Source organism: Hippocampus guttulatus, chromosome 3, assembly GCF_054856545.1.
Source record: "Hippocampus guttulatus isolate MCC_2025c chromosome 3, RoL_Hgut_1.0, whole genome shotgun sequence".
NCBI classification, from domain to species: Eukaryota; Metazoa; Chordata; class Actinopteri; order Syngnathiformes; family Syngnathidae; genus Hippocampus; species Hippocampus guttulatus.
Window position 1 is genome coordinate 26603959 of NC_141263.1, and position 141751 is coordinate 26745709.

Genomic DNA, 141751 nt, shown 5'->3' on the forward strand with positions numbered 1-141751 from the left:
ATTTAAGATATTTTGCATTTTGGGGGAATGTGCAAGGAAAATGGATTACCCCGAGTGAACCCACACAAGCGCAGGCAAAACATGTGAGCTCCGCATTGAGGCGCCGAGCAAGCTGCCAAATTTCAGCCTTTATAAGGCGAATAAAGGAAACATGCTTTGAAATGCCGTTTCAATGGGTTGGTTGTAGTTTGCTTATTGAATTGGGTGCTTTTTTTTAATCATTTCTAAGACTCTACATCTGCTCACCTTCATAAAAGTACACAGAAATTAGGGCAACTGGATACCAAAAGATCCTACTGCATATATGTATATATTCTGTGTGCCCTGCGATTGGCTGGCAACCGGTCCAGGGTTTCCCCCGCCTACTGCCCGAAGACAGCTGAGATAGGCTCCAGCACGCCCGTCACGACCCTCGTGAGGATAAGAGAATGGATGGATGGATGGATGGATGGACGTTGTTTTTGCTTTGAAATCAATTTCCCCGATGCTGCCGCTAACTTCATCAAGTCAAGCACTTACATTCCAATCACAAAACCAAACAGGTAGGCCAGGCGCGTACGAGCTTATGTTCCAACATTTGCGGCAAAGATGAGACGAAAGGATCCGTGAAATGGCAAACTCAGTGAACATTTCTTGAGTGGTCAAAAGCCACCGCTCGAGTCAAACTGCTGCGATTCATGCAGACAGGTGAAATCAATGCTTCAAGTGTCTTTAGGTAGGATGCCGGGCCACCACGGGCCACCAGAGAAGCTCCAACCTGTCATATATTTGACAAATCTGAAGAACTCTGTTGGAAGGTTGGAGGGCAGAGGGATGCATCAAGGAGAGGGGGTGGGGTGGGTCACCCTTCCTAAAAAGAATTCCTTTCGGTTGGTGTTTTGAAGAGTGCTGTCAAACTCGTCAAGAATCTCCCAGAGGTGTCCAATCGGGTCGGGAGCCGACGACGGCAAAGGCCGTACGTAGCGTTTGCGTTATGTCATCTTCAAGTGCATCAAGTGATTCTTCAAACCGGGCTCGGTGTCACATGTCGTCAGCTGACGCAGAAACAGAAATCTTTCAGCCACCGAGATCAAAAGACAAAAAGCTGAGTGCAATTCCACATCCATGGCATCGAAGTGGCTCCTCCAAACAGCCATTTATGACGTATAGCCAGCATCAATGGGGACAGCGCGACAACAGCTCCACGTCTGAGCCAGAATTATTCATGATAAGCTCTCTTTCCGTATGTACAATTATTTATATGCTTCAATTATGGATAACGTGGTGAGAAGCGGGGCGAACTCTCGATGTGACATGGAAAGTGGATTTTTTTTTTTTTTTGGACAATTTGATGTGGCTCTGGGCTAAGACTTGTGATTCGAAGAAGAAATAATGAGGCTTTTATTGTGATCGAGTTAAAATCGTCCAGCCATCTCCAGTTAGCTGTCATAACTTACAAAGGAATCCATTTGTCAAATGGAAATATTTGTTCATGCACATATCGGTGCATCTGGACCGTTTTTTGACCTTTTTCGAGTGTTTGTGGGTATTTTTGGTGAGCTAAGCTTAAAATTTAACATTGGGTCATCGGATAACATTGGACATGAAATGAAACTGAACGGGGAGGCACTTGTGTGCACATTTGCTCGGGGGTTCGGTACAGGGCTCCAGCCTGTTCTCCCCATGCCTGCGTGGGTTTTCTCCGGGTACTCCGGTTTCCTCCCACATTCCAAAAACGTGCATGGTAGGTGAATGGAAAACTGGAAAATGTCCCTCGGTGTGAGAGTGAGCGCGGACGGTTGTTCGTCTCTGTGTGCCCTGCGATTGCCTGGCAACCCATTATCCTGGACTTAAATTATCCTTGGAAGAGGATAGTTCGAGCGTGGGTTTTTTTTTCCCTCTCCCTACCCAGCGTTTTTTCCTTTCTGAATTCTGATTGTAATTTCCCCATTGCGGGACAAATAAAGGATATCTTATCTTATCTTATCTTATCTTATCTTATTTGCTTACTGCCCGAAGTCAGCTGGGACCGCCTGGGATGAAACTGAATGAGCTTTTCGACAAGTGCTATATAAATCCGGATGTTGTATTGTATAAGTGTGAAACTTCCAGCAGTATCATAGGAGTCACTGTACAGTGTAAGAAATCATTTGTTACAGATCCCTTCTGGCTCAACAGAAACAGCAGACGATGGATGATTTGACAATTTTACTGTTTACTTTTTACGTAAAACCGTTCATACAATTCACCGAGGATATCTTTCTTCAATTGCATAAACTCTTCGGGTACAATTTCATTGAAGCTTCTCCACACCATTTCTCTAGTCAGCGTCGATGGTTTTGATGTGCCTTCTCAAGTATTGGTGTAGAGTCACTGACAGATTTTGAATTCCTAATTTAATGCAATAACGAATGTTCAGGCAGTGAATATTTTGGAATGCAAATTAATGTATTGGATTGAGTAGAAACGACTGAAAAAAAAATAACGTTCGATGTAAGTTTCACTGGGCTGACTGAAATAATTTGACTTTGATTATCAACATCTCTTGCTGCCAATAAAGCAACACCTTTGGAAGGCAGCGACACAATGTTGTTTGACAAATTGTCTTTTGAAAAATATTCGGAAGTTCTTGTAGCATCCACTGTTGAAAAGTGTCAGTAAATGACTACAGGACAGTGTAACAGTAAAACAAAACAAAAAAAAGATATGAATTGAGAACTGTGACATCCAATATGTGCCAAACGTGGCAAAACGACTTCTTTTAGTTGCCCTTCAAAATAACTTGAGATGCATTTCGAAAGTAGGGTAGTGACTGTCAGTATCGCAGTCCGAAGACAATGTTAATAGATTCTCTGGTGACACGTTTCATTCAGACACTCGTTGTAATTGCTTATTACGTGACAAAGTAATAGTGTTGGGGCTTTGGAGACATAAAAAGTCCCTTGGAAATAGAGAACTTTGAAATTAAACCTTGCTTTTCAATTTTCGCTCCCATAAGAGCTGAGCAATTAAACGGATTTAACCCCGCACGGGGTAATAAGACATAAATACGTTTCAGAGGAAGCAGGTGTCACGGATTCTTTTTGACAGACTTAAACTGAAACCACTCTTGTGTTCTACTTTATGAGGATCACGTGTGATCAGATACAGATGTTTTTCTCCGACTGTGTGTGCGACACGTTTGGTGAACGACTTGAGTTGACTAACTCCTTTGGGACCGCTGACAACAAGCCACATTTCTCACACTTTGTAGACAAAGTACTGTGTTGAAAGTTGGTCGGAGGTCTGACTTACTGTCGCCACATCATCGCAAAATACAGTGGTACCTCTACTTATGAAATTAATTGGTTCTGGAAGAAATTTCTTAACGAGAAAATTTTGTATGTAGAGACGCATTTTCCATGTAAATGCCCTAATCCGTTCCAAGACCCCAAAATTCAGAAATAAATATTTTCTAAAGCATAAAAATGCATCAAAATATGGAACAATTACATTTTACAGTTAGATTATTTCACAATTAATGAGAGTTGCGCATAATGTAAAAAAACAAAGAATAAAGAATAAAAATTATGGTAATTTAACTTTTAACTGCGTCCTCATCAGGGTTTTTTGGGGGGGTTTTGCCTTTTTGAGTACATGTTCTCTCTTAGAAGTGGTTTTTGCCTGGCGTTTTGGAAAGAACTGATCCAAGGACGTTTGCCTTTGTCGGCTTTTAACAATCCTTCAAAAATGTCCAAGGCAAACATCAGCATCGTGAGAGATCACCCGAATAGTGAACACTTTTCTGGGTGATTCACATTTACTTAAAACTATGAGAACACCTCATGGCCTGAGGGGCAAATGATGAATTTTACCTTTCATATCTTGAAATTTCTTTCGTAACAAGAGGCAGTATTTTCCTATTGAGGAGTTTCGTAACTTGAAAATTTCGTATGAAGAGACGTTCGTTTGTAGACGTACCATTGTAACTCCTTACTTTTGCCTTCTTGACTGATTTGCACTCAAATGTTGCGGACTCGACACATTCAGCATCCCTGACTCTGTTGCCAGTGTACATAAAAAAACGTGTGCTCTTACTGCCAGCTGCGCTGCATAATTTAGTTGTGTTTAGTGTAGCTTTTATATTATGTATTATTTAAAGTCGATTTGGTTTTATGCTTGAAACAGAAAAGTGGAGTTGCGCCCCATTTTCGTTGTGTCTGCACCCTATGATATAATGAAGTTTTTTGTTGTTGTTTTTTTTACCCTTTTCTGTTCTATTTTGGTGCATTTGATTTGGGTAAACGTAGGCTCATGCGTTGCTCTCGCTGTCGTGTTTGGACTCAGGATGTAGGCCTTTGGTCGCTATGTGGTGGATGTCACAACAGTGGAAGGAGTCTAAATTATATTTCGGTAGATTGTAGATGATATATCATAGGGCACAGTTAGTTTACGTCGGCAAACATCAACACACTTCCCAGTAGTAGATTTTCGCAAGGTGCTCATATTAAACTGGTACCGCACTCACCCACGCCCCACCCAGTGTGGAGAACAAAAGAGTGACAAATATCCATGTGTGAACACAGTGGCTTAACATATCACTCCATTTCATCCCGTTGCAGTGACACTCGCCGGCAGGCCGTCATTGTATATTTATGGCACGCTATACGCTGAGCTCAAACATGTCCCATTCTTCATGCTTTAAGTCCTTTTCTATGATGTTGCTTATTCAAGCTTTCCCATAATTTCTCTTATCATCCGCTCTGTCTGACTGTGCCGCTGCCTCGCTCTCCCTGTGGATTCGGGATAAAGAGCAGAACAGTCCTCGATAGCAGAGACGGAGATTACCTTCCCTGATCTTTCGACAGACCCCCAAAAAAAATAGTCAAAAAACATCCCGAGGGGCTCGCAAACTCACTGCTGACTGTCTGCACATTAGCAAGCAGCATTGAGCATTTAAAAAAAAAAAAAAGCTTTGTCCCTTTTGACCTGCCACTTGACTTCAGAATGAGAGGGATGGAGAGAAACCGGAGCTCCTGTATGCTCAGGCTGTCACCGCAACGATAGCACACTCGCAAAAGAAGACTTTGAAAAAGAGAAACCTGTATCGGCATGTCTAATATTTGCTTTCTGTGCCAGGTACAAAATACGCTCCCCTTTTCAACAGACTAGACAAAGCTGAAGAGGCTTACGACCCATCAAGCGGCCAAGATTTGTTGGCTTGGAAAGAAGCATTTTGTTCAATATGTCAGTAAAGCTTAACGAGCTGATAATACACAGGAAACCTACGTCGCTGGAAATTGCACTCCGGAGCGCAGAGACTAGCAAGCATTAGCAATTTGGCATTTCTAATTCTATTCTTTTCAATTCTAATTCGATCCATCCATTCATTTTCTGATCTGCTTATCCTCACAAGGGTCTCGGGGCATGCTGGAGCCTATCCCAGCTGTCCTCGGGTAGTAGGCGGGGCCACCCTGAACCGGTTGCCAGCCAATGGCAGGGCACACATAGACGAACGACCAGTCTCGCTCCCAATCACACCTAGGGACAATTTGGAGTGCCCAATGAACCTGCCATGCATGTTTTACGAATGTGGGAGGAAACCGCAGCACCTGGAGAAAACCCACACAGGCATGCTGAGAACATGCAAACTTCTTCACAGGAAGGCCCGAGCCGGAATTGAACCCTGCACCTCTGCACTGTGAGGCCGACGCACTAAACCAGTCGGCCATTTCTAATTCTAACGATTCAAAATATCTTTTTCTCTGTGGCGTGCTGCGTCGGTCATCTCAATTACACCACATACTATAAAAAGAGTGAGAGCACACCTGCTCATTTTTTTTCATCATATTGAAAAAAAAAATGTTTAAACTCCATACGTGTGCACGGCGCTACTGCTTTCGCACCTAATTAGGGAGCATGAATTATGCATCAGCTGGTGTTATAAATGGACCTGGCACAACATCCGCCCTCAATGCAGCCAGATTAAGTCCTTTGGCCATGACAAGCCCGACGTCCACCTTGCATCAGGGAACTATTGGAAGAAAGAGACAGATAAATTATTTAACATTCATTCAGTATAATAAAATATTTGTCTTTTTTTTTTTTTTTTTTAATTGGCCCAGAGCTGCAACCCATGAAACTAGGTGTCTAACTAGGTCTCTAACGTCTGCTGCTGGAAGGTCATGTTACATTTGACTGCGCAGACAAAAGTGCTTTAGCCAGTATGAAAGGAATTTTATGGTTGGAAGTGACATTATATCTTGGTGTTTGCCTTTGTGTGTGTGTGTGTGTGTTTGTTCATGGCATGATGCTATGATTTGTTGATGAATAACAATCTATTTTAGTCCGTGCTCATGCAGCCTACTCATTACCACCGATAATATTTGAATATTTGCATCGAATCAACTGACCTACTTAGGCGAGCACACGACGTACAGCCTTGACAAACAAAGTCATTTTGCACAAACCTGGCAACCCACCGCATGCTATGATGTGCGGTACAGAGGATAGCGAAACGCGCGTGCCATACAAAGGAAGAGGCTCCAAAGAATTTCAGAAGAGACGAGAGCACAATTAATTGACTTGACTTACGACTTGATTACAGTGGTATCTTTACTTACAAACGTTTCTTCATACGAAATTTTCAAGATATGAAACACCTCAACAGGAAAATATTGTCTCTTGTTATGAAAGAAATTTCAAGACGCGAAAGTTAAAAATTCAGTATGGGCTGCTATTGGCAGCTCCGATTTTACTGAACGCAACATACTTCTTGCTGCTGCCATTGGCTATTACCTAGCATCTTCCTGGCATCCCATTGGCTAAGAGGGACCTCTACCTAATGGATCTATGTGCATACATTTCTAAATAGATAGATATGTGTCGATGCAGCATCCTCATCATTTTCCCCTCGGGCCATGAGGGCTTCCGAAAGTTTTACGTAAATGCGAATCACCCAGAAAAAGTGTTCACCAGTCGGGCGATCGCTCACAATGGTGATGTTTGCCTCATTTTCAAAGGATTGTTAAAAGCCGAAAAAAGCAAACGTCCTTGTATCACTTCTTTACAAAACGCCAGGCAAAAACCACTTGAACATGAACTAAAAGAGGGCAAAAACAAAAAAAACGAGGACGTAGTTAAAAGTTAAATGACCATCATTTTTATTCTTTATTCATTGTTTTTTTACATCATGCAAAACTCTCATTTATTGTGCAATAATCTAATTGTAACAAGTATTTGTTCCATATTTTGATGCATTTTTATGCTTTTGAAAACATTTATGTCTAAATTTTGGGGGGCTTGGAATGGAATAGGGCATTTACATGAAAAACGCGTCTGTACTGACAACATTTTCTAGTTTACAATTAATTTCATAAGTAGAGGTACCACTGTAATTTGCAGTGATGTGTTCCTCGTGTCGAAAAAAACGACCGCGTATAGTAAAGTGTTTTTAGCCGAAAAAAACAACTATGTATAGTAAGGCGTTTTTAGCCGAAAAAAACCAACCATGTATCTAGTAAGGCGTTTTTCGCCGAAAAAACCCCAACCATGTCTAGTAATCCGTTTTTAGACAAAAAAACGACCATGGATAGTAAGGCGTTTTTAGCTGAAAAAAACGACCAGGTATAGTCAGGGGTTTTTCGACGAAAAAAAACGACCATGTACAGTATATAGAAAGGTGTTTTGAGCCGAAAAAACCCCACCATGAATAGGAAGGCGTTTTAAGAAAAAAAAAAACGATCATGTATAGTAAGGTGTTTTTAGCCGAAAAACACGACCATGTATAGTAAGGCGTTTTTAGCCGAAAAAAAAAACGCCCATGTATGGTAAGGCGTTTTTAGCCGAAAAAAAACGACCATGAATAGTAAGGTGTTTTGAGCCGAAAAAAACGACCATGAATAGTCAGGCGTTAAAAAAAAAAAAAAAAAAAACGACCATGTATAGTCAGGTTTTTTTAGCCGAAAAAAACGACCATGTATAGTAAGGCGTTTTTAGCCGAAAAAAACCCCGACCATGAATAGTAAGGCGTCTTCAGCCGAAAAAAAACGACCATGAATAGTAAGGCGTTTTTAGCTGAAAAAAATGACCATGTATAGTAAGGCATTTTTGGACGAAATTTTTAGCTGAAAAAAATGACCATGCATAGTAAGGCGTTTTTAACCGAAAAAAAACGACCATGTATAGTAAAGCGTTTTTAGACGAAAAAAACGACCATGAATAGTAAGGTGTTTTGAGCCGAAAAAAACGACCATGAATAGTAAGGCGTTTTAAAAAAAAAAAAAAGACCATGTATAGTAAGTTTTTTTTAGCCGAAAAAAACGACCATGTATAGTAAGGCGTTTTCAGCCGAAAAAAACCCCGACCATGAATAGTAAGGCGTTTTTAGCCGAAAAAAAAGGACCATGTATAGTAAGGCGTTTTTACACCAAAAAAACGACCATGTACAAGAAAGGCGTTTTTAGCCGAAAAAAAAAAAACGACCATGTATAGTAAGGTGTTTTTAGCCGAAAAAAACGACCATGAATAGTAAGGCGTTTTTAGCCGGAAAAAAAAGACCATGGACGTTTTTGGACGAAATTTTTAGCGGAAAAAAACGACCATGTATAGTAAGGCATTTTTGGACAAACTTTTTCACCGAAAAAAACGACCATGTATATGAAGGCGTTTTTAGCCCAAAAAAAAAACCCCACCATGCATAGTAAGGCGTTTTTAGCCGGAAAAAAAAGACCATGTATGGTAAGGCATTTTTGGACGAAATTTTTAGCCGAAAAAAACGACCATGTATGGGAAGGCGTTTTTGGATGAAATTTTTAGCGGAAAAAAAAGACCATATATAGTAAGGCGTTTTTGGACAAAATTTTTCGCCGAAAAAAACGACCATGTATACGAAGGCGTTTTTAGCCGAAAAAACGACCATGTAAGGCGTTTTTAGCCGGAAAAAAAAGACCATGTATGGTAAGGCGTTTTTGGACGAAATTTTTAGCGGAAAAAAACGACCATGTATAGTAAGGCATTTTTGGACAAACTTTTTCACCGAAAAAAACGACCATGTATATGAAGGCGTTTTTAGCCCAAAAAAAAACCCCACCATGCATAGTAAGGCGTTTTTAGCCGAAAAAAATGACCATGTATAGTAAGGCCTTTTTGGAGGAAAAAAACAACCATGTATAGTAAGGCGTTTTTGGATGAAAAAAACGACAATGTACAGTATATAGTAAGGCATTTTTGGACAAAATCTTTAGCCCAAAAAAACGACCATGTATAGTAAGGCGTTTTTAGCCGAAAAAAAACGACCATGTATAGTAAGGCGTTTTTAGCCGGAAAAAAAAGACCATGTATGGTAAGGCGTTTTTGGACGAAATTTTTAGCGGAAAAAAACGACCATGTATACTAAGGCATTTTTGGACAAACTTTTTCACCGAAAAAAACGACCATGTATACGAAGGCGTTTTTAGCCCAAAAAAAAAACCGACCATGCATAGTAAGGCGTTTTTAGCCGAAAAAAAAAACGTGTTTTTAGCCGAAAAAAATGACCATGTATAGTAAGGCCTTTTTGGAGGAAAAAAACGACAATGTACAGTATATAGTAAGGCATTTTTGGACAAAATTTTTAGCCCAAAAAAACGACCATGGATAGTAAGGCGTTTTTAGCCGAAATTTTTAGCGGAAAAAAACGAACAAGTATAGTAAGACATTTTTGGACGAAATTTTTAGCCGAAAAAAACGACCATGTATATATAGTAAGGCGTTTTTAGCCGAAAAAAACGACCATGTATAGTAAGGTGTTTTTAGCCGAAAAAAAACGACGATGTATAGTAAGGCGTTTTTAGACGAAAAAAACGACCATGTATAGTAAGGCCTTTTTGGACGAAAAAAACACCCATGTATAGTAAGGCATTTTTGGACTAAATTTTTAGCCGAAAAAAATGACCATGTATAGTAAGGCGTTTTTAGCCGAAAAAAACGACCATGGATATATAGTAAGGCGTTTTTAACCGAAAAAAACGACCATGTATAGTAAGGCGTTTTTAGCCGAAAAAAACGACCATGTATAGTAAGGCGTTTTTAGCTGAAAAAAACGACCATGAATAGTAAGGCGTTTTTCGCCGAAAAAAACGACCATGTATAGTAAGGCGTTTTTAGCCGAAATAATTGACCATGTATAGTAAGGCGTTTTTCGCCGAAAAAAAAAACGACCATGTAGATTTTAGCCTAAAGAAACGACCATGATTAATAAAAAAACACAACCCATGTGGTGCTTTGGCTCAGTGGTAGAGTGATGGAGTGCCACACCAGAGGTTGAGTTTTCGATCGGTGGTTGTTGCAACAATGTCTACTCTTTAAACACCATATACAACTTCTTTGAGGAAAAACACAAACCAACCCAAAGGTTCATTGTGGTGGGGTTAGCTCAGTGGTAGAAAGCTGAAGTCCCAAATCCAGTGGTTGGGTGTTCGATTCCCAGTGTTTGCCACAAGGTCGCATCTTTCTTTAACCACCATTTGCAGGTTTATTGAAGAAAACACAAAACAAGCAAGATGTTATGTGGTGGTGTGGCTCAGGGGTAGTATAATAAACCATGTATAATAAGGCATTTTTGGACGAAATCTTTAACCGAAAAAAACCGACCATGTAGAGTAAGGCGTTTTTAGCCGAAAAAAACGACCATGTAGAGTAAGGCGTTTTTAGCCGGAAAAAAAACGACCATGTATATATAGTAAGGCGTTTTTGGACGAAATTTTTAGGGGGGAAAAAAAACGACCATGGCATTTTTGGACAAAATTTTTAGCCGAAAAAAACGACCATGTATAGTAAGGCGCTTTTAGACGAAAAAAACGACCATGTATAGTAAGGCGTTTTTAGCCGAAAAAAAACGACCATGTATAGTAAGGCGTTTTTAGCCGAAAAAAATAACCATTTATAGTAAGGCCTTTTTGGACGAAAAAAACGACCAAGTATAGTAAGGCCTTTTTGAACGAAAAAAAGGACCATGTATAGTAAGGCCTTTTTGGACGAAAAAAAGGACCATGTATAGTAGGGCATTTTTGGACAAAATGTTTAGCCGAAAAAAAAGGACCATGTATAGTAAGGCGTTTTTAGCCAAAGTTTTTAGTGGAAAAAAACGACCATGTATACTAAGGCGTTTTTAGCCGAAAAAAACGACCATGTATAGTAAGGCGTTTTTAGCCGGAAAAAAACGACCATGTATAGTAAGGCGTTTTTAGCCGAAAAAACGACCATTTATAGTAAGGCGTTTTTAGCCGAAAAAAATGACCATGTATAGTAAGGCCTTTTTGGACGAAAAAAACAACCATGTATAGTAAGGCATTTTAACAAAAAAAAAAAAACGACCATGTATAGTAAGGTGTTTTTAGCCAAAAAAAAACGACCATGTATACTAAGCCGTTTTTACCCGAAAGAAACGTCCATGTATATATAGTAAGGTGTTTTAGCCGAAAAAAAACAACCATGTAAAGTAAGGCGTTTTTAGCCGAAAAAGATGACCATGTATATAGTCAGCCGTTTTTAGCCAAAAATCTTGACCATGTAGTAAGGCGTTTTTAGCCGAAGAAAAAAAAAACGACCATTTTTAGTAAGGCCTTTTTAGCCCAAAAAAAATTGCCATGTACAGTAAGGCGTTTTAACCCAAAAAAACGACCATGTCTAGTTCGCCGTTTTTATCGGAAAAAACGGACCATGTATATTAAGGCGTTCTCAGCCAGGTTTTTTTTCAGCTAAAAACGCCTGACTGCACACGTTTGTTTTTTTTCTGCTAAAAACGTCTTAATACATGGTCGTTATTTTTATCGAAAAACGCCTTACTGTACATGGTCGTTTTTTTGGGTTAAAACACCTTACTATACATGGTCGTTTTTTTTCAGCTAAAAACGCCTTACTATACATGGTCGTTTTTTTCCGGTTAAAACGCCTTCCTGTACATGGTCGTTTTTTTTAGGCTTAAGACGTCCTCCTATATATACATGGTCGTTTTTTCGGGTTAAACCCTTACAATACATGGTCGTTCAATACACCTTACAATACATGGTCGTTTTTTTTCATCTAAAAACGCCTTACTATACATGGTGTTTTTTTTCGTCTAAAAACGCTACTATACAGGGTCGTTTTTTTGGGCTAAAAACGGCTTACTATATATACGTGGTTGTTTTTTTTCAGCTAAACACGCCTTAACATGGTCGTTAATTTCAGCTCAAAACACCTTACTATTCATGGTCATTTTTTTCGTCGGAAAACGCCTTACTACACATGGTGGTTGTTTTGTCTAAAAACGCCTTACTACACATGGTGGTTGTTTTGTCTAAAAACGCCTTACTATACATGGTCGTTTTTTTTTGGGCTAAAAACGCCTTACTATTCACGGTCGGTTTTTTTCGTCTAAAAACGGCTCATCGTTTACTTCAAAGAGCTCGTTCGCGACCGACACATCACTTGTGAAAATGTAGGTGATTGAACAGTCAGAGGTGCTGCCAAAAAGAACTGAAATACAATGAAATTAATTTTGATTCCGTTTGCTGCAATACAAACCGGCCGGATACTTCATACTTGACCATAAAGTTAATTTAAAACTTCGTACCTCAATTCAAAAACAAAATCTGACTTTGAAAAAAAACGTCGTTTTGTATTTGTAAGACTGAATATGAAAATAAAGTGAAGATCAAATCCAGTTTCAAAGAAAAAAAAGTATATCGTTTCAAATTCAGATTGTACAATTCAGATTCAGTTATTCAATATGATTCAGCATAAATTATACAAATCCATCCATTATCCGAGCCACTGACCTTCAATTCACGTAATTCAAATTCAGTATAAACTATTTAAAAGTTATTCACGTTTAGTTTTTGGTGGCAAATATTCCGCCCCACAGCGTCACACCTAGTTTAGTTTTGGTTGTAAAGTGTCCTAGAGTGTCTTGAAAGACGCTTATAAATGAAATGTATTATTATTATAAGAAATTTCAGGGGTTATTTTTACTGACCATTCATTGTTCATGACATGTACAAATGTTTGTTTTCCTAGCACACTGCCCATTCTTGTTTTCTTACAGTTCTTACAGCCGCTGTGAGACCTAACAGCCTAACATCTTGAGCCTCAGACCAGGAAATTGATGTCACAATCAAAAGATGGCTACATCTGGCTTCTGATCACAGGAAGGACAGGAAGGAGAGCACGAGAAGAAAAGGGGACATGGAGAGCGCAACAATTTGATGGACAGAAAAATACCGCTCAAGAGAAAGCTGCATCCCAATTTGGACTTTGTGTTCCCTGTTAAATAAAGAAAAGTGCATTTTTCCAGTTTATGTGGAGTTATATGTGAGGTTCACAAATTATGACAATAAACATATTTTTATAACAGTCGTTTTTGAGACTTTTTTTTTTAATGTGGGTCAAATACGGCTCATGAAAGATGTGGCTTAGTTGATATCAGGAACCTGTTCTGGCCCAGCATCGGGCCGGAGTAGGGCCAAATATGGTTTTACAACGCGGCTCAGATCTGGGCCGAATGCGGCCCACATCGTGGATGCCAGACGTGGGCCACTGCAGGACCGTCATTCATTGAGGTATGTGGGCCGAGTGTACGTGCCGTGTCTGCCCCAGAGCTGGGCCAGACCAATTTTGCTGACTGGGTATTTTAGTCTGCAAACTGAGGAATTGCGCGGATGAAAGTTTGAGATGACGGCGAAAAAAAACTCACAAAGGTCTACTAATTACGACATTTAAGAAATGGGAATGCCAGTCTGATTTTTCGTATAAATCGTCCAAAGGGCGTATCACTAAACTCACCTGTGACGTATGCACAGAACGCGAGAGCGAAATACGACGCGAGGCACGATTACGAGGCAAATTGGTCATTAGATTTGTAGGCTAATCGCTGTGAAAAATATTATGAAACAGTATTGGTTATTCTATAATTTGCTGGTTGTAGCATGGTAACTTTATGAATAAAACCTTCGTCACAAGGTGTAGTAATGCTAACGTTAACTGTTGGTAGAACTCATGATGACGTGTGTTAAATTCTCTCGTCAAATTGATCGTAGATTACACATGCATCGTCTTGGGAAGAGGATGTCAAGCCACATCAATACTTACCTGTATTAATGATTACCAGTCAATTAATCTTTGCAGTGTGAGATTGGAAAAAATACTCTGATGATGCCACATGAGTACACCAGTTTTTGATCCATTTATTTTTTGGAATAAACCTGGAGTACACAGCGACTGATGTAATGTTCATTGTTAATGCATCGTTTTCAAACATTTACCCTTGAAACATTATACTTTTCAGTGTCAGAATTCTTGATTATGAATATCAGTCAAAATAGAAAAATGGGTTCCCATGATGAACGTTTACGGAACCCAACATTAGTTACCATGGTTTCCCATTGGGTAATCCGACGGAACCGAAAAACGGTTACCATGAATTTCCGAAATCCTCAAGCCTGCTCCTGAATTATTTAAATTTTTGCAGCATTTGTTTATAATTGTATTTATATGTTGTTGTTTGTGTTATTATCATATGCAATTGAATAAGTAGACCATTTCAGAATTCGAAATTTGGGACTCTCTCAATGCATAATGGGACTCATACTTTTCTGATCAGCGAGTCCCTGGGACTCGCTGCCGGTAAACTGTAAAATTATCACTGCAGAGATTATCGCTTTTTCTGCACTCAGTGATTGACTTCTATGCAAAGTAATTTCTCAACTTGTCTTCCGTGCCACGTCATGCCTGTTGAGTGTTGATTTACTTCATATTAAGAAACTACTGCACTAAAACATTAATTCATAAATGTATATCATATGCTTTTATTTTTGTTTTTCTCAGTATAAATAACACGTACCCTGACTGTTCTACTCTTCAAGCGTTAGGGAGTGCAAGGGGTTATGATGGAGGGGTGTTGCAAATCATGAAGATCTGCCAAGAGGTATGATAGCTAAGCCTCAGCTTCAAAATCAGTCCTTGGTCCTTGACCTTGGAGGCAAGTCCTTGGTCCTTGGCCTTGGCCTCGGAAAATTTCTCAAGTCATTGGCCTTGGCCTTGCCTCGGACAATTTTCCAAGTCCTTGGCCTTGGCCTTGGCCTCGGGTTGCCGGTCCTTGGACACAACACTGGTAATTTGCTGTCATGTGGCTGCAGGAAGTCGGTCCTCCGACCAACTTTCAACGCAGTACTTTGTCGACAAAGTGTGAGAAATGTCTTTGTATTCTGAGAGTTCTTTTGTGCGAGGCGTGCTTCACACCTGGCCATGCTCCTTAAGGGAAGAGAAAACTCCACCACTCCATCCCATCATGTTGATTTGTATTTGGTTGACTGACACCTGATTAGCGCTTGGATACCAGTAAGAAGGGCTTATAAAAGTCAAGCTCGATTTGGTATTAATGACCTCGAAACGGCTTCAGTGGTGATCCATAGCACTGCTGCTATGTATTCAAGCATTCCATTCAAGCTGAGGTTAAATATCACCTGGTGTCAAGGTCGCTGTGAAACAAAACACACCTTGGCAGGAGTATAAAAATTCATTTTGGGTATCAAGCAGGACTCAGCAGAATTTTCTTAGAAATGTCCGGGAAGCTCCAGTGAATTATGCAGACATAAAAAGTGCCCCCAAGACAACAGATCCTCTTATCTGAGGCTCTTCCTCGAAGTAATTTAATAAGATACCAACGCGATTCCGAAAATGGACTTACTCGTAGAACCGACAGCTGTGGGGAGCAGGTTGTAAATATCTGTCGTTAATCTCACCTTCACTTCTTGGTCTCAGATCCAAAAGAGGAGGAAACATGCCAGTGCCTACATTTGTGATTATAAAAAAACCCTCCAATGTTGAATCCAGTGAAGTTCACCCGATGCTTTATTAGGGGGTAAAATATGCTTTCTTTTTTACATTCTGTAAATGTGGGACATCAGACTGCATGACGCAAACCGTCGACGTGCCTCACTGGACCTCATTTCTGCCAGCATCAAAGGATTAAAACTGAGTGTGTCTTGTGAGCCTTTGTCACACTTTCTCCTCACAGAAAGATGATAGGAAGATAAGGTGAGCAAGAAAGAACATTGTCCACCGGAAGTTCATCTGATGTAAGACTCCAGAGATGTCTGGAACTAATTTTTTGTGCAGTATGACCAAGTATTTAATGCCAAGTCAAAATGATGGCTGGTAACTGTTGATGACCACCTACAGATCTGTGAGCTCCTTAGATAGCTTTATATTATCCGGCCAAAGAGGTCTGCTTGCAGTTTCTTATATACACATTTTGCATGTTTTGACCTCAGGCTAGACTCGAGCAGTTTCTTCTTTTGACATGAGAAAAATGATCAGTGCGCCACACAAATCAAGTCGGGTGTCTTCACGGCCACAACGGCGCATCTGCAAAAATACCAAGAGTCGGTCGAACCCGCCCCCATGCAGGTTCACAATGCACCTCGTGCCACACTTTGTGCCGGGCATGAAAATAGAGCCCTATGATATTGTTTGCTTCTCCACAAACGTCATTCAGCACCAAATTAATGTCATTGTTTGTGGCCATTGTGATGTAGATGCTGGCAGAAGGATGACTTGGGATGCCATTTCTCTTCGAGTTAAAAAATTAAAATATTTTTTTTTCTTCATGCTCTTGCTCCAAATGAACAATGGCGGCCAAAAATCAACAGGAATTGTTGTAGCATCTTTAATTTTCTTTCTTTTTTTTCTTTTTTTTAACGGTTAATGTATTATTTTAGGATATGGCAGATCATAAATACAAAACATTTCAACATGTCAGACTTTGCTGATGAAAACATTTTTTTCATGGTAAAATCAGTACGACTAAGTTTCATATTTCCCAGTAGAACCTGGACTCTCTTTGTGAAATTAACAAATGAACAAATGGATTGTTGTCACTATATATAGTTTTTAAAAAAGCAATGTTATAAAAATAAATTAGCATGTAGTCTCAGATGTTAGCAAAAATTTTTACAGCGTTTTGTTTTGATATTCTGGACCGTGTGTTATATGCACCGTACAGCCTACCTGTAGATCCCAAGCAATGTTTGCTATTAATTCACCTGATTCAAGGAAGTTGACCGTCAAAATGAAAAATGGCTGCACTGTTTACCACTTGGCCTCAGGATATTAAAAAAAATAAAACAAAAAAATAATAAAACAATAACAGTAAAGAACAAGCCTTGTTCTCCAAGAAAAAAAAGCTAATTTTATATATGACAATAATAGAATTCATATTATGAACATGAGGCTGGCACATTGCGAGTTGGCGACAATGATACCCGTCTGCATGACTGCTTTTAACAACGTCATCATTATGTCGATCTTGTGATTGAATGCCACAGTGCTAAAAGCAACTCCTCCAAATAACGAGAGGCCTTTCTTGACACATGAAGTCTTGATATGTACTATATACATTTTTGGTGTGCTGGTCAAAATTGCCACAGTAGATATGCTGAACAAGGTACAGTCGAGCCTCGTTTCAACGTCCTCCGTTTACGTTTTCACCGCTGTAACGTTCACATATCAAAGCCCCGATTTCACGGAATTCATTTTCCATTTGCCGATTTTTGCTGAAAACGAATACCTTTTACAACGTAAACTTCATGATAACGACCAGATTTTTCCCACAAAATTGTGAAAAGGCTTTCGTTACAACGAACCGCGGGAAGCTAACTGCCGCGGCGGCATTGCTTATAGACAAAATGTAGAGCGCGGGATTTCCCCTCCGTTGCTTAGCAACACTTCCAACAACGCGCAGCTGAGACTACGAATTGGCAAAGTCGACAATTTTGACAACCATCTGTAGAGGCAACAACAGCAGAGTTCGAGGCCAAGAGATGATCGTAAACGGCTTCGGGGTGCGGCACATCCTCAACCGATGTCAGTTGGCTTTGTCGGCGGCCCTGGCCGTTGCCTATGGCGGGTAACATTTGCTGACTGAATGTTATCAGAGATGCGGTAGGAACGCTGCAGTTGTTTGCTTCATGTCTGATAAAATCATTTTTTTCTTCATATCCACGTATTTGTAATTACAGAAATTACTTTTTCATGTTTTGACACCTATAAATGTTGATACTGAATTATACGTTGTAGTTGGCGGCCATTTTATTGGAAATGGTTACAAGGAACTGCCGTTATGTTATTCGTTATGTCCCTCGAGGCGTATCGTAACGAGGTTCGACTGTGTGACGGAACAGGTGATGAGAATTTCATAAGATACGTATTTGAAAAATCAAGCACGATCTCCATTTGAACTTTTCTCCAGCAATATTGGTTTACTGTCACGCATTTGTTTTGAAGCCATTTTCCATTATTTACAGCGAGGGAGAATTCCTACTTTGTCTTGTGGGAATTTGCTCCAGTCAGGGCCACGATCCTTATACGCTATTCTGGATAGTAGAATTAGATTTCAAATCCAGATACGGTATAGTAGAGATCATGTCGATAGCCAAAGTGCAAGACATCAGTTGCAGGGGGAAAAAAATGCAATACGATCCCAAAAAAGAATGCTTTTGGACAAAATGAATTCATTCTGTGTGTGCAATACCAATGACAAGCTGCCTTCCATTTTGCCTCGTCATCCGAAGTGAAATCAGCTCATCAGAAAAACCCGCAGACAAGAATTTTTGCACTCTGATGATCAATGAACTGAATCTGCACTGAAGAGTTTGCAGGTGAATCTATATATGGATTTTTTTTTTATATCGCTCTAACAAGAGCAGTTAAGGTAAAAAATATGTTTCTTCCCTTTGGATGCTAATATTGCTCCGTGTTTTCTGTCATATTATTATTGTATCACTTAAGCTGCGCTCTCTCCCTCGGACATCCAGTGTGAGCAAGAATGTACATCTCATTCCATACAGCAAATATTCTCTCAACCGTTCACCGGCCATGCATGGCATTTGTGAAACAAATCATTTTCCCATTTCGCCGGAGGTAAAAATGCCCGCCAGCTCACAATCGACATACTGTATACTGTTATGTCGAGTCAGGTAACGGGTTGAAGAGATTGGATTCTTCTTTGCCAACAGGCTCCCTTCCAGAGTCTGAAAGGTGGTGGAAATTAATTTATGACCATTGAAAAGTAAACCTGTTTTTGAAGACATAAGAGCAGATTTATCTTGTGTGCAGACACACAATGAAATCGATCTATTTGAGAAAATATACTCTATATTATGGAGTTTTCCGTTTTTTGTTATTGTAAAGTGTCCTTGGGTGTCTTGAAAGGCGCTTATAAATAAAATGTATTATTATGTATTATTATTATATATGGTTGATAAATATAGATTAAGGTGGCACGTTACAAAATTCTCTTCAGGGCATGAAAGCAGGAGACCATGTCCTTTTATATACAAGGTAAGGTCTTTCGGTTTCCACGTGGTTGCAATGCCCGTGTGTCCCGCACGGTGTAGAATCGGTGCATGTTGGAGCGCCACGTGTCCTCATTTGATAAATAAGGTTAGAATCCAGTTTGTGGGGTTGAGCGCCGCAATCGTTACAGTGCCAGGAGCAGATGTAACCAAGGCATCGCCATGGCGACCATGGATCCAGTCAGTCTGATGCTCCCGGATCGGACCTTCACTTTATAATCCTCGATAGGTGGATGGTGATGATTGTGACCACTTGACACATCTGGATTCACTGAAAGGAGAGCACAAGTAAAATCATTTGAGGATGTGCTATGACCAACACAGAACAAAATATCTGTGCCACACTTCGATAGTGATGGCAAGTTGTTGTTTCAAATGCATTTCTACCCAACAAAGGAGCAATACATCCGTCCATATGTATGTATACTGTATATCTCCCATCCTGCTAATAGAAACGTGTGTCACAGGCTATGGCGCAAATGTTCATTGACAGAAATGTTGACATTTAATATTTATTCTACACATTTTTACAGCATTGGAAAATGTTAAGTATGTTTGTGTCATGTTTCTCCTCCACCAGAAACCATTTAAAAACCAAAAATAGATTTTTTTCCATTTTCAAAAGTTTTTGAAAAAGCTCCAGGGAGCCACTAGGGCGGCGCTAAAGAGCCGCGGGTTGCCGACGTTTTATTACAATACGATACAATACGTCCGGATTTATATGTTGAGAAAGCGCTTTACAAAACAGTTGACATAAAATAAAATTATACAATGAAAAACTAAATAATAAACACAACACATAACAAAAATGCACAGACAGTCTTGCAATCTGAACCACTTTTCACTCATACACTATGTTGTTTGAAGCAGTTCTTCCTTACAAACAACTGACAGTTTTGGGAAATACTGTACTGAACGTTTCGTCGACATTGTGGATGAATTCGTCCTGGAGAAAATTTGGAACAAGATTGTTGACATTAGTCTGCAGTCCCATAGCCAATCAGAATGTATAACACAATGGACTGTAAAAAAAAAAAAAAAAAAAATGTCCGTGCAGCAGCATCGAGTTTTTGCGAGGGGTTACTGTATGTCACACCACACGGGCAACGGAGCATCAAGACAACTCCAAATCGGTGACGAAACATTTGTCCGCGGTGCATCTGTCACCTCAAAATCAGGCTATATTCTCGTCGTCTGACGTCGCCATTAGCATCTGCTTTTAAGAGTGCATCCTGCTCGCAAAAAGATCTTGGTTGGGACAACTGCACCACGTGAGCTGTCACCGTGGTGCAGTTTGTGACGCTTAAACCCGAGCGTCACAAGTCTGTCAAAAGGAGGATTACCCTTCCCCCCGTACCCTTTCAGAGTCAATAAAGGCTCAGTTGGAAGAAATGAGACCAGCTTGGGAAGCTTGGCATTCAATCTTCACTTCTACTTTGATGAGAATGCCGTTCATTCCAATGTCCGACGGAAAGTCCACAATCCATTTCATTTTGCTTTTGGACATTGACTTTTGATTCTGGGATAATTCCGTGACATAAATGGTCATCCCCAGAATAAAACGTGATCACCGCAGCATCTCAATATGGCCTGAAATCGAACACCTATTGCTCCACCATGAAACAGTCCCCGGGACAGCGATTTGAATGGATTAAGCTTGCAGATGGCATCGCGGGAAGCCGTGAACATCCGCACCTGTTATTGATTTTTTTGTTTGGTTTTTTTGTGACCAAAGCTTAGGTGCCTCCAATATATTGCACAGCCAGACAAATGTATAATTTTGGGATGAATTTATTTTTCCAGCTTTGCATCAGCCAAATAACTCATGGCACACAGTGAAACGGATACTTGACGCAAAGTCATTATGGAGTAAATTTATCGTATGATGACTTCATTTGGCGTGTACATGACAGGTGACCTATTCAAGGAAAGAAAAAAATGATATTGGTATTCTGTTGGAGTTCATTCAAAATGGAGCTCGTCAGCTAACTCGACTCCAGTTCATGTCGCGCGTTCACAACAACAACTGCAGATGTAACAAAGCGTTGCAAATAAAACAATTCCTTGACATTAGCAGTTTGAAACTGTGAGCAGATGAGAGAAGCACGAGTGAACTCCCCATGTGGCCAGTTTGGGGGGCTGTCAGCGTCATAGATGTCGCAACCCCATGAGGTCGCAAAAGCTCAAATGAGTGCATCCGTTTGGCTCGCTTAGTTTAACAGAACCATTTTGCATGTTTTTTGGAAAGCAAGTGCGGTCAACCCAGACGCTGAGTGGTTAGGATGATTGAAAAGGTTGCTTGGACAATGAGGCTCAGTCTGAAGAGAGACATAGGTCAGAAAGAGAGGCTTACAACCGAAGTGAAATCAATAGCCGCTGATTCCTGAGGACTTGGACCACAAAGGATCAATACCGCACTAACTGCCGTAGGGGGAAAAAAACACTTAAAGTCATGAAAAGTTCCTTCTGTGTGGTTATGTGAGGGTCAGTGTTACAGAATGTGCACAGACTTCCGCCATATTGAGCTGTTCGAATCCAGTACGCCGGGTCACAGTATGCCAATTTCAGAAATGACCTCCACCACTTCAGGGATGCATTTTGAAAGACGCAAGCATCAAGTTGCTGTAATTGTTTCCCACATCCCTTTCAATCTCACATTTAGTTTGAATATAGACAAAAGCAAAAAAAGAGTTTCGTGGCTAAGCGACTCAGTCAGTTGCCGTATTCATTATTTTTCGCGGAGGATAAGGAATACCTCACGACTGTGAGTACTGTATTGTTGTCTGTATTCATACGTTCTTGTATTGTTTGTCTTAAAATACCGTATTTCCCACACTAAAAGACGCACTGGATGATGAGGCGCACCTTCAATGAATGGCCTATTTTGTCATTTTTTTTCATACATTGGGCACACTGCGTTATAAGACGCAATCTACAATGCATCCACTAGATGGAGCTACGCTCAAGGAAACACCAACAGAACGATCAGGTGTCAGTAAAACTTATTTAATAAAGCAGCGACACAGTTCACTTCACCAACAGCAAGTTATAACATTGACTCGTTAACGGTGAACTCTCTTGCCGCTGCTCTAGTTCCGTGTTCAACTGCGTAACCGATCGCCTTAAGTTTGAACTCTGCGTTGTCAGCATGTCTCGAGCAAGGAGCCATTCTGGGAGTCAAAATATTACCGTAATGACCATACACAAGGCGCATTGACTTGTAAGGCGAGTTGTGAGCTTTGAAGAAAATGGAAGGCTTTTAGGTGAGGCTTTTAGTGCGGAAAATACGGTAGTTGTATCTTAAAGAACTATAGCACCGCAATAGAGATGCTATTTGTTAGCTCGTATTTTGAGTTAATGGAATTTCCTAAGGCAAAGTGACGTGGTGGTTACACAGACCCAAACTATCTCAAACTTGGATTCCGGGCATCGGTCTACGTCTTTGCAAATCCTGACTATTTTTTTTTAGTTGAACATGTTTTGGACAGTAAGCCTTCTGTCCAACACGGCTTCCGCAATCCGTGCAAAGCGGTGTACAAGCCCGATGTTGACATCTTGAAGTCTCCTTTTTTGAATAAATGCCCTCTTATTGCCAAACTGCTGCCTGCTGTGAAGTGAGTGAAGTTGAGGGTGAACTATGCCATCACCTCATGCTCATATTTAAAGGTTTTACTTTCAAGTCAAAGAAAAAAAAAAGCTGTCTGGCGAAGACCCGTATCTCATAAAAAGAAATGCCAGGTTACTTGCAAGTCATGTACAGCCTGCTGAAAACTCCAGCCTGAGGGAGGACCCTCACTAGCGTTTAACCATCATGATTTGACATTATCAGACTGCTTTTGCCAGAAATTAAGCCTGCAATAAACCCTCAACGCTGAGGGAAATCTTTTCAGTCTGTGCTGAACAACTAAAGTTAGAAAGATTACACAGGCGTGATTAAGGAGAGGCTGCAAAACCTAACAATTCACTTTTCTAATCCTGTGTGTGCGTGCGTGCTTGGCAAGTTGGGTCTGTTTGTGTGAAGTGGATCTCGAAAGCCTCCTTTGCACCCCCACTAACTTTCCCTGAGATTTTTTTCCCCCCGTCACCTATTTGTAGAAACATTGGTAGGTTTGTCTTGCTCCAACACTGAAAAGATACTTTCCAAAAATGGGCGATGTGCTTTGAGATTGAAAAAAAAAAAAGAGAAGAAACAAGGAAGAAGGAAGAAATCTGCCATGCTACAGCGTTGGAATGTATCAACATTTGGAGGCAGACTGGAGTGAAGAAAAACAAGAGCAGCACTTCTCTTTTATCTACGGCTTGATAAATTGGAGCGCAGATCAAGAAATACGGTTTGGAGCACACTACAATCACGGCAGACAGACCGCTAACATGCAATTTGTGTTCAGTGGTTTGTGTTCAAGGGTCAATACAAACACGGCTTGTGAATTTAGCCTCGGCTCGTGACATCGCAACTTCTTCTGGCCTCTTTGGCGGGTGCAATGGATCATCCTTGATCCGCTTTCCATATTAATCGCTCTCCGTGCGCCGTTCGGTAGGCATAAGTGGTGACATTTAAAAAATAAAAAAAAAAGTGTGCATATTGACGCAAAGGCAGCATGTTTTGAGGGTTGCAGAGGCAAGAAGCCACACCGCAGGCGGTCTGTGATCTACTGTCTGCAGGGAGACTGTCAAAAAATGCCGAAAAGTCATTTTGTGTTGAAGGAAATATGCAAATCTTTATCATTTGTGTGCCTTAAACACGTGTACGTTGTTTATTCGGTTATATAATGCTTGAATAGTCGAATATACGTGATTTGCATGTTGCAGCCGCACGTGTGGCAGGAGAGAAGTTGTCAGCGTCAATGACGAGTGAATAGGGTCATTTAAATAAATGACACGCGCTTGTTGACGCTTTGTTGTGATTAGCCATCGCGTGTTTGAGCAAAGTGGTTTGGAAATGGAAGAGGACTCTGCGTTGAGAACGTAAAATGAAGGGGATGGAATTGGAAATGGAGAATTGAACCTTTCTTTCTGTACAGTATTTGGAAAGGCCACAATACATTGATTATTTTGAAACTGAGCTTGTACCAGTTATGTCTGTGCTGTTTTAACCCATTTGTTTTGTAAAGTGTATTTTTTTTTTGTTTTTGATTTTTTTAAACAATTGCAGCTTTTGCGGACGCGCCATTTCCCCATATATAAAGTTGAGTTGAGCTGCGGCGATGGTAAAGTTAGTGTCAGTTTGCCACCAGAAGCGATGCGATTTTGCGTTTCAAAATAAAAGCACACGGTGGAGGGGCGATGACCGACAGCGGGCCTTACTCCCACATTGAGACAGATAGCGCACACACACACACACGCACACACACACACACACACACACACACACACACACACACACACGCACACACACACACACACACGCACACACACACAACATTTAAAGTTCCCATACCTGTCAACTTGTACGTTTTCCTCGTATTGTATACGTTTTTTTATCATTTCAAATCATGTACGGCGTATTACAACTTTTATACAAAAAAAGATTGTGAACCGATCTCACAAAGACCATTTTGGCTCAAATCCTGATCTCACCTGCTGGCGGCCAACGACAATGCCGTCGTCGATCGCTACTATTGTCACGGCAAACCAGCAAAAGTAATCCTCAATCGTATATTTTTTTTCAGCGCTGCGTACGGTCGGATTGATAAAGCATGATGTGCGCATGCGCAGTAAGCCGTTGGAAGGGTTTTTGTTGCTTTGTAAGGGGAATCGTAATCATTTATAAGGGCAGCTATTAGCCGAGGTTGACAGGCATGAGTTCCATAGGGGCATTGAGTAAATTCAACACATTGCTTAGCTTTCAATGAGTGGAGGCGCCGTACTGGACATTTTTGTGAGTGAAAAGAATAGTGAAATCAATACGCCTATGGCAGTGAAACCTAAGTATTATTGTTGTTAAACATACCCTGGATTCAATCTTATTGCATGCAGATGAAGGTCCACCGAGTGTACTGTATATTTACAAACAAACGAGTTAATCACTTTTCATAAAGGCCAAACCAAATGTGGCATATCTGAACAGATGCGGCAGCCAAAATAAGTGTAAACAAGAAAGACAAGTGCTTATTTCTAAGCCAGTAGATTCCTCCTTCATTTGTTTTGTTTACCCGAGAACAAGATGAACTGAGAAGAGATGCTTAACAGTAAGAAACCACCCGAGACCACTCGGAGGGACGTCTGAGTGCAGCCGGAACATTTGTGCTGGCGACGGCATCCCACTTTCATTAGGCTCTGACATTCAGAGACCACAGAATAAACAAACTGTTTATCTCCCAAAATCCGATCAATTGGCGGCGCACCATTGATTTGCCAGTGAATCATCTTTTTTCTGCTTTTCCTCCGTTTCAATATTGACTCAACCGAGAAATGTCACACCTGACTTTTTCCACGCGCCTCATATGTATTTAGAAATGCCACGGTGCCGGGTTGATGTGTGCCTCAACTGACTTTGTGAGGCATGAAGAAGAATGCCATCTGAGTCTCGGTTTAGTATGCTTCAAACGGTAACAATAAAGTCGAGGCTTGATAGCCCTTCCGAGACACAACCAGCCACGCGGGCTATACAATATAATTAGCAGCGAGAGTCGATGCACACTCAGCCGGGGGCAGTACGTATATTCATTCCGATGTCGGCTGGACTGTGATTTTGTGAGTTGGGATCTGTTTTTGGTGCAGCCTGAAATACTTCTATTGGTTCAGGGTTTGTTACTTTTTGCGCTAATTAAAACCAGTGGCGTATTTCCACCGTACACACTCGACATCCGGGACAGCAGATCCATCCAGCGACATCCACTACAAGAGCTGCGTCCATACATTCATTCATTCTAAAGACTTTTGTTCCCTTCACGGTGGGGGTCAAAAGATCACAGAGGCGGGAAAAAAAAAAGGAAGCCTGCTAACTTTAGTATTGCCGACTTCAGTTGGTGTCGGCCGTTTCCGTGGCAACCGCGAAGCCTCCACTAGACCGTCACAGACTTTCATGGCAGTTTTAAACCAGCACAGCAATGTTGAAAGCTAAGGTTAAAACTTTCCAAATACTTTCAGCCTCTTTTTTTTCTCATAATTTTGGACTGCATTTAGTGGTTTCAATTGCAGCTCTATTAGATCCATAAAGGCAGATTAATTTCATTCGGCAGGTGAGCGGGTACATCTACAATACTGGAGTGCCTCGTGAGTGAATAATCTGTCAAGTTTTAGCATTAAAAAGCTACAAACGACAATTTTATGTAAAGTTTTCTTTTGAAGACAAAAGCATTGCAGAGTTTTGGTGTCCTCACTATTCATCCGTTAGGTTGGGGGCGATCATTATATGTCCAAGTCTTATCACACAATTATTTCAATGAAAGAAGTAGAACTTTTAGAGAAAATATACAGACATAGATTACAGACAACCAAAGGAAGTATCAAATCCAAGTGCTTAAAGTTGCACTGCGCAGATAATTAAACCAGACATGGAGTTATTTGACTACGATTCCTCTAAACCAGTCACCTTGAATCGGGCCTTTTGTCTCATTTAATTTACCTTCTTGCATCGAAAGGATTTCAAATGTCCCGACTCACCCCCAAATCCAACAAGCATCCATCCTGTCGGTGTACAATTATAGCACGGGGCAGATCAATTGAATCTAATTCAAGGGCGAAGCATGATTCTAAAACACAGAGGCCCGTGCAGCTCAGCGTGGGGGCCGGCAGACTGATGAAGTGCTTTGCTTTTATTCTGCAGCCCAGGCCACAGGGAGAGTGTTGATGTCCTGGATCCCGTCACCCCAGCCTCTATTACATCCTCCCAGCAGTCAATACTGGGCTCTGACCGCCAGTCAATCACTCTCAGGTTGCACGCACACCGGCAGAATACAAATCGGAATGAATAAGTCGTAGCGCTGCACCCGTGGCCAGCGCCGCACTTTTTGACTCAAGGAGGATGCATTCCAATAGCTCAAATTGTTATCAGGAACCCCCACCCCCCCCAAAAAAAATCCATAAACAAAGAAATAAGACCCAGAACGGAGGAGAAAAAAGGGGATTTGCCAAACACATCAACATATAGTTTTATTATTAATAACCATGAAGCAAGTATGCTTTTTGGAAAAAGAGTTATTCCCTGATCGCCCCCCCCAAAAAAAAATAAATGGGGAAAAAACAAAAGTTGAATAAAAAAAGTCAAAAGAATGTCATTAATATTGTAACAAAGGGATTCAAAGAGTGTTAACAAAAAGGACGGAATGTTGTAAATGTTTAATGTGCGGCGCCTTTCTCCACAAAGGCCCCCCCCCCAAAAAAAACACCATATCTGGTCTGATCAAATGGACGCATGCTGCTCGCCTTGAAGTCGCATTCCTCGAATTTCTCCCTTTTCTGTTCACCCTCATAAAGGTTCAGCCGAGAAACCAAACAAATACGTGCAGCACAAGGTCGTTGCGTTCCGCTCCGACCTTCGCCAATCTGTGTCGCTTCGACTACAAGCACCAAAGCTCACGTATGAATGCGCGCTTGAATAAAGAAGATTAGAAGTGCTTAAAAAGTGATTGAATTTTTTTTTAAACAACAGTCAATCTAAATGTTGCAGTTGCAGACGATAAAGTGGGATTTTGCGATTAATTTTTGTCATCTGCTTTCATATGAGTTGACTGCCGGCTGAACATAAGGTCCTCTTTTGCTGCACGTGGATCATCGTGCAAACTCTCCAACCGCAGCATTCGATGATGGGATGCTCGGCTCAGTGGGGTTGCTTATGCCCAGAGTAACGCATGCAAAACACATTCTAAAAGGTGTAAATAAAAAATAACTCGAAAACAACAAGCACAAATCAAACTCGAGACAAAGTCATGAAACAGTCGCAAAGCATTTCTCAGTCTCATAAATCAAATAAAACACTTTTGTCTCAGATGCCTTGCTAATTAGGACGATCACACCTCTTCCCCTGTTTTGATGTTCCTCTTCTGAGAAAACACAGTTTCCATAATAAAGTTTCTAAGTATGTTGTGATCTCTTTCTTATTAACCTTCCATTAACCTTCGGATAAACACGGGCGTCTCTGAGCTTGATTTCCCGCGATCGCGCCGCAACAGGCATGGCCCAAATTCATCAGACCAGCTGTGGAATTGCTTACGGTTGATTAAGCCACTGATAGCTCTTCGCCATGCGGAGGATGAAGAACTGGCAGAAGCTGCTGGTGAGCCAGGAGGTGTTAAAAAAAATTCAGCATCTGGTGAGTCTGCATGTCCTACTTTACTCAGGTCATAGAAGTAAAGTAACATTCTGGAATATATTGCCCCCCCCCAACCCCCAAAAAAGTGACCACTCATAAGATTCAATTATTTTTGACAGCAAACAATTACTATCGCAACCTAATTTTGAGCTAAATGACATGGATGTGACAAAAACACAGTCAAAAGGGAAAAAAAGCAATATCCGACAAAATGACCAATGTAATTATTTTAAAGACTCGTGGTTAAAAAAAAAAAAGCTTTTTTGGGGAATTCCATTGGAATCAAAGGATTTGAATAGGCATGCTTATCTTGGCATAACCAGGCAACCACTCTGAGGACACTTGCAAGCCCCTCCGGGCCCCGAGCGCATACAAATGTCATGACCGAAAAAAGGTTGCTTCTCTCCGTCTGCACCTCCCCACAAAAAAACACACGGAAATGTTTTTAAAATGCTAACTAGCCAAATGTGAAGAGCAGCCCGTGTCGGTGGCCAAAAGGACCTTGGCGGCTGAAACTCAAACGGGTTCTCCCAGTTGATGATTAACTTAGCGATCCATTCAGTGGCTTCATCCCCTCAAGGAAGGAAAAATTACCCTCCAGCCTTCCCTCTCCGGATTAGGAGAATCCCTTGGACCTCATCAAAGGGACTCCAAGGTGAAGAGGGCTGCTGACTTTCTCTGAAATGTCAGGGAAGAGATCAGCAGCAAGTCCGCTGAGCGCCAGTCGCCAAAAAGTAAAGCACATCCGGACCCTATCTCATAAATGCTGCCGTCTAAATTTATTTCTTTGTTTTTCTTCTTGCTGGATCACTTTTGATGTCAAGTACACTGACGGAGTTCCGCTTCAATGTTGTTCATCGATGGCAATTTAAAACAAACCAGAATTCTACGTCCGGCGATGGAGCTGCTGATCATCGTGCGTTGTTGTTATATACAGTATGTTTTGTTTTTTCGCTGAAATTATTGTCACTGATAAACCAAAAGTTGCACGTTACCAGGGAGGACCTTTTTATAAATGTTGTTCAACGTAATCCCAGAGCAATATTGCAATATCGCAACGCTTATCGTAATTTTCGCACTATAAGTGCTTTCAACTCGGCAGCTAATTTAATGAAGTAGCCTAAATAAGGATTTTTCTGATGGCCGCCAGGGAGCGCTCAAGCATAAAAGGTAAGAGTGAGACAAGTTGATATATACGTGTCGAGGAAGACGCATTTGACCTGTGTTTTGGGCTGCACTGCATCCACCAAGGATTACGATGCCCCCCAAAAAAACTCCCAAAAGACATTGTCGTGAAAGTTGACACGAAAGCGTAGATGGGAGAAAGCCGAATGAAGGAATGGTTGAGCGAGTGTTACGGCAAGCGAGGATTTTTTTTTCAATTGAAAACAAAGCCTTACGACGGCAAACAGTGACTTTTTATTTTTTTTAACAAGCCCGGTTAGTGCTGTTTTACTGCTGTTGCAGGCACTATTTGGAAAGAAAAGTTACGGTATGTTATTAAAACTTTGAAAACGCTTTCTGTGTACGTCTTTCTTTGTAAATACCTCATGTTACAATGTGGGGACCTGCGACTTATAGACGGGTGCGGCTTATGTGTCTTCAAAACTGTAGTGGGTGCGGCTTATAAAAAAAAGTGCACTCTATAGTTCGGAAATTACGGTCTTCCGTGACTGGTTGCAGATATGAGACAGCCTTTACGTGCGGGAACCACAGAAAGCATCGCTGATCAAAGCGAGAAATTTTCCAAAGATTGCGGCATTACATTTACCTTTCGAGATCTGAGATCTGTGCAAATAGTTACTATAGCATGGCTCATAGAATCCTCCTCGTTGGTACAACCTACATGAAATATTTATTAATGTAGCGGAGGAGAATTTAGCGCCAGGAAATGAACATAATTCAAGCTCATCTTCTTCGGCAACACAATGTTTTAGGGTCCACGCCCTCGGTTGAAATCAAGTCAGAAATGCAATTGTAACGAACCCAAACAACTCGGCTGCGCTGTCAGACAAATGATAAGAAAGTGCAAGGCCACAACCTTCGTTTTCACTTGGCTTGACGATTCCCCAAGAAGGTGTGAATGTGGCATGAAATAAGGTACGGAAGCAGGGCCAATTGATATTTAATTAATGTCGGGTCTGACTGGAGGGCTCAGGCTCATCTGCTGCACGTCTCATCCAATATTCATGATTTGCGAGCGGGATTCTTGCCACAGCAAACCTTCCACACGATAGAGGGAAACGATGTTGAAGTAGATTCAGCTATGGCGCAAAGGTGGCCACATAAAGGTCTGGAGCAACTCTGTAGATCTTGAAAATGAAATCAAAAAGCCTCGGAACCTCGCTGACAGAAAATCAGCAATCCGATAGCTCATTTGGCTCCTGCTTTTATTTCCCAAAGAGATCATTTCATTCTGACTTCAAGTATGACCTGACGTTATTTGTGGATTGAGGTGAACCGAGTTCATCCGTCTTCATCCCGAAATGGTCCATGTTATATAAAATATCAAGTAAATGCCTGACTCTTCTCGGGAGTCCACAGCAATGTTATTAAACTGCCTCGCCGTGTTATGATGATAGATCCCCGCACCAAACTTCGGACCTCCAGTGACCACAACTTAGATTCAAAATATAGAGACGGGATGTTCAGACAAGTGATACAGGCAATAAAGTCTGACGACAATCAACACGGCATCTCGGGCTATTTTGAACAGAGACTCGTCGGAAGGGACAGAGAAGAGGATGGCAACGCTTAATGCATTTCGTTTTAGACGCCGGCGCATGTCACTGACGACCAACATTCGCGGCGCACCTAAAACAGCCTCATACGTATTCTGCGGCATCGGGAATGGCCACTCAATTATCCGACAGCTCGGTGACAAAAATGGGGAGAAGCGATCGGGCTCTGCGTCCCGCTCACAATCACGACGGCTTGGCAATTTCCCACCAGGCCTCAGTGACAAGCCTCTGGATGGCAAGTGTGATAATGGATGGCTCCAATGGTCGAGCCTGGACCACACATTAGGAATCGGATCGATTGGCGAGCCTCGCACACAGGAAGCGCGGCCAGCAATCGATGCCGGGCTAATGTGTGAGTAGGTGGATGTCAAATGACAGTATCGCTGATCAATAACTATTCATTGTCAGCGATCATGGGAAGAAAAAGGACACTTCATAATGTGCGATTGGTTCATTAACATGCCCATTAAGATTGTGTGGCAGTCGACCAAGGGTTGGAGGATTGCGAGTGCTGATGGGGGACACGCTGCGGACTCGGGGGGTGATGGATCGTGATGGCTGCCAAATGTGGGGCACCGCGTATATTTTTCAAACGGGATGTCACTCACGGCAGCACGGTGGGCGACTGTTTAGCATGTCGGCCTCACAATTCGGAGGTGCAGGGTTCGATTCTGACTCCGGCCTTCACGTGTGGAGTTTGCATGTTCTCCCTGTGCCTGCGTGGGTTTTCTTCGGGTACTCCGGTGTCCTCCCACATTCCAAAAACATGCATGGAACACTCTAAATTAGTTAAGCGACCACTCAGAGGGCTGGGGTTGATTTGTGTGTCTGGCATTTCAAAAATGTGAGCAAGAACAGAAAAGATCTGTTCTCCTCATCATAGTCACACACCGCAGCGCCATGAGGACCCGTCTTTCTGAAACGGGATTGAAAGATGGAAAATCAACCATGGGAATTTGTCACAAGTTTGACAAATCAAATTGTGGATGCTAAATTAATCTATTTGCATGTATTCCTCCCTGAGAGTGTCAAATGAACTGCACGGCCATACAGCGCATGAGGCAAACGCAATTCTGGCGGCAAATCGATTTGTGTGAGCGATCAAGTTTGCGCCCATTTTGCCACATGCAGGCCTTTAGTAAATCAGGTCCTTATTTTTCCTCTTAAACATCAAGTCACATTTCAAAGTTGCCACATATCATGTCCTGCGCCAACTTCAAGGCCACCCTTCACTCTGATCACCGTGATGAATGTTTTCCTCTCATACAAAAGCATTTTCCATCCATTAAGGCTGAAGGTCACCACAGAACACCAGTCTGAGTAGATTCAGCCTTTTCCGGTGGGCCAGCGAAATTTTCTCTCTTCTGTGCTTTCACGCCGTGTATTTGTGTGACTGTGTGTTCATGCTGAGGTCTTTTGCAACAAACAGGAAGTCTGCAATGTTTTGTTTTGTTTTCTCCGCCTGCGCCATGTCGACCGAGAGGAAGGCTGATGGAAGAGCAGTGTTCGAGTCTGCCGTAGTTGGTGAGGCACATCTGCCGGTGACCTTGGAGGCCCCGAGGATGAAGGCTGAGTGACATTTCCAGAGGACACGAACTGGAAGGACAGAACACCTGCCTGTCATGTGACACTGCGATGACAGGTGCTTTGGATCATGTCCCTTCCAAGCAGCAGGTGATGTAATCATGACATCTATAAAAATGCTGTCGATATTTTTCACCCAAAAAGTCTTTGTGGCCAAATTCGAAGAATCAATTGAATGCTATGTTTGGCCCCGAAATATACAGTAATAAATATTTACTTAAAGCGACAGATGGATGGTAAGTCTTTCGAAGGATAGACTGTCCAAGGAGGGGGAACAGAAATGTGAGCCAAATCACAGCAGATAGTCCATTCCAAATGCTTTTAAAGCACTTGCAGATTGCCTTTTTTTTTTTTTTGGTCTCCAAATGTGAACAATATCAAAGGAAAAAAAGTGTACGTGGGAGAAACAGTCCAGTCGTGGAGTCCAGAGTTCAAAGTAAACATGGTGAAGCTGCATTTAGCACACACGCACACACACACACACACACACACACAAAAGGCCTCCTGCGGTGTCGGGGCGCAGACGGCAAACTGGCTGCCTCGTGAGTAGCTCTTGGATGACCAAACATGAGGCCCCCTTTTGAAACTGCGGGTGTAAATGATCACGCTCCAGTTGATTATCTTAACAGGAGTACCCGCGGGTTAAAGCCGAGGGCAGCCAACGTTATAAATAAAAAACGCTAATCAACCTGATTTTGTCTCGTGTTTCACATAAAAAAACTATTAATATGATGAACACCCGATAAATATTGTGTATAATACGCTCCCGTGTATAATACGCTTCCCCAAAATCAGCTGAGTAAACGTTTAGTAGTTTAGTTTTCTTTGTAAACGTGCTTGTTTGTGTCGTTGTTTTTTTTGTACACGTCGCCGAAAAATGTGTTTCAATGACTTGCACTGGCAGCATATATTTTGTGCTTTGGCACTGCATTCGGATTGGCAGATATCCAAAGCATATCATCACTCTAAACAGAAACCCGATTCTGATCTGAAGCTATCGGATTCCATGCCAGGTTTTTTTTTTTTTAATTCACACCGCCTCGACGCCTCTGAGAATCGCGCCGCCTGAGAGTAAACAAATCAAATTTGTGTCACTCTGCGGGGCGTGCAATACACTTCGCAGGAGAGTGTGAGTTGAGTTTCCGCTTGAGGGATTTTAATGAGTGCGACAAAGTATGTTTAAAAAGAAAATGAAAGCATCTCAAGACGTCACCTCGCACATCCGCAAACGAGAGGAGCGGTTTTGCTGTCGTGTCAATGACTGCTTCGGCGGCTTTCAGCGTCTCCAGTGAAATTCCTTCGTGGAGTGTATGAAGCTATTCATCGATATGGAGGGGGGGGGGGGGGGGGGGGGGGGAAGTCTACTTTTGTTTGAATGTCCAGTGAACTGTCTCGCGCCTTGTGTCGTCATTTCATATATGGGATGGAACTCCGTTTCTTGGTTGCGTTATCTCGGAAGACAAGACTCTCAGAGCCGTCACGTTGCCTGTTTGGTGGCCTTTCAGTCTTTCAGCTTCAATTATTCTCCTCCATTTGCTCTCATCAAGACTGCGAATGGTTTGCAAAAATTATTGCGGGAGATCTTCTCCACTTGCCCGCTTCCTGGTTTCTGATCATTTTTGCGTATTTATCCGACTCCAATGTTTCGAATAATCCAGCCAATTTGAATATCGCACACGGACAAGCCGAGTAAATAGAAAAAGCATTTTCTCAATGTTAAAATGATACCTTTTTAAAAATAAAAAATAAAAAAACATCATGACTGGATTGGGACCCAAATCAACGGCATCGTTTCACAAATTGTAATTTGGACGCTTCAGTAGCTTTAACGCAATCTTGCTTGACAAACTACCAGAGGAGGGTGAAAACGTGACCTCCTCGTCGAGGTAATGATCACAATAGAACACACGAAAAGCCGCGGTATGAAATGAGCCGTGTGAAAAATACATAAATAAATAAAAGACGGTTGCAAAAAATCATTAAAGATGAAATATATCACGTCATAGTTTACAGCGCCGATCCAAACAGCACTGAGCTTCGTCCATCACAATTTTTATGCGCGCATGCTGACAGCTCTCACTGCAGCTTTTTGCCCTTTGGTGTCGTTTCCGATCCTCCACAGAGCTCGCTTGGCACACAAGTCCCTTGAATTTCAGGACCATAGTGCTTGACAGCAGCCTCCATCGAAGGGGAGACTGGTGTTGGATTGGAGCGCTATTCCGTATGGAAGTAGTTTGAAAAAAAAAATGGTGGCTTGTTTTCTGGCTGCGTACTCACAAAAAAAAAAAATGTCTTCATCTACTCCATTTTATTTCGACAACGATCAAATCATCTGGGTCCAAATACATTTTTTTAAGTAGATATGTCAAAGTCTTAAAAAAAAAATGGATCTGGATCCAGACGATTAGATTTTGCGCAACCACTTGACGAAAGAAAATGGAGTGAATTTGACAAAACTTTTTTTCAGTGTCGTCATCTTACAACCACACAATCTATGATCCAAAATGCTGTCTTTCCAAAAAATAGGGAGAGTCACTTTCATTTGACGCTGCATTATGAATATGTACTACCCATATTCATTTTTTTTTAATCGTTGGAGTTTGCAGTATTGTAATAAGCACACAAAAATACAATATAGTGGTGGAATTTTATCTCGTCCAGCGGATGCGCAAAATCAAATCGTGTGGTTGCACGAAAAAGGATCGTCTGTATCCAGCGATGGATGCTACTTAAAACACGTACCTGACTTCAGATGATTTTATTTGCTCCAACCACTTGACAAAATAAAAATGAGCAAATGCAGCAGCACGTTTTTGTTTTGTTTGTTTTTTTCAGTGGAGCAGTAACGTGTAACTGGATCGTAAAACGCTCCGAGGTGACTCTCATAGAGTATCGCAGTCTCCCCCATTAAACACCCGATTCATGCAATGCAATTTTGCTTTGATCTGCGCAGCAGCGGTGTGCTCGCCTTCTTGAACAGCACGCCAAATAATGACTGAGTTCAGAGGGATCGTTCAATTGAGTTGACATCATACGATCTCGGAGTCTTTCCGAGTTAGGCTGACTGGCCAAAAGGTTGCGGGCCACGCCGCAGCAAACAATTTGCATTGCATTATCACGGGCAAGGAGGAGGGCGAGAATCTCAGCGGGTGAGCTAATCTCATCTCACACTGTAATGAGGCTAAAGAGCTTTCTAATAGCTACAGATTTTGTGTTCCGGGTTGTTGCAATATATGACAGGGGGTGCTATGGCAAAAACGGCCTCCGTTTTCTTTGTGGTTGAGTGCCGTTATGTCCGTCATCACTCGGCATTATGAGCGGGGGACTTTGAGATTGAGCGGCACTTTATTGCAGCGCTGAGGAGACAGACGTCGCCATCAAACACCCGCGGAGACACCATTAATGAAGAAGAGTCACACCTAAAGAGAGTCTCTCTCCGTGCCCTCGTGCGCTCGCTTCCAAGAAATCGATTTGTGTCCCTCTGGGTCTGACAGATTTTGTTTTGCGCGACAATGCTCACAAGGCAACCGGCCGGTCACAATGTCTGCAGCTGAATCGAGGCCGCCCAGATAAGAGCGCTTACAGCTGCCTGTTGAGGTTCGAGCGCTGAAACAACTCTCGGTTGTCTCCAACAACACACACACACACAAAGCGTAGCATGTGCCAGGAATGAGTCGCCACCTATTTTTTTGATTGGGATTAATGTATGTGCTCCTTTGTGTTTTCAGGCAGACATTAGAATTTAGCTCATTTAGTAGCTTTGTCTCATTAAAACCTCCCAAAGTCTCTCGATGCGTGTTTCTTCGTATCTCCCAATCGGGAGCAGGATAAACAAACACCACAGCGAGAGTTGCAGAATTGCTTCATCATATCATGAATTGAGCCAAGCAGCGCTTTTGATGTGATCACCCCAGATGTATATTTTCCTCACACAGTAAACAAATAGCAGGATTTCTCCTGGCATGACTGTGCTCCTCTTCTGAATCACTTTTGTTTCTTATTTTGAAATTGTTGCGGTTCTGTTTCCTGTTTTGGCTTCGGTCTTTGTTTTCTTTTCAGGTTGTTGAGGTGTGCTGAGCTCCTCGCGCAGCTAGTGTGCCCGCGTTAGTCGTCACCCTCAGTATTTACGCGCCTCTCTGACTTTCATTACAGAACGTGATGTTGCATCCCCGGACTGGGATTGTTCACTTCCTCGCTGAAATTCCTTCCGTGCTCGCTCCGACTTTTGAAATCATCGCCACTCTCCGTTGTACTTTGTTCTCGCTCCCGGTTTGCGCTTGTGATTTTCTATTCATTACTTTGCTATTTTTGAGAGTTTATTCCTGGCTTCTCCCAGCACTTTACATTTGGTCTGATTTCCTTTTGTTCTTTTTTTTTTTTTTTCAGCCTCAACGTGTTGAGCGCTAAGCCGCTGCCACGCCTGGTCCTCTTGTTTGTTTTTACTTGGTTTCTTTGTTGAATAAAGTTTATGGCTTAAGTCTCACTGTCCACTTCTGGGTGCTAACTTGAGAAATGTTAAAAGTGAATTCCATAATCACAGAGCAAAGGTTCCCATCAAAATGAGTGGAAATAGAATTCTGGCCCAAGAGCAACATCATGCTAACCTAGTTCAGAATCAGAATTATCTTTACTGATGGTACAGGTGGTATACTAGTATCATCAATAACAAGCAGCTACGTCAAACAAGGACATGACGAATAAGTATGGAAAGATATTCCGTCATGCAAGGGTCACGTTGTGCGGTGGTACCACCCAATGACAGCTGTGAGACAATTTGCAAAGTATCAAGCAGAGTGAACGTGATCAGTGATAGAATACAATATTATAACAGTTGTGCAGTTGGTGCAGATAATCATTTTAAAGTGACCAGTAGCAGTCTTTGTGGCATATACTGTCCAGTTGTACAGATGTCCGTCCTTGAGCGCTTTAAAGTGTCTGCTGCTGTGGAATAGAGATCAGTGACAATGGTTCAAGGAAGTACAGAGCTGGAGCTACGATGGTTTTTGCCGTAATGCGGTTCCACAGGGGTGTGCAAAATTGGAGATGCGTTTTTATGGGTCTGAAGTTAAAAGCACATTTGCTTATATAAAAATGAGGGCCAACATTTTCTTATAAGTAAAACAAAATCTATCGTTCATCACTGAGCAACATCGTAGCCTTCAAAAGAAATACCGTCACGCTAACGACAATGCGGGCAAGATGAGCAGCAATCCCAATCAGGTCAAATCATTCACAGTATCTTTGTGAGTACAATAATAAGATGTGGCACGTTAAAAAATAATAAATGAAATGCCTGGCCATGCGCCCTTCCATGCAGTCATGAAAAGAAAAAAACGAGGGCACACTTATGAAATGGGTGCGGGAGGAAGAGCTATTTTCATATCTCACTCCTGTCATGTTTTAGTGAAGATTCTCTGTCATCTGTGTCACGATTATCCGAGCAAAGATGAAAAAAAGAGGAGCTATTCCGAAAACTCCAGGATGAAGATATCTGAAAACAAGCTCCGCCCGCGCTCCTGGTCGGGGACAAATGATAATTTAGTGATGACTAGCGAGTGTGCGCGTAGTAACATAATCATGATAACGAACGTTCTCATGTATTAGTCACGTCATGATTTCTGACGACTCGTGGGTCGGGAAAACTGTCAAGTCGGTTTCCTCGTGCCCCGGCTGACGCGATGCCAGGCCGGCGCGGTCTCTTCCCGCTTCTTGTCAAGTTGGCGCAGATCTCACGTGAGCGTAATTATGCTCAATGAGGCTCATCCTTGAAATCAGGTCTCCATTGTGGCCATTGATCGCATCCTATTGAATTTTCTTATCGGTCCGGACCATCTACAGCGTGTTCTGCTGATAAACCTCAAAGGCACGGGAGAGGGATTATATATAATGGCGGAGAAAGGGATCAAATTAAATTTGAAATGGCCTTTCCGCAGCAGAGAGTCTTGCAGCGTTACTGTTTTGCTTTGAAGCACCCGCACACACACACACACACAGTCTCACACATTGTCCTCCAAAGTCTAACAGCCATTACCTCCCCCACAAAATTGCTCCTGCAAGACAAACATTGTCCATTTCCACTCTGTCTTCCTTTCCTTATTTTTGTGCAGTGATATTGAGTCTTTGATTGGTTTCACTATGACCTTATGAGTCTGTTCCTCCTCATTTCTCGAAGGCGGTTCTCTCAAGTCTCAGTAAATCGGTTGGCCATCGTTTGTCTTCTGGTGTCGTCCCGCAACAAGAATTCTGGCCTTGATCGAGATGTGCTGTCAAATTTTACACCTATTCCCAAGTCGCCTTTAATTACAAAAAAAAAAAAGAAATGTGGTACACACGCAGTTTAAAATCCTACTTTGATCAAGGTCACATTTATTGTTTGAATGGTCTTTGTTGTCATGTGACAAATTGTTGTTCCACATCAGGCACTTTGTATTGTTTTGAAAGCGCTCTGGAAATAAAGCGGAGTCGAGTGTGCTTCTGTGATTGAAGTTTTGCGCTCAGATGAAGGAGAACGAGCATCGCCGATGAGTAAGGCGGAGGTAAACCGTTTTCACTCCGGTGAGAAGCATAATGAGTTGAACTCTTAAATCAAAAAACAGCTGCAGCAGATTTGCACCGCTTGTTGCTCTGAGCACAATGATGTGTTCAAATCACAACAGAGCAAAGCTTCTCTTTGCAACCAGAGCCACGTGCTGTAACAAACTGCTTCGTGTGCCGTTTAGCATCTCATCAAACGAACAGTCGTGACTCGTCACGCTTTTCATGAAAGAGCCACGCTTGCCTGGCTTTCTTGAGGAACGCTCGCTTCTCGTTCGTCTCTTTGGTAACATTTAAAACTGGTGCGTACAGATGCGGCGCGGGCGACGGCAGACAGTCGGTCAGAATTTTCTCTTTGCCGAAACACATCACGGCTTCCCCAATTTCCAGCAGCCTCCCGAAGGACCGTGAGGCCGCGGGGGAACATTTACCCGGGGTGAATGACTTGTTTGGATGACCACCCACCCCCACAGCCGCCGCCCTCGTTGTCGCCGTGGGCAAAACGGGAGGGATGATTAATCCGGCGGTTCGCATGTTTAACGATGAGAGGGGAGAGGAGGCAGGCGCATCCGTGCCATGTGGGGAAGGTGTGAAAGGAGAGTCACGGCGCCGCGATTCATCAGGGGGGTTACCCAACCTCTCTGGAGTCATCATTTTTTGAAGTAACCGGCCTTGATTGCTGTAATGCCCCCATTGAAACGATTATCTTTCACGACTCTGATTATGTGTGCCATAAACCGGAGTCGAGGATTGACTCTTATTAAGATGGATTACGATCCGGATTTACTTACCGCTCGCTTTGGCTACTTTGAATTTTAATTGTGCATCAAAGAAGACGATCTGATGATGTGACCATACATGAATGGAATGAGTCCGATTTATCGGCGTTTTTTTGTTTGTTTTTTCGTTGCCCAGTCAGTGTGTCTTCGTTCGACCTTGCCAACTCGGCGATAGAACTTTGCTTGTCGTTTAGTCACAGGAAAGGTTGCGACTTACATTTGGAGACTCTCTGGATGTTCTTCTCCGTCTCCGCACCACCGGAACCATCGCAGCCATCTTCATCATCGCAGTCGCCGCTGTAACGTGCTTCCGCATCGCCGCTTCCTGTTTCAATTTGGTCCAGCGTCCCCAGTTTGGGAATGGATTTTCCTTGCAGCAGCTAGAGGTGCAAACACGGATTTATTTATTCATTTAAGTTGTTGTTGTTTCTTGCGTAAAACCATTTGTGTTTGTGTTTTGTACAAGCAAGCTGAAAAGAATATTTCAACTTAACTGACTTGTTTCATTCACGTTCTGTCTTGTTTTGGCTTTTTTTCCTCGCATAATATGACGAAGGTGTGTTACAGAATGTAATGTCCTGATTAGGTTTGTACCATTTTCTACTCTAATCTCATGCAGACGTCATTTATGCATTCGACGAATACGAACGGTACGGCACGATATTAGCAGTCAATATTTGCGCTGAATTTGCATGACGTTTTCACGTGTCTTCTGCAAAGGTATTGGATTCACGGTCAACGTTGACATTGCTTCCAGTGCGTGACGCGCAATCAGAAGGAATATAAACGGAAAGAAACTGGAAAAGAGTCGCAGAGGAAAGGCTCTCACGGTCGCCTAATAGATTCATCCCGGTCTGACAATTCATTGGCTTCATTCTGAACAAGTTCAACAAAACAAAACAAAAAAAAAAGCAAAACTTTCTTTTTTTGTTTGTTTTTGTCATCTGCCGTGGGGCTCATCTTGGAAGAGCTTCATCTCATCTTCATATGTGGCAACCTTCCATCCACCCATTCATTTTCCGAACCGTTTTATCCTCACAAGGGTCGCGGGGGGCTGCTGGAGCCTAGCCCAGCCGTCTTCGGGCCGTCGGCAGGGGGACACCCTGAACCGATTGCCAGCCAATCGCAGGGCACACAGAGACGAACAACCGTCCGCGCTCACACTCACACCGAAGGACAATTTGGAGTGTTCAATCAGCCTGCCATGCATGTTTTTGGAACGTGGGAGGAGTCCAGAGTACCCGGAGAAAACCCAAGCAGGCCCGGGGAGAACATGCAAACTCCACACAGGGAAGCCAGAGCCGGGATCGAACCCACGGCCTCTGCACTGCGAGGTCGATACGCTAACCACAGGTCAATGGCAACCTTTTTTTTATTGTTTTATTTTTATACGCGAGAACAATGTGTTCATTAGTCTGATTTTGAAAGAATAGAGCATTCCCGAAAAAGTTGTTGTTCGTTGGGCGCTTCTGTATGCACTGCACTGGCACTGACTTTTTTTTCTTTTTTTGGGGGCGGGGGGGGGGGGGGGTAACAAGGGAAATAAAAGACACTAATTGCAACATCTAAATTCATGGAGCATCAGAGGAAACAAGAGAATGCTCGGTGCTGATCAGAAAGGTATTGCACATGTTAATTAGTCAGCGTTGTGGTTGGCTACGAGAGAGCGACTGTGTCACGGAAGCTGCGATGGCTGTGAATGTAAATAAGACGGCACTCTTTCCTTCTCCCTCGTGGCAAGCTTGAAGGACAATGCTCAATTTCACTCCCCCTTCCTTGTAAATACAATGCCGTATTTGTCTCCAGTCAGGACTTTGTTGTGCAGAAAATGCTGACAGATTGACAGAATAACCAAAACATAGCACTGGGGAAATAAATGTTTTTTGTTCCCGCCCCCTCCCCTCATTTTGCTCAATAAGCAGTGTTCATTCGACGTGACGCGTACGCTCTAATGCTGCACAAGCTGCTCTTTCGTCCTGTCTGGGAAAACATCTGCTAAAATGGCATTCATCTGTTTTAGGAAGTCATTGTGATCCAGAGCAAGAGAGACGAGAGCAACCAGCATACGGTCAGTCCGTGAGCCGTGTTGGGACATGGACATGATTTGAAAATGATCGTTATCGTTCCTGAAACATTCATTTCCTGAATAACATACCGATGTATGAATGAAATGAAAGAATGTGGCTGATTTGCCACAAATTCAGATTGTCCTTCATCTTTGCGATATTTAACGGCAAATTGATTTTTTCCGCTCTCCGGAGAGCATTCATCACGCTTAACCCTAATTAGCATTCCGGCAGTGTGACCGTTGGACTGTTGGGAGATGCATGGCATTGGAATGCAAAAAGAAGAAACCTGAATGGTTCTTACCTGCCAATATATATATATATATATATATATATATATATATATATACATGTATATATATATATATATATATAAATGTTTCATATGGATATTAGATTGAGGCCTTAAATGTCAGCAATTGACTGCAAATTTAAAATGGCACATGGTAAGAACACGAAAGATGCGCGTAGTTATACTGCTAATGCAAATGAAAATCTAAATGATAATGATTACGCTAATAGTCATAACAACAACGTGTGACACAAAGTTTAAACTATTTAGCACGCTTCAGATGATTCTGACAAACAGAACATCCAACTCGAATCAAAATCTGACATATCAGGCTAAAAGAGAAATGAGAGAAATTATTAAGAGCAGGTGAATGTTAGGCTATCAGATGTAAATGCTAGCAACAATGCTAGCGTTCATTTACCGCTAATCTAAAAACAGATCTACATATATTTGGAAGTATTTTTATGATATTCTATTTTCCTTATTTAATTTTTGTGCCTTTCAAGGTGACTCGGCTCACCACAGCACTGTCTCCTGATGAGCCGTCACTACTCAAAAGGTACAATTTAGAATTTACATTGGGGACTTGCGCTCCCGAATTCTAACCACCATTGATTTGATTCCATACATGTTTGGGGCATTTAAAATGCATTTAGTATCGCGTCTTCATTTAGACAGGTGCACGAGTCAAACGCTTTTGGACATCGACAAGAATTGAAGCAGAAGAACTTCAGCTGAACCGCAGCAAACTGCGCCGTAATAATATTTGCGGCGGGCTCCATCCCAGTAAACGATTTGGCAGATTGGACAATGGAAGACTGGCAACTGCAGCAAGGCACCATTTCCTGGCACACCGCAGCTGGAACGCAACCGTCTTCATTTCTCACTGTTTAAGGACTGAAAACATCGCAAACGGCCGCCAGCCAGCCCATAGACAAGCTTCACAGCTGCCGCTTCAGGACAACGACAAATGCATGTCATTAAAACAAGATTCACGGGGCATATCATTTGGGTAGATTTTGGTCGTGCAATCATTCCATATGTGACCGCGCGAGCTGATCGAGTTTACTTTATCTCCCTTTTTTTTTTTTTGTTGTTATCCAATTGTTAAAATGTGATCCCTGCAAATGTGATACATCCCATTTGTAAACAGGAGGGAGGCAGAGAGTATAACAAAAAAAGGGGGGTGGGGGGCGGGGGAATGCACAATGACCATATTTGCCCGTCAGAGGAGCATCACGTCAGAATGAGAATCATCTCCCAGGACACACACCATCATTTTGCATTTTCCTCACCCCAGCAGGAGTGCTGACAGGGTGTTTATTAGGGCCGTGTGCAGTCTGGGAGCATGAACAGTTATAGCCATGAAACACGGGAAGTACAAAACTTGGCAGGCGTTGCTGTTGAAACTTTTCACGATTATATCGACCGAAAAATGATCAAGCATGATTAAAAAAAAAACTGAAGAAGCCAAACAAAAAAAATGGTAAAATAGGAAAAGGAAGAACAGTCAATCAATCATCATTCAATTTTTAGTGATATGCAAGTGGCACTCTATATACAATGAAATATAGAGTGACTTACGCCATAAAAGAACAAAACAGAACAAACCCGACGCCACTCACACGCACGAACAGATGCGCATGCACACGCGCCTCTCAAGCATAACGTGCGCACACTGGAAGGAGGGCAACTGAAATGGTAATTCACTGTCAACAATTTTGCGACGAGGACACACAAAAGGAGTGATGAAGCCAAATAAAAGCAGCTAAAAATACCCCCAAAAAAGCATAAATAATAATAATATCATCATAATCAGAAGAGTCACCGTCTTCATCATCACTGATCGTGATGATGATCGCAAAATCGAAAGAAAGTTTTTGTGTCATAGTTCACAGGCGGCCCAAACATCATGAAACCCCTTGTAAGAAAGTCAAAAGAAGTCATGAAGCACTCCGAATTCATGAACCAATGAAACAAGTGCAATAAATTCCACAGCGGCAAAATATTACAAGTGTTTCGCCCCGAGATTTATGGTGCCCATCTGAACGTTTCATGGCTGTCAAATATTGTAATTTTGTAGCCCACACAACAAATAAAGGCTGAATACATTCTCGGTGTTAATCTTTTGCGGGAGGGGAGGAGACATGAATAATTCACAAGGAAAACTGCTGGTCAACCACCACATCAATGACTGGTGAATAATTCAGAGGCCGAGTGGGTGAGAAGCTGCCTGGCCCTGATTATGATTGAGAGACACGGGGACAGGGCCTGCTTATAGATTCTTGATGGGTTTTACCGCATCAAGAAGAGAGGACAGCCAAGGAGGAGGGGGGTTGGGGGGGGGGGCACAAATAATTCATAAGAGCGAGCTGCTGATGAGCAAGATGATGAAATCCAGAGTTTGCGCGGCCACGTTGCATGATGAATTTGTCAATAGCTGCATTTCTATTTGCCTCGCGCCTGCTCTGACCACTTGTTTCGGCGCGAGAATGGTCATGCTGTATTTCCCTTTGGGGAGAGGCAAAGCGGGAACCTTTTCCACGCGTCGGTTCCTCAAGGTCGCCGGCCAAACAAATAAAGAGTAAAGAGCTGAGTGGGCGTGCCGATGAAACACAAGTGGCCACCGCGCGCCCCATGCAAATGTCAAATAGACGCGGCCCTCTTCTCCGAATAAAACGGCGGTCTCTTTAAAAGGTAATCGAATTTCATTATTTACCACCGTCCCTAATTCAGAATTTACACCAGTCTTTCTCTCGCTCTCTCTCTCTTTCTGCGCATGCAAACAGACACCCTGCCATTTATGCGCCAGCACATGTGTCCCTTCCTTTTAATAAGGTGATTTACGCAGTCATGAAGCTCTATGGGCCATACTCTGACGCACAAACTTGTTTGGGTGCACAACCGAATGGGGATGTGCACTGGTACATGTAATTGACGTTTTCTGAGCCGCCATTAACCCACACAAACATGGCCTTTTTATCTCTTCCTCGCCCGAACGATTAATTGACATTTCAGTCCATCGCAGTCGGCATTTGACAACACAAAGGACAGCCGCCATTTCATTTTAGGCCCCTGCTTATCTTAACCTCTTATCAACTCAGATTAAACCCACTTGCCTCCCCTTTGTTTACTTGACGAGTGTGCATAGGAGCAGCGGCATACATGATCAGGGTTTAAACGTTGAAATTAAAGGGCAGCTGACTCTCGTGTGTATACTTCCGCGGCTAATGAGTTGCCAGTCAGCTCTTCGTAAATCAAGTTCCAAAGAGATGATCACGAAAGCAAGACTCGGTACGGTGAACGGAACAATAATTTCATTTTAAAGATGGACAACATATGAATAAATGTTTCCCGATATTACAAAACCAAAAAAGAGAGATATCTATTCAAGGGCATATATCATGCTATATTAAGCCTTACGCAGTGAACTCAACTCAACTGTATTTCTTTAAAACAACCATTGCTGCATATAAGGGGCTGTACACGAAACAAAAATAATTCATACAACAACAAAAAATTAAAACAATAAATTAATAAGAAAGACAATAGAAAGCACAAAAACAGCCAAACTAATAATCACGTCTCATGCTGAGTCAAAAGCCAAAGAATGAAAGTTTTGAGACGAGTTTTAAAGAGGAGCAGCGAGGGGCCTTAGCTAACTTTCAGCAGGAGGTCAGTCCAACGGAAAAGGCTCCATCCCTTCTTAATCTCCGTTTAGTTTTCGGTACCTCCAATTGTGTCTGGCATGCAGACCTGAGGCAGCGGCCGGGTGTGCAGGGGCCAATCAAGAAGCAAGCAGCAGCATTTTGAACCAACTGGAGATCCTTAATGGAGGATTCCCTATCCATATATACATACATATCGCACAATGGCGATCAAATTTCTTTTGAAATATGAGTTATTTTTCCGGTTACTTTTCAAAACTCGGAAGTAAGACTCCTGACTCACTAAAACCCCGTCTCTCCCCATGTGGTTGCCGCACCCATTTCTGGCTGTCGTCCAAAAACTGCTTGATGCGCGCACCACCCGCGAAACAGTAAATGACCATTTTGATGATTAAGCAGACTCGTGCCGATTTTCAATTCGTCCCAAACAGCCCGACACCAGTGTCATTCATTTAGCCGCCCCTACGAGACAGCAGCTTCTCGTCCTCACACTGCAGCATCCGAAAGGCCGAAGCCGCCGCCACCCCTGAGGTGGGAGCCACCACCGTCGAACTCGGGGGTGCAGCGACACGCCGCTCTGGCGAGTGGAAACCTCCCATTGAGGTTTGTGGGAGCCAGTGTGTGAAAGAAGCTACGTCTCCCCCGACTCCAGTGCAAAAATGAAAGTGGCTGCTCTGAGAAAGTGGGCGTGTGTTTAGTCTGCAGGGTTAACAGAGCATATAAAGCCTATTATGACAAAAACTAATGCATGTCAATGTAAAAATATCCGAGGCTAATTGAGTCATAAATTCTCCACCGCTTGAGTGTGACAGTATGTGTGTAAAGTACGGGAAAAAATCAATTTGTTTAATTATCTCTTTTGACACATTTGTGACAATTAGCATGCGAAAGTCAAATTACATCACAAAAGTTTTGAAAGTAGGGTTGTCGGATCCGCAGGGATGAAATTCTCCACTGAGGGAAAAAGAAAATGCAAATCAGCTGAAAGCCACCTGACATCGCACTTGCCTTCAGAAAGTGTTTGGAGCCAGCGATGTGATGCAATCAGGCTTAAGAGCTCTTAAGATGTTGACACAATGAATCTGTTTTTTTTTATTTGCAAGTTGAGCGATCATGAAAGCATGTCCTTACGCGGGTTCACCGAAGGGCAGTTATTGTGACGCTGAACCTTGAACTTTACTAATAGCAAAGAACACAACCCATAATACACAATTTTGACATTTTGTTTTGACGAACAGCACACACGTTTTTTTTTTTCCTCTCAAAAGATGTCATCAGACTTCGGTGAGTCTCTATGGAGCACATAATATACTGTCGAGGAAGCTTTGGATGCTTCTTTTTTTTTTTTTTGTGTAGTACGACTCAACAAAGCTCAACAAAGGAAATTATGAAATCAGGAAAGGCATAGTTGCGACGGAAGCTCTTTGTTGTCTACATGATTGAAGTAATCATGACGTTCATCACAGAAGGCGTCAGCGTACGTGACTCGGAATGGAGTTGGGCTAAACGGTAAGATGAAGTGACCTTTTGTTGTCAAACCAACCCCCACCTTCTCAATAATTTATGCTTCTGTGTCAGAGCGTTTAGAAGGATAGCTGAGCTATCAGTAATTGCTTCTGCTGAACCCGCACCGTCACCGGCAACAGTCGCTATACTCTGACAGAATAGTCCAGGAGAACACCCGTGTTGAGTTTTTTTTTTTTTTTTGCTCACAAACCTTGACAAGATCAGTAATGATCTGTTCAGAAAAAAGGCCTATACAAATACTGTATGAAGTTATTTTTCAGAGTAATCCTTTTACTCTACACACGACGTGTCCTTTTCTTCGGTCTCCAGAGTGACAATTATATGAAAAGATTCCACGTCTTTGATTTGCAGCGCTTTCATTGTAGGATCTTGTTCGGGATGTTCTCTGTGAGGAAAAGTGACACTCGGGCACGCTATTTGCGATGCAGCTCATTATCTGATAAACCAGATGCAAGTCTGTCTAAGTTATGTGGGATGCGGAAATACACAAAGTACAAGAGATCGCAGTGCCGCAGTAACAGTCACTAAATTATTTTTCTGCTCTAGTTTTGAAATATTCACCTTCCGGAACTTGTAGGGCCTTTGCGTTGTTTTTTTTTTTGTTTTTTTAACCTCTTTTGACAGTGGGTGGGTGCGCATGAGACCCAGGGAGCACTCCACCATTTGAAGATGGCCTGCTTCGGCTGTTTCACATTGGAGCCTTCAAAGAAAGCGCGCCAGCAAAGGAATGGCTAGAACACTATCTATCATCTGATTCAAGATGGTTTCTGATTTGAGTATAAAAAAGTGCTGTTTCATCGGGATTGTAGTGCCCCAGTTTATTGTAAGCAGTCATTGGTGAGGAAATGCGCGACTTTGTGGGAAATGATGATATCGATTTATCTGCTGTGACAACCCACAGATGGCAGAATGAGGTCGAGAGAGACGACCCGGCCCTCAGATTGTCACTCAAGAAACTCAAGCGACCGGCACGTTGGGAACGCCAACGTGCGAAAATGCCCATCTGGCAGCACAACTGCACACAGATTAGATTGCCGCATTCGATGTTCATGAAGTTAACGAAGGGAACAGCTCCGCTAGGCGGCCTAATGGAAGCATTGCAACACAAACGGAACAGGAATAGGAAATGAAAGCAAGATGCGTGAAGGTAATGCTACGGTGATTTGAAGATCCATCCATTTTTAGGATCGTGTTGAGGGAGAAAGCTGACTCCTACTTAGAAAAGCGTCACTGTTCTGCGTCTCAATCCGTAAAGTGACGAGGCCTACCTGGTTGATATGCTTCAGTTTGTCTATGATTTGATGGATGACAGAGTCGGCTCCTTTCACTTTGACCTCCGGGTTGGCGGCTTGAGCCTTGATCCCGTTTCCCACCACGCGCAGAGTGTAGCTGTGAACACACACAAAAAATAATGTTGACTTGAATGTGCCGGGGGAAAAAAGTCTCACAACATTAATGAAGCCATCAGTGCCGACCCTCTTTGGAAATCGATATGAAAAGTCATTCATATTCGCGAGGTACACACGGGCGATGATGTAATCAAATTGCCGTGACATCCCGGGGGAGCTAAGCAGGGTTTTGCAATGTGAAAGAATCCCGATTCATTTGCCTCAGCACATGCTCAATGCCTTTCACTGGCCCTCTAAAGCTGTTCAAGCTATTCTTTATGATCGCACTTGAATAGAAAACCGTTCCACCACAGCGAGTTCGCTGGACGAAACCACTCACTTACGATGTACACCTTGACGCGTCCAGTTGCTACATTAATCCTTATTTGAAAGCAGCTCAACGCCGTAATTGCTTTCAAATAAGTCTTCAGTTCACCCCCAAGGTCTCCCTTCCGTCTTTGCAGCTGCGGGAACTATCACGTTGGCAGCTGGGACGCGTGAGCACAAATTCCACGCATCTCAAGGTCCCTCACCAAACAAAATACAATGAGTAGGTCGAGGGAAATGCACAAACCACCGACGACAACCTGACACACAAACGTTTGGATATGCGAGTCTGCTTGGATACAAAAACATTCTTGCTGTGGCGAACACCAAAATTGCCAGAGAAAAATCTGCACGGCGCGAGACTGGTGAGTTGTTAGTCGCGAACAAATGAGAGTGATTTGAAGCCAGTTGGGGTCAAGAGAAGACGACATGAATAAATAAAGCACAGGAAGCAAAGTGTCTAATTTATTTAAAAGGAAATACGGGTGGGAGAATTCTAATTTTGTCATCATGTCTGGGTCGGATGGATGTATTTTGGATGTTTGACTCTTGCTCGCTGACCGGAGCTTTCAGAAGGAAGAGTTCAAGTTAACAAAAAAAACATTGGGGGGGGGGGGGACTGATGCTGACTTCCACCTACACTGACATAATTTGGAGTGCCAGAAAAATCAGGCACAAATATATGACGTATTATACAAAAGCCAAAGAATAAAAATGAGTTTTGTTTCCATTGTTGTTTTGTCAAAAAGGTCAAATCATCAAAACTGTCGTGATCCAATCTTCATATTTTTCCAAATCTTAAAAATTTGGTTTTCTGTGACAGAGCCCACACATAAAGATATTGATGCAATGTCACAGTTGTGGTTGTACTTTTCGTGGTGTGCTCCGATCACCTAAACAAAGAGCACTACGCACACGAGGATTCGGTCCACTAACTGAAATCCAAGCAATGCTCACACGTGATCTCTCAAAAACGAAGAACAACAGACACTCCCGGGTATGCGGCAGGGCTTCAGAGGTGAGCCGCTGCTCCTCCACGATGAGAGGAGACAGGTGAGGTGGCTCGGGCATCTGGTCAGGATGCCTCCTGGACAAAATTGCCCCAAAAGAAGATGGCCGGCATTCCAATTCTGCTCAATTTGACTCGACTTGACTTATTGGCCTTCCTAAATGGACTCTGTGCTCCGGGGTCTGAGACATAAAAGGCAATGTTGTCAGTTTGTAGTCTGCTAAATCTTTCTGTCCCCTTTTGGGCATCCAAGTATTGATGGAGAACCAGTCTGCTGTCTCCAAACCGTCGACTACCTCTTGTTTTTTTTTTTTAATCTTCTGCGTGATGCTTCATCAAAATGTAATGCAGAGAGGAGTTCCGTGACTCCGGAGATGAAACGGTTAGAAAATGCGCACTCTTCATGGTTGGCTGGGTGAGAAACAAAGCAGGCCTGCGGTTAGCAGACCGGAAGGTGATACCTGCCTTCCGCTTGTCACCGTGGAGAACACGGCACTTGAGCTCAGGACTGAACAGAGGGAGGAGACGGGATCGTTCACTTCCGTAGTGGAAAGGGAGCGAAACAAGAGAACTACTGTGAGCTCCAGAGGTTTGATGTGTTCCATCTCCTGTAAGTGAATCTGCGTATTTTTGCTTCGACTTGTCGTCCATTCGGTAATCACAAAGATCGCAGAAAGGTACAACGATGTCAGAGTGGAACTCGTGGTAGCGGCGCACATCAAGGCAGGATTTCAGTCTGTTGCCAAAACGTACTTCCTCGCATTCACCAGAAAGCTCGGTGAACTGGAAACTTTCATAGTTGCACAAACAAAATTGAATTGAGAGTACAGTGATCCCTTGCCACTTGGCGCTTGGCCGGTTTTTCCAAAGTACTGTATTCATAAAAAAGAAGAAGAAGAAGGGCTCAGGAGGTAGCATGTTCAGCGCCCAACCTGAAGATTGTGGATTCGATCCTGAGCCGTTGTGACCATGTCAAAGTGACCTTGAGCAAGAACATGAACCCCCCCAGTGGGGCCTGATCACCAAGAGGTTGAATGGTAAGATGGTGGTAAAGTGCTTGAGTACCTTGAAGGTCGGAAAGCGCAAAACAAGTGAAAGCCCGTCGACATGTTTGTTCCAGCCTGTGAGGAAGGACGTGTCAGTCTGGTCGCAGAACCCTCTCATTTGCTGTTCCCAAGAGGGAATCCTTATTAAGGGAACTGGAGAGAGGCACAAATCACTCGTGCAGTAAACAAACTTATCCAACAACAGTGGAGCAAGTCAATTTATATTCTGTAGACTAAAACATTCTCTCTCCATTCATCCTCCCTGCATGTTGATTCGCTGAAATTATTCATGCATAAATTGGAAATTAAGAATCAAGGATGATCACAATTGACATTATTCAGAAAGGTTCGATCATGCAGCGTGTCCAACGGCGATTCTCATAATTCGCCACATATCAAGATCTGTGAGCCTTAGCGACGCAGCTAACACGACAACACTCGCTGTGTCCTCTGGCAAAGATTGATCGCCTAACACCCTGACTAGCATGTTTGTCCCAATTACACAAAAGCCCTAAACCTTAAAGTCATATTGGCTTTGGCTAGCGCATCAACATGGAATTCTCCAGACAGAGTTGCTTCAATAAAGCACTGGCGGGCATAAATAGGATCTGGGAGTTGGTCAGCAGGTAATTTGTGCTTTTGTGATGGGAATCGCTAATGAGTGAGTTGTCAGAGCTCACTCATATTGCTCAGATGGATTAATTACAGATATGCACGCTAAAGAGATGGCTAAACGTGGTATAGTGGATGAGTGAAGAAACTCCTTTTTTTTTCTTTTGTTCTATAATGGAGGGCTTTGAACATGTTGACATTTGAAGTCATCATCATGGTAACCAGGTTCATTTGCCCCCGTGCATGGTCAAGTCTTTACAGCAGCAGTGCACCGTGAGATCACAAGAATCGATATTTAGAAGGAACATAGCCGCAGGATATCTGCAGTCTGCACGGTGAATCGTGAATATGAATCTCTAAAAATCTTGTCGACTAGAATCGAAATGTTCTGTAAAGCAAATTGGAACTCATTAAATTTTACGAATGACACAAGTGTCTCGTGTACGTTTACGCTAAACTAGGTTGCTTCGCCCCTGGTTATCTCCTCCAATTCATCTTCATAACTAAATCATTAGCTTCATGCACTATGTTCAGAAGGTAAAATAAATATGGTTAATCAAGAAAAGCTGCATCCAAACACGTTTTCTGCTAACACCGGTTGTATTAAAGCAAGCTTATAATTGCTCGCAGAACCTGTTTATCGTGACGCCATGACAACTAATACGCGCAGCCATACTTGCCTCCACCAGGCAGAAAAAAAAAAAAAAAAAAGACTAGATCACAGGTGTCAAACTCAAGGCCCGGGGGCCAGATCCGGCTCGCCAGATCATTTTATTTGGCCCGCAAAAGCAAACCACGTGTGTCAACTTGCTAAAATCTGTACCGAAATGTCAAATTATCATGTGTAATAAATAACGTTGAGATTTTGCAATCATTTTGTTGACACTCACTTGAACAATAATCGAACAAACCATGAGAATTGACTTGACTGATTTCAAAACTAATAAGCTATTCATTTGTTGTGTGCAAGTCCTCATTTTGTGGTTTCCTGTCATAACGGTCCTCTGAGGGAAGACGCAACTCCAAATTGGCCGGCGACTAAAATGACTTTGACACCCCTGCTCTAGATTTACATCTGTGGGCAAGCGGTCTGGCGTATCCAGTCAACGGGCTTGACGTCACATCCCCTCCTAACATGGCACCGTGTGTTAAAATTAACCAAGGGGATTTTATTTGGCCAGGCTAAAATGGGAACACCAGATATTCATCCAAGTTTACAATATAGCTGCTCTTCCCCATCAGTGGTTCGAAATGGTCTTCTGGGGGTACGCTTGAACCATACGGAGGATTACCTTTGCAAAGCCACCTGCTTGTTTATCGACTTGCTGTGCTTCTCAACACGTTCAAAGCATTCACTTGTGTATGGAGCGATGTTAAGGTGTGGCACATAGATTCCCAAATCACCTCACCCGTGGCACATCCGTTAGTATAGTAAAATAAAGCAGTAAAAGGAGTTTTATATTATCCCGATAATTTGCTTGCAATGGTGAGCTGCAAATGGACTACTGCATCATGCACGTGGTTAGTGCCAAGCAGATATCAGACGTTGTCAAATAGCAATGGAACTTTTATAACGCCTCTTAAATACTGAAGTTTTATGGAAGGTAATAAGGACAAATGGAAAAGTTGGCTATCTCGGAGGTACAATGGCCTCATAAAAGCAGATGGGCGCAGACAGAGGGAATTTTTAAAGATGTTAATGTCCCATAAGGGCAATAATGTCCAGGATTAAGCAGATGTGGCAAGAGAAGGGCAGGCAATAAATGACTAATCAGTGATTTCATGACATCAGTCATCAACACCAAAGCATTGGAAGTGGTGCAGTTTTCTTTACACCGCAGGACAGACTTGTCCGTCCGTCCTTTGGTAAGTTTTCATTTCAGGATGCAGAAAAATATCCTTCTGAATCCCATGTAGTCATACTTTTGGTCTCAATCCAGAGCAGATTATGCAAACTGTCATTCTGATGAAAAACACCCCCCATCCCCACCCCCGCACCCCCACCCCCTCTGGCACGAAATTTAAGAGGCTTAGACATCTTTGCCATCTTCAATCATTGACCAAGCTTATCCAAATTTCAACACCTGCCTCACGGAAATGCAAAGGCAAACATTGAGAGGCTGATTATGAATTCATGGGGACTTCTGTAAATACACATAAACAACGAGACTTGAGAAACACGACTCAAATAGTGGCGCAAATAAAGATATCAGAATGAAAGTCAACAATTGAGCAATAATTGTTTTCTTTTGTTTTTTTTGCACAGTGGAATTGTTTAGTGCAATATGAAGCACAAACAGACCGTAATAAGTTTTGAAGGCGGCTTCTACCCCACGTGTGTGTGCCACCGTCTGACTGGTTCATGAGCATGGTATTCCCCAAAAACATAATAATAAAATCTGTGTGAAGTTTTTAGGTAAATAGAAAATCATTTGACCGTTTTGTACATTTTTGCTCTAAACATGCTCTAATCCAGACCCATTTGGAAAATACAATATCTTCTATAAATCGGAATACCATTTACCATTTTAATAGATCTATACAGCAATCCACTATCGGTAAAATATTTGAACAAAAAAAAATTTGCAGGCATGAAATATATCAAAAGTACTGTGCCAATTGTAAGGTTGTGTGATGTCGGTTAGTCTGGGCATGAGTTGTGGCGGACAGCAGCGACTGCGTGAGAGTGCTCATTGTGTTGGCAGGCCTGTAAAGTGAAAACAAATTGACACACGACAGAGAAAAGCGTTGTTAATAACCCTGTCAAATTCCACTGATGAAAAAAAATTGGCAAGATAATAAAATGAGGCTTCAAAATGGTCTGTGCTTCTGCTGAACCTGACGGCACCATGTCCCGATGAAAAATGGATGCTTTTTCAACCGGTCGCTTTCTTATGCTTCCACATCTGTTGACACAAGCTTGAGCCGTGAGAATCTATCCGTCTGAAGCCTCTGATGCTGGAATATTTCCTATTGGGTCTTTGCGGGGCTTTCCACACTGCTACGAGAGGCGGTAGCCAGCAGCTAGCTGGCGAGCTAACATGCATCGGGAGCTCCTTTCAGCCGGCAATGGCCAGCAGGCTCGTCCGAGGTGTAATCTCCTGGCTTGGGAATTTTCAAAAAATGACACCAAGCTGGTGTGTAAATTGTGACGTCCAAGGAAGATGCATTTTCACGGTAACGGCAAAGCTAGCCAGCCAACCGCACGCTGTACTGATAGAAATCGATCAAGAATAAATAGTTAAGCAACTCGCAATTGCGCCAGACAACCACTGATGTGAGCAAAGTCAGTGGTGGACACGTGCCGGGGCCAAAGTACATCACTGGGCACCCACGTTAGCCACGCCACCCCACAAAAAAGAACAAAGAAATGGTGGAAGAGATTAGCGCAATACCCACGTCAACTCCACACGGCAGGTCCAAGCCGAGAATTGAAGTTCGAACCTCGGAAATGCGAGGCCAATGTGCCAACCACTTTTCCAAAGTGTTACCAGAAATTGGTATAGTCTATAAATTCATAATTCAATTTAAAAAAAAGTCCAAATGTTTCTGCAACATATAAATCCATAAAATTCTCCTGAACTACCTCTGTTGCATGTTCACATTTGTTAAGAACTGATTTCACATGTTCAAGTTCCGATGGAACTCTAAGAGAGTGGTTAAAAAAAATTGATATCTTGGTGGGGGGGTTTTCCAATTCTTGTTTTGCAAGCAAAACTGTCTTGTCATCATCTTGTAATCTTTCTGCCTGACAGAATCAAAGTAATGGGAATGCTTCCAGTTGTTGAGTGTAAGCACTTTACACTGCAAAGGCAGATTGCTGCTTGGTGACATGCGCATTCAGTGATTATGAAAATTAATCCAGGGATGTTGACTGGATTCTTGGATTTCACATCCATAAGAGGCTGGCGACACAAGTGCTCCAAGTTATTTTCTGAGGAGAGACAGATTGTAGCTGCAGAAAACAGGGCTTCTGTTCAACCAACCAATGTTAAAAAACATGAAATGTGCTGGACAAGTGTTGTTGGATAACACTTACTGAAGTATACATTTATCGCCAAATACAAAAGTAAGGACGAAAAAAGATGTATGCTGGTTGGTCAGTATACAAGGTGTGATTACCGTATTCTCCGCACTATAAGGCGCTTCGGAGTATAAGGCGCACCTTCAATGAATGGCCTCTTGTAAAACAGTTTTCAAAAATAGCATTATAAGGCGCATAGGATAGAAGCGACAGTCGTGGCTGCGGTTGAGTTATGCATCCACTAGGTGGAGCTATGCTCAAGGGAACACAATACAGCTTTATTCATAGAGAGTTTTCACAACTGTTGCAACCGTAACAAAGCGCTCGACAGAATATTTGTAATACTACGTCCAAGAAATCAGAATATGTTTCCATACATAAGGCGCATCGGATTATAAGGCAGACTGTCGGCTTTTGAGAAAATTGAATGCCTTTGGGTGCGCTTTATAATCAGAAAATACGGTACATACATCAAATTCGGATTTACGGTTGACAGCTGCAGCATGCAAGCGAGTAGATTTTCATCTGCTCAGCGCTAATTATTTTAGCACAGCTGGCGGAAACAAGGAGCCACATCTGTTCTTTCTCCAGATGCACGTGCTGGAATACATCTGAGAAGACACCGTAGAGTCACAACTAGTAAACAAAAGGACACAAGGGACCAAAGTACAGTCTAAGCAGCCTCTGTGAGAGTGTTTGTACATATTTGTTCGCTTTCCGAGTCTTCTTGTCGCTCAGCATTTCGGCAACTGAAAGGCTAAAGTGGGTCTGCTTGTAAAAAGAGTCTCCAAATCTCAACTTCTGCTGTTAATTGTATGATCTTAAGTTCAAGCGTTCAAATATATATGGGCGCTTTTATCAGTAAGCTGTGGGGAAAGAGGGAAAAATAAACAAAAAAAAAATGTAATTCAACTACAGTAAGCCACAGTGGTTATAGGTCAAGTCAGAGGAAATTGAAATATCAGCGTCAAGAGCACAATTCTACCCAATAAATATGTTAATAATCACTCTGTCATCATTGTAGTTGTTGCAAAGATTGTACATCACAGACCACCCCTAAATAGTAACATCAACAATAACGCTGGTGCTAAAATGACTTGAGGACTTGATTTTATTCTTCAAACCTTTTTTTTTTTCATAACGATCCAAAATTTAAATTCTAAACTATTTTTCCTCTCCTACAGACTAATCATGAAATAATGTTTTGATGTCGATTCCATGTTCCTTCTCTTACTGTTATTTATTCATAACAATTTATCACTAACCTCTTTGCTGAGTTTGACAGGATATTTAGAATTTATTCGCTCTTGCAGCGACGTAATACGGGCAAACCATATGTTTTTGGCCCTACAAAAAGTGTTTAACATTTTCGTGTCAGGTTATTTTACCAATCTTGACAATCAATGACAGCAGAGACAATGTAAAAGCACTTGGTCCAAGTCAATTTTATAGCCGACTGATCACGCCGCCCCCGCCCCCAACCCCCATTCATTTTTGATGGGCTTTATGCTCCCACACTGTATCTCCCTTTATTTGTGTAGTCGACCGTATTGCAATGCAAAGGTAGAGAGCCCCGACATCGATTTATATTCACCAAAAGACCGTCTACTGTATGTTATTTTGGGCCCACTTAACTATGCGCCGCGCTCTTTGTGCACGTCAAAAACACCGAGACCCTCAAAAGTACCACGGCAAGCCCTCAGGCGGGAATGTGCGCCATCGGTCGAACGGGTAAATTTATGTGGTGCGTTTGTGGATAATAAGCCAGAGGGCTGGCCATGAAGTTGTGCATCTGCAGTTCAGGTCCAGTCCTTCTCCAAGGAGAATAATTTAGCGGTGCCATGAAACTGTTGTAGCATGACAGTATCTTTCAGACACTTGGCTCCACGTCGATTTTTGCTCGACACTTGCAGAGGCCCCACAAAAAGACACTGCTGCTGTTTTTGTTGTTGACCTGCACACGTTAGTAAAGGGAAAGGTCTGGACTTGGACTCGGATTTTTGTGACTCGAACTTGACCTACATTTGATCAAGGTGAACTTGACTACAGCTGCGATTCTTGAAAGATAACATGACTGTTTTCATTTTTTGTGGTCTTACTTGATCATTTCTGATCAACATGCATTTCTATTGTCACACAGAAAAATTGTTCAAAGATGATCCTAAAATAACAACTATGAACAAAATATAACATTAAGATAAGATAAGATAAGAAAACCTTTATTAGTCTCGCAATGGAGAAATTCCCAATTCACAGCAGCAAAGTTATGAAAGGAAGAAGTAGAACAACAAAATATAGGAGCTGCTGGAAAGGCAGCCACTCTCACGCCGCAAATACAAGACAACATGCTAATTGGCTTGTCCGGGTTTTCCTATCTAAACTCATCATCTGCTCAGCGTTTATTCGGCGTTTGAGTGATGGTAGGAAACGAATGACGTGTTCACTGGTCACAGTAAATGTCCACTGTAAGGGAGAAGGGCGATCGAGCTTTTTATCTTGAGCGACATACACCGACGGCCCCCTGTTCCAACACCGATGAATAAACGTGTCAAACTTGTTTACGTCCTGTGTTACAGATGAGATGGATCTCACACTCTTAAACAAGCAGCCAGAATATGTAGTTTAATCTGTTTTTATGCAAAAGCATATATTTCAACGACCTTGTTGACGACGAAAGAAACTACTACAAAAAATACAAAAAGCTGGCGGCCTCATCTTGCCTATAAATATGTTGACAGAGACTTCAAAATCCACCATAAAAGCTAAAACCACATTCCCCAACGCAATTTTCTAAAACGTCAGAGTGACAAATGCCGCACTCCACAAACTAATTCCGCCCGGCTCATTTCTGACCCAAACCGGTTTCCATGCTGGGCAGCCGGCGGAAGCGCGTATCTTCGCAACCTCTCCGCGCTGCTTCAGCTTGTGTCAACAACACGGTGGCTGTGTTCGCCATTCATATGTTGCTACAGATGGTGTCATCGCTCTTCTTTAGCGCCGCCGCTGACATGATTCATGGCGCTCTGGGTCTTGATTTAGGCTCCTTCTCTTATGTCTTATAGCCCGCGGCAGTAAGGCTCTTTCTCAAAGATACCCCAAAGGAAAAGCGACCCTGGGCTGTCTGAAGAAGCGGGACCGGACAGAACAGCTGAAACACAAACAATGGTGGGTGGGGGCGGGGGGGGTTACCCTGAAGCAAGGCAGCTTAGAGTTCACAGCCTCTCCCTTCCTGCCATGTCCGTATGATCCGGTGCTTGTGAGCGCACGTCTTCGTATGTCTGGACAGCCAAAATTGACACTAAAGGGAATTTCTCTTCAGATGGACAGGTTAAGGTGCTCTTCGCATTAAACTCATCCAACCGTACATTTTACGGGCTTTGCTTTGTGCATCGCTTCAGAGTCATGCCTGTTCCCACAAAGTTGGAAGGGGCTCCATTGCTGACATGCGTCCATTGCCTCCTTTTAAAGTTTAGAACCTGCTTTCATTTGAATATCTCGTATCGCAATGACTTTGGTGAGCTTACAGGTGCAAAGGGAGATCAATATTGAGAGAGCCTAGCATAAATGACGAGACTGATATTGAATTGGATATATTTGATAAAAATTGATCAAAATGGCTCGACTGTGTTAGCACGCCCATGCTGAACCACACAGAGACGAATGACCATTCGAGCTCACAATCACACTTAGGGACTATTTCGAGTGTTCCATTAGCCTGCCGTGCATGTTTTGGGAATATGGGAAGAAATTGGAGTAACCCAGAGAAAAGCCACGCAGGCACGGGGAGAACATGCAAACGCCACACAGGAAGGCCGGAGCCGGATTCCAACCTTGCACCTCTGCACTGTGAGGCGGACCCGCTAACCAGTCACTCCCCGTGCCCTCATTAACGGAGTAATCAGATACCATTTTATTTTGCATTCCACTGCATGACGAAACCATTTGGTTTTCCTAATGACTGTTTATGAACCAACTATTGTTGTCCGGTATTGTTGAGTGGGGAAAAAAACAACTACTGTGATTGAGTGACTGATGTCATCCTCGCCAACCCTTTTTGAAAACGATTGAGGTGCTGGTTCTGTGATTGTTTTCCAGAGCAAAAGCAATGTTTGCAAATGCCTTATTCTGATCAAACACAAAGATAATCAGCCCGTTTTCATGAGGGACTGCAGAAATCACAGAATTAACTACTGCTAGTGGCTGACATATTTTAATGGCTCCATTTTATAATCGTTTAGTTGTCGATTAATCAAATCATTTGGACACCTCCAAAAATGAATTTACACTCTTGCAGTCCCTCTGCAGCGGTTTACTAAAGAGAGTGCGGCTGAAATATGTGCATGATTTTTTTTATTGTTCCTCCTATCAAGTCTGCTTCGACTGGATTAGTTTAACCATTTTCCTGGCACGTAAGCATTCTTTATCTGCCGTCCAAATTCACAAGTTTCACTTCCGTTCTGGAGGCCTCCAATTGCCCCGACAGAGTGGACTATAATGGAAGACCGTGTGCACCACCTCCTTATCGCTGCCAGTAAATTACCTCCGGATCTGATACAGGCTGCCAACTCGCGGCAACATCTTGGCAGACACAAAGAAAAAGCAAGCGAGTGAGAGGCAGCAAGAAAAAAAAAAAAGTCAAGATTTGTCGAAAAGAGGCAAGTAGCCCCCGCGGAGGACTCGCAACGTGAGCTGATCTCAAAGGTCATCTGATGATTTCCAAAGATCTTCGACCGTCGCCAACGCCTTGCCTTTTACACCCGACTCAACAGCAGGGGTCAAGCGTCTGTCAGTCTCAGCGCGAATCACCTGCAAGCTAGCACAAAGCAGCCGCAGCAGCTGCACACACTATTGGAGATGAGAAAAAGATTTCGCCAGATCATATGTCACGAATTGGACACAGTACTGGTATGTTAAAATTATGTTAAAAATATGATTATTAAATCCAAAAACAAGACTAGACGTTACTGTCTGCTGTTATAAATCATGATATTTCTCCCAAATATGTGTCTGAGTGCAGGCTTTGGTAAACGCATGGCGATGATTATTTGTCATGTGACTTATGAACTCAAACACTTTTCACAGACACCTGGAATCATACTTAACATAGCGTTTGATCGAAACGGGTGACTCTCAATCTGCTTTGTGTTATATGTGGAGGGCAAGTTAGCAAGCGCGACAAAGACGCTATGTGGAGGAGACCTAGAGCGCTGGATTAAAAAATAAGCCTTTGGAGTTTTTTGGAAAAGAAAAAAAAATGTGAGAAAGAAGACAGAAGCAATTACTGACTGCCACCGCGACAACAAATGCGAGCAGACTGAGAGCATTATGTTTAGTGGCTAATCATATTGTTAAGGCTAAGAAATCACTTGCAACTGGGGAAGAATTGATCCCGCTTGGCGCCAAGGATATTTGCCGTGGACCTTTCAGCAAGGCTGCAATTAAAAAGGTAGTGGCAGTGCCGAAGAGCCTTCGAGGCACATCGAAGACATAGCAGAGGACAACATGGAGGCCTCCAAGTGATTCAGCATTTTGGTGAATTCTATTTGTCATGGCCTGAACATTCCGGTGCAAAATAGACATTTTCTATTGAGTCACATCTCTATTCATCCTTCCATCCATTTTACAACCCGCTTCCCCTCACGAGGGTCGCGGGCGTCCCTGGAGCCTGTCCCAGCTGTCCTTGGGCAGTAGGCGGGGGACACCCTGAACTGGTTGCCAGCCAATTGCAGACCATTCGCGCTCACACTCACGCCTGAGGACAATTTCGAGTGTTCCATTAACCTGCCATCTATCTTTTTGGAATGTAGGAGGAAAGCGGAGTACCCGGAGAAAAGCCATGCAGGAACGGGGAGAACATGTCAAACTCCACACAGGAAGGCCGGAGCCGGATTCAAACCCGGCACCTCTGCACTGTGAGGCGGATGTGCTAACCAGTCAATCACATCTCCGTATTAACGATGTAAAACTGAAAGGAAAGCGTCTTTCACCACAGTGCCATCTAGTGGACCTGCTAGGGCACTGCCCCATTTTGCCCAGTAACACAAAGTTGCCATTGCCTCAGACAGAGCTGGGCTCCGAAGTTTTGGCTTCAACTGATTGTGAGTTGTGACTCATTTGGAGCAGGCAGCCATTTCCCGCCCCTAAACACCATCACACATTGGACTCCTCATGGCAGCATTGCAGGGGACAGCTCCAACACGGTGGAACGAAGCAGATGGTGAACGTATGCGGCAACCGTCCGCATCATCGTCATCACCTTCATTAGCTGAAGGTGACATAAGACATCATCTGGGACATGCGCACAACAGGGGGGCAGAGCGAGTAGCGTCGCTTGCGTTTCCTTTCCTTTCTCGCGGCACAGTTCAAGGTTGTTGACGGCGGCACGGCGAATAATCGCGCGTCACGCCCTCACACACACACAAATGCCCATTCCAGGCACCTCCCCCTTTCGATCTCCGCTCCCACGGCCGGCCAACATGAAGGTAAATAAGGCCTTGTAGGAGGGAGCCAATGAGCACGGGCCACTGGGCAGCGATGCATATTTGTGTTAACTTCCTCCCTGGACCCTGCTCGTTTATCTTGGCTGTCAGGTAAAGGGCAGTCGCAGAGAAGGTGAAACTTTTTTTTTCCCCCCTCCAAACGGACCAGCGTGGTCTCCATAGAAACGACATGACAACATTGCAGTGATGAGGAGCAAATTTCGGTCACAGGGCAGCCAGCAGTTTGCCAGCTCGTTGCGGGAGACATTTGTTTTATTTTCCCCCCGCCCCCCTTCAACAAAAAAGCTTCTGGGCTCAGAGCTTTCAGTATGGGAGGTGAGATTAATGAGAGCATCTTAACACGTCGCTTTCAGTTAGGTCAAGAGCTAAAAAGGTCGATTTCCTCATAATAGTCAGAGACATTTGCGGGTAGAAAGTGGCTACCCACCAATCCTTGATCAAAGCGGCTTGAACCGCTAACGACAACAAAACAGCGATCCAACAGGAAAATATGTAAGATAAGGAGCCGTCTTCCATTTGTTGGAAATGAATCAATAACGGCGCACTGACGAGCAGAAAGGTTGCCTTCAAAAGGAGTCAATAAGAGTCATTTGACCTTCCAACACATCCTGAACATTCTCCGGGCTAAAACGGCATAAAGCTGAGACAAATTGCACTCATGATGAATATTTAACGACGACTACATTTTTCACTCAGTATAAGTAAATGGGAAGCATGTTTAGTTAACAAATGAGCTGCAAATCAAAGGAACACGAGGTACTGCGCGCCTTGTCAAAAGCCTGCAGCCGCGAGATAAGCCAAGACAATGATACAAAGATACGAGGCTCTTTGTTTCCTGCAAAAAAACAACAACAAAACCAAAAAAAATTAAAAATGCAGTCTCTTCTGGAGTCCAACTCCACATGGATATGGTCCATGTGCCGTCGTAAAATCAATATGCAATGCTGCGCCCTCGATAAGATGCCACACAGCTCTTGCCAGCCACAACTGTTGCAGGAAATTGTTGAATTTGACACTTGAACTTTTAATCTGCATTCATTCCGAGACTGATCAGCCCAATGAAAGTGAAAAAATACTTGGGCAAGGTGCTCTCCTCTTGTCAACAGAAAACAAGGAAATAAAAACCTCGAGGATTTTTTTTGCTTTTTTTTATTTTTTATAATGGTTGCACATTAAAAAATATATCTCTATCGATTCAAACATTTTCGCCAGTCCACACAAAATGTTGTTTCATAATCTCTAGCTCACCGGTGTCCAAACTATGGCCCGGGGGCCATTTGCGGGACGGCCATCCACAGTTTGTTCTTTTTTTGGCTCTGAAGATGTTATTCAGCTGCTGTTAAGTGCAGCGCTGGATCTATTTGATGAGATAGAGGCCTGTTGGCCACCCCAAAAACTCAACTATTTGCCTTAACATCTTTAACAGAAAGCTGATGGATGTAACCAGACAATAGAATCATGATGTCATTGCGTTCGTGACTGATGTTCGCAAGCTTCAAAAAGTTGAAGAATTTTGAAGTGGGCCTTTCATCCTTCCATTTTTATGTATGTGGCCCTCAAACGAAAAACTTTGAACACCACTGCTCGAGCTAAATTAATAATAAGCATCAAAATACCTCTTTTTATTTTTTGGTGCCATTCATGTCACACAAGGTCACCTTCCATTGTTGAAATAGAAAATGACGTCTTCCACGATCGGGATCGGACATGATAAAAGTAGTTTCATATAAAACAGTGAGCTACCAGCTTTTTCCTCATAGTAGACTTGCGCCTTTGCTCGTACCTAATGAGCACCAACGCTTCCACCCCCAGCTCTTTCAATATGATTTATATCCGAAGGGGAGAGGGGGCCACGGAAAACGAATAGAATGTGTGTGTGTGTGTGTGTGTGTGTGTGTGTGCGCGCACTAAACAGTAAGCAAGGTGTAGCGGGGTGCCCTGACAGCTCATCAGTGGACAATAAGGCCTTGGCTGTTAATGTCCTGCTCCCTGGCCGGGTCACAACATGCTGCAGATGCTAGCGGCAAGCTTCCAGCTCCAGTGTGCGTGTGTTTCTGTGTGTGTGTGTGTGTGTGTCTTGGATGGAGGGGTGCAGTGGGGACAGAGGGGGGTGGGGGTGGATTAATGTTCGACACAGTGCAATCGCTGAAAAATGAATGATTAGTAAAAGACACATGCACATCTGCACCGCCTCCTGCAAAGTTGGTTGATGCCAATAGTGATATCTGTGCATGATTGGAAATAAATCACTCGTATACACACACACACACGCACACACATGTCCGTGTGTGTATCGAGTGGCTTGTGAGCTCCATCCCGCCATCCTGCCAGAGGTCTTGATTCTGTCACTTGGGATGATCGTCAGGATGTGGTGCTGCGGCCAAGTGCCGGCGTCTAAACCCCAAGCAGGATATAAGGTCATGTTGGAGTGGAACTCCAGCCAAGCGGCACCCAGCTCTCGAGTGCTCCAGCGGTTTTGTGGTTATCTCCAGTGGCCAGCTGTCGTGATTAAGGAGATCCTCGAGAAGGTCCCCTTCTCCCCTCTTCCTCTCCGTCTCATCTTTCGCCACGTCCACACGTGCGCACTTGTCTCCGATCGTGTCTCGAATTGAGATCAGCATGACAAATGTGACCATGGAGGAACATTTTTCACACGAGGCTGATGTCAAGGAGGTTATGCTTTTGTTCGTGAGCAGATTTAAACACACACACACACACACACACACACACACACACACACACACAAAAACTAACTTTTTTTTAAACTGCAATAACAACAAAGGCATTCCTTCATTTACCAAGTCATTAAATCTTGATTTGGACTTTGTCAATGGTGCAAATCTTTCAGGCAGATGCAAGCTCTGGGTGTCCACGTATGCAATCTTGTGGTGGTCCAAATTAGCTTTATTAGCATGGCACACAACTGAGTGTAACTCGAGTGAAAAACCTTGATTGCAACTCAAACTCACATTCAGGAAGAGGAGTCCTGAACAAGACGCTAAGACAGTCTGTTGCTTCACGGGAAAGCTGAGAGGAAATCTCTCAGCTTTAGTTAAATCGACATTTTTGAACAGCTGGCTGCTTTAGAGGTACCTGGAATTCTATCTCACATTTATTGCACCGAGCTTCTCTGTGCGGCGGATGAAGACGTCTCTTACTTCTCCGCATGAGAGTGACTAAGAGGACAGCTCTGCATAATATATTTGACAGCATATGTCTAAAAGCTTGTCCCCCCCTCAGTTCAAAATTAGGTCAATTCGTCATTGCAAACAAATGGCGGCGGAGATGGGCGAGACTTGGACATTCAGCACGTATCGCTTGAATTTCATCAGCAGTCTGTCAGGGTCAATGACAGCACAGATAAGAAGCACCACACCGCGGTGTACATCATCCAAATGGATTCACAGAAGCCGCCCCAGTATCGGCAACCCGCCGCGCCTGTTGTGTGTGCAAATGCCAACGTACATAGCGCCATCTGCCGGTCACACTCAACTACAGCAGCACAAAAAAAACCAAGCCCGAAGGCTTTTTAGATTTACATCTTTAATATGAAGCGTCGGTTCACAGGACGATATGCAAAATCTTTTGCGGGAGGTTGATTCATATTTGAAGACTTCACATTGATATGTGATAGCGCCCAAACAAAGTGACTCGGCTGTGATGTTTATTTGAGGCAATAAGAGGCTTTTTTTTTCCCAGCGTTCCTATTAGCAGGCCTCGTGAACCATCATTTCTATTACGCAATGACAAGCTACACATTTAGCAGGGGGTTGAGAAGGACGATGTATGACAAATTCAGTCGAGTGGACTGAAAAGAGAAGGAGTTAGGAAAAAAGAGCACCGCAAGTTGTGGAGAGGCAGCACGAAAGCGGCTCTTATTAACATGTGATTAAACTCTTCAGGATTTCCCAGAGAGGGAAGACAGCTGAAAGGTCAAAGGTGAGCGCTCAGACAACCACTCCAGCATGCAGCACAGCCTACGGAAAGAGGGGCCATGCTGAAGATGCGCCCGCCAGGCATCAAGCATCATTTAGGCAGATGCAAAAGGATTAATTCCTCCGACTGCTAACTTCCAACAGCATGCAAGGTCAATTGCCTGATTATCATAAAAAAAAATAAAGATAAAAATAAAAAATGTTGGACTCAATGAGAATCAAGAACTTTGAAAATATAAACAGGCCAACTCACACCTGGAGCACGTTGGCAGCGGCGAAACAGAGCGTATTAAATCGAGTCGAAAGCAGCAGAGATCATCATGAATTAAACATCACACTCCTTAACGTACTTGTTGAGGATCCAGCTTATTTTTTTAGACGAGCAAAAACTTTCTCCATTGGCATGGGAAAATGTGGGGGGGTGCGGGGGGATAAAAAACATACTTTGGTACAAAGTAACAAACTGACTCCCATCTGCGCACGTCTCGAGTGTTAGAGTGAGACTTTAGCGGGAATTAGCAAGTAAACGTGGGGCGTGAGAGTTCTTTTCCCAGGACGGAAGCTAGTTTATCTTTGTCACACCCCAGAAGGGGAAAATGGTAGGTGGATTTTGCTATTTTTCTTTGCCACTATAATTGACATGTGAGTGAAAGTGTTTACTCACAAAAAGGAGGCAGCTCATGGCCTCCAGCCATTCCTTCGGCATGTGTGTGAGCATGTGTGCATGTGTGTGTGTGTGTGTGTGTGTCTTGTATGATGACGGATAGTTAAAGCATGTGGGAATGTGTTAACCTTTCAGATGAAGCGAGGACAGCCTCCTTCCTCTCTATCCAGAGGCTGAGAGGTGTTCTATTTTGGAGTCTCTCTCCGCCAGTTTGGTTCATTCAAACATTTTAATACGGCTTCTCAAGGGGGATGAAAACTGCATAATGCGTTTTACCCATTAAGAAGTGGGATTGTATTACAAACAACACTTCGGCATAATGCTTCTTTAAAAGTCAACTGTGTTTGTAGAGCACTTTAAAACAACCTCCGCTGGACACAAAGTGCCGCACGTGGCTCGAAAATAATTCGTACAACAACAAACGCTTGTTTGCTGTGCAAAAATTTGCAAAAGTTGCTGAGACAAAAACTGATTAGACCCAAGATTTGATCCAAATTGTGAGAAGTAAAAGAGGGTGTGTTCATTTCGACTCCTCAATGGTGGGAGGAGCTAATATGAACAGAGGCTAAATGCAGTGCACCTCCTTGCCAGCAGGGGCACTGGTGATTTGGTGTCCTAAAGAAAAAATAAAATCTCAGCGAATGCAATTCAGCAAGTTGGGTTGTATTCATGCAGACCTCAGCTATGGCACAACTTTTCCAACCAGTATTATTCCCCGCAACATGATGTTGGCATCAATACCGAGGAATGCTGTGAAATAGCCATCCCCACTTCCTGACATGTAAAAAATACTAATTAGCAAATGTTCAGACCGAACGTTTTGCTCTGCAAGTATTCCGCGTTGACTTTCTGAGACCAATCTATGCATTGAGCAAACTAGCACCGCACTAAAATGTGTTTAAAATAAACAAATGTGAGGGGGTTTTTTTGTTTTGTTTTTTAAATAAAATCACTTTTGCAAAGGTGCATGCAAGGACAAAGGCCAGGAGACCCAAAACGAAAAAGAAAAAAAATGTGTTGAACAAATCTCCAGTGAAGTGAGACACCATCTTCTCCACTCGCAAAGGTGCAGAGACCGAAGCTGCTTGTTTTCCTCCCCTCCGATCTTATCTACTAGCTCAGTTTCTTTTGTTTACCACCGACCCAGATGAGGACGTGCATGAAATCTCAGCTTCCCGAGTCATGTTAGCGTGCTAATCCATTTTTCCTTTTTTTTTCTTCTATTAAACGAGACAAAGCTGTTGCCACCACCACTTTAAGACCATAAAGTAATTTGTGCCGCAGCGCACGGCCATTTGTTATAACACACACTCATATGTACAGATTTAGACACACACGGGGACCAAAGCAATCGTTTCAGGTCGCCGAGGCCTCGCTAAACCTCTGTAAATCAGCCACCATGCGGCAATGAGTTTTATTCCCTTCTCTCTGTGGATGTTGGCTTATGACCCACAGGCAGGAGGTTATTTATTGCATTTGTCACAGCTTGTGTTGACTCCCAGCCACTCATTTACGCTCAATGCTACTAGTCAGCTAACAGTATAGCGAGGATTTGATGACAATTGAGTCGCGGCTCTCTCCAAAAGCCTTATCTCCTGTCTCTTTATAACGCACACCAAAAATGAAAACCTGAGGCAAATGGCAAGCAGGCCAAAGACAACAGAGAAACATTTTCCCAGCAGGCTGAAGGCAGTGATGATGGGCAGCCCGCCACTTGACGTTTCTTCCCCATATTAGAAAACAACCCACGTCTTAGGGACTGCTGTCACCTTTGTAATGGAACCTTGAGGTGCTATTTTGGACAATACAACCGAAGGAAAAGGAACTCTGAGCAAACACTTTGGCTCCCTTGCAGTGCACAAGCCAGGACTCCTTGAAAGAAGTTTTGTAGTTTTCTTATTTCTCGGGTTGCTTGTCTTTACAGGAGAGCAACTAACCTGAGTCGCAAGTGCAGTGGCTGACAGCTGAGCCAGCTAGCCCAGACTGAGGATATATGAGATGGTCCTTGTGTGAGCACATATGACACAGCGCTGTGATGTAATGGAGACAAGGCCGCTAACCGATGCGGTGGAGGAGGCCAGTTTGTCTGCTCAACTTCACGACCATTCGCATCCGAGATCTATGTCCACATAATAGAGGGACCCGACATCAGTGTCAGCTTGGGGGTGATGGAGGGCTGTGTCTACAAAACGGGTCAAAGAGTGTGCAAATGACCTACTCATGTCAAGATCTCCCGAGGAGATGACACGGCAGCAAACCTTTGTACAGGCTAAATTGAAGCTGTCACAGTATGAATGACCATTTCGATAATGTAACCTCTGCTGAGGTTACGTTTTCATCGCTCACTACGAGCACCATCTTTCATCTGAGTAACTCTCTCTATATTGACCCATCTCTACTGTACAAATATATATGTGAAAATGAAGCTTCATGAAGCACTTGCCATATTTTTTTCCAACTCTAGATGGTGATCTTGGTTTAAAGATAAAAGCTCGTCTCATGGAAATGCTAAAGTACTTCATGAAGCTTCATTTGTCCATTCTCTCTCTCTCTCTCTATGTATATATATATATATATATAAAAATCCTAGCATGCGCAAAGACAAAGAGTGACTCAAACCTTTTCACAATATCGGTTCCATTCCAGCAGGACAACCCATCACCAGAGGCCAGCTCACTGACACACAACTGATCTGCAAGGCCACCGTAGTATGTCCGGTAGAGGCGGAGACTGTTCAGAAATTCCCTATAAAAATCAAACGGGTGCAAGCACACAGGAAACTGATTTACAGGTACATCATACATTCAACGTGCTACAAGAAAACCATCTGCCACCTAATCATCAAAACTTTAGGATCTCATTACATTATGCAGGTATGGTCATGTTATGCCCTGTACATTTAGTTTTTATTATCATGATCGATTTTTTGGACTTGCCTTCTCTTCGCAGCAAGTGAGTCATCTGACGCTTTGATTGGAGTTTTTAAATGGATGGATTCTTGGCTGCTGTGCTGGATGCTGGCTGTCTGCACAGGCTTCCTGGTGGGAGGCCCACACAGTTTGTGCACCTGTCATCCAATGTACACAAAGACAGACACTTGTTAGTTTGTAAGATGGATGTGGAACTCATGCTACACTTCAGGAGGACAGGCATTGCTGTGAATCGTGATTGACTGTGAGCATGGTGGGTGCGATGCAAAGCTGAGCATTTCCTGGCTCGTGTCACTAGGTCACAATGTCACTAGGTACCCGCTAGAGGGCGATATTGTATGTAATCCTGGGCTGCAAAGACAACTTTCCAAGCTGTGGGTGGCATTTTTACATACAATTTGGTTAAGAGTAAGGAGATTTCTGAGGTTTTGTCAATGCTCCTTTAGAGAAATTAGTCAAAACGTCGGAAGCAGATGTTAGGATCCACTGCCACTTTATTAGGTATTCCAGCATCTGATTAGAGTCTTCATAAGAACTGTTAATTTCGTGTAGAATTTTTAATGAGCATGTATATTCATGCTTTTATTGCACTTTACAGAGGTCACGGTGAGACATTTCTCATATTAAGAAGAACTTCTGGAGTTGAACTTTTGTTCCTTCATAAATAGTAAATACTGAATAAATCCCTCTAAATTCCCTCCGAGTGGATCTGACCTGTGTTGCGATACGGGCTCCGTTTTTTCGCGCAAATCCAACAGCATCGTGCAGCAGTGTGTGAATTCCCAGAAGCACTTGCTCCAAATCCTGCGGTCCGTGCATCCGAGCTGACAGCTCCTCTAGTGAGTGCACAAACTCCCTCCAGTGGACGTCAATCTCCGCCATACTTGCCAAGCAGCCCCGCATCACGTTGAGGCAATAGCCCATGCATGGCTTGGACTGAGTTAAGCCCTGTGGAAAAAAAAAAAATTTGCGGATCAGTCTGAATTGTTTCAAATCAATCAACAGATTTGGGAGCAGTCCAATCCTACCTGGCAATGGGGGCAGTAATGCATCTTGAGCAAGGCTTTTCTGCACTCGCGGCTCAACTGCAAGTAGTCTGTCGTGTTTATGACTTCAATGCCGAGGTGCAAAGCTTGGACGAGAAGCTTGCCCGACACCCCAGAGCGAGCAATCTGATCAGCCAATAAAGCGGGCGTCCCACCGAATGGCCTCACATCACGGCCCGATGACCTTACACACTCGGTGTAGCCTGCCGAGAGGTCACCGAGGCCCGGGTTGCCGAAATGATTGAGTACCATCGGGAAGAGAGTATCAAAAAATCTTTGTACAAAGTCCTCAACGTTGAGCTCAGACCCAAGCAGGAAGAGACTAATGTCGGTGAAAAGTTCGCCCACGGGACCTTCGGCCTGAGCAGCCATGTTGCCGTAGGACTCCTGCAGCAGGGCGTTGGTGTGGTTCTCTGCCTGCCTCCTCAGAGCCTCAAAGGTGCCTGTGGAAAGGATAGCAGCAGAGGGAGATAAGAGAAAAAGACTCCATCAACTTGCAATTTGAGGAAACTGAGATAATGAAGCTCTCCGTAAAATGAGGGTGCCTGGTGGGAAAGGAAGAGGCTCATCAAAAGTTTTTAAAACATACATTTTAAAAAAGCCTGTGAAAGCTGCAGCATGGGGAGCGAGGAGAGTAGAGTATACACTGTACGCTTCTTCTAAGGTCCCTTCCGGTTCAAATCCAGTAGTCGCTGGCCCTCATGGATAACATCTCAACAAAGCGTATCGTATATTCCCTTGCCGGTGCTCAAATCCTCTGCACATGTTTGTCACCAACTTGGGAATCCAGATATTTTGCTCGACAATGTATAACACAGAAAATCAAAATCACTTCCTGTTCTCAAGACTGACGTGCAGTAAACTGATTCCAAAATGGGAAATTGCCAAGGGGAAACCCCTGATGCAATGAATGGAAGCTGGAGCTACAGTACATGAAACGTGTGCTTTCATTTTACAATCCTGCAATGTAAAATGTTGCTGGGCAACCACATACTGGCCAGATAATTTAAGAGAAAAAGAAAGACCCACAACTCTCTCGGATTGGCATTTATTTCTTTTTAGGCACCATGAAGACAGTTCGCCAACCACTTATAGTAGAAGGCTACATATATACTGTATATCTATATACAGTATATATATCTCTAGATAGATAGATAGATAGATTTTATTTTATGTATTTGTATTATTATTATTTTTTTTTTTTTTTACCAAACCCAGTTTATTTATTTAGACAGTAGTTTTAAGAGGGTCGGTTTTTTTGTTGGGTCCGAGCACGGCACTGACGGGAGAAAAAAACGGAGTCAGCTATTATCACAACAGCACCGCCTGCTGGATATGATAGGGAAATGTTCCACTTGCCACAGACATAACGTACTGCTGTGGTTATGGATATTAAACATAACTTGAAAACTTGTTTGATTCACTCTCTCTCTCTATATATATATATATACAGTATATATACATATATATACTGTAAAGACACACTTTTTTACAATATGTTGGTAATTACTCACCGAACAAAGATCACAATAGGCATGCTAAATGAGGATGCAGTAGACAACAACAAAGAGTTCAACAAGGTCACTTTCATCCCTCTGACACTTTTTGCTGTTATCCCCCCCCCCCCCCCACACACACACTCCTTTACAGCTAATACCTAGGCCACGGCCAGTCTGACATCATGTGCTGATCATGAGCTGTGAGGCCTGGAGCTGTGAGGATTGTGGTTGGCGAGGCACATTTAGACATTTATGATGAGGGGGTGATGGGCGGGTCTGACATGCCTGCAAGCGCATTGTCTCATACAGGCAACAGAGCCTGTACAGAAATCTTTGCAGGTCTGTCCATGTTCAATGTCACTCATCCTGTTCAGGGTTGTGGGGACCTTGGGCCAATCCCAGGTGACTTGGGGAGAAAAGCACATGACATCTGCACAAGTTGCACAGGATGCACACACGAAGTAAAAAAAAAAAAAAAAAACATTCACACTCACATTCACAGAGAGTGGGAACTTCCAAATTCAGGCAAGTGAGCCACAACACCAGAAAAAAAAAGCGCTCATGAACTTGAGTATGAGATCATCACAGGCCTCGGTTGTATGAGGCAAAGCCATCGGAGTAATGAGGGCTCCCACAGGGATTCCAGCGCGAGCCCGGGCAAGACGTAAACATACAAGACCGTGGAGCTAACGAATATCACTTGTCAAGCGACATCAATATCTTGGTGGCAAACAAAGTTGCCCGTTTTATCTCGGTGCCCTAACCTCAGAACTAAATCTTGTCAGTTAGTCCTTCATCACCCAGACAAACACAAAAGGGCATGGGTAATAACCTGAGGGAAAAAAATTCTGCTCGCTGAGCAAGTTTGTGTACACACACACACACACACACACACACACACACACACACACACACAGAGTGTTTTTGATAATATTTTAAACCCCAGAAGAAAGTGAAGCAGTGTCTCAGAAGGAGGCCTTGGCCAGCAGCGAGGCTTGCGGGCAAGCCTGACGAGCGTCATACTCGAGAGGCTGCGGTGGGGAGAGGCGAGTTGTGAGGAAAACCCATGGCAGTTTTTTTTTTTTTTCTTCAAGCTAAGGGAGAAAAGTCAAGATGACTTTCTCCTCTCACTGACCTCGGTAAAATCTCTTCATTATAACTCCGGTCACATTCTCAGTTAGCGGTTGTTGACCGCTCAACTCTGGTTTCTTTAAATGTCAAATCAAAAAGACTTTTGTTGCCTCACACAAATTTAGTCATTTATGTCTCCAAATAACCAAGTGACGAGTCAAGGGCGTGCGATGTTAAGGAGGGTAGAAATGCTGATTAGAATGAACACATAATGTTGTATAAGTAGTCGCGGCGATTCGTTTTTGAAAGCTTGAGAGTGACTCGCCGTCATTCAGACCCATTGGTATTTCGACGCCAATTCAAGAACGCTTTCCGTGGAATTCAAGTAAGGTAGGGCTTTGATCTACTCGAAGGCTTTCACATTTGATCCCATTTTCTCGCCGCCTCCTGGAAATGATGCAGCCTTTTTTTCTCAGTAGGATGATCTCGTTAACTGTGACAGTGCGAGCTCATCTCACTTAAGGTTGAGACTTCTGGCGGTTGGCGCCGAAAAGCAGAACAGTGCTTCGACCTCACGTCCTCCGGTCATGTGCAAACAAATATGTTTGTCCTTTATCTGAATAAATTCTTTCTAAGGTCACTGCGGTGTTTTCACGTGGCTGAATGTACGTCAAAATCAAATAGCACAAGCTGTTATTTGTTCAACACGATCGTATGTTTAGCATTGTGGTTGTAGATTCCAGGGGTTAGGCTAGTGATGCTCAAAAGGGTTCCAAGAGTGTGTCCCATTAAAGATGAGTCAATTAATTACAGTAATCCCTCGTTTATCGCGGGTAATGGGGACCAAAACCACGCACGGTAAACAAGAATCCGCGAAGTAGCGACCAATTAACACAGACACACTCACACACACACACACAGGCCAGCGATCCCACCACGTGCAGCAGACGTGTTTATGATTAGTCAATTAAGGATGATTAGACAATTAAGAATGGAAGAGACCTGCTTTTGGTTTTATAAGCCTCCTCTCTCTCTCTCTCTCTCTCTCAGCCACACACACACACACACACACACACGCAGACACACACACGCACACTCACGCACACACTAGCAGCATCGTAAAAAACACATTAAAGATCAAAGAGTAACCCACCGTGATAAGACAGAAAAAAGATGCACAGCCAATCAACATGGCTTTACATCTTCTCAGCCCCCCCTCACCCCACATGTACTGTATATGTTGCTCTATGTTGTTTTGCTGACTTTCACTGCTTCTCACGGACCGTTTGCATCAAGGCTGCCGATGCCATCCGCCTATGCACCGACACCGATAAAAATTCTGAATTAATCAGTTTAAAGTCACGATGATATCTTCGTTTCGTTCATTTATCGGGGGTTTGCCTCCCACAGGCTGGGTTTGAAGGAAGTGATGCATTTCCTACACCTTGTCCAGGATGAGTGGAACAGTTTTCAGCCACAAAAAAAAAAAAAAAAAAGTTTTGCCAAAATTGCACTTTAAAATGGCCGAAAACTGTCACTGACTACAATGACAGAGCCGTGTGGTGAGTTCAAAGAGTGTCCAGATCACTCACGGGACACATATGTTCAAAAACAACCATTCACACTCTGTGACGGCGAGTGTGAATGGTTGTTTGCTTTCGACAATTGAGCCTTTATTTACCCTGCAAAGCAGGTTGTTGGAATGTGGGAGGAAGCCAAACGGAGATGATGAAAAGCCACGCAAACAAGGGGCAAACATACGCCACAGAGGAAGGCCGGGGGGACAAGATTCCAACCGCGAACCTTGCAACTTCAAGGAAGCTGACCACTAAGGAGCCGCACTACAGGGCCCTTACATTTCAGAAAGAATATTTGTAAACATGTTTCAAAGTACAATTATTGCAGGAAAAAGGTCTGACAAACTGGGCCGGCGTAAAGCTGTCCGCTACGATATCAAGCCGACGAGGAAGCGGAGCATGCGCGGCGTGGACAAATGGGCACGTCTTTGCAGGTCAAAAAGTGTCTCGCAGAAAGTGGGACAGCTCCGTCGACCTGCAAGCGTTGCTCTACAGACATACAGCAGAGAAGAACAACGGCCGGTGTGTGCGGTGTACTTGTTTGTGCTGGGACATGTGCTAGCATGTTCGAAGGAGGAGGGGGAGAGCAACATGAAGAAGAATTGTCCTAAATCTGGATGAGCCAGGCAAAAACATTCATCGGGATTGTCTGTTTACCCCCCGACTTGAACGGCCAGCGCAAACAGCAACAAACTTTTTTCCGTCAGCTTCAATAAAGAGGCCAGTGTTGCACAGAAGAGTTCCAGGCGTGTGTGCTCTGACCCTGACTTTACCGGCACATGAAGTGAATGGAGATTCAGGCTTGCCTTAGGCTTTATCTCGGCATACTTCCTCTTCAAATACATTTGCCACGGACAGGAAAATATTCAGGCTTGCTTTGGTACATTTGAATAGCGTCACCTGAATAAGAGCAAAACCAAACTTCCTTCTCCATCAGCCTCTGCCCTTTTGCTCCCCATTTTTCCACCCGGCTGCTCTCTTCTTCTGCGAGGCTTAGGAGTCAATATTTGAGGATCTGTTGCAGCCCTCCAACACTTCAAAGAGCACCGAGTTCGGCTGTGAACGGAGTCTTGAATATGCTGTTCGGGAAAAGACGCACAGGGGGTCAATAAAGCGGGACACAAGAGCTTCTTGTTGAAGGCTGCCAGTGTGTGTGCTCATGTGTGTGCTAATGTGTGTGTGTATGTGTGGGTGTGGGTGTGGGTGTGTGCGTGCCTGCTACATGCAGGTCAAGCATCATGAATGCAGAGAAACACGGGTCAGCGTTTGTACATATGCGGTATTGCAGATCTTTCCGAAGCGCCTCGCAAAAGGGGAGAGCCACTGCAATGGCCAAGGGTCAGCCCAAGTGAAAATCATTTCATTCCTTTTCAGTGGGTCGGTGTGGGGGGGTTATGAGTGACGCTAACAGCACTTTTGAAAAATGAAAAATGTTCCTTAAGGAACCAGGAGGGTCTTGTACAGCAGGCCCAGCGCTGATTTGCTTTATTCCCACAAGGGTCGCAGGGGGTGCTGGAGCCTATCCCAGCTGTCTTTGGCCATATGGCAGGGTACCCCCTGAACTGGTCGCCTGCCAATCGCAGGGCACACATTGGCGAACAGCCATTCGCACTCACAATCGCACCTCTGGATATTTTGGAGTGCCCAATCAACCAGCCATGCATGTTTTTGGAATGCGGGAGGAAACCGGAGTACCCGGAGAAAACCCACACAGGCATGGGGAGAACATGCAAACTCCACACAGGAAGGCCGGTGATCGAACCCACAACCTCTGCACTGTGAGGTCGACGCGCTAACCACTCACTCGCCTATCGGGCCACCCAATAGATAAAAGAAAGATATTAAAAATTGCGGGATAATTTGACAGGACTGAGGGGGAACCAGGAAGTAAACTTAAGTCCCTCCAATTGCTGGAGGGTGGCCCACAAAGCAACAAAGCACTCTCTGAATAAATGTTTAACCCCTCGACACGCACACCCATTTGGGGAAATTTGCATAATCCTCCTAAAGACAACTCCAAGGAACAAACAAATGGGGAGGTGATGTCTAAAAAAAATTTAAAAATAAAAACATTCAACATGACGAATAGAGTTAATCCAGTGGGCTAATGAAAAGGGAGTTGGGGGGGGGCAGTATTTACCTTGGAGCTGTCAAGCTTAACAAACTCCTCATGCCAGGATGTTGAAGATAAGCAAGACAATTATGCCATTATATGTGCCAGGTCAGTGGGCAGGATGGGGGGGCAAAGGGAGTCGAAGAAAGGAGCACACACACACACACACTAGGCTTGGTGTGTTGCTGTCTTTAAGACCTCTTTGCAGACTAATCCTCCGAGACTCCTTCCCGAAGCAGGAAATGCTTCTTTCAGACTGTCAGAAGAACCCATTTCACAGAGACGCAGAAGGATTCCGGAAGCTTCTCCTCCCCTACCTGAAAGTTCTTTTTCTGTGTGATGTTAAAAAGTTAAACTTCACTTTCTTTTTTTTCTTTTTTTTTTTTAAAGAACGCGAGTTTGTAACGAGCTGAGGTTTTGCAACCGCAGCCACCAAATGAAGTCGACACGGTTTTGCGTGGGCGACTCGATCCTTGCTGTCCCCCGCAAACATTTTTTTTTTAGGAACTCCGTTGACTCGAGTGCACCAATGTGACACGGAGAAGTGAGATTGCACTACTCTGTAAATCTCAAAAAGGGCCATAAAACCTGTCATAAAAATGCAGTTATGGTTTAGGAGCAGTGCATCATCTCATTTCCAAAATGGCCTAAAGACAAGCCCCGGCAGCTATAAATCTCCATTTCAAACGCACCCACGGGGGCACAAACTATGTAAAATGCTGACAAAGTGGGTGTATTTTTAGAGCTCATCACCAAGCATGAAGTGGGTGGCAATAAAGTGCATATTTGTAGACTTTGTGAATGTGTGGACGCTATGTGCGACGTAGCACTGGGACACGGTGGCCCCACAAGTGGCAGCTCTACATTCGTGGACGGCGTTGTCTCACTAGTATGTGTGTGTGCGTGTGTGTGTGTGTGTGTGTGTGTGTGTGTGTGTGTTTACTGAAGCCACGAACCATGAATCACGCCTCGCATATCACAAAAATTGTTAATGTTTAAACAACACACCTGAACAAATGCGTAAAACACACGCCCTCTGGGGGAATTTTCACACCAAAAGGATTTTAGGCATTCCGGGGTGATTTATAGGAAAACAAAAAAAACAAAAAAACAGTATAGAGCTCCAATTTGCATGCTCCGGATTTTTGTGGCAATGCAAACTGTGATCTAAAATCAACCGTGATGCACGACGAGCTTTTTTGCCCACAAGCACATAAAAAGCACGACCGCATGTCATTAAGCGACATGATTAGAAAAGTGGCTGGAAGACGGAGGGGGGAAAAGCAGCGTCGCGGTTCCTCCGCCGAGTTTGTTTCTCTGAAGCGCCCCAAAACGGCTGGATTGTTGAAGGCTATTGACTCGGACTAATCCCGTTTCCCACTAAATCCTCATCCTCTGACTTCAAACGCTGTGCAAAGACTTTCAACGGGATCTGGCATCCTCCCAAACCTTCTCTCCATCAGTCGTTCATTCTTCTTCGCTCGCTGTCCTCCCCTGGATCAACTGTCTACAAAGCAGAGCCCAAATTCATGTGGGAATCTTGAGGAGGGCCCCCGCTTTGGACTACGTGTATACACACACACACACCAGCGCCCAACCTATTCAAAATACGCCACCGTTGGTCTTTCAACAAGCTGGGTCGGTGTGAGTGCTCTTCTTGCGGCAAATCTTTTTCAAGCAAATGATTACATGCACAACAGTGATTGTTTGCATGGACGGCGCTCATTAATAATAGACTAGTCTTTAGACCAGGTGAAAGCAGGTCTAAGTTGTGGTGCAGGTGGTGTAACGCGATTTGGGTGATTTCGATCCAGGCGCAGGCAGATATGTGTTTCGTAGATGGCATTGTATTTCATTCATAAATATGAAAATTCAGTTTACAGCAGCCAAGAGCGCCACTAGCGATTGTTTGATCTAACTTTCTGCTTCATGTCAAAGGCAGCTTAGCACCAAATGCTCTCGTTTTGGTCCTGAATGAGCGAGCACATTATGTTGTCGCTGCTGCTCAGCCCTGTAGCGGATCAATTCTAATCGGCTAAATCAGGGGTGCCCAAACTTTTTTGATCCAAGATCTACTTTTCGATCAACCAACCTCCCGCAATTGACCCGTTACCGCGCGCGCACTTACACACGCAAGCCTTGATGAGCAACAGCCATAACGGCCCCTAAGATGAACAAATCAGCAAAATTAATTAGACACAAGAGTTGATGAGTTTGTTAAAAGAAAATCACTGCCTATCTTAGTGGGAGACCTGACGCGGAGGCATGCGACGCACTTTTGCAGGCCGTTAACTATCGCAGCTCATGTTTTAAAATGCTTCTCTTGGTCCTCCAAATTGCCATTCTTTGCGAGTGCCATCGGTGAACCGTGCACGAAACGAACTTTGACTGATAATAATAATAATAAACTTGTCCAGACTGCTGAGCACAAACAACTTACGGAGACGCAGGTCACGCGCCACTGTAAGTTAAAGGTGACCTGCTTTATTTTATTTCATAAATACTTTTTGTGAAAGTGAGAGTGATAGGATGTTTAAGGTGCTGTGTGCATTAACAGATAGAATGTATGACTAACTGGCACAGAGACACACAAATATTGTTTTGTTTTGTTTTTTTACTCTACACCACTCGCGATCAAATTGGAACCGATCGCTCACGATCGACGTGATGGGCACCCCTAGAATTGCTTTAACCGATCTTTATGATGGATTGCTATGAGTGTGAAATAAACATGCTTATCAAGGCCACGGCTGTCAATTGGATTCTTCTGCATGGAACCCCTTGAGAGCCTCGAGCAGGGAGTGTGGACAACAAATCTATCTCCGTTCATCTATCAATGCCAGCAACGTATAGTGGCAGACGGAACAATGAAATGTTCTTCGACGGCAGAAGATACAATAAACTGGTGCATGCACTTGTTGCCGCTCATACAGCAGAAATGAATCATGGCTTCTTGTGCAAGTCGATCCAGCTGGGTTGGTGGTGCGCCGTGAGATTTTTCTGATGTAAAATGGGTGCCGTGGCTAAATCGAGGTTGGGAAAGAATGGGTTCGGGTAATGCCACTACAGACATTCTTTTCGGAAACCAACCTAAACTAAAACATTGGCAATATAGAAATAGTTATCATTGTTTTGAATCATAAGCTATTGTCTCTGCGTGGTATGGTTTCTATTCGTTTTATTTTTGGGCATGGTTCGGGTCAGGCTAAAAATAAAAACGGCAGCGAGCGTGGCGAGAGCTGCGATCAAAACCAAACACTGGATGAAGACATTCCTCATCCTTCGTCTGCGTGTCCGTTCACCCGAGCGCCTCCTACCAATCTCTTGCACCCAAAACACGTTGGCGGGAATGTCGAGTCTTGAACCAAAGTCGCTATGAGCAGCCCAAATCCATATCATGCTGTATAAAAAAAAAATTGTATTAGCATAACTCAAGTTTTGTTTTCTTTTTGATTTTTTTTTTTTTTGTCCGGCAACAGGTGAGACAACAAACTGTCGTCTCCTTTGTGGGCCCAACACAATCCAGACTCATTTTCTATTCATAAGCTTTCAAAGCAGCAGGTCCCTTTTGGAGTCAGTAAGCAAACACGCATTTCGGAATATGATTTGTAATTTTAACACACCATGAAGTTCACATCAAGAGACTTTTGTGAAATGAATCCCTTTGTGACGGTGTCAATAAAAAATAAATAAATAAAACACACAAAATGGTCGGCACATGCTGCTTCTATTGGATCGCTTATAGGCCAAGCCTGACTAGACTAATATAATATAATATAATATAATATACAATATAAGGAAATGCATGTTCTCCCTGTGTTTGTGGGGGTTTTCTCTTTTTTGAGGGGGTGATGGGGGGGCTTAATTGTGCTTAACGGATGGATAGCGGTTCCTTAATTTCCCCCTATGTGGAAAATAAAGTACAGTACAGCATATTGCATTTAGTAAACTCAAACTTGGGCAGTGATTTCTGAAATCGTTATTTTTCATAACGAAAAAGAAAGGTTCAAATTACAAATAAATTGAAAGAGACAAAATTAGGGGGTGTTCCGTCCCATTTTTTTTTTCAGGCCGATACTGATACAGGTATCCACTCTTTGATACTGAGTGCCAATACTTCTAGTGCTTTTGATATATATAATTGAATTTAATCAGCAGCTTCCACGAAACCCGATGCTGTAACCCAAACATAATGCCGATACCGAGAGCTGGTGTCTGTACTCGCCCTTCTGCACCCAAAATGAAGTCCACATTTATGAGCTTTATGAGTCTTGATGCAATAAATGTTGAACCTTTCCCCGAGCAAATCCTTTCGGAATCGACGATCCTCTCTATTATTCCAGAACCCGAACCCTAACCCAATTTTTGTGGCCGCCTTTTTGACCCCAACCCGAGTATCTCCCAGTGCGGCTTGATAGCGGTCTCCAAAACACCCCCTTCTCTTATTTGAAGGCCTCACAAAGCATTACAAAAAACGTCAAATTGACAACTTTATAAGAGCATTCTTTAGGAACCCGTGCTCCTCAGGATCTCAACAACTGACTCAGAGTGGTTTATGTCCCCAGGTTTTATGTGCCCCCTGCCTGGCATGCAGCTAAGACGGAACAGTTTGGTTGTCATGGATGGAGGACAAAACTGCAGAGGGTGGGGGTGGGGAGGTCTTTCTTGAAGCCAGCCTCAGCAAGCTGTGTGTGTGCGTGTGTGTGTGTGTGTGTGTGTGTGTGTGTGCGCGCACACAGTATGCAGAAACCAGCAAATGAAAACATTCCATCCTGAGAGACTTTCAGACAGAAGACGAGAGGAGATAAAGTCATTTGCTGGGAAAGAAGCTGTAAAGGCCGTCGACGACTTTTCATTTTTCACCATCCCAGTTGCCCGGACACGTGTTTTACGCTGTGAGCTGACTTGAAAGGCAGTGCCCAAGTTGCTTTCAGGATGAGATAGCAAGACGCTGTGGCAACTTGCTCTGAAGAAATGAGAAAAATGTAACGAAGCGTTGCAACAAGATCAGTCGCGCTTTGAAGCCACGCGTGTAATTAGCAGCTCATGTGCTTTTCGTTACTCTTTATTTTTAACATGCTGAGCATTTTTCGAAAAGATGCCCTCAAAGCTTTCATAGCCATTACAGACAAAAGCACAGTCCCTCCCTGGAAAAAAAATACATTTTAAATGGCGCTTTGGTTTGTTTATTATTGTTGTTGTTTTTAATCCCCGCGCGCACGTCTTCTGTCCGCTTTCTTCTTATTTCTTTGTAGCTCTTTCCCTTCAACCGTGTCATTTGAAGGTGCCTAATTGAAGGCTTTGCCGAGCAAATGGCTACATTAGCCTTGTCCTGTCTGTGTATGCACTCCTTTGTATTGGTGTGTCTCGAAATACAGTACCGGCTGCCAATCAATTGAAACTGAATCGAAAGGTTTGTTTGTGTGCGTGTGTGTGTGTTTCAAGTTTCACCATGCCCGCTGGCACAGCAACAATGTTTGTAGGAAAACTAGATAAAACAGCTTGTTTCAGCTCTGTAACTTGGGGGGAAAAAAAACATGTTTTTAATCACATATTGAACTGCTTGACAGTCCAAAAGAAAAACCAAACTCGCACGTGAAGAAGGCGCAGTTCACCGACATCACTTCAGCGTCGTTGAGTTGGTTCGGAAAAAGATTCGGTGCTTGCCTTGCATTTCTTTTACGTTCACACATTAGCAGGGGGGGGGGGGGGGGGGGGACATCGGATTTGAACCCTTGACCTCCGCACGGTGAGGCGGGCGCGCTAACCAGTCGTCCGACGTGCTCGCCAGTCGCATTGCTCATTCGGAAACACTAAACCTTTAATTTTGGAGCAGTTGTCTGACACCAAAGTGTGAATTTAAAAGATGATCTGAGTGAGCTGCCGGCTTGACGGAAGCAGCTGCCAGTGTTTGTTGAGAGTTGTTGACAGGGAATTTGGGTTTGGTTTGGCAGGAGCGCACACTCGCTGCCATCTCAGCGTAAGACGCCTGTTGGCACATTCACACTTTTTCAAGCGATTAAACAAACACAACGGGGGGAGAGAAAAAGGTTTTGTAAAAGAATTCAGTTGGCGATAAAGTGGGTGTGGTTTATTTTAAAATGCACAAAATAAATATTGGCAATAACTATAAATCAATGCATGATCAAATAATCATCTGTGAGCATCGCTGTAGTCACACAAGCGCTCGAGTCTATTTGGAGTTTGCCACTTTCCCACAAAGCTCCAAACACAAATTCATCTCACTACTGCCGCAAATATGTAATACTGTCCTTGTATTTGCCACTGACCCAAAATTATTTTCCAAATATTGTGCACGGCTTAGCTGAATTTTACTGCTTAAGTAGGCACAATGGCAATAAAAACAGAGTCCTTCCGTATCAAACCGCAACTAAAAGACCGCAATCGAGCCCGACTCTGCTCTAAATTTGAAAAGGATAACTGTGCATGTTTAAAAACGGAGAGGCACTCCATCCATACATCCATTCATTTTCTGATGCGCTTTATCCTCACAGGGGTCACGGGGGGGTGCTGGAGCCTATCCCAGTCGTATTCGGGCAACAGGCTGAACCCGTTGCCAGACAGTTGTAGGGCACACACGCAGAAGAACGACCAGTCTCCCTCACAATCACACCAGGGAACAATTTGGAGTGCCCAATCAGCCTGCCATGCATGTTTTTGGAATGTGGGAGGAAACCGAAGTAACCGGAGAAAACCCACATAGGCTTGGGGAGAACATGCAAACTCCACACAGGAAGGCCGGAACCATGATCGAACCCACGACCTCTGCACCGTGAGGTCAACGGGTTAACCACCGGACCACCGGGCCGCCCACGGAGAGGCACTGCTAAAGTAAATTGTCTTGATGCTATCTCTGCAGCGGCTCACTGGGTTGTTGCCTGTAAACCGGGAGCCACTCGCCCTCTTCCCTATCGTCTCAACGCGCTACCATCCAAATGGGCATTTTCCAAAATGTGGACGCTCAAGCATCCGCCTCATCGCACGGCGTAGGAATGTGCCGTTGTGCCGCGACAGCACATTCGCAATGAATGGATCGGTTGCTAAGTGCAGTGTGAAAGGGCCACTTTGATTCTCCTCCCAACTCCCCAGACAGTCTGTTTCATATTGAAGTTGTTATTTAGGTCACAGCATATTTTAGGAGGTTATTTCCATACACTGGAGACAAAAATCCCTCTATGGTAGCCGCTTGGTTTGTCACAGCTGTACTCGGCCTGAGCTTTGTTTGTTTTCAGGGCCGCTTCGGTCTTTAAAGGAAACCGCTCTCGCGTCATTAACCGTGAACATGCAGAAAGGCATCAGTAGGCAAGATGCTATCTTGTTATATCTATCAAGATGCAACAACAACAGACAGGAAGGGAGGATTTGTCCTCATTTGTCTCAAATGTATTCCCTAAACATCCACTCGCAAATGTTTCCAGAGCCCAACCTGACAAAAGTAATCCACGCCAACCGGTCTGAGATGTGACAGCTCCGCTGCCCGCGTCGCGCAATAAGGTTTAAATCGGACGCAGTTTAGCGAAGGCCTCGCGGGGCTCTTTCAAGAGCCCCGATCTCCACATCAGAGCGGACTGGCGGTCTCAGAAGGAGGACAGATGCTCTTGTTTGCTTTGAAGAGTGGCACCGACGCTCTGTTTTCAAAGCGCCCTCATCCCCTCCGTTTAACACCTCGGCAGGGAATGCCGTCTGAGCAGCTGAATCCTACCTTGAAAAGCAGCCAAGTTGCGCGAGATGAGAAACTTCAAACTGGAGCTGGAGGTCTGAAGGAGATTTTCGATGTCCCTCCGCGCGGCAACCTGGTACCTCTCCTCCATCTTTTTGGTGCAGCAGGTCTGGCTTTTAGACCTGCACACTTGGAGATCCGAGCCTGGGACATAAAGCGATGGATGTATCAGATGATGACATTGGCTAATTGTTCATATTGCGTAGAGCCTTTTTTTTTTTAATGGTTTTGTTGGTTCATTGCCAAGAAGATTACTGTGAGTTTTGAAGCTTTGACATTCCGGGTTTATATGTGCGAATCGAATTAACCGTTGGTTTGAATGTGAGAGTGAACGCTTGGACAATTTGGAGTCCTCAATTAACCCCACTTGCATACTTTTGGGAATGGGCGAGGAAGTTCGAGCGTGCAGACAAAATCCACGCTTTGGTGGAAACTTTGATCAAACTGTTGAACGTTTCCGTACTTTTTGGACAACTTGCTCTTCTCTAATGAGGAGCAGAGCTGCTAAATTCACAAGAGGTGCTCGATGCCATGAAGTTGCATAAGATTTCCCGGTTCACGGACAATTGTAATTGGAACAGCATTGTGACATCATGAGAACAAGATGACTCCTCACAAGTGATCACCAGTATTGTATGTCGCCCATTGCAGGTCTTCATACTGGATGGTCTCAGAGGGAAGTGGCCACTGAGCTTCGAGTCATCGGTACATTGCAACGCAGTCAGAATGTGGAAGCCACACACAGCACACCTTGTGAATTTCAACTCTTGTTCAAGCTGCTTGTTCAACAGCAAGCTGTGCAACAAGTACTGAAACATTGGACGAGTTGGAAATGTAAATTTGAAAGTTCAGAGAAAGTAAATTAAGTTCACCAGAAAAGATTGTCACTCATATTTCAATCGAAACAATAGAAATTATATAAATTGGGGGTTGCATTAACAGCGAGATGACAAAAAAAAAAAGGTCAAAAGAGGATGAACAGCAAAATTGCACAAGCACAAGGGGCTAATGTGATGCAGTGGCAGTTCTGGGGGGGGCAGCGGGGGCCAGTGCCCCTGTAGCACCGATTCTGGCCCCCCCTGTGGCCCCCCCTCCGAGCGCAGATTACGCAGTCGTGCCGAGTCGCCGACGCGAAAGGTGGAAGAAAAGTGCGTGATTTAACATTCTAGTCGGACCCTTTAGTGCGCTGCACCATTTAAAAATGAGCGGGAAAATGAGAAGCAGTCCGCAGAGAAGGAAATTACCACGACACGAGTGCTATGTGTGTGTGCGTGTGCGCGCGCGCGCGTGTGTGTGTGTGTGTGTGTGTGTGTGTGCGTGATTGTGTGAGTGTATGTGCGTGTGCGCGTGTTTGTGTGTGCGTGTGTGTGTGCGTGTGTGCGCGTGTGTGTGCGGGTGTGTGTGTGTGTGTGTGTGCGTGTAACTTTTTTAGTCTCCCTTTTTATTTTAATTTTTATTTAACAGGATCAATATATAAGACATTGCCTTTTAAAATTTGGATAATTATATGTATGTAAAACATCTAGCTTCAGTGTATTTGCAATTTTTGTCCCCGGCAGGCTGGTACCATATCATCCCCTGGCTTGAATATTCTCAACAGATGGACACGGCGTATTGTTACGCTTGCAGACATTTTAGCCCTCCTAATACTGTTTTTTTCTCATCACTGTAATGTTATGACTACAATTTCAAAGTCTGAAGAAATAAAAAGTCAAATAAGATTTCGAATCTGTCTTTTTAGCCCTGGGTTGAATGTGCCCCCTCCCCCCCCCCCCATCAAAACCCCTGGCCCCAGCCCGGCCCCCTCAGTGAAATTGATCCAGAACCGCCCCTGATGTGATGTGGAGAAAAACACTGCCTGGAGCAAGAAAACCCAAACATCTTGATTTTGTGATAAAAGCGCCATTATCACGCCACAGACTGATGTGTCCGATTTTCCACTACAATCAAACGTCAACAATCTGCGGTGCACCCAAGCAGGACAACTGGAACATCTTGAAAGCCAGCCGAGGCCCGACAAATGTTCCTCTGGCATGTTGAGACGGAGTGAAGAGAGACCATCAACTACTGTACATGTGAGGTTCAATGTGATGTGAAGGCACACGCGGAGGAATTTCACCACGTTCCACAACAACATTAAATCGGTGCTCATCTATCTTTGCTTGGTTTCATCTGATGCTACACGCACGTATACACTGTGGGGAAGAAAAAAAAACTTCTTATTGTTGACTTTTTCCATTATCTGGGGGAAACCGAAATCCTCTCTCTTGGATTCTTGGAGTTTATGGCACTTCATTTCCAACTCACACTCAACGTGCTCTGCATTTCACGAGTATATCTGATATTTGATGAAATCGTCGTCGAGAAAATGTTTTCCATCTTCCATGTTTCCAATTGCAATTGGTCTTCGCAAAAGCACGCGGTTTATGTTTTAGCAGGTGGGATTTCAGTTGAAGTGGTGATGTCCCAGGAGTTACCAAATGATAGCTAAATGTCAGGTGGATTTTTTTTTAGGCTGCAATTCCGCTAATCCGGCATCTTTGAGCTAAAATAATGTCAGTGCAGGTTTGAAATTGAGTTTTTAGGCTCGTTTTGACATTTGAATGTGCTACCACAACATGCGTGTGAAAGGGAAATGTTTGGAAGCAGCAAGTTGTCGGTCAATATGTAGACTAAAATGTCAACTTTTGTATCCGGTTCAAATTTGAAGCTTCATTAGGAATATGAAGACAGCTTTCACGGAAGCCTCATTGACTAAATCACTGTGCGTTCATCCCTCCAAAAAAAGCGAGTTCCGACAACATAACGCTTTCCAATTCGTCCAGACGCTTTACAGTGCGGTAACGTTATTTTTTTTTATTGTACCTGTACATCATCGTATGGACAACAAACTTTTCAATGATGGCCCATGAGGATACGTTTTATCAATGGCAATGTAATATTTGCAATTTATTTACACCGATAGATACCACACACAAGACGTCCGATTGCGGACAAACAGCTTTGAGCGTTAGAAAATGGACAAATGACAGGTTGACAGCAACCGTGCTGTCCGTGACAAGCGCTAATATCGTGGAAACCGTCCATCCGAATGCAAACACGGTAGTGAGTTTAAATGGCTCGGTGTCCGTTCAAAAGCGTTCGCCGAGCCCGTGAAGCTCGCACATACCTGGCCTGGGATTTAAAGGCAGCATCTGGCTCGGTCCAATTTGCCGGAGGTGAAAAACTTTGCGCACTTCGTCGCATTTGTGCGGGTTCCCAAAGCAAACGGCGAACAAAATCGCCAGCAGAAAAGCGCGGCTAGTCCACATCGTACAAGTACTTCTGAGAAAAGTGTTTGCTTAGAAGCAGTTCGGAGTGTCGCTTTCCACTCGGGTGTGCCCCGACTACATGGCAGCTTTTCGGGGAGGCAATGTCAAGGAACCGATGGGAGAGGGCTTACATCCATTCGGATACAAAGTTACAGCTGTGCGAGTGGCGTGTCTTCAAATGGAACGCGTTGCAAGTTAGCGGAGGCGGTTCGTGATACCTGCTCTCGACTCTTTGGCTGAGTGGTGGCCGACGGTACGACGTCACCACCTACTGGATGAAAAGTGCAACCACATTCCGCCGCGCTTATTTTTTCCCCCCTTCTGAAGTAGTTTCCAAAACATCGACTCAAATCAACAGGCAGGTTTTTTTTCTTGAAGCAATTTGTATGCAACGTGATGTGCATTCTCAACTACTACAACTCTTTATCTACTTTCTAATTTTCCTTTCATAATTTTTGTTTGACTTTTGTCAACCTGTTATTGTGTGTACTATATATGCTCAATAAACAAACAAACTACACTTGTAGGTGAATGCAGACCTCGACAATTCAACTGTACGAGAAAATCTGTCTGAGAGACGAAGGGGTGGTGGTGGGGGGGGGTCCACACAAGTATTAGTGGCAAACCATATTATAGTGACCTCTGATCATTATGTCAGAGTAATGACAAAGTCAAACAAAACAGAACCATTTGTTCTGGCTTCCCTTTAGCCATTAACTCCCTAAACAGTCACTGACTTAGTCACCCTTCTTGTACTACAAATACTGCTACTTGTCACTCTAAAATGGTTCAATCATTGTCTGCACCAACTGTACAAACTCTCATAGTATTGTATCCTACCACTGTTCACTTTAGCTCTGCTTGATACTTTGCATTGTCTCACAGTTGTCACTGGGTGGTACCACCGCACTACGGTTCACTTACATTACGAAATGTCCTTCCATACCTATTTGTCATGTCCTTGTTTACGATGATACTAATGCAGCGTGTTATACCGGAGACAAATTCCTTGTGTGTTCTACATACTTGGCCAATAAAGATGATTACGATTCTGATTTAACCATTTTTATTCACATGAGCACACATACAAAACATTGTGCCACTTGCACCCGCGTTCAATTGTTCAAGGTCACATCAAAACATCACGTGACGAACGAGGAGCAGTTGGGATCACAGTTCAGGTCTGTGTGGCCATATCCTCATTCTGCTACAGGCCGGGACAAGTGCAATACCGCCAAAATATATAAGCATTGCTACTAATCCCCACCTGCACGAGAAGGGACACCTCCACAAATCTGCGTTGTAAGCCATGTTCATAGAAGCACATGAACAAAGTATGGTGAGAATCCCACAAAATATCAAGCGATATTTCATCCACCTAGTCAGTTTTGCATGGATTTGCACAGCAAACACCAGTTAAAGCTGAATGCAAACCAGCAAAACTGACCAGGCGACGATCAGCGTAACTTCTGATCAGCGTAACTTCGGATCGCTGGACACGCGCGTGTGCATTCCAAAATGAGTCTGCCAAGTTAGAAATACTTCAAGTGCTTACATTGCAGTAGATTGAAGAAGAGCACTACCTGCACTATAAGCACTTTAGTACTGCTGAACCCACGGAGCATCTTGAGGAGACCTAGAAAACAATTCTGCCATTGCACTCGGCACAAGAAAGCATTTATTGCGAGTTGAGATTTCTGGGGATGCCACATCCAAAAACCAAAGATCCAAACAGGTGGAGAGCAAGCAGGCCACCATCAGTTTTGCATAGATTTGCACAACTCATCTATTCTTGTAGTGCAACTATGCAAAACTAGCAGAGAACTGCAAGACATTTGAGCCCAATTAGAAATTAGGATTGGTCTGGTGGCGCATATCACAGCCCCTTATGCCAGAAGGAGCACTTAGGGCAGTAGGTGCTAGTCTATTTCACTATCTGCACTAGATGCACCTTAGCACAAAGACAGTTCTGCAAAAGACACATGCAAGATGAGGGCGTCCGGACACACGTGTCTGCAGATTGCTTTAAGTGCCTCCACTGCAGTAGGTTTTGCACAGAACTACCTGCACTGTAAGCACTTTGACAATACACAGACTGATCGGGGTCTTGGTCGGAACGAGCCCGTGGTGGTGCTGCTGCTTCCACTCCAGAGTGGCCCTGGAAGAAAAACACAGGGTACGTGAGGATCGCTTCTAGAACAGGTACAAATGCGCCACATGTGCTCTGCAAGGCTACTTCTGATCATACTTGTCCAAAACGTCGCGAGCACAATTATAAGCAAGTTGTTTATTTGGGACAAAATGAATGAGCGGCGCAATCTGCGAGTCGCGTCTTTTGGGCTCGATGGGAGCGCGTGCGCGGGGAGTACTGTGCACCCCTCCCCCACCGTCTTTAACATGGCGCCTGAAGTGCGCCAACCTCAGCGTAAATAGCTCTCAACTGACGCCACCCGAACGTACCATGAGAGCAGTGGCCGTGTGTGGTCTCATTCGGGGTCTCTGTCGCGCGTGTTGTGCTTTCGAATCCCTTTCCAACACAAAAGCCCCGCCGCCAGCGCGGAGAACGGGCAGCTGTGTGCTGCGCTGCTCGGAGGAGGGTTAGCTTAGCCGCGGCTAGCTGGCGTTAGCACGACGAAAACATGCTCAAAATGGTGACGCTTGCATCTTGCGCGAGATGTCTTATCGACATCCATCTCAGCTGATGTGGAAAAGGAGAGATCCAAGTTTTGGAACCAAATAGTTCGCGCTTTAAAAGTCGGGCTTGGGTTCTATTACGAAATGTGATGTTACACGTTAGCTAGCCCGACAACAAACACGCCCATTAAATTAATCAACCTACTGTTTTAAACTTTTCTACGGTGATGGGGGGGGGCAACAAACAACGCGATGCGTGTTTGGCGGTCCACAGTTTGAGTTGGAACGGCTTCGGTTCGAACCGGAGTGGGGGCACGTTGAGGCTGCTAAGCTAGCAAGCTAAAGCGCGCGGCCTGAAGCCTGCCCCATGTGCTACTGCTTTGTTCTGGGGGCACTTTAACTCACACGCCACTGCACTCGAAATCGGCCAGCCAATTCGCCGCATTTTCTCCACTTGCTGCTAAAAGTACAACACCGCCGCCCTTGTATTAAACTCACTTCTACCGAGTGCTTAGCAGTTTGAAGTAGTTGCGAAAGCGTAGCGACGATAGCTCGGGACAGCTTTTCAAATCTCCCTCATTCCCTCAATGGTGGAAGCTGAGGGGGCTGCCATGCGCCTCATGTTACACTGTTTTTGTCGCCCAAACAGAATTTGCGCCAAACGCTTTGCTTTTTTTTTTTTTCAACCACCACGGCGGTAAGATGCTCGCGCTAAACACCAGATACACTTGCGGAACATTGCCCATCTCAAGCCAAAGACTTAAAAACAGCCCAAAGCAGACTTCCTCGCGGACAGACACGCGCTCGACAGATACTCACCAGCCGAAATCCACCATCTTCGCTACTTGCTCTGGACTGGCGTGCACTCCGCCGTCGCCGACAAAAGCGGACGAAACGCGCAACAATTCCGCAAACTTTTGGACCCGCGGAGAGGCAAAAAACGAAGGACGAGACGTGACCGGCGCTGATCGCGAGTGAACGTTGCGGTCCCGATGCGCCGCTTGAAGAAGATTGCGGGCGCAGGAAAGTGGCGCGAAGGCGGCCAGTTGGGAACCATGTGGCTCAATGAAGGGCGGCTCCCACTCAACGTAAATATGGAGCTACAACCCCCAACTCTCCCCACATTTGCATACATCAACTACGGTACTTCCGACAGAACCGCTGCGAGCACACAACACTGCATCTCGGCCGCCTTTGGTCATCATTTTCTAACTTCAAACATTATAAAGGGCAACAGCCGACGCGTTTAGTTTTGAACCCAACCGGGATTTCATGGACGAGATGGATCATCTGCAGCATCGGACAATCCCAAGAGAGCTTAATGGTGGAACTGTTGTGTTTTTTTGTTTGTTCGTTTTTAATATAGTTTTTTTTGGGTGTGGATTTTTATCTATTGTTTTTTTTTTTGCCACGTTTAAGCGAAACGCAAAGCAGCATCGTGCATCGAATAATTGACCTGTTGCTTCTTGGATCATTTAAATGTTTGTTTATGTCTCGTGAGAATAATACACACATTTCTTGGATGGGATTCACTTATTTGTTTTTGTTTGTTTGTTGGGCACAATTTAAAAAGTGCAAATAGTGAACGAAGCCGGAAGGGCTTGTCCAATATTTCATTCCATTATGAAAATGTTATCAAATGAAACAATTCTGGATTAACAGTACATGAACTACTTGTCTGTTCAAAAAGAAAAGCTTAATTAGAAAACGAAATAATTTGCTTTGAGTATACCTGATGAATGTAGAATACAGTGCCAGTCAAAGGTTTGGAAACACCCTCTAATTCATTCGTTTCCTCCATTATTTAAATATTTCCTCAATTGTACATTACATATTTAAATCATTGTGAATGGAATTATTTGGGGGTGAGTGAATCAAAACAGAATGTTTTATCATTTAAGAGTCTTTCAAGTCGGCACCTTTTGCTTTGCACACCGAGCTCGATGATGTGGATGAGGCTTTCTGGGCTGGAATGGTTTTCACTTCACAGCTATGCTTCTCAAGAATTTTTTTTTAACCTCTTAATTTGTTTCGACCATTTGAATTTGAAGCTCCTGTCTTGAGTACACGTTGCTTATTTGTTAATTTGTTAGTTTCTCAACTCTTGGACACACAACAAATTCCACTGTACATGTTTTTAATCTTGTATTTAACTTGTACAAATGGCAATAAACTCGATTCTATTCTTAGGTGTTTCACAATTTTTGACTGGAGCTGTGTTTAATCCATTCACAAGATAGCAGCATTTTAATTTACATTAACTTTATATTTTAAAATGTTTCGGCTTTAGACTTAAGGACATCCATCCATCCATTTTCTTATCCGCGGATTCTCGGGAGGGTCGCGGGTGTGCTGTAGCCGATCCCATCTGTCTTCGGGCAGTAGGCGGGGCACATCTTCAACCGGTCGCCAACCAATCACGGGGCACACAGACAAACAACCATTTGCGCTCGCAATCACACGTAGGGACAATTTTGAGTGTTCCATTAACCTGCCATACATCGTTTTTGGAAGGTGGGAGGAAACCGGAGTACTGTACCCGGAGAAAACCCAAGCCGAGAACATGCAAACTCTACACAGGATTACCGGAATCGAACCCTGCGCCTCTGCAGTGTGAGGCGGATGTGCTAACGTGCCGCCCTGGACTTTAGGACACTTTGTCCAGTTTTAATGGATCCCCAGAAATACAAGAACTCACACAGTGCATATCAGCTGCAGCTGTAACAAAGCACTTTACATATACAGTAACATTGCTCCATGTACAGCACTTTGTATGCAGCGATTGAAAGTGATCTATAAATACAGTTGAGTTAAGTAACATAATAAAACAAGAATACAACTACAAAAGAAAGTGAAAACATCCCAAAAAGTAAATTCACTTTCCTCAGCCCCTTAAAATAATGGCCCGAGTCATATTTTGACACAAAATGATGATTCTTTTTTTTTTTTCCTTAAACATTTCCACAGGTTGCTGGTCACCTCTGCTAACATCATCCTCTGTGAAACATCTCTTCATTTCTACACCAGAATTACAATTCGTAATCCATTTGAATCGAATCTATTTTTTTCCCATGTTTTTTGAAGAAAAAAAAATAAAGACTCAGGCCATCATTCAAGGAGGGCGATGATTGTCATTTTAAGAGTATTTAGCATTGAAGTACAATATGCTCGTTTAGAAACACAATTGCTATCCAGTACATGATGGTGTCTTCTCATGTTTCGTGTTTGAGATGCGAAGAGATGTGAAGGGTACAGTTGTCCATTGTCACTTGCGAGAGTTAATGTACTTTAAAACGTCAATTCAATTCTGGAGTCATTCATACCTTATAGGATGGGGCAATTTTGCACTTTTAACAATGCGGAGAAAAGCACTTCCTATGATCTAGGATTAGAGAATTCGGAACTCGTCACTTTAAAACACGAAGCTATGTGGGAGGAACAGCCAAAGAGGCTTTGCAACGCCATTGCAAAGAAAGACTGAAAGCGAGCTTTTTACAGCGGCTTCCTGACAAAGTCACGACCCCCGACCCCCCCTACCCCCACCATGAAACCGAATACACCTTCAGCGGTCAAACGAAATGGAAAATGTCAGATCATTTGGCTTTTTATCCTCCAAACGGATATTACAGACTTTTGAAAAATTGATTCATCCAAAAAAAAAGCGTCAGCGAGAGCCAAGTAAGCTCCAGGGCCGTCAATCATACCGTCTCTGAACCGTCCAGCAGAGGGAACTAACAAACTAAATATTGGACTGTAATGTTCTCAACTGGCAGAGGAAGCGGCCCCCGACTAGTACACGCCATACCAGTTGTGGGAAGTAACTTTTTTTTCTTCAAGACTTTTCACACTTGCACTTCGGGCTCCCGACATTTGAATGCGGAATTATGCACCGTCTACTTATAACTAAGCTCGTTGCTTCCCCCCCCCCCCCCCCAACCTCCACGGGTAACAAAACCAAGTGAAAAAGATGTCACAGGAAAGCCGACTAACTGCAGTTGAAATCTTGATCGGGTGCTTGAGATATTTTAGGACCTTCAAAGGCTGATGAAACAAGCACATGGAAGGACCATGAAGGGAACACGAAGGAGGGCAGCATAAGACAAGAGAGATATTCCATCGATGGCCTTCCTTATTTCAGAGAAATGTTTGCTGTTGGCTGCTCCGAAAAAAGATTTATGGCGAATGTGTGTCGTCATCTGCCCGCCTAAAAATTCTCGGTCTACTCAGACAAAAACGCATACGGGTCAGGTGCATTTTGGAGGAATCATTGTCATTCGCTAAATGAGTTGAAAGAAAGCTGTTTTAAAAAAAGGAGCTACAGTATTTTTTTCAGCTTTGCCCAGTGTTTTGTTTCTTTTGCTTCTCAGTACAAGCACGATACAAGTTGATAAAAGAAAGAAACTATTTTGAAGCAGAGTGCTGTTTTTTATTTATTTGTTTTTTGCGCAAGTGTCTGCACTTCTACACAAGTACAGAGTGTGAGTGTTTTAGCCACATCTGCTTTTCACTCGACAAAACGGTCTTCCCCTGTTGCTAGTTTCTCAACTGAGGTCACGCCCCCCCCCCCCTGCCTCCACCCCAAGCCAACCACCAACCCCCCACCCCCGACTCCCCACACAAAGCCACTCGTTGGACCAGCTCTTCCGCATGGAAGTGAGATGGGGGTGGGGGCGTCAGGCAGCTCTGAGACTTGGGGTCAGATAAAAGCATACGGCCAGTCTTAGAAGAGCCCTCCCCTCCTCTTCAATCAGTACAAACAATACTTGCACTGATCGAAATGGGTTTGGAGCAATTTTTGAAGAAAGAGCATTTCAGCCTTTTTTTTTTTTTTTTTCCAGTGAATAAAAACAAACTAGTCACGCAAGTTCATTTGTGCAAGACGATTCAAAGCGCACGTCACAGTGACATTCAAGCCTTGACTTGAGACGCATCCCCTCTGCCCGTTTCTGGGCCTTCTTTCGAAACGGCCTAGCACGGTTAAGCTCCTCCCACATCAGGGGCCGTAAACCCGGGGGGTCCCTGTTTTGTTTTTCCTATAGAGGCCCAACTGGCCATTGTCTCCTCGTGACCCCGGGGTCAACTGAACTCACCTCGACTGACCACGGCCTATTCAGCTGTGAAACTCACCAAAAAAAAAAACCACCTCACAAGAATCACTCATCTGCAAACACTTCTATCTCCCTCTTGTGAAGACACCCAAGTTGGGAGTGACAAGACAGAGATTTGAACAATTTTAGTCAAGATTTTTGTGTTTTCCAAGAAACGTAATTGGTGCTTATGTTGGTCCATTGATGTTGGTCTCACTGCAGTATAAAAGTAGGACAGTCCAACTTTCAAGCGCCACCTTGCCAGAAGGGAGCGAGCTACACGCCGCTACGTTAACTAAAATGTATCTCCACTGACAGGTCGTTATATTAAAAAATAATGATAATAACTGCATTTATCTTGTGTCGCAACACAAAGCCAAAGTAGACCTGCAATCGCGGCAATCATCAAAGTATGTGAACGAGCGTCCCCGGTGACTGAAAGGCTCATGGAAGCTGACAGGTTGAAAATGCGTCGCATGACGTGGCTGAGGGAGCATGAAACGTGTTCATCCATGGATGGCATGCATGTTGCCACAGGAGACACAGGGAGACAATGAGCCGCACTCTGTAATTTTTTTTCTTTTTTGGTGACAATAATTAAAGATGGATGGATGAGAACATTGTGATGCCACAGCGAGTAAAATCAATTTCTTAAAAAAAAAAAAATTAGGTGTTTTGAGTACCGTTACATTTCAGTCACTTTCAAGTTACTAAAAATGTTTTGGGGACAAGGGTATTTCCTGCAAGAATGATACATTTTCATAATGTCCGTCACCATCATCATTAAAAAAAAAAAAAAAAAGAATCCAAATCAGAAATCTTGTTCCATCCCAGAGTGAGTTCAAGATGATTTTAAAAAATAATAGTGCCACCGCTTCATTTTAAATGTAAAGCGATTCTAATTACGGGCAGACTGCGTAAATGATGGTGAAGGGAAACCTTCACCATCATATCTCATTCATATCATGATCTACTGGATGCATGGATGGTAAATATTTGACTATACGAGGGACCCTTCCCCACACTAATCTGTTCAGCCCAACGTGCAGAGAGAAGCTCGCAGCATGATGCTATTGAGGGCAGACTGACATTCAATGGCCCTTGCACATCATTAGAAGTCGAATAAAAATACATGCACCCTGAGCAATGTCACACGTCTAATCGCACCCGGAGGAAAGCACAAAAAAGCATTTATTTTGTCTTTTTAAAGGATTGCTCTTCACCTAACGGGCAACATTGCTCCTTTAACTACCTACTGTTTGTCAAATAAGCTGTCATTTGATACACACACACACACACACGCACACACACGCACACACACACACACACACACAATGTCACCATTTGTTGTGTGTGATTCAAGCATCAATATTTTTGTGTTTATTGCTTTTGCTTCTTAGATCATGCAAATCGGTCTTGATCAAAATTCTTTTGGTGTTTCAGGTTAAAAAATAATTTTGATTGATTCTACCACAGAGGTGTCAAGCATACGGCCCGCGGGCCGGAACCGGCCCCCAAGGAGTTTGATCAGGCCCGCAGGATCATTTAAAAATGAAAAAAAATGCATAAAAGACACGGAATGAATATTTTTAATAAGATGCAGTTGGTCGATTATCCGCTAGAGGGCACACTATTTTCTCTTTAGTTTGTAAAGTGTAGGCAGGGATTAAATTTTGATTTTGTATGCACATGTGTAAATGGTTTAAAAAAATCATTTCTTTATAAATCTTGTTTCATCTTAAAATGCATGACTACATTTTTCAATACCAATTACTTGCTAAAGCTTTGTGCCTTTGTACAATCAGTGGGATCAGTTGCGATGCATACACAGGTATGTGAATGATAAAAGTAAATTGTACATTTTTCTAAGGAAATCTAATGTGTTTCATGAAATGTTTGGTAAAAGATATGTTCATTAAATTTCAATATTTTCCTCATGTTCTTGTGCTTCACTATACCAAAACAAAGGAAAGACATGATATGTTGGTTATTTTTAGCAGAGTATGGTATCATTTGAATGGTCCGGCCCGAGGCCGTGTGCGGCCCGCAATGTGAAATGAATTTGACACCCCTGTTCTACCAAATCCTAAATAAATGTAATGGAAAGGCACACTGACTGCAAATTATGTCAACATTGTTGAAAACTTGGATACAAACCACAAATTAACATTTTTATTTCACCTAATACAGTTTTTGTACCATTTTTAAAGTTCTAGAAACGAAATATGAAGGTGCTTGAAGCAGTGGCAAGTGTTTCAACAATTTGGGGTACAGTATTTGTAATAAAAAATAAATAAATACGTTGAAAACACACTGTACATATTTACGAAAGATACAAGATGACGTTGAGACCAGAAGACTTAAAAACAGTTTCAATTAGAAATTAGAATTGGGAAATCATTTATTTACAAAGTCTGTGTAATCGATAACCGATTCGTCTTTCCAAAAACAAAACCAAAAAAAAAAAAAGATTCATGATAGGAAGCCGGTTTTGGTCCAATTCGTCCTCATAGCGAATAACGTCATTAGCGAGGAAAAAAATGGCAAAAGTTAGACTTTGTAGTAAATGTTGGTGGGACTCTGCGGCGTAATCTCCTTCACGATGTAAACGGGGGCTCCGTATTCGCCGCTCAAACGCTCAAAATGTCGACAGAGTCTGCTGTCGGACGCCTGCGGAGGAAAGACGATCTCGCTGCGGTCCGAGCCAACGTTGTCGCTGCTGATGCTGTCCCGCTTTGGCACGGCTAAAGTGTTGAGCGACACAGACGCAGACCGCTGCCTATCTGGGACGCAGCGACGGCACTTGCACAGCACGGCCGACGGGATGGCGATGAGGAGGAGGAGGAGGATCACACAGGCCGAGACAACCCAGATCAACAGTCCTGGCGGTGAGCCACCACCGCCACCGGGGTTGAGCTGCCCTGCTTCTGAGCCCGCGTCTGTCACGGGCAACGGGACACAGAGAGGGGAGCAGAAACGCAGATGAAAGAGTGAATCGGACTGAGCGACGGGGACGTCTGCGATTGTTGTGACGTGCGAACATGCGATTTCACTGGGAAAACTGCAGCCCGAAGGCATTGATCAAGGGGCTGGACTGAGGACGCGCACGCACGCCGACTGGTCTTTGCAACCCGAGGCCTTCCACTTGAAGAAACACATCAATACAAAGCGTTAAAGTCGAAACAAAACAAAGGCGGCGGAGAAAGACGGCAGGGGCGAACAACTTGTCGCGCCGCTCACGTTTTTGTTCAAAAGTCATTTTGGTCGGCGTCGCTTCACGAGCGGGAGGTGTCAACGAAATACGCCAAAAATGTTTGGACTGCTCTCCATTACAACTACAGAAGCTATCCAGTAGAATAACTTACAGACACTTTCCATCATATTTTATAGTGCGCCTGGGGGCAAACATTTTGTCGTGACTGAAACAAGATTTTCTTTGTCTGTTTGCGTTTCCGGGGCCTGAAATCACAAAAATTTGAAAATGTTTCACATCGGCGCTAAATACTGCCTGTGAAAATGGAAAACATGTCAGCCCCGCAGTATGAGTTCAGTCTGGGCATGCACAAAACAACAATGGCGGAGCACAGCAATATTGCTGGGCTTGTGCTGCTCCGGATAATGAGTTTCATCACACCTCTCCGCTGCTATTCACATTCCTTACACACTTCTCGTTCTAAAGTCACACATACGTTGACATTTTTGTATGGGGGGGGGGGGGGGGCGTGAAGACAAGCAGCCGCGACACATACGCTACTTTTTTCACATTATCAAGTCCTGGCATTCTGTATATATTTTATAATATTTTCCGAAGGGTAAAAGGAAGGCGTTTAGGGATTCTTGAGCTCTTTATCTGATCTTAAACAGTCATTTAAGCAGCCAGAACATCTGTGCTGCAGTTTCATTCCATAGTGTAGTACCCACTCAGCTTAGGATCCAATGACCGTACAGTACTTGCTATGTAAGGCGCTTCGGCCAAAGCGGAATACGAGCGTTCTAATTAAGTAAACATTGCCGGTGCTCAATGGTCAAGTAGATTCCTGATCTGCAAATTTTCGCTAATCTTTTGTTGGAACAGCTCCTGTTTAGGACTAATTCGGCATCGGATTTTGGCCAACAGCCACATTCCAGTGTTGTTCGTTATCATGACTCACACTCACGAACATCATCGGCGTGGCCTTCAGGGACAACTGGGGCGCAAATATGTTGCCATGGAAAACCACGCAGCCTTCCATTTTCTATCTGCAGTTTTCCCATTCAGAGTCTCAGACAGCTGGAGCCGATCCCCGCTTACGAAAAGCTTGGGTTGGTTGCCGGTCATTCACAGAGTACATATCGAGACAGACATCCCTTTCCCACCTCCATTCAGACCACATTGAGTGAGAACTCACTCCACGCTGTCTGTGGAAAACCAGCGAATGGCACCAAATGGAACTGAGCCATTACTGTGCAGTGGAAAACGGAAATTAATGGGCCAGTTTAATCATTTCAGTAATTCAAGAAGTTAGACTAATTGTGGTCATCATCCTTAAAATTCCCAATCCCTTCCTTAACTCTACCTAAGGAATATTTCAAAACATGATTTCAAGTAGTCCAGTTGTGAGCCCTGGTCTAGCATGAGGCACTGTTTAAACCTGCACAGAGGCAGGCAAGACTGGCTTTTGATATTTTTGCAGATGCACGCAGCATGGCGCAGTTGAATTTTTTTTTTTTTTGCGCCGTTGTGGGTGTGAACACAGCCGACTTGATTCCTCGACACTTGAAGCTCCTTCTCTTATTCTCGTTGAAATCAACATTCGAGATGTGACATCGTGAAAGGAGGAACTGCTGAGACAAAGTATGTTTTGAAGGAATTGCAAGCAGACCGCCACGGGCGAATGATGTCAAGTTGGCCAGCGCAATTACACATCATCTTTACATCCGTGTTGCTTTTTTTTTTTTTTTTTTCTAAATTGAGGATATTTTCCAAACGCATTTCACAGGTTTGGAGGTCGGGAGAGGGGTGCAAAAAATGTTCTAATGAGCTGCATTTTACTGTCAGTGAAATATTGAACTTGCCAGTTTTGTTCTTGATATCATGCTCTTCAGCTGCATCCTTTGTTTTCGGTTGTAGTTCTGTCGGTGAAAATCTGGTCGGCGATTCCTGAAGTGTTAATCGAGGATCTGAAGAACCTGCAACGAAAGCAATTGAACACATTAAGAAACGGAAACATCCACTCTTCTCAACGCGCAAGGTGAAATCTGTCGATGTGCCTTTGATTTCTTTCTCCCAAATATTACTTTGGGTTTTTTCAGTAATTCTGAGCTAAAATGATTTTTTTTTGTGCTCATATATTCTATCTCACACTGCATTCACTCTATCAATAATGTATAGCTGCTAACTTAATTGAAAGTTCAATTCCAAGGCAAAGGCACAAATCTTACTTTTCTAAAGATGATGTGTTGAATGTCAACGACTCCCATTAATGCCATTAATATATGCGCACGTTTAACTAAATCCTTTCAGTGGTTACTGGTTTCTGTTGCTGTTAAAATGTTTGCTTGTGCAATGGCGTTTTCCAAAGGCAACATGAAAGCAACCCCCGTATTTGCAAGATCAGTTGACAAACACACAAAATGCTGAATTTCCATGTTGAAGTCCCACTCTTCAATTATTCATGTGAAGCATACTGCAAAACTGCACTTTGGGCCATCAACAAATTCAGAACTTCCAAGCATTTAGTTGCGCACACATAGTGGACTGTCCGATATTTCCAAACGCTCTCAAATACAGCATCGCACTTAGGAAAAAATGTGCAATCACTACCATATTTATGTTTGACACCCATCATGTTCATATGATGTGTGTGTTTATTTTAGCATCTCACTAAGATAAGCGTCTTCTGTGCATGATTAGTCAACATTGAGAGAGAAAATTGAAGAGTGACTGCCATCTAAATGATCGCACGCGAGTCGGTACTGATGGCGTGTAGCCGTTGGAGGTTTGAAGTAAGGATGGCAGATTATTGACGACAGCAGATTATCCGACACTTTAGGAGGCGGTGACATCATTATTTTGCTTGTGGAAGCTAACACTTCATCTGTATGCATACTGAACATCTCTCTGTCTCGTGTTAAGTTGTGATGCTTCCAAACATATTCATCCACAAGGTCTTACTTTGCCCGACTCTTAGCACCATCTTCATGGATTTGGTCCTGCACACTCCTCCATTGGTGTTATCCAGACCTTGCAGAGAGCCTGTAGACGTGGCTGATGCAGAGAGCAAGCGAGCATCGTTAGTCCAACCGAAGCTATTGTCAAAGACGATGATCACACAGGCGGTAGTTGCGAAATGTTGCATCACTTTTGGGAAGGAAAATGCAGACGTGCACACAAACTGCAGCAAGACACCTGAAGCAAATACTGTCACCCTTCCTATTACGTATACATCAGAAGCAATTGGTCAGTTGTTTGATGCTTGGTTTTGATTGACAAGTTTCAAAATTGGACAATATGTTTGTGACTGTCGTTGCAGTTCATGGTCCTTTAGAACAGCACCGCTTGCTTTATGAGAGGTGTTTCTTGAAGATTGTTCCTCTCAACAAGCTACACAAGGAAACCAAACCGCCAAGAATCGAATAGATGATGAGAAATCTCCGCATGACTGCATTAGCACACAGGATAGTAATCAAAACCCAGTTATTCCATTTCTAAGAATCGTTTTGTTTGCTTGCTTGACAATTCAGTTGATCAACTTCTCTTATGTCGCAAATGAGTGATGACGTTTATGGTACGCTATAAACCATGGTCGAGTGGTTAGCGCGTAGATCTCACAGTGCAGAGGCACTGGGTTCAATTCCAGCACCGGCCTTCCTGTGTGGAGTTTGCACATTCTCCCCGTGCCTGTGCGGGTTTTCTCTGGGTACTCCTGTTTCCTCCCACATTCCAAAAACATGCATGGGACTCCAAATTGTCCCTAGGTGTGAGCGCAAATGGTTGATGATCTATGTGTGCCCTGCGATTGGCTGGCAACCAGTTCAGGGTGTCCCCCGCCTACTGCCCAAAGACGGCTGGGATAGGCTCCAGCACACCCTGCGATCCTTGTGAGAATAAAGCGGATCAGAAAATGGATGGATGGATGGATGGACATAAACCATCTACTGTACAATATCCATCATTTATAACGTTATTTTAGATGTCATTGTTACATCAAATAGTAGCCATTACTGCATATACTTTCTTCATTGTGGCTACTACTGGAACAGTCTATTTAATTGGAAACCTTGCAAGCTACCAACCTAGCTAGCATCTTCCTGCATCTAGCTAAGTAGCGAGGGGTCGTCCATCTGCATGGTGAGCTAGCTAGATAGCTAGCAGCTACATTCTTAGTATCTATCTATCTAATCTGATCTCTGCACAACACGGAGAAGGCGATTTAAAGATCTCAACCAACCAAAACCCTGGAAGCTGTAGCATTTTTGATTAAATAAATGATCTTCATAAATTATTTAGCAAATAAAATTTTTATTGGACAGTTGATGGCTGAGCTAAATAAACTTTCAGCTCCAGATGCAAAAGGATTATTGAATAAAGTTAATACATGTGCCTTTGCCGTATAAAGAAGGAAATCTACACCAAGAACTCTGTGTCACCCCAGTCGCAAGCAAACACCCGCGCCTCCACACAAAGACGAACACACTTGTTAGGAGCATTTAGGTCAGATAACAACATCGCACGGGCAACGCTCCACGTTGCCATGAAAGCTCGCGTCAAATCTGCCTGATGCTGTAAAAGCCTCATGTGATTTGGGGCATGTAAGCCCTCAGAATGGGCACTGTCCTGCCAGAGCCGACCGAGTGTGCTGTCAGAGCGCCGCGAGGCGGGGGAGGCTGTGCGCTCACACTTGTTCACGATCTCATGCATCGCTTGGCGCTAAGATGCGCTGCTTCGACTGACAGCAGTCCGATAACGAGGCCACGGCGACTCTCACGCCAGCTGACAAATTGAGAGTGGGGGTGGAGATGGGAGGGGCAACAAGGATGATGGCCTCTTGCTGGATCAGGATGGGTGGGTGATTGTGCGGAGGTCTATGGGGGATGCTGCTACGTAAAAACACCTGTAGGACCCAAGCAGGTTGTTGCTCTCATCTGACGATGCTCACCTACTCCCAAAGAAGGCGAATTACACAGCGAGAAATGAACTTACAAGTGATGTAGTAATCCTTCCCCTTGAGGAACTCCAGCCCCCACAAGTTGGGGCTGAACTCCTGGAACTTGAACGTGAACTTGACATCCCGGTGTGGCTTGTCGCAGTTCAGCAGGGGGGTGTTCGTCTTGTCTATAGTGCAGCTCTCCATCTGACTTCGGGAGACCAAGTAGATTCGGTAGAATTCTTCCTTTTCGCCCTTGGCGGCATCCGCCCTTGGACAGACGATGTCCATCTTGTCCCCAATCTGAGGGGAGAGGACCAGACCTTGACCTGGAGTGAAGCTGTGAAGAACGACAATACGCAGTCAACAATGACCTGAAGAAAATACATTTTGTTCATTTCCTCCAAAGGAGCTGTCATTTCGAATGTTCTTATCTTGGATGTCCTTCATCAGTATGGCCTCAAATCACAGATCGAGGAGAGCAAGAGCTCAGTTTGCTGACCTCAACGGACCGCACCGGATTGAAGGTCAACACCCACTGCAGGTGAGCATCGTGACACCAAAACTGCTGCTGCGGCACCGTTTCTGAGCACCAGTTACTGTCGCTGCCTTGCTTGCAAGTCGTTTTAGGAGACTCGTGCCCTTGTGTGATGAAAAGCCCACATTAAAAAGGAATTATTTCCTATCAAAACATGTGTGTCCCACTTATTTGCACCATTGATGTTAAGACTTTGCACAAGCTCCTTTGGCCAAAAAAAGGGCATCCACTTTTCTCTGAGATTTTTTCCAAAGATGGGAGAATACCGAAAGAAGAATCTTCAACCATTCGTCTTTGCACAATCTCTCTAAATCAGCGGTGTCAAAGTGCGGTCCTACAGAGCCCCTATCCAGCCTGTTCTAGATGTCTCCCTCTTCCGACACAGCTGAGTGAAACAATCAGCTCATCAGCAAGCTTGATAGAAAGCTGATCACAATCCCGATCATTTTGATCTGGTGCTTTGGAGGACGGAGACATCTAAAGCAGGCGACCCGGGTCCTCTCTTCTGCCCTCTCCTCTTGAGCTGACTCCACAGGTCTTCAAGGGGTGGTTGGGACTGAGATGGCCACGGGAGCAGCTTGAGCCCGGTGAACCAATTTCTACCATTTTCAGTATGATATAAAAGTTTCGTTTTGTGTGAAGGCTTCTAACACGTCTTAACCAGGGGGGGCAGCAATTATGCAGGTGTCCACTTTGATTAAAACAATGAAAACACAAAGCCTTAAACTATGCACCAAAAAACATTCATTTAAATCATGTGCAAATCCTTTCATGAACGCACGAATAGTAAATCCATCGCCGTCGTGCAAAGATGACCATCATAACAAATACAAGAAAGTACCCACTTTGTGTTGCCGCTGCTCCAGAGGATGGAGTCCAGAGTGATGGCCCGACATGAGCTCATGAGGAAGGCCAGCAGGATGACGGCACCGTGGCTCCACGTGATTCTTCTACCCATCACGGGACAAAACCCACGCCCGGGCTGGCTACCATAACACGCGGCGGGGGCAGGTCAACGTGCGTTGGCCGTGCGCTTGCGGCGCCGTCAGGTGCATCCTGCGGCGAGATGCCCCATTAAGTTGCAGCCGCAAGTTCATGAAGCCTTCCACGTTGGGAGTAATTGGCGAGGAAAAGGTCCGGCGTGACCGCATTCGCCCAGCGAGGAATGAGAAATTGTGTGCTGTGGAGCAGCTCAGCCATCAGCTGAGCGGCCGGCCCGCCCCTTTGCCGGCTCGTGCGTGCGGGGGCCACCCGGGTTGGTTGGCGCATTTTAGACACGCTCGCATCACATTGGATCCTTGGAAATGGTACGGGACCCAGTTTTGATCATTCATAATTTAATTAAGTCTGCAGCTGTCAAGATTCATGGACTGCAAAATGATTGCATGGCAGAATAATCATGTTTCATTGCAGATTGTTTCTTTGAGTCGTGCGCTTTGCATCAGCTTGTTAAGATCCAGTACACGCATCACACTGCGGTGTTTCTCATCCTTTTTTGAGCCAAAGCACACAGTGTACATATTCACATGAGAAGAAATTCACACCGCATCACAAAAAAAAGTCACAAAGTACTGTGAGCATACTGTATAGGATTGATGATCTCATCTCACACACTGAATGACTCATTGATTCAATATATAGAACGTGTATGAAATACTCTAATAGATGTTCAACTGCTCTGAAGATAAAGTCTAAAATGAATGGTTTCTTACAGTCGACATCAATCACAAGCATTACTTTCACTCCACGGCAAGCAAACAACGTGACTGAGAAGTCATTCTTGAACATACCACCCGCAGTCATGGTTTCATGAAATCAAACACACACGAGCGACGGTTTTGCGGACACACGCATAATACAATCAGGAACAGACCTGAGTAAAAAACATTTAGAACTGTTAAGAACTAAGAGATTTTTGTCTTTTGAGATATCATTCCTCAGTCGTGGCGATGAGCTCCGATGATCTTGCACGGCTGCTCCCAAAGTGAAGCTAATGCTAACAATGGCAGGTGTCCGATGAAATCAACCCCTATCACGATTAGCATTAACTTCATTCTGGGACTTTTGTGATCATCACCCACGTGCCCGACTCGCTTTTGGTGGAATGCTGAAAGAGATCATTTTGAACAGTCAACGTTGAGTTGCTAAAAAAAAAGATACCAAACTCTGCGACAGCATCAAACAATTCAACATTGTACTCTGTTGTTTCAATGTCGGCGCTGTTACGAACTAAAATATGACGAGAAAGCCGAGAGATGTTTTGGAATGGCTGGTGCGTGTTAGGTATTCACTGACCTGTCTTGATGGAGCCTGACTTGCTCTTTCCCCAACGGGTGCGAGTTGACTGCGTCTCTTCCCTCTGCCCTGAGAGCAGCGCATCTGAACGTGAGTGTCTTTTAAACATTAGTACGTGACTCATGTGAAACCCCCTTTGAAAGAGTATCAAGAGAATCACATATCAAAACTTTGTTGCCAATGGCCATGTGTCGTGTATGTAAATGCTGCCTACAGAGGTGATGTGTTTTCATTTCTTGAATCTTACCAGGTTATTTACAGTTATGCTGGGAACACGAAGAAAATACGGTAGATCAGTAATGCACTTATGTAATTAGGTCATGAAGCATTTGGGAAAATGGGTGCACAATTTTTTTTAACTCCTTAGTTAGATGGGCACCTTGCCCTTTGTGTGGAGTCTTTAATGGTCTCCCGTGGGTTTTGATCCCTGCTCCTGCCCGACCTTTGATTTGATAAACACTCATGTCTAATGCAGTGATTCCCAACTCCCGTGGAAAATGGTTCAATTTCACTTTGGTCCAAATATTATTATGCAATTACTACATATACGGTATCTCTGTTCATCTAACTGTGCCTGTGACATACTATATATAATGACAGACAGAACAAATAACTGCTCTTCCACTAGATGGCGGAAGGTAAAATTAATCTGTGCCTCATAATGCTCATTATGTTCCCATTCGTACAACACAATAAAAACATATTTGGAGTCATCTAATACTTTATGCTTTGAGTGTGCAAGGGTTTCTTTTATTGTAAAATAGATGCCTAGGCTCAATAAAGTATTGGAAATACTCGTCTAATGCTAGCATCAGACTGCCATTTACCGTCAACCGTTCAAGGGACAGAAATCAAAATATCACACGATCTGGAGAGCAAATTCAAAGGTTACTGCTCTGTTTATTTTTATCAAATCAATCATCTGACAAACTGCACTACACCCACAAACTTCGCCCTTTCTGATGCGTTCAATGACTAGCATGTTAGCATGTTAACATCAGCCTACGCTGTGTAGAATAAAAAATCACGACTGCGAGCATGACGTTAGCATGTTAGCATGCTAAATTCAGCCTTCGCCGTGTAGCGTTAAGTACCACAACTGCGAGCATGACGGGCAATTGACTCTTAAGGTGTTTTGGCACAACAACAGCTACTCTGGCTTCATGTAAAACATCTTTCCATCCAATTTAAGATGGCGCTTTTGCCAGCCAGAACAGATGTAGTAGCATTGTGCTAATTACGTAACGGTTTGCCTCTCTGGACAAGAAAAAGCAATGTTTATAAATCCCGCATCGGCGAATCTAAAATAATGTGTGGGGACAATGACTTCGGCGTGCACACAAAGCTAAACTCTCCACACTTACACATTTAATTGTGTCAGGTGCTGAGATGAATTGAACCAAAAATGTCAGTTACGGGAGTGTCCCATCATGGGGATTTTGAGAGCCACTCTTTTCCACTAAATGACTGTGAGTGAGTGCTCCATCCTCATTAAGCCTTCTCACCCGGGTCAGCGCTGTGCACCGTTTGCATGTGATCACCCAACGACCAAGACATAGCGATATGATTCAGAGAACACAAGGTGCGTCCCCGTCGACTCTCACAAGCATGAAATGGTTGTCCACATGCAAACCGTCCAATTGCATCCTTCGTAGAAACAGACAGCATGCCGGCGATTGCAACAGACAGCATGCCGGCGATTGCATCAGGAAAGCAAATGTGAAAGGAGTAGTAGTTGACTGGCTGGCATGAGGGGGTGGGGGAAGAGTCGACAAATCAAGGGGGGGCCCCTGCGATGTGGAAATTCACCACGGAGGTTTGATCACTGAGCAAAATTTTTGCTCTTTCTTTTGCTTTTCTAAACTCTTTGCATGAATCACTCAGTGTTATTTCCCCCCCCCCCACCACCCCCCAACGTGGGCTACATAGATGACGTTACACCGTTTTCCGTCATCTGTGTTTTCAGCAAAAGCCTCAAAAGACATCCAGCTGATTTAATACGATAACATTTCACCTGCTCTCTTTGAGACACGTGTGGCGTCTGAAGGGGGACGATCAGCATTTGCTTTCTTCTCATCAAGACATGATTATTATATTCAAGGAACAGAAATCAAAATATCACGCTATCTGGAGAGCAAATTCAAAAGTTGCATTTACCACAGAAAGTCCAGAAAGTGCATCATTTCACCAGGAGAAATAGATTCGACTCACACCATGAGCCCCAAAGTGCAGCAACGCAGCGCCGTCTTTCATTCTGTAACATCAAAACATTTGGTTTCCCCGATTTGAACCCTGCATCTAAAATTAGCAGATTTAAAGGAAGCGTGGGTGGTCTTAAGAGGGGAAAAGAGTCAAGCTGCTCACGATTCAGTTCCACAAATTAAAGATATTTTCTGTGTTTGGTCAATCCATCAAGTTGGCAGCTGTATTCCTGGTGATTACACATCTTAAAATAAATAAGGAAAGGTTTCCCCCCCCCCCCCCCCGAGCAAGTTTAAGTTGTCATATCGGCAAACAAGAGACACAAACAAGTCAGTGGCATGTTATAGCCTACAACTACATAAACTATGTTGATTCGGTTATTTAAAAACATTTTCAGTGACACTTTTTATGAGTATCAACAAAGCTCAAATATTTTTGGGACATTTTGTTCCTGTAAAGCTCATACTTTTGGGAATTTTTAACCAAAAATTTCTAACCAAACCATATGACATAAAATACTGGGAGGACAAATACAAATAAATAAAAAAAGATTTCATCGATATATGTGATTGAAAAGTGTCTTTCAAGTTTCCAAATATTAAAAATAAAATCCAATAAAATGTATCAGCAAAAGAACGGAGATTGAGCGTTGATTGAGCTTGTGCAAACACACAATAAAGTTAAACTGATCTGAATTATATCTTTTTTTTTCCAATACTGCTCTCATGAATAAGTTTGCCCGATCCTGTTATCTGAATTCGGTGCATTTTTACTTTTACTTTTTATTCGTCATAATGATGGTCGAGGCCCCAGAAAGCCGGCAGGCGGGAAAAGCAAGGTGGACTAAACAAAATGTATGAACAAAACACTGGAAAAACCGAATCGAAAGCATTAACAAAGTCTTGAAAAGATCAAAATTCAAAGTAACAAAACATCAGTAACTGAATCACAACTATGAGAAACAAAACATGACTTGAACAGAACCAAGACAACAGGACACTAACACGACGAAGACCGACAGAACCCAGGAAACTAAATCCAAGCAAACTGACGAGACAACAAGGAACACCTGGACAAGATGGTTGACAACAGGTGTGTACAAAAACAAACGAGGAAACAAAACCAAGTTTGAGACACCCTCATTTACATGTTAACATTGTTATCTGAAATGCAGTGGCGATAAAAGGACTAATTACTCAAATAAGGAACGAACATCGATTGCTATTGTGTTGAGCTGTGAAAAAAAGAAAACAATATGCAGTTTCAAATTCAAGGATGCAATACGAATACATGCTATTATTATTGTTATTAATATTATTATTATTAGTAGTAGTAGTAGTAGTAGTAATAGTATTTATATTATTAAACTGTTACACGTGTACTTTTCACATTTCAAATTTGCAGTCATAACGTCACCCACCTTCTCTTTTTCATGGGCCACACATGAAAAAAAACGGAATAGTGGCGACATCTACAGGAGAGCGTTGGCTATTGCAGATGAACCCATTCCAATTTTCTTTCTGATTCTGAAAGTGGAACTATCTGCTGTTTAGAAGATGACACAACTCGTTTTACTTCATTTGATCGTGTTTTTAATATTGTATAAATTCTATTGAGAATTACAGAGTGATTTGGAAAATCCCTAAAAGTTGGAACATTGGGAATTTACATCATCCGGACAGTATCTAAATGGCTGTGAACGATGCGGAATAACTCACCAAAATAAAAGCACACACAAATAATCCAAAAGACTGTGAGAGGAAAATGTCCGGGAGCAAACAATGGTCTTCAAACTTTCTAAAACAGAAATCTATGCGTCAGGATGGTTTATTCGTCTGAGATTCGAAAATACAAATAATTAGAGATTTGACTACATTGCTATCAACAGCGTTCGCTTTTTTTTTTTTTTTTTTAGAATAGCAAAGTGCTTTTATTGTCATCTAAAGAACGCGATCTCGCTGGCATTCAACGCAATGTGGACTGATCACATATTCCTGGAAAAATGTAAAAACAAATGCATGTGTCATTTTAGTTGTGACATAAAAAAATGTCAACGAAATCCTGGACAAGCTTAAACGAATCTTGGGAGATTTTGCAAATTCGGTTGCAACTTTGAAATGTTTGCAGTCTTTTTTTTTTTAAAGTGCATTCCGTGCAACTTTACCAAATGAGCATGTCTACCATGTTGGGGAGAAGAAAAAAAAATCTGATTGTGGAATACATGTAGCGGCGTTCATAGGAGGATGCCTGTGAAGCAATCGCACACAGGAAAGAAAGGTGGGTCAGAGAGGGAAAGAGAGCGAGAGCGAGAATTTTAATCGCAGCACGGCTCTCCTTCTTTTTCTGTCTCTCGCTGGATCTCGCACACCAAAAAGCAGGTAAGGCACACATTTTTCATTTGCACATTTCGGTTTGGATCGTCGCTGACTTTCTGAGGTCACGCAATAATTTGGCTTTATGTACCCCTGAACAAATTCACCGCATGCTGTCAAGGAAATGCCAATGACTTGGTGTTCATATTTTATAGAGCAAAGTAGGTGTGACTTCATGTATTCTGTTCCCTTGCCCAAATGACTCAAAAACAGGCGGGGTGTAGGCGCATGTTTGAAGAAGAGGCCCCCAAGGCAGCTTTGGCTCCAAGAAATCACACATTCTTGACTCTTTAGTCATGACTTTGTACTAGAACATCGAGCGCGGTGCACAACACATAAACGTTGACTGAATCTGAACGTGTCAACAAACTAGCCGCTGCATAAGCACCCTTACATGATGGGAAGCTCGAGATGTAGTTAGGCGGCACGCGGATGGCGGCATGCAAGAAAATCGGTTCCGAATAACGCCAAGCCTAAAAAGTACATGCTTTGAGATTTGAGACACGATGCAGTCCCTTTTGCAAACCAACAGAAGTTTGCGGTAAATACATATGGGCGAGGGGGTGATGTGGAAATCTTCGGAAAGTTGCACAAGAAACGCCCGCTCGTATGCAATCGTGCATTTTGTTCACGTTACATGGCAAGTGAGTTTTGTGAACAAGATGAATCAAGCACATTCAAGATGACGCACTTTGTCACTGTTTCAGCATCAGGATGCCCTCAATGGCTGCCATGAATGAAACACAAAAGGTGGAAAAACTTGCAAACAGCCCGAGCAGCTTTTGGCAGGCAGAGGCAGTCCGAGGAGTCCAGATTACGGCGACCCTGCTCATTTTCCTGGTGGGTGAAGGATCCCCTTTATTCATAAATATCTCCTCTGTGTCTGCAGGATGGGCCAGAGTGTGTTTTTAGTTTTTTTTTTTTTAAAGAAATACGATATGGATATGGAAGTCGTTGCTTTCGGGGCAACACGGCAGCCAGGTGGTGTGCCTCGACAGTTCCGAGGTCCCAATCTTGCTTGGGTTCCTAACGAGGTCAACTAAAGAAATAACTAAAACCAAAATAAATATCTTGGTACCCGAGTGAAATAAAAAATTAAAATGCTTTTTAAAAAATGAAGACTGGCCAGTACATCTGATGTTTACAAAAGGAACTATAATTACAGCAAGAAATAGCTGCCATTTTAAATGGGTTTATTTTGATATTGCTTTACATCTATACAGAAGAAAGCAAGGCTAACCAGTTGAATTATAGTTTGCTTTTGTGTTTTCTTTTTTTTTTTTTTACTTGCACACAACAGACACTCCATATATTCCAAAAAACTAAAACTAATACTAAAACTAATCAAACCAAATGTAAAATGAAACATTTTCAATAAAATAAAGACCAATAACAATTTGAACCAAAAAAAAAAACTCACTCTTAAAAACAAATAAAAAATGAACTGAATTGAAAGAACAAAAGTCCAAACCAAATAGAAGGTAACTGTCATGAAAAATCCACAACGCTTCCAACCCCGGTTCCCAGCATCGGCAGGAGCTTTTGAAAAGACAATCCTTGTCATTCACGAATGAAGCGATTTCTTTGGAGCTGTTCGCCGCTTCAGAATATCCTACACGTATGCCATTGTGAGGTCCAACTGCGGAAGAGTGTTTTGAGCATCGGCATCGCAGGAAAGTCGGGAGCTTTGCAGATTCTCCGCGTGCTCGTGTGGGTTTTCTCAGCGTACTCCAGAAAAACAAGAGTCGTAACATGAAGCAATACAAAACAATAAAACTCGTCCTCCCAAACTGGGATAAAAGACCAAGACGAAAAGTGCATTTGAGGACTTAAAAACAGGACATGAACCGACCTGTCGAGTGTGCAGAGGCAGCGCCGGCCTGGCACATTTTAGTTGAGGTGGCCCGCTAAAGCAAATCGTGTTGACATCAAGGATCGGTTCTTTTCATTTGGAAAGGAAATCTTCCTTTTTTTTTAAAATTTACTTTTGACTGATATAAGCATTTGTTTATATATATAAATATATATATCTATATATTTTATGTATATATATTTTTTTTTTTTGCTTTGCTTGTGACCATCTTTAACGCAACTTTCCAAAATGTCTTGGTAGGATTAAGGAATTGAGATTTGGAGGAGGAAACTCGGGCGGGTGGCATACAACAACATTTCAATGAAGGTGTAGTGTCATTGTTGAAAACAAATCAAGGACCGTATGACCCCAAATTTCGATTTTAAAATGATGCGACTGGCCTATAAATCGCTGAACGGTGTAAGTCAGGGTGTCCAACTCTAATCCTATTGGAACATAAACCCAGCAGGTCTCGGAGGTCTGCAAACTTGGGCCACTTCATGGAACCCACAGTTCAAAGCAAACACGGTGAAGCGGCATCTAGCTGTTATGCTGATCACAAATGGAATAAGATGCCAATACAAGTGAACTCAGCTCCACATTAAAATGTCTTTAAATCCCAGTTCAAAATGTTTCCCCTACCTATGATTGAGGGATATTAAAAATCTTTTTCTCTAAAATGTTGCACTTGCGCCGTACGTCCTTTGAGTAATTTTCACAAGTTAAGTTTTATGTCTGTAGATGGCTGCGTCTTGACCCGCATATCGTATTTTTGAGTCAAGTCAAGTCAAGTCAACAGTATTTATAGAGCACTTTCAAACAGCCATCGCTGCATACAAAGTGCTGTACATGGAGCAATTTAACATGCACAATAAACAGTAAGACAAATCGGTAATAAAGGCGGTAGAAAGCACCAAACAGTAAAACCAAGAACAAATCTAAGTCATGCTGAGTCGAATGCCAAAGAATACAAGTGAGTTTTGAGGAGGGTTTTGAAGATGGGCAGCGAGGAGGCTTGCCGAATGTTCAGTGGGAGGTCATTCCAGAGAGAGGGACCAGCAACAGAAAAGGCTCCATCCCCTCTGAGCCTCAGTTTAGTTCTTGGTACTTCTAATAAAGTCTGGTCCACAGACCTGAGGCGCCGGGCAGGTGTGTAGGGGCGGATGAGCTCAGAGAGGTAAGGTGGCGCGAGATTATTCAGAGATTTGAAAACAAATAAGAGGATCTTGAAAATAACTCTAAAATGAATGGGGAGCCAGTGAAGGGATGCCAGAGTAGGAGTTATGTGCTCCCTCTTACGAGTACCAGTCAAGAGGCGAGCGGCGGCATTCTGGACCAGCTGAAGGCGCTTAATGGAGGACTGGCTGACTCCAAAGTAAAGGGCATTGCAGTAATCGAGCCGGGATGTGACAAAGGCATGAATTACCATCTCAAAGTGTTCATGTGAGAGGAGAGGTTTTATTTTGGCCAGCTGTCTAAGGTGAAAGAAGCTGGATTTAACAACGGCACCAATTTGCCGATCGAGTTTGAAATCACTGTCCAGTTTAAGGCCCAAGTTTGAGACTGTTGACTTAAGATAAGGAGACAGGGGGCCCAAGTCTACAGGATGGAATGTACAAGGGCCACTGGGACCAAACAATATCACCTCTGTCTTCTTTTCATTGAATCTCAAGAAATTTTGTGCCATCCAGGTTTTGATTTCTTCCAGACAGGATAGGAGTGGCCTTAATGAGAAGGCGTCTTTCTTGCTCAGTGGGACATAGATCTGGCAGTCATCTGCATAGCAGTGGAAGGGAATACCATGTTTCCTTAAGATGGAACCCAATGGGAGCAGATACAGCGAGAACAGCAGAGGCCCCAGAATTGAGCCCTGTGGAACACCACATGACAGGGGAGCAGTGCGTGACTCAGAGCAGCCAAGGCTGACACAGAAGGTTCTGTCAGCTAAATAGGACCTAAACCACTCAAGAGCACTGCCGCCAATGCCCACCAAGTGCTGCAAACGAGACAGCAGAATACTGTGATCCACTGTATCAAATGCTGCAGTTAAGTCCAATAAAACTAGACACACGTGGTCTCCAGAGTCATTTGCCAGGAGGATGTCATTAGAAACGCGTAACAGGGCTGACTCCGTGCTATGCATCGTCTTGAAACCTGACTGGAAGACCTCCAAGATGTTATGTTCATCCAAGAAAATTTTCAACTGCATGTGCACGACTTTTTCCAGAATTTTGGAAATTGAGACCGCTTGACGACTTGTCTTTACTTTTGTGGGGTTTTTGTCCCAATAGGTGGGCGTACCTTTAAACGTGCTGGTGGTTTGGGCGCTCGGACAACGGCAACGCCGTCTCATCCGCAGAGGCAGCAAGGAAGAGACTCGCGCCGCCAGCAGTTTCCGAACCTACGTCCTCAACCTGGCGCTGGCGGACTTGGTGCTGATCCTGCGGACGCCCCTCATGTTGGGATACCTGGCTCACAACAACAGTTGGCCGTTCGGTTTGGCCTTGTGCCGGCTGGTCATGTTCCTGCGAGGCTTGGGTCTGTACATGTCGGCCTTCCTGGTGTGCGCCGTGGCCCTGGAGCGATGCCTTTGTCTCCTGAAGCCCGTGTGGGCTCGCTTGCGGCGCCCCGCCTGGGCCGTTCCTTTGGCCTGCGGCTTGTCCTGGCTGCTGGCCACCATCCTGTCCGCCCCTTACCTGCACAGCGCCGTCCTCAAAGAAATCAACAGCACGTACCAGTGCCTCGAGAGTGGCAAGTTTGACACGGGGCTGTTCGTCACCGAGACGGTGGCAGGTTTCATCTTGCCCCTGCTGGTGTTTTTGGGAAGCAATTTGGCCATCCTGCTGACGATTCGGCAATCCGTGCCCGTTAGCCCGACCGTTTCCTCCCCGTCGGCTTCACGCAGGATGTCCAGGATGTACCAGGTGCTCTTTTTGACCATGCTGCTCTTTCTCATCTGCTGGGTGCCCTACTTTGTGTGCCGATTCCTGCGGGCCCTGGCCGAAGGACAACCGGATGCGGCCGCACTTTATACAAGCGCATCTTACGGAACGTACATCTCTCTGTACCTCGTGTACACCAAGAGCGCCCTCAACCCCGTCCTCTACGTATTCGCCGCCCGAGGCCTCGGCCGTGCCGTCCGAGCTTCGGTCACCTCCACCATCGAACGACTCTTTAACGATGACTCCACAGAGTCCATTCGCAAAAGATCACTCAAAAACTCGCAGATTTAGCAAGCGGACACAAAGCAAACGCAACTCACGCTATTTGTTTCATTGATCGGAAACGATCCGGTCACAATGTGATATTGACTGTTTCTCAGCACCTGGCTCAATTCAATTCACGTTAAAAGGTTCGAGTGGGGACCGAGACGCATCTAGGTGAGGTCGGTCTTGTTGGTAATTGCACTACTGTTTACAAATATCACATTCATTGTCATTTACTGGGCAGGGATGGCAATGGCTAGTGATGAAAAAAAGCGGAAAGGGGCGTGGCCTGGACGGGGCGACCAATCATAACAAGTAAGACATCATACATGTCCAATCGCAGGGCTGTTTACAATCTGAAGATGGAAAGACTGATCGGGAGAGCTTGTGAAAACTCGACGATAAGGTACCTGACCCCCCCCTAAAATTTTCTCAACGGATTTAGAGTATTCACAAAAATGATCAATTTAAGAAATAAAACGGCGGATTTCCGCGTATCCGCGGAAAATTGCCATCCCTGACTGGGGGAAAAAAAGATAAGGCTGTCATTTTTTCTACCCAGTGCAAAGTGGTCCCTTGAATAAAAGTTGCCATTCAAGGACGGCACAAAATGCCGAAGAAGAAACCAACATTAAGTGCGAACGGATTTTGTTTTGGGGGTTTTCCACAAAAATAAACTCAACGTTTTAACATTGTTGAGCTACTATGCTTGCTATCACATAATATCAGAGTGTGGCTGCGGGTTGCCCATCTCTGAACTCGACCATATAGATGCTAGTGTTGGGACACATCTTGCCATTGATTGAATGCCGCATTGATTCCCCCTGAATCTGTTTCATCTCCATATTTTTCCAACTCGGTGGGAAGACCCTTTTGTGTTGGAGCATGACAATCAAGTTCCGCAAACCACGGTTTGATGAGTGTGCTGCGGACGAAATTGAGAGTCCTGCCCTCAAGACAACTTTGGGGTGAACTGAACTTAATATTGGGAGTCAAAATCAGTAACGTCTGACCTCAAAGATGGTCTTCTGGATCAATCAGACAAAACTTCCACACATGAACACATAAAACATCCACGCCGGATGGAGTTGATGTGTAAAAATGTGGAGATGTGGCACATAATATAATGTACTAAAGATTGGGAGCTTCTCAATATTTGGTGCGGGGAATACTTTTATTCTTGCAAATGTAGACTTTGTAGAATTCTACACGTCGTTTTAAAAAAAGTGTCTCCGAGTACACAATTACTGCAGCTCTTCCAAAATACATCTGCAATGCTACACCACACTTCTGTACACATCTTGAAACTTTCTTTACAAAAATCAACAAGAAGCAACAGTGAACAATTGAAATTGACAAAAGCTGGTCTACATGTTGTTGGCGTGCTTATGTAAGTTGGGTGCTTGGCTTTTTTTTTTTTCCTGTTTCTGACTTCTGCAAGATTGCTTCCAGCTTGCGCGAGACGGTCTCACAATCTTTGTCTGGGACCTGTTTTCTCAAAAGAGCCTGAGGAAAAATAAACATTTGAAAGCACAGAGGAAGTATTTTTTAGCCTGTTTTTTTGCTTTGTTTTGTTTTTCAAGTGGCAGAAGTGGGTTTTACCCAATAGTCTTAGTCAAGTTACTCCATCAATGCAATTTAGAACTTCTTCTAGGAAGGAAATGCAACTCAGCCATTTTAACCGCATTTTTCCGGAGAGCGAGTGGTTTAACAATGAAAACAGCTATGATGCAACACGTTGATGCGATTGCAAAAGTGTGCGCCATTCATGCTCACCTCTAAGGTCGTTTCATCTGTCCGAGGCGGGTAAGAAGGGAGGGCGAGGACCGCTTGCTCGCTTCTCTGCAAGATCTGACAGGACGAGACCACGCGTCATACACAGCGGCACAACGCTGCCCATCTCTGCGCAGATCCTTTATTTACGTTTGCTATGCCAGGTCACTGTACACGGCGAGAAGTATTCATCGCCTCTGCTCACCACTTTTTGATGCACCTTTGGCTGCAATTACAGCTTCAGATGCGTTTGAATGTGACGCCGCGTTTGGGCCGTTTTGCCCATTCCCTCAGTATCTTTTCACTTTTCACTTGAGTTGGATACGTTTTCGTTCCATAATTCAGAAGATGCAGCTTGATGTCTTTCACCTCCTTAGCGCTCTCCTCCTCCTCTTCCAGTCGTTCTCGAAGAGAACTGCATGCACGCTCCAAAGAGAACATCTGCTCTTCGGTGCTCTCCAGCGCGCTGACCACAGCCTTCAGGTCTTCCTGGAAACACAAAATATTTCAGCCTGGCACAAGCGCACATGGCAAATGAGCGTGTCTCTTCCAAATATACGCATCTGATAAGATTGTATTTGTGATATCGATCAACTGCATGGCATGAGCAGCCGACAGCTTGGACACCGAAGGCAGTGAAATCTGAAGCGGCATCTTATCCGCCGTCGGAAACGCTCACCTCCAGGGAAGTCAGAGTTTGCGTTGCGGCCTCATGCTTCCTGCTCTCCTGCCGGTGGCGCTGCCACGACTGCCATAACTCGTCGTGCTTCTGCACTGGAACTTGAAGCTCTGCGCAGTGACTTAAGAACCTAAAAAGGGGATTTCGTGTCAGACCTGGCCTTGATGGAGTTATGACAGTGGCTCGCTTCTGGCCCAATTAATTGGCAGGAATGTATTATTTTAAGGTAATTCCTGAACGATTTTTCTGCTTACCCCACATAGCTTGAGAGGGTTTGTACAAATCTTACCAAAGTATGGCTCACCTTTTTTTCACAATATTTAGATGTTCCTGGCTCTCCTTCTTTTCTGTTCGTCTCAAACCAAGAGTTGTCCTGAAAATAATGTAAAGAGTCTCGTTGCACTTACATTTTCTTATTTAGGGTGTCCTAAAAGTTTCCATACAGAAGATTTTTTTTCCCCCCTTCAAGCCATTTTAATTTATATAATATACTTCACAGTAGTACCAAGCTACAACTAGAGTCATTGTGCAAGCTTAACTTTCCCTAACTTTATGCCGGTCGATCACAGCAGGATCCTCTTTTCAAGATGCCTATGATGTTTGAAGGACACGCCCTGAAAAAATGTCGCCGGGGTGGGGTGCTGTGGATGGGCGGGTATGTGGATTAGGGGTGAACTTGAAAATGTTTCAAACAATAAGTATGGAAATTTACGGGACACCCTGTATAACTGTAAAATTGCCCCAAAACAGAGCCAAACTCACAATATTGCTATATTCATCACATTCTCCAGTGCAATGATGGAGGATCTCTGGATCTGCTTGAGGTTTTTCGAAACTTTGACTTTGGGGGCAGTTTCGGAAGCTGTCCAGAAGATGCAAGAAGGAGACAAGACAGGCACGTAAGACACACTCACAAGACTGTAACATGCTGTAGCTCTCAAGGACCAAATAAGTAGTTGGTGATGGGACATTGTGATTTTCTAGGACTGTTGTAGAAGTAATCACTTGAAACTGTTTACAATCGTGCCTACAATGCATTAGTGGTCACCTATAGATAAATGCTAGGTTAGTGTGCTCTGAAAAGAACACGATATTCAGACCTTTTCTTTTCTTTGGCGAGCTGCGTCTTTTGGTCGCGCCATTGTTGTCGCCAGCGGGCGGCGAATCCTAAAAAGAAATATAATAAGGCTGTCAGAGAAGCGACAGCCGGTGTCGACATGACATGAAGCGGAAACGTTACTTTTGTCTTACCGGGTGATCGGTTGCTGGGTGAGTCTTCTTTTTAGACTTGTTTTTCAAGCGGGGTATTTTTGATGCTTCCCGATTAGAACCACGCAAAGGCTTCATTTCTAATAGCGATGATGTCCGTAATAGTTCCAAATATAGGGTCACTTGTAGCGTTACAAATCACAATAAACCGTTTGATTATTCACAACATTCAAAATGCCGTGGGCGCTTATTTACAACACACCATTTTCCGCGCCAGGGTTTTATCCATTCATATGCAAATGCGCATGCGTATATTTTTTGATCTTCCCCTCATTTGATCTTCTCAGGTACAAATCGCTTTCTAGCCAACACGCCTTTATCGTTACGATTGACACAAAACATGCAATTCCCTTTAGATGTGTTACTTAACAATGCAACCAAGTCACTCAGAATCGTCCCATTATTGTCCCTTGCAAAGGAGACGGAGTTGTATCGCTACCTGTGAGTCAAAATTTGGGACATACATTTTCAGACGTACGCAACATCATGGCCAACATTAAATGGAAGACCGTTGTTGGCCTGTTTAAAAAACACAAGTTACATTAGTAAAAAGGTTTAAGATTCTTGTAAGCTACTGTAAATTATACGCAGTTTAAACATAACACTGACCTTAAAAATAAGAACCGAGCAAAACTATAGTGTCCCACTAGAGAGAGTCCTCGTACCACTAGTTCACTTTAGTTCAAGGCTTGGCAATTGATGAAATGGATTGTTTAAAATAAAGATATTTACTTGTATTAAAATTGGTATCTGACTGTAAGTATACACATTTCAATTGTGGGATAACTACTGGGAATTTTTGTAACCTGTATTACATACTACTGCACGTACTGCACAATTAAAAAGACTCAGGACATGCTACTCGATAAATACTGTGATAGAGCCTGTGCAAAGATGCGCTTGTGTATGTAATTGAGTCCAAATGTTTATTTCACCTCAACTGACTGATTTCTTATCATCAATAAAACCAAAGGAGTTTGACAGGATAGGAGGACAACGAGAATGAACACACGCACAAATGAAAATACATATTAATACAAAAAGGAGTTACATGTTTTTCAAAAAGCCAAAGTCTTTGGAAGTCGAGGTTCTTTTCACTGAAGCGAAGGACACACGTTGTCATCATTGGTCTCTGTCTTTGTGGATCTGTCATACCCTTCCTGGGTTGTAAAATTTTCCCGTGAAGCGTCCCTGATGTTTTAGGTCAAAGGGGCTGAGGACCTTCCTGATACCAAGCATGTTTCCTTGGACAATCTGCTTGAAGGTCCACAGGTTCTGGTTGTTCTCCTCCATATTGGACTGATTCTGATGAAAGGCTTCCAGGCTTTCTCGACTCATCACCTGTAGGAGGCACAGTATTGTAATAATTAATAGAGTGAACAGTTACAGCTCTCCTAGTCTGGTGAGTGTGCAACGTTTGTAGTCTCACATCTGCAGGGAAAGGAAGTTTCTTTGCCACTTCAGTCAAAATATGCTGCACTTCCGCGAACTCCACCTTTCCTCCCACTTCCACAATGAGGCGACCAAAACGGACCGGCGTCACATAGTGGTCGATGGCTCCCTTGCCACCACCCATGCGCTGCCCCAGCCCTTTGCGTGTGATTGGCTTGTAAGGGGCATTGATGCGCCAGCGAGCAAACGTAGTACGGGAATCCATCTTGCGGTTGATGGTGAGACGAATCATCTCCATGTGACCCCAGTGGAGGTAGCCTCCGCCCATTGCCTGAGCATCAGATGGGAGTTAAATGTTAATATAAATTATTTAATTTCAACCAGCGTACAAATATATCGTCCTGTATGACCTTACCACGATTGCATACTTTCCAGTTGTGAAGGTATTTGCTGCCCGAGCTGGGCCTTGAATGTCCCGTAGCTTCTTCATCTCCTTCTTGGCTTTTTTTAAATTGGGCACCTTGTTCATAAACTTCAGTTTGGGTTTGTCTGGCAACACCACATCTTTAATAAAACAAAAACAAAAGAACCGTCACAAAACGCACTGACACGTATTATAATGCGAGCAAGATTCTTCGGGGAAAACATGGATCGTGGTATGTGGGTTCTAAGAGGAATAGTTACCACTGTAGTCAGGTGGAATTTCAAATGTCTTCAGGCCAGCAGTTAGAACTCGTAAGTGATTGTGCAGAAAACCTGTAGAAACAGATATTGGCATGAGTTTCGCCACATGTAGCGCAAAACATAACCATCCTGTTAGGAAACCAAGAAAGCTGCAGGTGTGTATTCAATACAACTTAGGAATCACTTTGGCAATTTTAAAAACAAACATCTTGAAGTGTTGATTAATGCGCCATTACACAAGATGCTATTTTGAGTTGCTTTTTTTGGTGCACATTGTCATTACACGGCATGTGAAGACATTTAATATCGACCCCCAAAAAGAAAAAAAACTAAAAAGCAAAAATTATAAATTATCCCACTATGAAATTGGGACGGGTGAAATAAACGTAAAATGACACAAAAATTATTTCGTTACCGTTTTGGTGACCGTGGGCGCAGACGGCAGCCACGCCACCCACAGCAGCCTTGATGAGCGAGATCATCTTCTGAATCCTGACAGACGACTATAACAAAACACCACAACTCAGTGCCACCGTAGTAACATTTTGAGTGGCTTATTTTTATTACCGTATTCTACACTGCATCGCACAAGGTCGTGCGCAGACGCTGGTTGCATTCGTCACTTCCGCTCTCTTTCTCGTGTAGTTTTTGTGTTTTGCTAGCGCCACCTGTCGAGGAGGAGTGTGAAGAAAGCGCCAAAGTACGCTTGTGGATGGGCCCAGAGCAGCAAATCCCTCCCCGCCCCCCAACACACGCACACACACAATTTAGTGATGTTCCTCATGTACTTTATGACTTTTTGTACTCATGTACTGTACTTTCTTACTTTTCTACCAAAATTTAAAAGTAGTTTTTTTTTTGGCCAAATTCTCTGTTTACACGTGATTCTTTTATTTGCATAATGCTGCGCATTGGCCAATTGACCTGCGAATGAGAATTTCTGTTGTTTGGATTTCACAGAATAAATTACATAAAATGTAACTTGCTTTAGTTACATTTTATGTTTCACCGGACAGTGTCTTTGTCGAACATTATAAGTTAGACAAATGCAATGAGTAATTTTACCATACAGAGCCACAATATACTACTAAATCCATAAATTCCATTGGTAAATTTCTCGCTAGTTGTCCCTATCCCGCAACACACTAAGATAGACTTATTGACAGGAAAAAACTTTATTGTAAAATGATAACATTTGTATGAATGCACGTTTCACACAAAACCTCACTGTTTTCCATAGGAAACATCACAACACTGAATATGATCAAAACATACATATATAGTGCAGTATAAAGTTTCAGACATGCCCCCGCATCAGTTTGATTGGCGGTGCTTCTAAAATATAAGTTTCCTCGTTTCCTATTCAAAAAAAGAATCAATACATAGGTCTCGCTCAAGCTATAACAATTACCACCAGCACCTTTTAGGTAAGAGCGAAAACGTAATGGTGGTTGACAAGTCTTACACAGAGTAGCTAGCTGTTGATTTCAAATCCCATGGTACAAGAGGTCATATTTGGGAATATTTTTGGCGTCGATGGGACTCTGGACAATCATTTTCCCCCGCATGGCTCCTCTGTATATGACCTCAATAAGATCCATGAAATCCTGTTTGGTTTTGAAGCTGCCAACAAACTTGGTGTGATCTGGTGAGCTGAAGGGAAGCACAAACATCTTTTTTTCTGGTTCTTTTTTTTATAGTATGTGACTTCTTGTTATCTGTACTTCTCTTGGCTTCAGTACTGATGTAAACTCATCAGGCTTTGTTGTGTAAGCCATACTGTTATTAGAATCCATAACATAACATATGAATCAAACCATATGTTTATTATTATGTTAACTGTTAAGCACTTTGATATAGCTGCTGCTGTTGCGAAAGCGCTATACTGTATAAATCAGGATGCTCTGTATTGTATTATTGTGAGAGTACACTCTGGTTTGTGGAGCATGATGACGGATGGCCAGTTGGATAGTTACTTGAATGAATTAGTGAAATGAAATGCATGTATGCACACCTTTAATCTGGGTGTCAGTTTTACATACTTGCACCAAGCTTCGTGGGCACAATGTTTATTTAACATTTGACAAAATTGTCTCACCCATAGTCGACCTTCATGTGCTGTCCATTGAAAAAGAACACAGTTGATGGGATGTAGCTGATATCAAAATAACTGGTGTAAACGGGGGCTTTATCCACATCGACTATGTAGATAGAGGCCATGTTACTCAGGTCATGTGCCGTTTTTGACAGCTACAAAAGAACACAATCAGCGATTAGTCGTCAGGCAAGAAATAGTTAACAACCAAGATAATAGAGCATTATTTACAATTTCGTCGAGCTGGAGACAAACTGAGTCTTCATCCCTCCCAAATCTCAAAACAACCACCTTTTCTGCTACTGTCTTGATCACGTCGTCTATATCTTTCTTGCAGACCAATTTTGGCAAAAATAAGCTCATTTTCAGAATCGGCAAAAGTGCTTTCTACCCTGAGGAAGTCGTCACGGGTGTAACACTGGTAGTGTACCGGTGGGAAAATATATTGCCTTATCTTGTCCTGTCGAAAAATAGCTATCTTTTTCGAAAATGTATTACATGTAACAGAAAGTACAGAAATTGACATTTGTATATATATTATTTTATTTAAGTAATGCAAATTTAAACAAAACATTTTATTCAAGCGGCGCAAAATTCAACAAAACATCACGCTTCGCCATTTCAGTACGACATCTAAAAACGTTACACTGCAAAAACAACGTGACCTCCACACCATTACCGAGCGGATCCTGCAAAATAATCAATCAACCCATTGACTGTCATGGCAATAGCGCAATGGGATTTTGTACTTTAATGATCTGTGAAGCATCCCAACTCGTGAAAATAAGGTTTGCTGCATGTGTCGCTGTTCTGGTTGCCGCTGCCAGCTCTACATCCGCATTATACCGACAGCTTTGAAATGTTACGACGACTCTTCACTCGGCGGCATTCAAATGAACTATGGGAAGTTGGCAGGTTTGCGTTATACCGTGTCAACAAAACGCAAGCGATCGGGGCTTCGCCAGTCCATTCTCCCTGTCTCCCCAGTCGCCTCATAAGCACTGGGAGTCCACAGAAAAAGGAGACTGTCGATTTAGACAAATGGAAATCCGTCATGAAATCCCAATCACCATCCGCTGAGCAAAATGATGCTGAGGATGATGAAACACGTGACGAGGATGAAGTCCCACAAGGGAGTTCAAGTTTGGAGGCAGCTGGGGAGCTGGTTGCAATGTGGCGGCTGGCTGGTAAACTGGTACCTCAAGAAATCTCTGATGAGGAGTTAAAGATCTTTGCAGAGCTCACCACTAAGTCAGCTCGAAAAAAGTACCTCAAGTATCTGGCATTGAGGGAAATCCATAAGAGAGCACGCAAGGACAAGCAGCAGCTGAAGAAAGCGGAGAGGGAAGCATCGCTCGAGCAGAAGAGAGATCAAAACACAGATGGGGATCAGAAAGAAGTGAGAAATACTTTTCTACTCCAGTTCTGGGATCGCAACATGGACCGACTGCTGGCCTGGAGGAGCATCCAGGCCATGTTGTTTGACCAGCCTTTGGTCCTTGACATGAGCTACGAGTCCAATATGTCCAGACGGGACATTGAAAACACAGTGTCCCAACTGATGGAGGTGGAAGGATGGAACAGACGTGCCAAGGAGCCTTACCATCTCCATTTTTGTAACCTACAACCAGATGGAGCCTACATGAAGGAGTTCCTCAAGCGCTATGGAGCTGAAACCTGGAACCGTCTGCTCATCACCAACACAGAGGCTCACGCTGTTGACGTGTTTCCTCACGATCGCCTTGTTTACCTCACTGCGGACTCCCCCAATGTTCTCCGCACCTTCGACCACTCCAAAGTCTACATCATCGGCGCTATTGTGGACCGGTCGATTCTTTCCGGTTTGTCACTGGCCAACGCCAAGCGTCTGAAATTGGCCACAGCCCGTTTACCGCTGGACGAGTTCCTCCACTGGGAGATGGGGGCCAAAAACCTGACCCTGGACCAGATGATACGCATCATGTTGAGCATGAAAGAAACAGGGAACTGGCAGGAGGCGCTGCAATTTGTGCCCAAGAGGAAGCATGTTGGCTTTAACCAGAACCAGCAACAAATCACCAGTCATGGACCAGGAGAGAATGGGGACAGGTCTTCAAAACACATGGGTCCGAAAAGTAAAAAGACACTCAGAAGTGGGGATCAAAGTGCATTCAAGTACAAAGGAGAGTTTGGCTTCACTGGGATGACCCGAGTGCCTGTCGCATCTCGACCAGCTCCAACTAGAGTGCGGACATCTCTTAAGAGTAGCATGGAAGGAAGACGTGATAGAAAAAGCAGGACGTGGTGGGATGATGATTGACGACGTGACAAAAACGACACATTGTACCCATCTGCATTTGCGAGAATTAAATAATGAAATACTGTCGTTGTGGGATATTGTTGTTTTGCTACAAATATTTACCCAAAAGACATTTTGAACAGTAGAACCTGTTTTTATCTTTTATTAAATTAGCAAAAAATGTGACACAACATTGTCCTGCATATTGAAAGAAAAATAAACACACTTATGAATTACAATAAAAAGTTATGGCCCCACCAAAAAATAAGAATAAAGAAAATCAAAATACAAGTTCAACTTTCCTCTGCGTGTCAACTCAAGTTTTCTGTAACAGCTTCAAAAATATACCTGCATTTTTTCATCACTTCCCAACATGCAAAAAGATTAACCCCCAAGACATGACCATAGTACAACATTGAAATACAGCAGTTTGAACCGGCTTGTGGTCGCTCTGAAATGCTTGACTATTATAAATAATGTTATTCTAAAATCAGGAATTGGCATGTGAAGACTCATCTTTGGAAAAAAAAAATCACATCAAAAAGCACCAAATTCTCCTATAAGAACATGAGAGACGGCGATAGCCATCAATTGCGAGAAATTCCTGCAAAATTCAGTACAAAAAAAAATGTGTAACACTGGCACAGAACAATAACTTCTAAACATTTGCTGGGGACTGAAAACGGTGACTTTTAGATTCCCTGAAGGGGGGAAAGGCTCATTTCTGTGGACAGCATTTGTTTGAAACCATTTAAAATAAACCTGCTAACTGCTTTGCAAATCATTTGCTAAAAACTTCAAGCTCCCTGGTTGGAAAAAGATGGCGCGGCCCAACGTCTGATACCATGGCGATGACTCGCTGACGTGATTGGTTGCGATGGTGACGCCGGTCTAGAGCACGAGGATGTCTCCGCGGCAGCGTTCACAACAGTTAAAAGTGATGTTCTCGTAGCGAGTGTACGGGTGAAACCTGCCAATGCTCTTCTTACTGCTCAGAAAGTTTGAGGCGGGTGAGTCACTGAGCGGAGACTCTGCCTTGTTTCGCCCGCAGGAATTGGGGTCCAAAATCTTCAGCACCTACAACACGCATCAGCAAACCACGGGAGTTCATGAGTAATGCTGGCATTCCAATCTAGTAGAATTTGATCCGAAAATAGGAGAAAATGTGCACCTTCTCGGCCATCTTCTCTGCTGGGGTGCTGCACGGCTGATCGGCCGTCGCGGCGCTGCTGCTTTTGACCACACCGCCGCGGGTATTGCCCAACAGGTGAGCGTTGATGGCGTCCGCTAGTTTGTGATTGGCCGCCGCCACCTCTCCTGTGCTGAGCGGCTGTGCGCTGGGGTAGTACGTCTGCCGCCTGCCCCACTGCAGAGACACCAGGAGCTGCTCCAGAGACCTGACGACGACGACAGCAAAGGCGGATGGGCAGAACCACACGACCGCATTAAACTCCCTGAAGAGACACTTAGACGAGCTGCTTAGGTACAGGGTGACCCAAAAAGATGCGTACCCATATTTTATTCGATAAAAAATCAATTTTTTAACGAATGTCTTTTCTGTTGCAGGACGTGAAAGGTGAACCTATGGATGATCGTTTTTAGCTATAGTTGCCCCAAAAATGTCTTGGACAAATCAGCAGAAGATATTCTCCCTGGAGATCTATTTTGCAACAAAATCATACCAGAGTGTACAGATTCAGTTTCGAAAACGTTTCCATTGTCGCAACTTTCCACCAAAATCAACGATTGTTAGTTGGGTTACGAAGTTCAGAGAGCATGGGACTGTAGTGAACTTATGTTCTAAAGCCACAGGGGGAACTTATTCAGGCAGTGTGTAAAAGTGATTGACAACTTTGTCAGACGAGTACAGGTTTGCTTGCAACGGAATGGTGGACATTTGGAACACATCTTGGGAAAGCCATAAATTGACTAAAAATTGACAGAAATAGCTGAAACTCTGGTGAATGGTCTTCCATAAACTGAATAATGTGTGGTTGTAATTTGAAATAAATAGCTTTTTAATCAAACTCACAATTGAAATTTTCATGGGTACGCATCTTTTTGGGTCACCCTGTAACATGAAATGACAACTGCACTTGAAAAATTTCAACTGTCCGGTTAAGCAGGCATGAGCATTTCTTCAAAGAGGTGGGGGAGAGGACTGCGACATCAATATTAAAATAATGCGCCTGTGCATAGCATAAACCATGGAAATCATTTTGAGCCATGGGCCCCCCCCCCCCCCCCCTGTAGATGTCACCTGTGTGTGAGCGCCATTTCCCTCGAGAACTCGACTCTCTCCAACAACAGGTCCTGAATGGCGCCCTGCGCCTCTCGGGTCTGACGCTGTAGAGCTGTTCTGGCATTTGTCAGCTCCTCTGCCATCACTCTGGAGATACAACGACGCAGGTTCAAAGTGGCAAATTTCTCATGGTGAAGCTCACTTTTGAGTGGCGCACAGGTAAAATACTTCATGTCGCCAAACAGGATAACACTTGCATTGGATCGTGGATTGTCTACGTGAATAAGTAACGGTGTCACTGGTGGCAATTTAAAAAGGACCAAAGTACCGCTTTTGTGTCTATCATACCTGCTCGCCAGGAACTTGCTCCTCCAGACGTCACACTGGATGCTCATGCGCTCCAGCTGCTCCGCCGTGTGAGACAGACTCCGACCCAAAGCCTCATTCTCCAGAATCAGCTGATTCTTCTCGCGGGCCAGACGCTCAAATTGGTATTGCAGGTCATCACCCATGGATGCCACCAGCAGTTTCTTGAGCTCACGGTTCACCTAGTCATACGTCATGAAATAATGGCACTTAGACCGCATGCCTAAAACCATGTGGAACATGTATCCGCTTGATGTGGGTCTTGCCTCTGTCTGCACACGCAGTTGATTGGAGAGGCCTTCCTTGTCCTGTAGAAGCCTGCGTTCAGAGTTCTGAAGCTTCTCCAGTTGTCCTCTCCAATCATCCACCGATGGCTGTGGGGAAGAACTTCGCTCTTCCACCTGTTGCCCGGCATCTACTTTCGCCTCGGCTAGGCGGCTGCTTCTACTTATGGCAGCACGAGGGACGACAATCCTTATGGCCTCGACCTCCGTGCACATCTCCCGACTCACCTTGCCCAAGTGGAGCACCCCAAGGGGTTGCGGGCCAACAGGGAGAGGAGGACTGGTCGATTTGGGGCAGTGTTTGGGGCTTTCTGCCTTGCTGTAGGGAGTGGCAGATAGACCTGGTGACAGTGTATCTGTGCTGACCTCCAGGTTGGAGGGCGTTTTCTCAGTTTCCATGCCATCGCCAGCAACTCTTACTGGGACACGGGCCGCATCTGGAAGATGGGTTTGGAAGACAGGCCCCCAATTAAAGAAATGCAATTGTTTCTGCAAAGATTATAATTGAGTAACTTCTACTCTGCTGGATATGCAAACATGATTTTTCTAAAGCGTTATAGGTAAAGCCGCCATAACTGTGTAACAATGGTGGGGTGAATGATGGTTTGGATAGGAAGGGGTGATTATTTTTTCGCTGGTTAAAAATGAGTTTTCCAACTTTGTGATCATTCCGAATGAATAATTAAGTCATGCCATTCATTTTTTTTAACTGTCAGAATTATTACTCAGCTTGTGAAATCGTCCACTTCCTTGCAGTGTCTTGTCTGTATAATTCAGTCCACACTTGGGGAGCATATGAGGGCTCAAGGTCTCAGCTGCATTTCTTTTCTTAAAACTGATCGCGGGGCATTGTGTTGTTCTGAATTTGAAACTCATTTCCTCCACTTTTTGAAGCCTTTAAAATGTCATTTAATCAATTGTATTTCACTTTTTCAAGCTGTGTTCAGTAACATTGGTCCTGATGATAAAACAAAACATTTGATTTGATTTTTCGTCACGTACCTATCGGGTGTGTGAGTGCTACATACCCCTAACAGCAGTAGACATGATGTTTGTGGTCGGCTACTTCGCTGACGGCGAGGCAAAAAACACAGTATCCACGTCCAGTGTGTTTTAGGAATTATTCTGAAATGAAAAAGGGAAAATGGTGCTCCCACTAACAATTATTCTGACACGCGTGATTTTAGTTTATATGGGAGTCAACAGTCACGTTTATCATCTGATAAGGTAATCAGATGAAGACGGCTGCTTCCCGACGTGGCTAATTTTGCGGCTAGCAAATTGACGACTTACTTTGGAGGAAGTACGAGCCAAAAACGACCGGTTTCGCCAATAACACCCAAATGATTATTTCAATGGTTGTATCAGTTATTATCTATCATGTTCAGATCATATTTGAGACAACAAAACACTTCACAACGGTCCTCCGGTTTACAGCTGTTGATTACGTTACCGGATACAGTTGGCAATCGTATGGAAATTACCCTGAGCGAAGTCTCTGAGGCTAGATTTTTTTTCCACCCTCCCACAACAAAAACAAAAATCCACAGCTCGTTTCGGCTTTGATATTGCTTAAGTTTTTAAAATCATTATGTACAACTATTTAACTACAAAGTCTCTAAGTTTATATCAAGAAAACATTAGTTTGTTATAGCCTGACAAGTACAAACCAGGGCAAAATAATGGTGGGCGACACTTGGACGGAAGGTTCTTGAAGCTGGTTCCTGGGCGGACGGAATCGTTGTTCCCACGAAGAGACAACATTTACTGGTCTGGTTGGCTATAAACTTATGATGTTGTTATAAATTGGGCCATGGGAGTGCATGGACTTTGGAGGCTGCTGGAGAGCACAGGGAAACCCATTAATCCAGAGACTCTGGAGGGTAAAATTCTTGCTGTTGGTATCCAAACTTGAGGGTTCTAATCGACTGTCACCGTCTCATCATTTCACCCTTCTCTCTCCCAGTTGGTTTTGTCCTTATTAACTCTGCTCTCTCAAGCATGAACCTTAACTTGGCAACAATAGATATCAGTATTTGGCTCAATCAGGCCGTGAAAGGTGTCCGAGACCGTGATGGCAACAGTGTCCAGAACGCCCACCTTCTCACGCTCTTCCACCGCATCTGCAAGTTGCTGTTTTTCCGCATCAGGCCAGTGTTTGTCTTTGATGGCGATGCTCCACTGCTGAAGAAACAAACTCTGGTCGGTCCAACACATTGGATTATTGACTAATGGACGCTGTTGCACACTTTACATTTTTTTTTTCTATTGTGGATATTTCCTTAGGCCTTGAGGAGGCAGAGGAAGGAAGAGTTGAGTCAAGAGTCCAAAAGGACTAATGAAAAACTCCTCAAGACATTCCTGAAGAGGCAAGCAATCAAAGCTGTGCTTGGAGGTGACAGGTAACCATCACAGACGGGTCTTTTTCACAAAGTATATCAAGACCGAACAGCTGAACGACCTCATTCACTGCCATTATAATCCACAGTAAAAAAAAGAGAAAAAAAATAAAGGTAGATCGCATCTAAATGCAGCCGTTTCTCATGGTGGAGTCACAATCTGTGCTGATCTCAAATCTAGATCTGGGGCATTAATGTAATCTACTGGTGGTTGTGCATCATCAGTAAAGCTGTTTCCAACTTTCAAAAGTACAGCGGAGCAGCATCCGACGCCCCCCACCCCCCCACTAATTTCCATTGGAAAAAACGCATTCTACAAGTATACTAGTGAATGGCAGCGAATGAGTTTAAATATACGAGTGCTGAAAACGTTTTTTTCTCTTCAGTAAGGATCCTCTACCCAGCCTATCCAGTGTGAAGAGAAATGAGGTGGATGAGATGTATATTCTGCCAGCCCTGCCACAGGCGGAGGAGGAGCAGAAGAGCAGGTCAGACGCCCAAAAGGGTGTCCTGTTATTTAGTTTCAGAAATTTCTCAGAGCTAATATAATCCACAGGTAATACACTGTACTATCAACTTTGAATATCAGTCATTTGAGGGAGTGCTTTTAACCCCCACGTACTCCCCATTCAGCACCCGCGGATTTGCACATTTGCAGATTTTGTTTTCCATCTCTTAAAATATACTTCTGTTTGTCATTTTTTCCCGGATTTTTTTTCTTCACATTCCCCCCCCCCCCATCTATCGTGGAAAACACTGAATGCTCATCAGTGTTTTCTGAAGATTTTTTGGGTTTGTTGTTAAAAAATATTAAAAAAAACCAAAAGTTAAATAATCCTCAAATGAATACAAATTTTTGCTCTACGCAGGCTGGCCCGGTCCATATTCTGGAATAAGTAAATGTATGTACATGTGTCAATCTATGTGTCTCTCTCTCTCTCTCTCTCTCTATATATATATATATATATATGAAATAAGCTGTTCTTGAAACCCAGTTTTTCTTGTCACAGTTCTGAGGAGGACGAGAAAGAGTCTGAGGATGGGGCTGATGATATTTATCAGGTAAAAAAAAAAAAGTACATTTCCTGTGCACCTGTGTTTATGTTGGTGCTATCGAGTTGAGTAGTATCCACCATATCCCCCCCCAGGGGGAGGAAGTTTATGCGGATCCCAACTCTGTTGACATCAACTCAGAGGAGTTTGCCTGCCTACCACTCGAAATGAAGCATGAGATCCTAAAAGACATGAAAGAGTTTTCGAAAAGGCGCCGGACCCTGTACCGCAAACCCCCCGAGGTACCTCAGTCATTCATACCCGTCATGTCCACACAGCTACAAAGACACGCACGCAGCTCCTAACTTCCAACTTCACTCCAAGCTCTCCACAGACTTTTCCCAGTACCAGTTGTCCGGCTTGCTACACAGGAACAAGCTGAATCAACGTCTGGAGGGAGTGGAAAAAGAGATGAACCAGCGCAGTGCCGGCAGCGCACCGCAGCTCTCCGAAGGGGACCGGCGGAGTCATGACGTTGAGTCACGTCGACTTGTTTCAGAAGACAACTCTCACTACATCCTCATTAAAGGCGAGTTCATCAATCATTCAGGAGCGGCAAGGACTTGCAAACGTTTGTGCATTACAAATTGGAGGGTTTTTCTTTTTGTTTTTTTTTAACACTAGACATCCTTTATAGATGACAGTAAGGTACACCACCATTCATCCAGATCCAGTATCATACCTTTTGTCTGAGAAAAAATAAATAAACCTTCACGACTATTACAATGCTTCGTTTATTAAAAACAAATGCGGTTGTAATATATCATGTGACAAATTACCTTCCATCCATCCATTTTCTGCATCACTTGTCCTCATGAGAGTCACGGGTAACAAACGGAATAGCATGACTGTATTATTGTACTGTGTAACTAAAGGCAATATTTTTTGATACAGTGTGTTGCTTTGACCACTGTATTTTAATACAGGAAGGGATGGGCAAGTATCAGGTACACATCGGGGAATCATCAGCTATGTCTGAAAAAAAGGTTTTTGTTGACAATTTCTTGTTATTGTTTGAAAAGAAAATTGTATTGATCAAAAGTACTCGACATATTGGGACCGGTGTGTACCCAGAGTGAGTACTCGTACTGGTATCGAACATCCCTATTCTTTAGCCAATGTCAGTATTTTTGTTGTCATGACAACTACCCGGTAATACAAAAAGGCTAACTGAACAAAGCAAAACAAATGTTAACTGTGATCTATACATTTCTCTGTTAGTCATTTAAATTTAGAAAGTGGATTGTAATGTTGTCTTGCCAGTCAGTCAAACCCAGCAATTCATTTACCCAAGTGAAGGCTGCCGAAATTTTAATCTAATCCTAAAAGATGCGCTTCTCTTACTTGTATTCGATTTCATGAGAAAATTTGCACTTCTTATCAGTCGTATCCAAATATAACAAGTGTGGTTTGTTTGTTGCTCTACAGGCTCAACCAAAAGTAAAAATCCTTCAGCGAGCCAACCGGCCCGCGCACCCTGGACCGGGAACGCCCTAGCAGGCTTTATCAAGAGAGCCGTGGACAAACCGGAGCCCCTGTGGCGTCCGGTGTCCGAGGAAGAAGATAAAAAGCAAGTTTCCCGTTCAGAAGACTGTCAAGCATCTGGAGCGAAACTCGATTCGCCGCCTTCGCCTCGTACAATGAAGGCTATCCAGGCCGCCATGAGTGACGGCTCAGATGTGGAGACTTTGAAGCGGGAAGAGGGCGATGGCAGTGTCTCTCCACGTACTCTGATCGCCATCCAACGAGCCCTGGCTGACGAGGAGGAGGAGGAGGAAGAGGATGGAGTGAAGCGCAGGCCTCCAAGCATCAGCTCTGCCACCAAGTTGCAAATAGTCATCAGTAGTTCAGAGGAGGAGACGGAACCTGATGCTGTCAAAGACAAAAATAATTTTGAGGGCGACGCCATAGGAAAAAGTGCAGCCGACGATATTTTGGAGAACGGTTCGGATTCGATGGACAAAGTCGTCGGGCAGACGAATGAAGCATTTCACGTGGGAGAAGCTCTTCGTGAGCTCAAGGGAGGATCTGGCAGGCAAGCCGCCGGGGAGGAGACGAGCGAGGCGAACAAGGACGAGGAAATGCTCAACGCTCAACCGCTTGACGCAAAGACGGCAAGTCGCAGTCCGAGAAAGCCCGATGAGAGAGGCGACTCGGAGCAGGGATGGATGTTGGAGAAGGAACAAGGCGCCCATCCTGAGGCGGCCGCTCGGGCGTCCGAGCGGCCGCACGGAAAGCCCCCAAGTCGCCTTGAGCTGGCTGAGCAGATCGATCGTGAAGCCGGCGCTCGGCAGATGAGCCTTGAGGCTCGGCCCGAAAGCATCGATGAGAGTCAATCGGATGGTAACAGTCAAAGCAAATCAAACCATCGTCGTCAAAAGTGTTCATTAAAATAAATAATAATTTGCCCCCCCCAGAGAGCTTCGTTGAAGTATCAGAAGAGGAATGCGAGGAGGATTCAGAAGCGGTCCATGAGGATGAGACCATGCAAGCAGAAAGCCAGTCCAGTGGCGCCGGCATCCCAGAAGAGTCTTTGAAGTCAAACGAAGAGCGAGACGAAACGACGCCGACTGACGAGGAGCAAGAGTTGGACGAGGGAGAAGAGAAAGCGTCCCGCTCAGCTCCTGCAGTCCATGAATGGGAAGATTTTGATGTGGTGAGCGTCTGCGCTGTCCGCCATGCTCATTTTTAAAAGACCCGTTTAAGGTCAGACCAGAAGAATAGCTGATCAACTGGAAACGTTGTGAAAATGAGCAATCCTTGCTTCAGTAGGTATCGGATTTGTGTTTTCTTTCTTTTTTTGGGGTGTGGGGGGGCATAATTTGTATTTGGATCACATCCAAATGTTTGTTTATAACAGGACTTTAGACACTGACTTGTACTCTGACCATGACATTTTTTTATATTATTTGAACCACATTGTTATGCTGAATGACTTTTATGAAGATTTTCGCAGTGTTTTTTGTTTTGTTGTTGCTTTTTTGCGTAGAACTGCGTTTCGACACTCTTGACGACCCATTTATAGTGTTGCTGTTGTGGTGCAGGATGAGCTGCAGTCCTTAGAGAGTTCCCTGCTGGTGGAGCAGCGCAATCTGAAAGAGCAGAAGCAGCAGCAGGAGCGGATGGCCAACACCGTCACAGGGCAGATGTACTTGGAGAGCCAGGCGAGTTCACACCGAAGCAGATTTTTTACAAAAACGCGCACAGTCAAAATCACCCTTGGAAATGCAACGCATTGTTCTCGTGGCTCCAGGAGCTCCTCCGACTGTTCGGCATTCCGTTTCTGGTGGCGCCGATGGAAGCCGAGGCGCAATGCGCCGCACTCGACCGAGCCGACCAGACCAACGGGACGATTACCGACGACTCGGACGTTTGGCTCTTTGGAGGGCGACATGTTTACAAAAACTTCTTCAGCCAAAATAAATATGTGGAGCACTACCAGTACAGTGACCTGCAGAACCAATTGGGTCAGTGGACTCTCCATCTTGTCTATGTGTCGCTCTATTTGCCCATTTTGAACATCGTCAGATCCCCAAAACCCGTTTTCTTTTATTTGAACATGGACCCATCTCAGAAAAGGTTGGAAGCACTGTTGTCTACCCTACCCACGTATTGTATAAGATAAGATATCCTTTATTTGTCCCGCAATGGGGAAATTACAATCAGAATTCAGAAAGGAAAAACGCTGGGTAGGGATAGTTGTTCCACTTGAGCTACCACGACATAAAGTTGTATTCAATTCAATTCAATAAATATAATTCATCCTAAACACAGAAGAGTTGATGAAAAGTGAGCTATTCCCTCAGTTCTTATGGAAACACCGATCACAAATGTTTTCATACAACTTTCGGATGGAATCTAATGCAAGAAGTATTTATTTCCAGATGTACTCGATACGCCCCATCTCAAATTCAGTTTTTGTCAGTGTTACTCTGACAACTATGAGGCGTGCGTAGGTATGAAGCAAATCAAGATTGCGTTGGCAGGGGCAACGAGGCCGCATCCAACCGCTAATCGCATCTGTTTACGTCTCATCGATCAGCAACAGGTGTTGATGTTCTTGGCGTGATAGCTGTTTAGCTACCGAGCTAGCTACCTAGCGAGCTAACTAGCTAGCTATCAAGCTAGCTCTCTCTCTCTCTCTCTCTCTTCATCCGTCTCCCTCTTTCTGTCCTCCAACACAGGTTTGGACAGGACCAAACTGATCAACCTGGCTTACCTGCTCGGAAGTGATTACACCGAAGGGGTGCCCGGGGTCGGATATGTGACTGGCATGGAAATCCTGAATGAATTCCCCGGACATGGGCTGGAGCCACTAACACAGTTCAGGTGTCTTTCACCTCCCTGGAAGGAGATTGAGTGAAAGCAGTTTTACGTCCAGTATTGGACAAAGCTATCGCTCTACCTCACCATCACAGTCTCTGGACATTAGTTTACAAAGCTTGAAAGATTTTCGACTCGGGTCGACTAAAAACTGTCCAGTCCACTCCAATTGACAGGACAACACGAATGAATATGGGGGGAAAAAACGGTTATTGTGTCTTCGCAGGGCATGGTGGTCAGAGGCTCAAGAGAAAAAGCGTTTGACTGCTGATCCTCGGCACACAAAAGTGAAAAAAAAGCTGAGGGAGCTCAAACTTCAGTCCGGATTCCCAAACGCGGCCGTGGCTCAGGCTTACCTGCAGCCCGCCGTGGACGAGTCAGACGCCTCGTTCAGCTGGGGACGCCCTCAGCTGGAGATGATCAAAGAATATCCTTCCACTTGATCCCATTCGTGTCAAAGAGCGTCACGCGGGTGCCCGTTTTCCTTAACCGGCACTTTACATTCTGTCAAAGTCGCTTCGGTTGGCCCAGTAGAAAAACAACAGAGACCCTTCAGCCTGTGATCAAGCAACTTAACACACAACAGGTAACTTTCACACAAATCACAATTTCTTTTTTCTTTTTCTGGCATACGATTGTTTGACCGATTCGTAGACTCGACTGTCTTTCTGGCAGCCCCCGTTCCCACTGTCGACGCTCACCCCAACTTACTGAAAAGGACCCACCTAATACTTCACTAAATATTTGTATCCCACCAAGGATTGTTGAATTTATAGTCCATCCTTCTCTGGATGCCGCAGAAATGTGTCATATTCATTCACGGGTCTCGTAAATGTTATTTGGATCTATGAAGGGACTTTCTTTTGTTTTATAAGTGATTGGATGTCAGGCGCTCCGTAAAATTGATGCTGTTTTGTTGTGTAGACTCAGACGCGGATTGACGCATTCTTCCGCATGGAGCAACAGGAGAAGCAGGCCATCCGAAGTCAACGTCTCCGCCGCGCCATCACCTGCATGAAAAGGAAAGAGGACGTGGAGCCGGACGAGGAAATCGCGTCACCGACCAAATCCAAGAAAGGGAAGACGATAGAACAGGGCCGGAAGAAAGATGAAAATAGAAAAGTGAGAGAACGGGACGGGCCTGTGGCCGGAGGCGGGTTTTTGGGTTCGGAGGGAATCGGAGAAACTCCGATTCCGTCTTTCGATGATGTGAGCCGCGCTAGCCAGGAGGCACACTTGACAAAGGCCTCCAAGAATGTCCCACAGCACACAAGACCGAGCAGCCGCAGCAGCAGCAGCTCTGCTGAGGACAGCGAAGGTCCTGGTCAAGTTGCTATGGTTACTGCTCAGTCTGTGTTCAAGGGAAGCATGAGAGGTCGCCGTCCTAAAAGCAGGAGAGGACGAGGAAAGAAAACCTGAAAATGATTTCTTTCACGACTAGCAATGTATCCTAAAACACTTTTTAGAACGTTATAATTCATTGTTTCATATTCAGCAGAATAAAATGCATTTCCCCTCAAACTATTCTGAAGTCTCTTTTTCTATGCCAAGATTTCTGCATTGAAATATGCGCAACATTCAAACGATCAAGTCACTTGGGAAGGTTGAGGGACGGTGTGCCCAAACCGACGAGTACGCTACAAATTTACATATCGAATAGTTTGGTAAATACATTCAGCTTGCATTTGAATTGAGACTACACTTTGTTTTTCAACCCCCTCGGCTTCTGTGAACTAAAAAAAAAAACACCCACGGTGCGGCTTTTTCAGAGACAAAAAGATTTATTTATAAGTCTGTAGGCAGAGTCTCATATTGTCCTTATTTGAAACCAGAACGGCGTCCTGTGCACTGCAGCTCAGTTGTCGGACCCGCCAGCTGTTTCTGCCAATCAGCGCCTGACCGTGTCCGAGAACTGGAAATGCACTGCAGAGGCCAGATGGGATGTTTGGATAAGAAGTTGGGAAATGCTGGATTTGGTGCTCTGGGGCAGTGTGTAACCTAAAACGAGATGAGATCGAGTGGCCGGCCAGAGATTTGGTGCCAGATCGACCTAATCCCAAAGGATTTTAAGCGTGACCGGCAACCAAAACCGGCTCTCGATTTCCGCACTATTCTCAAGGGTGACATCTTGTGCGCTCATTTGATCATGGAGTCTCAGCAGTGTGAGGAGAGCTCCAAGACTGGAGAGGAAGGTGAGGAAATTTTGGAAACGCCGTTTTTCTCATTTCAGCAGATTTTCCCTGAGCGCCCCGTGTGAACCAGCGTGAATCAAGAAGGTCTCATGACCGCGACTTCTAGCTTAGCGCAATCTGGACAAGTTTTCTACGTTTATGTAACGACGTGGTTCGGTAAGCGCAAACCAATGGCCTTCAAACTATTGTTTGCCTGTCAAGAAAAGCAGCACCTTGATTTACAGACACAAAAAGTCCGGGGGGTTGTCGCTGCATGGGGTCCCCTGATCTTTGGACCAAACTGGTGTTACGTAACCCAAGCCGTGTGTCAAATATAGCATTCACACGGATGTGTAACAGAGTCATACCGTTGGTAGAAATAAACTAAATGAGATAAGCTCATGATTACATCAGCATATACACGTTAAATTGATGACAAAAGAAAAATGCATTTTCTTTTTTTAAATTTTCTGTCTGATCTATTCTGATGTGGTGGTTCCATGTGCCACTACATTTAATCGCAACAGCCTTTTTTTTTTTAAATGACATGCAGAGGTTAATCAAGATGGACTTCATTTGTGTCTTTTGCGAAGAAATTGCGATTTGCTTTCAGAGTTTTTGCTGGCTCACATTGAGGTAAAGGTTACCATGCACCATGATGTGCATGTATTCTGTCAACTCAACAGACTCGCTTTCTTTTACAGGAAACCTACTTTAAGTTCAAACTTCCAATTAGAATATGGCTATTATCATGTTAACGCATTCGTTTAGTAAAACTTGCAAAAGAAAATGATGGGCTCATAGCTTGTGTGGCGGGGCCACCTATTTTGTGTTAAGTAAAAAAACTAAATAACCAAAACAAAAAAAAATTTACATTTCTTAAACTTTATTTTAATTTTTGTAAGTTTATTAGTTGTGTGTTTTTATGTACTACCATCTCTAATATCCGTCTCTTCTGCTGCTTTGTAAATGGCTGTCACCTCATGTCTTTTTAGTGTCCGGCCTGTAGTTGGTTGATGGCTGTCTCACAAGGGAGGCAGCGGTTGCCTCCGGTGTTAGGGCGCAGTAATTTTGGCATGAATAAAAAACAGTGCATGCCTTCCTCAGGATGCCTGAGCCAGGTAAACCCTTTTAGCCACTGCTTGTCAAAGCGTGTTTTTTAAGACGATATGGAAAGAGAATCAACGTTTCCATCACGTGCACGTTGACTTTGCGTTGTTATGCTCACGATGCAAAAAAAACAGGCAATATTTACCTGTTTGTGTGTTCCTGTGCGCGGCAGTTGATATAGCGCCTCCGTAGAGGCGCAGCGCTGCAACTGCAGTTTAAAAAAACGTCACCTGCCCCAAAGGGTCATCAATCGCTCAATCAGCACAGCTGGAGCTTTACGTTGTGTTTGAGCGATATCAATCGGTCTGGCTGAGGGTGGCACAAAACTAGCTGAACGCAGGAAAACCCCTTGCATCTTTAGCGTTCCGTTTGTATTCAAAACAAGCTGCCCGTTGAAGACCGGTTCTGTGTTGGCATTCTGCATGGAAGCCACCATACCCGTGTTTCCAATTTGCCAAATGGGATTTTTGGACTCTGATTCTAATATGATGCTCCATGTAAACCAGGTTTCGGCGAAGCTATTCATGTCAAGGCGAGACGTTTTAAAATAATAATCAAAAGACATCAAACGGAGTCCGATTTTCCTTGAATGTAAATTTGACGTAAGATCTACACACTGGCCCAGGTTTTCAATGACACTTCAACATCAAGGCATCTGCGGTTCTCACAAGCATTCCCCCTCCTCCTTTTTCTTGACCTTCGCCTCAACCTGGTTTACTTCCCCCGCGTTTACCATAAAAGGCCTGTGACCAA

At 43.7% G+C, this 141751-nt stretch overlaps 10 protein-coding genes across 12 annotated transcripts in view; 4 read left to right on the forward strand and 6 right to left on the reverse strand.

Annotated features, from left to right (window-relative positions):
- Window positions 1-16631: 16631 nt before the first annotated feature.
- On the reverse strand, window positions 16632-88709 carry gpc5a (glypican 5a). Its single transcript, XM_086107827.1, has 9 exons — window positions 88427-88709; window positions 85240-85401; window positions 71239-71699; window positions 70925-71158; window positions 70217-70347; window positions 69900-70025; window positions 49044-49164; window positions 40440-40602; window positions 16632-19602 (listed from the first exon to the last, which is right to left on the reverse strand). The coding sequence occupies exons 1-9, from the start codon at window positions 88566-88568 to the stop codon at window positions 19457-19459; spliced, it is 1686 nt and encodes a 561-aa protein (XP_085963953.1). The 5' UTR covers window positions 88569-88709; the 3' UTR covers window positions 16632-19456.
- Window positions 88710-98447: 9738 nt separating this feature from the next.
- LOC147208019 (ephrin-B2a-like) lies at window positions 98448-106245 on the reverse strand. Its single transcript, XM_086107768.1, has 5 exons — window positions 105799-106245; window positions 104472-104755; window positions 102444-102536; window positions 101345-101458; window positions 98448-99228 (listed from the first exon to the last, which is right to left on the reverse strand). The coding sequence occupies exons 1-5, from the start codon at window positions 105909-105911 to the stop codon at window positions 98840-98842; spliced, it is 993 nt and encodes a 330-aa protein (XP_085963894.1). The 5' UTR covers window positions 105912-106245; the 3' UTR covers window positions 98448-98839.
- A 5504-nt stretch (window positions 106246-111749) lies between these two features.
- LOC147208020 (C3a anaphylatoxin chemotactic receptor) lies at window positions 111750-118413 on the forward strand. The gene is made up of 3 exons (XM_086107765.1): window positions 111750-111828; window positions 112530-112662; window positions 115966-118413. Exons 2-3 carry the CDS (start codon window positions 112537-112539, stop codon window positions 116905-116907), a joined length of 1068 nt encoding a protein of 355 aa, XP_085963891.1. The 5' UTR covers window positions 111750-111828; window positions 112530-112536; the 3' UTR covers window positions 116908-118413.
- On the reverse strand, window positions 118036-120819 carry cenpq (centromere protein Q). The gene is made up of 8 exons (XM_086107769.1): window positions 120584-120819; window positions 120433-120499; window positions 120095-120194; window positions 119637-119705; window positions 119333-119462; window positions 119023-119142; window positions 118657-118731; window positions 118036-118386 (listed from the first exon to the last, which is right to left on the reverse strand). The coding sequence occupies exons 1-8, from the start codon at window positions 120677-120679 to the stop codon at window positions 118267-118269; spliced, it is 777 nt and encodes a 258-aa protein (XP_085963895.1). The 5' UTR covers window positions 120680-120819; the 3' UTR covers window positions 118036-118266.
- Window positions 120820-121513: 694 nt separating this feature from the next.
- On the reverse strand, window positions 121514-123377 carry mrpl16 (mitochondrial ribosomal protein L16). Of its 2 annotated transcripts, XM_086106625.1 has the most exons (6): window positions 123245-123377; window positions 123093-123180; window positions 122678-122749; window positions 122409-122557; window positions 122031-122324; window positions 121514-121942 (listed from the first exon to the last, which is right to left on the reverse strand). In XM_086106625.1, the coding sequence occupies exons 2-6, from the start codon at window positions 123157-123159 to the stop codon at window positions 121751-121753; spliced, it is 774 nt and encodes a 257-aa protein (XP_085962751.1). In that variant the 5' UTR covers window positions 123160-123180; window positions 123245-123377; the 3' UTR covers window positions 121514-121750. The 2 variants fall into 2 exon arrangements, with proteins under 2 accessions (XP_085962751.1, XP_085962750.1); XM_086106624.1 differs by having other exon boundaries at window positions 123093-123316.
- Window positions 123378-123833: 456 nt separating this feature from the next.
- On the reverse strand, window positions 123834-125177 carry txnl4b (thioredoxin-like 4B). The gene is made up of 3 exons (XM_086106797.1): window positions 125004-125177; window positions 124776-124927; window positions 123834-124330 (listed from the first exon to the last, which is right to left on the reverse strand). The coding sequence occupies exons 1-3, from the start codon at window positions 125133-125135 to the stop codon at window positions 124165-124167; spliced, it is 450 nt and encodes a 149-aa protein (XP_085962923.1). The 5' UTR covers window positions 125136-125177; the 3' UTR covers window positions 123834-124164.
- Window positions 125178-125427: 250 nt separating this feature from the next.
- On the forward strand, window positions 125428-127352 carry trmt10c (tRNA methyltransferase 10C, mitochondrial RNase P subunit). Its single transcript, XM_086107770.1, has one exon. It carries the CDS (start codon window positions 125632-125634, stop codon window positions 127069-127071), a length of 1440 nt encoding a protein of 479 aa, XP_085963896.1. The 5' UTR covers window positions 125428-125631; the 3' UTR covers window positions 127072-127352.
- Window positions 127197-131401, reverse strand: blzf1 (basic leucine zipper nuclear factor 1). Its single transcript, XM_086107771.1, has 7 exons — window positions 131236-131401; window positions 130971-131067; window positions 129925-130379; window positions 129641-129840; window positions 129311-129439; window positions 128222-128447; window positions 127197-128127 (listed from the first exon to the last, which is right to left on the reverse strand). The coding sequence occupies exons 2-7, from the start codon at window positions 130987-130989 to the stop codon at window positions 127942-127944; spliced, it is 1215 nt and encodes a 404-aa protein (XP_085963897.1). The 5' UTR covers window positions 130990-131067; window positions 131236-131401; the 3' UTR covers window positions 127197-127941.
- A 252-nt stretch (window positions 131402-131653) lies between these two features.
- Window positions 131654-139238, forward strand: ercc5 (excision repair cross-complementation group 5). 2 transcript variants are annotated; one of them, XM_086107772.1, is made up of 15 exons: window positions 131654-131843; window positions 131969-132144; window positions 132229-132344; window positions 132728-132829; window positions 133352-133403; window positions 133490-133636; window positions 133719-133923; window positions 134823-135737; window positions 135812-136050; window positions 136439-136558; window positions 136648-136861; window positions 137579-137723; window positions 137944-138144; window positions 138219-138303; window positions 138642-139238. In XM_086107772.1, exons 1-15 carry the CDS (start codon window positions 131756-131758, stop codon window positions 139134-139136), a joined length of 3300 nt encoding a protein of 1099 aa, XP_085963898.1. In that variant the 5' UTR covers window positions 131654-131755; the 3' UTR covers window positions 139137-139238. The 2 variants fall into 2 exon arrangements, with proteins under 2 accessions (XP_085963898.1, XP_085963899.1); XM_086107773.1 differs by lacking the exons at window positions 131654-131843; window positions 131969-132144; window positions 132229-132344; window positions 132728-132829 and adding an exon at window positions 133221-133243.
- Window positions 139239-139573: 335 nt separating this feature from the next.
- mettl21e (methyltransferase like 21e) overlaps window positions 139574-141751 on the forward strand; it is a 5566-nt gene continuing 3388 nt past the window's right edge. Inside the window, exon 1 of the mRNA XM_086106815.1 lies at window positions 139574-139909. Coding sequence (XP_085962941.1) covers window positions 139726-139909 — 184 coding nt within the window. The 5' untranslated portion in view covers window positions 139574-139725. The remainder of the gene's footprint in view (window positions 139910-141751) is intronic.

What these genes read in the sequence shown, in the direction of transcription:
- LOC147208019 (XM_086107768.1), bottom strand. Translation starts at nt 105,911, where the DNA reads ATGGGTAGAAGAATCACGTGGAGCCACGGTGCCGTCATCCTGCTGGCC. An exon ending in GGTGCTAAGAGTCGGGCAAA is followed by an intron (nt 101,459 to 102,443) that starts GTAAGACCTTGT and finishes CTTTCGTTGCAG; the next exon opens with GTTCTTCAGATCCTCGATTA. An exon ending in TGATATCAAGAACAAAACTG is followed by an intron (nt 99,229 to 101,344) that starts GCAAGTTCAATA and finishes TGCCCGTGACAG; the next exon opens with ACGCGGGCTCAGAAGCAGGG.
- blzf1 (XM_086107771.1), bottom strand. An exon ending in AACTGCGTGTGCAGACAGAG is followed by an intron (nt 129,841 to 129,924) that starts GCAAGACCCACA and finishes ACGTATGACTAG; the next exon opens with GTGAACCGTGAGCTCAAGAA. An exon ending in CAGAGAAGATGGCCGAGAAG is followed by an intron (nt 128,128 to 128,221) that starts GTGCACATTTTC and finishes TGCGTGTTGTAG; the next exon opens with GTGCTGAAGATTTTGGACCC.
- txnl4b (XM_086106797.1), bottom strand. Translation starts at nt 125,135, where the DNA reads ATGAGCTTATTTTTGCCAAAATTGGTCTGCAAGAAAGATATAGACGAC. An exon ending in GTCTCCAGCTCGACGAAATT is followed by an intron (nt 124,928 to 125,003) that starts GTAAATAATGCT and finishes GTTCTTTTGTAG; the next exon opens with CTGTCAAAAACGGCACATGA. An exon ending in CACATGAAGGTCGACTATGG is followed by an intron (nt 124,331 to 124,775) that starts GTGAGACAATTT and finishes GCTTCCCTTCAG; the next exon opens with CTCACCAGATCACACCAAGT.
- mrpl16 (XM_086106625.1), bottom strand. Translation starts at nt 123,159, where the DNA reads ATGATCTCGCTCATCAAGGCTGCTGTGGGTGGCGTGGCTGCCGTCTGC. An exon ending in CGCCCACGGTCACCAAAACG is followed by an intron (nt 122,750 to 123,092) that starts GTAACGAAATAA and finishes CTGTTTCTACAG; the next exon opens with GTTTTCTGCACAATCACTTA. An exon ending in CTGGAAAGTATGCAATCGTG is followed by an intron (nt 122,325 to 122,408) that starts GTAAGGTCATAC and finishes TCTGATGCTCAG; the next exon opens with GCAATGGGCGGAGGCTACCT.
- trmt10c (XM_086107770.1), top strand. Translation starts at nt 125,632, where the DNA reads ATGTTACGACGACTCTTCACTCGGCGGCATTCAAATGAACTATGGGAA.
- gpc5a (XM_086107827.1), bottom strand. Translation starts at nt 88,568, where the DNA reads ATGTGGACTAGCCGCGCTTTTCTGCTGGCGATTTTGTTCGCCGTTTGC. An exon ending in ATTACTGCCCCCATTGCCAG is followed by an intron (nt 71,159 to 71,238) that starts GTAGGATTGGAC and finishes TTTTTTCCACAG; the next exon opens with GGCTTAACTCAGTCCAAGCC. An exon ending in GAGCCCGTATCGCAACACAG is followed by an intron (nt 70,348 to 70,924) that starts GTCAGATCCACT and finishes ATTGGATGACAG; the next exon opens with GTGCACAAACTGTGTGGGCC.
- cenpq (XM_086107769.1), bottom strand. Translation starts at nt 120,679, where the DNA reads ATGAAGCCTTTGCGTGGTTCTAATCGGGAAGCATCAAAAATACCCCGC. An exon ending in ACCCAGCAACCGATCACCCG is followed by an intron (nt 120,500 to 120,583) that starts GTAAGACAAAAG and finishes ATTTCTTTTTAG; the next exon opens with GATTCGCCGCCCGCTGGCGA. An exon ending in AAACTCTGACTTCCCTGGAG is followed by an intron (nt 119,143 to 119,332) that starts GTGAGCGTTTCC and finishes TTGTGTTTCCAG; the next exon opens with GAAGACCTGAAGGCTGTGGT.
- LOC147208020 (XM_086107765.1), top strand. Translation starts at nt 112,537, where the DNA reads ATGCCCTCAATGGCTGCCATGAATGAAACACAAAAGGTGGAAAAACTT. An exon ending in CGACCCTGCTCATTTTCCTG is followed by an intron (nt 112,663 to 115,965) that starts GTGGGTGAAGGA and finishes TTGTCCCAATAG; the next exon opens with GTGGGCGTACCTTTAAACGT.
- ercc5 (XM_086107772.1), top strand. Translation starts at nt 131,756, where the DNA reads ATGGGAGTGCATGGACTTTGGAGGCTGCTGGAGAGCACAGGGAAACCC. An exon ending in TGTACCGCAAACCCCCCGAG is followed by an intron (nt 133,637 to 133,718) that starts GTACCTCAGTCA and finishes CTTCACTCCAAG; the next exon opens with CTCTCCACAGACTTTTCCCA. An exon ending in AATGGGAAGATTTTGATGTG is followed by an intron (nt 136,051 to 136,438) that starts GTGAGCGTCTGC and finishes GTTGTGGTGCAG; the next exon opens with GATGAGCTGCAGTCCTTAGA.